Source organism: Dendrobates tinctorius, unplaced genomic scaffold, assembly GCF_039654945.1.
Source record: "Dendrobates tinctorius isolate UK_male_01 unplaced genomic scaffold, ASM3965494v1 ptg000039l, whole genome shotgun sequence".
In the NCBI taxonomy this organism is placed as follows: Eukaryota; Metazoa; Chordata; class Amphibia; order Anura; family Dendrobatidae; genus Dendrobates; species Dendrobates tinctorius.
Window position 1 is genome coordinate 51,136,091 of NW_027361707.1, and position 144,179 is coordinate 51,280,269.

General features: G+C 44.1%; 2 protein-coding genes and 1 non-coding gene across 8 annotated transcripts; 2 read left to right on the plus strand and 1 right to left on the minus strand.

Annotated features, from left to right (window-relative positions):
- Window positions 1–16,494: 16,494 nt before the first annotated feature.
- On the minus strand, window positions 16,495–55,699 carry SEPSECS (Sep (O-phosphoserine) tRNA:Sec (selenocysteine) tRNA synthase). Of its 3 annotated transcripts, none has more exons than XM_073574690.1 (10): window positions 55,486–55,699; window positions 50,532–50,707; window positions 48,968–49,086; window positions 48,727–48,885; window positions 38,446–38,599; window positions 38,261–38,363; window positions 37,111–37,332; window positions 28,286–28,379; window positions 24,660–24,750; window positions 16,495–17,118 (listed from the first exon to the last, which is right to left on the minus strand). In XM_073574690.1, exons 1-10 carry the CDS (start codon window positions 55,597–55,599, stop codon window positions 16,830–16,832), a joined length of 1,521 nt encoding a protein of 506 aa, XP_073430791.1. In that variant the 5' UTR covers window positions 55,600–55,699; the 3' UTR covers window positions 16,495–16,829. The 3 variants fall into 3 exon arrangements, with proteins under 3 accessions (XP_073430791.1, XP_073430792.1, XP_073430793.1); XM_073574691.1 differs by having other exon boundaries at window positions 50,553–50,707; window positions 55,486–55,697; XM_073574692.1 differs by lacking the exon at window positions 55,486–55,699 and adding an exon at window positions 55,312–55,452.
- A 199-nt stretch (window positions 55,700–55,898) lies between these two features.
- On the plus strand, window positions 55,899–55,972 carry TRNAI-AAU (transfer RNA isoleucine (anticodon AAU)). The gene has a single exon. It is a non-coding gene; the product is annotated as a tRNA-Ile (tRNA).
- Window positions 55,973–59,379: 3,407 nt separating this feature from the next.
- Window positions 59,380–91,974, plus strand: ZCCHC4 (zinc finger CCHC-type containing 4). 4 transcript variants are annotated; one of them, XM_073574695.1, is made up of 14 exons: window positions 59,428–59,578; window positions 60,163–60,238; window positions 60,380–60,498; window positions 62,486–62,568; window positions 62,715–62,990; window positions 63,481–63,561; window positions 63,943–64,015; window positions 65,182–65,329; window positions 69,616–69,713; window positions 74,449–74,570; window positions 79,238–79,313; window positions 80,164–80,215; window positions 83,655–83,799; window positions 89,951–91,974. In XM_073574695.1, the coding sequence occupies exons 1-14, from the start codon at window positions 59,576–59,578 to the stop codon at window positions 90,066–90,068; spliced, it is 1,470 nt and encodes a 489-aa protein (XP_073430796.1). In that variant the 5' UTR covers window positions 59,428–59,575; the 3' UTR covers window positions 90,069–91,974. The 4 variants fall into 4 exon arrangements, with proteins under 4 accessions (XP_073430795.1, XP_073430796.1, XP_073430797.1 ...); XM_073574693.1 differs by lacking the exon at window positions 59,428–59,578 and adding an exon at window positions 59,807–60,003; XM_073574694.1 differs by lacking the exon at window positions 60,163–60,238 and having other exon boundaries at window positions 59,380–59,578.
- Window positions 91,975–144,179: the final 52,205 nt, after the last annotated feature.

Here is a 144,179-nt window from a genome sequence, read left to right on the forward strand (position 1 = left end):
ATGGGCAATTGACACGCTGAAGTGCTACCTGTTAGGCTTGAAGTTTAGGTTAGTGTCAAACCATGCACGTTTGAGATGGATGAGGGAAAGAAACAGGAAGAATACTTGGGTGACAAGTGGTTTCAGGACTTCAGCTTCCACGTGGAGCATAGGTCAGGGAAAATACATGGTAAAGATGCCCTGTCCAGATGTCCCTACCTAGTGAGTAAAGGTGTCAAAACCCCAGGGTTTGGGCAGATGGGGGGGATGTGTGACAAAGTCACTGGCAAAGTGATGGAGGGGAGATAAGTCTCACTGAGGCTACTAGCTTCAGTGATTTCAAACCCAGAAGTTTGCTCCAGCACACTATCTATGTTAGTTGGCCTCCTAAGGAATTCAGTGTTCAGTGTGTCTGGAGAGGCTAACTCAAGAGAAGTGTCAGTTCTTGGGCTAACCTAAACCATGTGTTTTTGCTAAACCTTGAGCGGGCGGATCCCTGCTACCACAAGGACTGAGCTTTATGTTACCACTTTGTTTTGTTTTCCTGTTTTTGCCAAAAAGAACCGTGTTTATTTTGACTTCACTATTGTTTATGCTGCATATATAATAAACCATTGAAGATCTCAAAAAGACAGGGTTCCCTTGCCTACATACACGCACAGAATCTTATATTACAACCAACTTAATTTATTGCATTATGGCACATTTGTATTTATTACTTTTTGACGTTACTGGGAGGTCTGAGCAGACATTTTTCAGTGTAGTTAAAATTGAATTACTCTTTAACAATCCCGATATTGCACTAAAATACCTTTATTTGTGATTACTGAAGCAGGAATGTAATTTCAGCCTTGCAAATTATATATAAATTAATACCTCTGGTATCTTACAGGCGCATTTTCATCTTAGTAAATGATGGCATATCGCTAACGTATGTTATCCATTAACCCTTTCCCACCGCAGTCAACTTGCACTTTAGTTTTTTCCTCTCTTTCCAACAGTCTTAACATTTTTTTGACTATCAACATAGCTATATGGTGGCTTTTTTTTCTTGCAGGACAAGATGTAGTTTTAAATAATACCATTCATTTTAACATAAAATGAATCGTAAAATATGAAAAAATTCTGCGGTGAAATAGCAAAAAAAAAAAACCTAATTCTGCAATTGTTCTTTTGAGTTTTGTTTTTATTGCAGCATGATTCTTCTAGCGAGTACCATTATGGACACTATGAACTTTGTATAGCTTTTTTTTTTTTTTTTGTGGTGAAATAAATTCTGAAATCTTCAAAAGAAAAAAAAAATTTTGATTTGTATCGCCATTTTCTGACTCCCATAGCTTTATCTTTCTATTGATGCAGCTCTGTAAGGGATTGTAGTTTGGGAGACGAGTTGATGCCTTCATTGGTAACATATTGGGGTACATATGATGATTTGACCAGAATGAAGTGGACGCAGTACTACCATGTAATCCATGTTACCTACCACTTTACCATTTAAGAAATATCTACATGGGACCAGTGCTCAAAAAGAGGAGAAAAACAGAGTTTTAAGGCTATAAAATATATTTATTTCTTGACAGCGCATAATAGTAACCCATTTTATATATCATAGAAAAAAGACAGACAGACTGGTACAAAGGTAACAAAGCAATATATTTACCTATAGCAGCAATGAATCAAATGGACGTGCAAGAGTGAATACTCAAGTTATATATAACAGACACAGTAGTCATAAACCCAAATGCAGACATCCAAGTCACATATAACCTAGATTGACAATGAAGAATTCATATCCATTGTGCTAGTGGCTACTGCAAGCATTACTACAGAAAACCGAAGTCCCCAACGCGCGTTTCACATTATTGTACAATGCTTCCTAAATGGGGTCCGTTAACATTAATTAAATGTCACAGTGCTGTCTGTTAAATTATACAGTTAGGTCCGTATATATTTGGACAGAGACAACATTTTTCTAATTTTGGTTCTAGACATTACCACAATGAATTTTAAACAAAACAATTCAGATGCAGTTGAAGTTCAGACTTTCAGCTTTCATTTGAGGGTATCCACATTAAAATTGGATGAAGGATTTAGGAGTTTCAGCTCCTTAACATGTGCCACCCTGTTTTTAAAGGGACCAAAAGTAATTGGACAATTGACTCCAAGGCTATTTCATGGACAGGTGTGGGCAATCCCTTCGTTATGTCATTCTCAATTAAGCAGATAAAAGGCCTGGAGTTGATTTGAGGTGTGGTGCTTGCATTTGCAAGGTTTTGCTGTGAAGAAAACAAGCGGTCAAAGGAGCTCTCCATGCAGGTGAAACAAGCCATCCTTAAGCTGCAAAAAAAGAAAAAACCCATCCGAGAAATTGCTACAACATTAGGGGTGGCAAAATCTACAGTTTGGTACATCCTGAGAAAGAAAGAAAGCACTGGTGAACTCATCAATGCAAAAAGACATGGGCCCCACAGAAGACAACAGTGGTGCATGATCGCAGAATAGTCTCCATGGTGAAGAGAAACCCCTTCACAACAGCCAACCAAGGGAACAACACTCTCCAGGAGGTAGGAGTATCAATAGCCAAATCTACCATAAAGAGAAAACTGCATGAAAGTAAATACAGAGGGTTCACTGCACGGTGCAAGCCACTCATAAGCATCAAGAATCAAAAGGCTAGACTGGACTTTGCTAAAAATACATCTAAAAAAGCCAGCACAGTTCTGTAAGAACATTCTTTGGACAGATGAAACCAAGATCAACCTCTGCCAGAATGATGGAAAGAGAAAAGTATGGTGAAGGCGTGGTACAGCTCATGATTCAAAGCATACCACATCATCTGTAAAACACGGCGGAGGCAGTGTGACGGCTTGGGCATGCATGGCTGCCAGTGGCACTGGGTCACTAGTGTTTATTGATGATGGCACACAGGACAGAAGCAGTCGAATTAATTCTGAGGTATTCAGGGCCATACTGTGTGCTCAGATCCAGGCAAATGCAGCCAAACTGATTGGTCGTCGTTTCATACTACAGATGGACAATGACCCAAAACATAAAGCCAAAGCAACCCAGGAGTTTATTAAAGCAAAGAAGTGGAATATTCTTGAATGGCCAAGTCAGTCACCTGATCTCAACCCAATTGAGCATGCATGTCACTTGTTAAAGACTAAACTTCAGACAGAAAGGCCCACAAACAAACAGCAACTGAAAACCACCGCAGTGAAGGCCTGGCAGAGCATCAAAAAGGAGGAAACACAGCGTCTGGTGATGTCCATGAGTTCAAGACTTCAGGCAGTCATTGCCAACACAGGGTTTTCAACCAAGTACTAGAAATGAACATTTTATTTACAATTGTTTAATCTGTGCAATTACTTTTGGTCCCTTTAAAAACAGGGTGGCACATGTAAAGGAGCTGAAACTCCTAAACCCTTCATCCAATGTTAATGTGGATACCCTCAAATGAAAGCTGAAAATCTGAACTTCAACTGCATCTGAATTGCTTTGTTTAAAATTCATTGTGGTAATGTCTAGAAACAAAATTAGAAAAATGTTGTCTCTGTCCAAATATATATGGACCTAACTGTATTTCTCATTCTCTCTCCTATTTATTTGGTAGTTTATTTTTGTTTCATCTGTACATGTACAGTACCTGCTCGTCCACCGCAGCATTCAGACACAACTCTACATTGCCCCATTCTCAATATCACTAGGGGCTCTCAACTCATAACCCCAGCAGTAAGTTATCTGCATACTATAGACAGAGGATGAGGATAACTTTCAATTTTGGAAATCGCTTTTAAATGTCTACATTGGGCATGTCTTTATCTTAAAATTTTACGCACAGGTGTATCCCAGCAATAGAAATAAAAATAAAGAACATATCATTATGAATATGTTCCTAAATACCTTTAATAAGCAAATAACATTTGTTTTGTCTAGGGCAGGTAATCACTATAGATCGCAGAAGGCTTATAAAATGGACAGAATCCTGTGCTAGAATGTCAATAGGACCGATGTCTGTGAGCATGTGCAGTAGGAAGCTCCACCACCCCCCTTCATGTGTGGGAAGATCTGCTGATGTAATACTGAAGATACCAGGGTGCTGAGATATGGAGAAGCTGCTCTACACATCGACGGTCAAGATTCAATACTGGAGATACCTAGAGTACTGAGGTAAAAAAAGAGGCTTCTCACATTGCTATCCAGCCTGTCTTTGTGATATAATAATGAAGATACCAGAGGTGTTGAAGTAAGAAGAGACTGCTCACACTGCTGTCCATCTGATCTAACACTGTAGATACCAGGGAAGATCAGGGAAGATCAGGTAAGAAGGAACCGCTCACACTGGTGTTGTCACGTGGACCCGTCGTGTGTGACACGGCTCGCAGGCCGGTAACTAAAACAACAAGACACGGCACTTGATACTGTTTTGTGTGACACGGCCCGCAGGCCGGTAACTAAAACAAGACAAGGGGAAAGGAAAACAGTTACAACGGTGGGCCCTGCGATAGGGAAAGGGGACGTGGAGACCTCATGCACTCCCCTGAGTCAGTGTCCCTAACGCTCCTAACGTTCCCTAGGCCGGTTCCGCACCGGGCGCCGCTCAGGATACCTGTCGCCCTAGCACACCCTACACCTATCCCTTGCTAGGGAGCTGGGTGGCGCAGGCACTGGCTCCATCGCTGTACTAATACACACCAAGGAAAAACACAAACAGGGAAACACCACTTAGCTTTACTCTGTTGCACTTGCTCCTGGCAACAGAGTCCACCAAATGAATGCAGCTCTCCTCCTGATATGCTGCCACCAAGCTCTGTCAGAGCTACAAGGAAATCCCCTATGACTCCTTCCACACCAGGGCTAAGGCTAGTTTCACACTTGCTTTTTTTTGCAGCGCGTTTTTCCCGCAAAAAAACGCATTGAAAAAACGCATACAAAAGCATACAACTGCTGCGTTTTTTTCAAGCATTTTTATGAGCATGCATGAAAAAAACGCAGCGTTTTTAAGCGTTTGTATGCGTTTTTAGTGTGTTTTTACCGCGTTTGCGTTTTTTTCCAACATTGGATGTCCCCTCACACTAACCCAAACCATGACTTTACTAACCCTAACCCTGACCCTAACCCTAACCCTGACCCTAACCCTGACCCTAACCCTTAACCAAATCATACTTAACCCTAACCCAAACCCTAAACCCTAACTAACCCTAACCCTGACCCTAACCCTGACCCTAACCCTTAACCAAACCATACTTAACCCTAACCCTGACCCTAGCCCTAACCCTGACCCTGACCCTAACCCTGACCCTAACCCTTAACCAAACCATACTTAACCCTAATCCTGACCCTAACCCTGACCCTAACTCTTAACCAAACCATACTTAACCCTAACCCTGACCCAAACCCCAACCCTAACCCTGACCCTAACCCTAACCCTAAACCCCCTTAACTAACCCTAACTCTAACCCAAACCCCTAAATTCCATGGTTAAAAAAAAAAAACGCATATGCAAAAAAACGCATACATGAGCATGCCAGTGCGCACATATGCGCATCCATAGGCTATAATGGCCATTTTTAGCGCAAAACGTGCGCATATGTGCGCATGCGCTTTTTTGCAGGGCCAAAAAATGCAACATGCTGCATCTGGAAAATACCAACGCACACCCCAAAAAACCGCAGCGCATGAAAATCGCATACATGCGCTTACAACCCATGTTAAATATAGGGGAAAAAACGCATGCGCACATATGCGTTTTTTTCCAGCGCTAAAAAACGCAAATGTGAAACCAGCCTTAGACAGTGCTGCAAGGAACGTTCTCCAGCTCCTTCCTCCACCAAGGATGGTTGAAATGAATACTATCACCAACGCTGATTGCAACACCTGTGACTCTTCTATAGCAGAGCCAGCAATCACACCTGCATTATAAACATGTGCACTTAACTAAAGAAAAAGAGTGCAACGACGCTCACCACCACCGGGGGCAAACTTAGAACAAACGACATCACAGTGCAATAATCCAGATGGCCACCGGGGGCAAAAACCACACTTAAGCACAGCTTAAGGAAAAAAAAAAGGTTACCTGTGCTTTTATCTGTCCTGATCCCGCATGGATCATGACAGTACCCTCCCCTTAATGAGGGGCCTCTGAACCCTCAAGACCGCTCCCCATCAGGGAACCACCTACAGAGGGGACGCCCAGATCCAGAGTTCACCCCAGCCACTACCTGAACTTCAGGTTCATGAAAAACGAGCACCACTGGTATTGGCAATGTATGTTCTGGAGGCACCACACCTCTCCAAAGCGCCGACCTGGGGGACAAGTTGTGTATGTGCATGTTTGGGGGTAACTCGAGCTGGCAAGACTCCGCAACACACTTCCACTGGATGTTTTTTGGTGGCCACCCATACATGTTCGTTCACACACAGGTCCGAACCTAAACGTTTATTGCCACACATTAGTTTGTCACAATACGGTGAACTCTTACTGGAACTGACAACAGAGGCGTCCCCCTGTGTCACCACACTCATACCCCCGCAATTCACCAAGGGGCTCACCACCCTCCAACCCCTTCCACCACGAGGTCTGCGCCTCCCAGGGTTGGCTAATGGCGAGGGTTGAGACTTGCCCCTACTCTCCTGCAGCACATCTGCTGCTCCCACGGGAGAGGAAGGGACCAGTTGCAAAAAGACGGCAGAGACAGTAGCCCCTAGGCAGCAGCCCTCACACGACTGCCCCCAGCTGACTACTTCCTTAGCCCACCAATCTATTACCAGGTTGTGTTTTTTCAGCCAAGGGAGGCCTAAAACAATAGATACTGGCATTCCCTCCAAGACATAGCATGATAAGGATTCCTCATGATGTCCTATACGCAGATGGATATTCTCTACGACCTTGGTCAAGCTCCCCTGGCTCAATGGAACAGAGTTTATGGCCTGGACGCTTATAGGCTGGGTTAGCATCCTACACCTCAGACCATGAGTCTGGACAAAGCGAGCATCCACCGGACTGACTCCTGCTCCGGTGTCCACAAGCGCCGGTATCACCTCCGGTACCCCGCCAGCTAAGACCTCTGCTGACATGGTACCTTGGGAGGGCAAAATGGAGGAAATGTATACTCCCTGGTCGCCTCCCTCCAAGCGACCAGGGGAATGCAGCTTCTCAGATGGCACAGAAAATTTGGCGCACAATGGGCAAGCCTTCAGGACATGACCAGTCTGCCCACAGTACAAACATGCTGACACCACTCCCCGAACCGTAGGCAGCTCCGAATACAAACTAGCTCCTCCTACTTGCATGGGTTCGTCAGGAGACTTGGCATGAACTGGGCAGGCTCTCATAAAATGGCCAGGCTTCCCACAGGAAAAGCATACCCCCCCCACCACGACGAGCCGCAGACACCCCCTTTTTTGTATCAACAACACCGGGCTGTCTGGGTTCCTCCGTCCGCACTGGTGGGTCCTCCTCCCTAGCGAGGACATCAGGGGGCACTTTTTGTATATGTCTTTCCCTAAGGAGTCTATCCACCCGGATGGCAAGGGACATGGCGGCCTCCAGCGACCTGGGGGCGGCGTACTGCACCAGAGTATCCTGCAACTTTGGAGACAAACCCTGCACAAATTGACTCCTAAGTGCAGGGTCATTCCACTGAGTATTAGTGGCCCATCTCCTAAACTCTGAGCTGTACTCCTCAGCAACCCGGGCTCCGTGTTTACACCTACGGATCCGAGATTCCGCCAGGGCGACGCCATCAGGATCCCCATACACAAGTGCCAAAGTCGCAAAAAACTCGTCCACGGACTCTAATGATGGAGAATCGTCCGGTATGAAGAAGGCCCAGGATGGGGGATCCCCTTTAAGAAGGGACATAATGATTCCCACCCGTTGCTCTTCACTCCCTGATGAAAGAGGGCGCAGCCTGAAATACAATTTACAGGCTTGCTGGAATACCAAGAATTGATCTCTCCCTCCAGAAAATCTGTCAGGGAGGGATATCTTGGGTTCTGGCTGAGCCTGTTCCAGAACCAAGCCCCCAGATCCCACCAACAGCCGCAGTTGCTGCACCAACTCACCGCGCAGCCCCCTAATCTCATCAGTAAGGGTCTGCAGCATTTGGGCAAAGGTCTGAACTGGGTCCATGGCTCAGCAGAGAGAAAAGTTATGGTTGGTGATAATGTCACGTGGATCCGTCCTGTGTGACACGGCTCGCCGGCCGGTAACTAAAACAAAACGCGGCACGTGATACGGTCTTGTGTGACACGGCCCGCAGGCCGGTAACTAAAACAACAAGACAAGGGGAAGGGAAAACAGTTACAATGGTGGGCCCTGCAATAGGGAAAGGGGACATGGAGACCTTCTGCACTCCCGAGTCAGTGTCCCTAACGCTCCTAACTTTCCCTAGGCTGTTTCCGCACCGGGTGCCGCTCAGGATACCTGTCGCCCTAGCACACCCTACACCTATCCCTTGCTGGGTGGCGCAGGCACTAGCCCCACCGCTGTACTAATACACACTAAGGAAAAACACAAACAGGGAAACACCACTTAGCTTTACTCTGTTGCACTTGCTCCTGGCAACAGAGTCCACCAACAGAATGCATCTCTCCTCCTGAAACGCTACCACCAAGCTCTGTCAGAGCTACAAGGAAATCCCCTATGACTCCTTCCACACCAGGGCTAAGACAGTGCTGCAAGGAACGTTCTCCAGCTCCTTCCTCCACCAAGAATGGTTGAAATGAATACTATCACCAACGCTGATTGCAACACCTGTGACTTTTATAGCAGAGCCAGCAATCACACCTGCATTATAAACATGTGCACTTAACTAAAGAAACAGAGTGCAATGACGCTCACCACCACCGGGGGCAAACTTAGAACAAATGACACCACAGTGCAATAATCCAAATGTCCACCGGGGGCAAAAACCACACTTAAGCACAGCTTAAGGAAAAAAAAAAAAGGTTACCTGTGCTTTTATCTGTCCTGATCCCGCATGGATCATGACAGGTGTCCACCTCGTGTCTGATTTAATATAGGAGATACCAGGGGAGCTAAGGTAGGAAGAGGCTGCCCACACTGACGTCCACCTTGTGTATCTGATCTAATACAGTAGACACCAGGGTGTTGAGTTGAAAGGTTGTTGACACCGCTGTCCACCCTATCTATTCTAATACTGGAGGTAGCGGTGTAGTAGGTAAGAAGAGACTGTTCACACTGCTGTTCACCCTGTGTCTGATTTAATACAGGAGATACCAGAGTGCAGAGGTTAAAAGGCTGCTCACAGCTTTCTACCCTGTCTATCTGATCCAATACTGGATACCAAGGGTGCTGAAGTAAGAAGAGGCTGTCCAGCCTGTCTGTCCATCTGATCCATACACTGGAGATATCAAGGGTGCTGAAGTAACAAGAGGCTGTCCAGCCTGTCTGTCCATCTGATCCATATACTGTAGATACCAAGGGGCTGAAGTAAGTAGAGGCTGTCAAGCCTGTCTGTCCATCTGATCAATATACTGGAGATACCAAGGGTGCTGAAGTAACAAGAGGCTGTCCAGCCAGTCTGTCTATCTGATCAATATACTGGAGATACCAAGGGTGCTGAAGTAACAAGAGGCTGTCCAGCCTGTCTGTCCATCTGATCCATATACTGGAGATACCAAGGGGCTGAAGTAAGTAGAGGCTGTCCAGCCTGTCTGTCCATCTGTTCAATATACTGGAGATACCAAGGGTGCTGAAGTAACAAGAGGCTGTCCAGCCTGTCTGTCCATCTGATCAATATACTGGAGATACCAAGGGTGCTGAAGTAACAAGAGGCTGTCCAGCCTGTCTGTCCATCTGGTCCATATACTGGAGATACCAAGGGGCTGAAGTAAGTAGAGGCTGTCCAGCCTGTCTGTCCATCTGATCAATATACTGGAGATACCAAGGGTGCTGAAGTAAGAAGAGGCAGTACAGCCAGTCTGTCTATCTGATCTAAATACTGGAGATACCAGGGTGCAGAAGTGAGAAGAAACTGCTCTCACTGCAATCCACCCTGTCTTTCTGATCTAATACTGGAGATACAGGTGCTTCTCACAAAATTGTAATATTATCAAACATTTATTTGATTTCAGTTCTTCAATACAAAAAGTGAAACTTATATAATATATAGAGGCATTACAAACAGAGCGATCTATTTTAAGTGTATATTTCTGTTAATGTTGATGATTATGGCTTACAGCCAATAAAAACACCAAAGTCATTATCTCAGTAAATTAGAATACTTTTTATAACACCAGCTTGAAAAATGATTCCAAAATCCAAAATGTTGGCCTACTGAAATGTATGTTCAGTAAATATACTCAATACTTGGTCGCGGCTCCTTTGGTATCAATTACTGTAGCAATGTGGCGTGGCATGGAGGCAATCAGCCTGTGGCACTGCTGAGGGGTTATGGAAGCCCAGGTTAGTTCGATAGCAGCCTTCAGCTCGTCTGCATTGTTGGGTCTGGTGTCTCTCATCTTCCTCTTGACAATACCCCATAGATTCTCTATGGGGTTAAGGTCAGGCGAGTTTGCTGGTCAATCAAGCAGAGTGACACTGTTGTTTGTAAACCAGGTATTGGTACTTTTGGCAGTGTGGACAGATGCCAAGTCCTGCTGGAGAGTGAAATTTCCATCTCCATAAAGCTTGTCGGCAGAGGGAAGCATGAAGTGCCTAATAATAATAATGAAGTGCTCTAAAATTTCCTGGTAGACGGCTGCGCTGACTTTGGTCTTAATAACACACAGTGGACCTACACCAGCAGATGACATTGCTCCCCTAACCATCACTGATTGTAGAAACTTCACACTAGACCTCCAGCAGCTTGGATTGTGGCCTCTCCAGTCTTCCTTCAGACTCTGGGACCTTGATTTCCAAATGAAATGCAAAATTTACTTTCATATGAAAACAACACCTTGGACCACTGAGCAACAGTCCAGTTCTTTTTCTCCTTGGCCCAGGTAAGATGCTTCTGGCATTGTCTATTGGTCATGAGTGGCATGACACAAGGAATGCGACACTTGTAGCCCATGTCCTGGATACGTCTATGTGTGGTGGCTCTTGAAGCAATGACTCCAGCAGCAGTCCACTCCTTGTGAATCTCCCGCAAATTTTTGATTGGCCATTTCTTAACAATCCTTTCAAGGCTGCAGTTATCCTGGTTGCTTGTGCACCTTTTTCTACTGCACTTTTTCCTTCCACTTAACTTTCCACTAGTATGCTTGGGTACAGCACTCTGTGAACAGCCAGCTTCTTTAGCAATGACCTTTTGTGGCTTACCCTCCTTGTGGAGTGTGTCAGTGACTGCCCTCTGGACATGTCCAGTCAGCAGTGTTCCCCATGATTGTGGAGCCTACTGAAACAGACGAAGGGACCTTTATAAACATTTAGGAAGCATTTGCAGGTGTTTTTTGTTAATTATTCTAATTTACTGAGATAATGACTTTTGGGTTTTCATTGGCTGTAAGCCATAATCATCAACATTAACAGAAATAAACACGTGAAATAGATCATTCTACAATGCCTCTGCATAATAATAATAATAATAATAATAATAATAATAATAATAATAATAAGTTCACTTTTTGTAATGATGAACTGAAATAAATGAACTTTTTGATGATATTCTAATTTCGTCAGAAGCACCTGTACCAGGGGGTAGTGGTAAGATGAGGCCGCTCATACTTCTATTCAGCATATCTTTCAAAATGCTAACTGACTGCCGTGACATGAAGCAAGCTCCACAGTATGTGGTATAGAATATCTCCTGGTCACAGCAGCAGAGCTTCCTACGGTACATGCCCACAGGCACGTGTCCTACTACTAATCTGGGGAAGGTTTCTGTCCGTGTAAGAAGATGTCAGCCATTTAAATTCTAGAGTGATTACCTCACTAGAAAAACAAGTATGATTTGATAATTGAGAGGTATTTAGGAGATTCTTAATTATGTAATTCTGTTTTTTCTAATTCCTAGAGAGACTTCTTTAAAGCCAACCGGTCACCAGTTTTGGCCAATGTGAAGTAAGGCCACCACCTTTCGGGGCTGATATACAGCTTTCTATAATGCTGTATATCTACCCCCAACCCGACCTGTAAGAGAAGAAAAATAACTTTTTTTTATACTCACCTGTGGGGCGATCTGGTCCGAGGGGTGTCACAGGTCTTGGTCTGGCGCCTCTCATCTTTTTACAATCGCCGTCCTCCTGCTTGCATCATGTGGATGACGCGTTCCTTCATCATCTACACAATCTTCTCGACATAGCACTTCTGCGCAGGCGTACTTCTCTGACCTGTTTAGGGCAGCGCAAAGTACTGCAGTGTGCAGGCGCTGGGAAAGGTCCAAGAGTCCCAACGCATGCGCACTGCAGTACCTTGTTCTGCCCTCAATAGGGCAGGTAAGTATGCCTGTGCAGAAGCGCGATGCTGAGCAGACTGTGTGGCTGAGGTAGGGATGTGTCATCTACATGAAGCAAGCAGGAGGACGGCGATCCTAAGAAGATGGGAGTTGCCGGACCAAGACCAGCGACACCCTCAGGCCGGACCGTTCCGCAGGCGAGTATAATAAAAGTTATTTTTCTTCTCTTACAGGTCAGGTTGGGGGCAGATATACAGCATTCTATACTGCTGTATACCAGCAGTGAAAGGTGGTGGCCTTACTTCATATAGGCCAAAACTGGTGACAGGTTCCCTTTAAAGAAGTCCTCCTCCTCCCATCAAAGTTTTTATCTTAATATATTTCAGTCATCATATTATATTAAACTATTTACTTACAATTCCTTATTTTGTCTTTCTACCCAGTTAATTCTCTGCTTTTCCATTAGGTCTATGACCTCATGTAATTAATAACCCACTATCTGAATCCTTCTAAGCTCTACGTAGAAACAGGAGAACAATTTTCTTTGCACAAATCATGCATCACTGCAAAAGTCTATGGCAGGGAGGAGGAGAACGCCGCTGGGTCAGGAGGCGAAGAAGGGACTGAGTCATACAGCGACAAGAGACTTCCAGCTTCTACATAGAGCAAAGAAAAGAGAAGAATTATCTGGGTAAGAAAGGTAAAATGAGCAATTGTAAGTACACAGTGCTATATAATATGATGACTGCAATATATTAAGAGGATAAAAACTTTGATGGGAGGAGGGGGACTTCTTTAAGTATATGACATTTTAAAACATCCTTCTTCAGTCTGGAAAGGCCAAAAAATCTTAAGAACAGCCCTCTTGAAAAAGAAAAATATACATAAACTCTTTTTCCAGGCTAATAACTGTTGGCCATTATGTGTTCAGCTTTCCCCAAAATGGATCCAGCTAATAAAGGGCAACGCAGAATCATTATTCACCTGACAGAAGGTGACAAGTGAGAGATATTAACCAGTGATTTCTTTTTACATTTCAGCAAAGTGATTTTAAAGGTAATTTCTCTGGTAAAGAAGCGGATAATTTTGTTATAAACCTACAAGTTTTAAATTTATCATTTTACATCCAAACGATCACAAAAGTCAACTATCGCGCCCGCTTCATCACCATGACAGTCCTCAAGTACCCGCCTGAATAAACTCTCTATTTAAGTCACGCAATCAGCCAATCTTAAGACTTTCCAGAGCGGTGCCCAATGCACTTTGTCATTTTTTTTTCCATTTTTCTACAATGTGTAATGATCCGTTTCATCGGACGGTATCTGGAGGGAGCGGACCCTTAAACGTGTTAAGTTTAATCTGGTTAAAGAGCATTCTGAAGATCATCATGGTCCCGTCCCCATCTGTTTAGGAAGCGTTATGTTCGGCTGCGGCCATTAGTCATAAAAGTCGGCCATGCAATTAATCTTTCAATTAATCTTCAATTAGCTCTATCATTCCTTTAGCGATAAAAAATAGAAAAATTGCTGATGTACGGCGGAGTGGAGGAGTATGTAGGTCTCTGGACGCCAGCTGTCCTGAAAATGATGATTATACACTACAAATGACTTTTCAATAATGCGCTTTTCAGTTTGTATGAGCTAAATTGCAATGCCAGCATTAACATTTGCAACATAATCTCTTTCCCCCACCTACCGGGCTCTGGAGAGTCGATGCATCTGGTTGCCCTGTTCCGTTCTCAGCAGCAACAAATTATAAAGTGCTCATTTTAACAAAAGCAAAACACAATTACACAGCAGATCATTCTGCCCTTTCCTTTCTACCTCCGACTGGGGTCTCTTAATTTTAAATCCAACTTTAATGTACCTTGACGGGATGTGAAGTGCTACAGAGTGTGCCGCCGCCGAACAGAGACGTACCTGGATATTTTACACAACGTGGGCGCCAGACAGGTCATCTCCGTCACGGCTGCAATGCCTCCAGAGGCCATCCCCCCTCCCGTTTATTTTTGCTGATGGTAATTTGTCAGTCATTTTGAATTCCTTTGATATTTAAGGTCCATAAGATTTGCAAATTTGCAATTACCATACAAATAACAATTATGTAAAATATTATATCAAAAGAAAAAAAAAAAGTACAAGTCATGAAATAAGCCTCACCGTGTGATGAATGGATGGTGTCTTCTCAAAACTGCAGCCAGGATCCGAGTCCGTTGACCATCAGAAACAAAAAAAAAAAAAAGGGAAAGAAGATCCATAGGATGAATATGAATAAAATTCGATTTTTATTTCATTCCATTAAAAAGGGAAAGGTGTTGTCCAGACAGGTTAAAAAGAATCCAACGTCCTAACGTGTTTCTGGCCGTAGAATATTCTACGACTAAGGGCTACAGCCAGAAACGCATTAGAATGTTGGATTCTTTTTAACCTGTCTGGACAACACCTTTCCCTTTTAATGGAATGAGATAAAAATCAAATTTTATTCATATTCAGCCCATTTATTTGCCCTATGTAAAATATTATAGTTTCTTCTATTCCTATATACTGGTATGTATAGTGTGTGCACAGATAGGGAGGAGTGCCCCTCATGTCAGAGGGGAGTGCCCCTCACGTCAAAGCATGATGAGTGACTGAGGCGGAGGCTGGCTGTACTATTCCATGTAACAATCAAGACAGCCCCCTTATCTTTTCCTGTTCCAAAAAGGAAGGGGGTCTTCCTTTCTTTCTTGGAACAAACCTGTAAATGGATCGATCCAATTCCAATATTGGAACATCAAGACTGCTATGACAATGAAAGTATAGAAGTTGGGTCAATTCTAACCCAAGTGTATGACTGTTAAACAGTGAATCCTCTCCAAAAACCATCGGCTTGTGAAGAACATTTAGATTTGATACAATCTAGTCAACATTTTTCTCTGATGGCTTTCCTGTCCTCTAGAAGACTAGTTTTTCATGTAATTTTGAGTAGTTCCCTGAGGATGCAAGAACACAAAATCGATGTGCTCGAGGGAGAAAATCGCCAGGCTGCTGAGGTTCATGAACTCCTCATTCTAGACAGTTTGTTCCACTAGCAAAACCGCAAGGCTGATCACAAGGCAGCAATGGCTCTGACCTATTGCAATTTTTGGTCGTGAACACCAGTAGAGGAGTAACACCTGTAAAAGAGATTTTAAAAGGGGTGGGCAATTTTCCTGAGGAGCCAGATGTGAGACCGTGACTGCTGTGGAGGGCTGAACCAATAGGTTGAAATTCTGCTTAATATTAATATATTATAATTATTTATATTAATTGTTTCAGTTAATATTGAGCAGAAGTATGCTGACATCTCTCTATATACCGTGAGAGCCCCCACATAGCTTCCTATATACATACATGCTGTCGCACATTGGTTGAAGATGGAGCTGGTGTCCCTGTCCTCCACCAATGTAGTCACCGCAGTCTGCATCGTGAGGATGCAGATAGTGGTGACAGAAGGTGGTGGCGGATGGACTGCGGGCGGGGGAGGGCATGGTGCAGCCAGTGGGTCATTATTTTGGACCTTCGGCTTTCTTGGTTAGAGAGGAGGGGTGCATGTGGGACCCTGGCTCCCTTCATTGTCCATGGGAATGAAGGCAATAGACGAGAGCTTCGCTTTGTTTCACTGGCAGTCCTATGGACAATGAATAGACTTCGTGGTCGAGCATGCTCACTTCTAGTCTAGTCAAGACGGGGCTTTGCAAAGCTCAGTACTTGGGATCATCTGGGAGTTCCCATTGCTCGGACTCCCAGTAACTTAACAATAACCTTTTAACAGTTTGAAGCAATCCCACTTTTGACTAGATCTCTCCGTTACGGAGCATACGGACATCTTAATGTGCGCATATGCCTATCTTCTGCCGATTGTTCACCAGATTTAGTATAACCACCGCACCATACACCTGGTGCACTGGCCTCTCCCCGACTGCAGCACGAAACAGATTCACCATCTGGCACCAGCTAAAAGCCATAACACGTGGGACCCAATATTGTTTCGTGAGCTTGGCTACCATGAAGCTGCACCTACTTTCTGAATTGATTTATTCTTTCTTACTTTTTAAAATAGCCTCGTATTCTGCTTTTTCTTTGTTGTAAATGTGAAAATGTTAGTACTAAAGAATTACAAAAAAACAAAATTACATAAAAGGATTTATTTATAAAATAAACCAAAACATGTAATGCCTCATTGGGCAATGAGAATACGTGGGTAAAAGGCACTTCACTATGACTTTTTATATAAAGCCGGCGCTACCAGGATTTATTTCCTACTGAAAATAAAGAATAATTTAGACAGATTAACGCACGCATGATTCATCAGGAGAAAGGGTCTAATTTTCTTCCCAATTGTACAGGTTTTGAAATAAAGCCGGAATTAGCATTTTTAACAGCCGACGACATGTAATTCATGGCAGGCGTGGATGCGGCTAACTGCACTGCAGTTTCAGTCTAGATCTTCAGCTTTTACACAGTGTCAGGCCTCGGCTTCCACCTGCAGAGAGGTTGTCAAATCCTTGGTTAATTCTGTAACATCTTTCTCCGTTATCAGTGAGGCACCTGAAGCCATGTCCTCCACGTTTGTCTCCTTCTTGCATTGCCGGAGGCATTTGTCCAATCTTTTGATGAACAGGTCAATATCTTGCTTTTTAATGCCGATGGCTGATGCAGCATTCAGGTAGGCACATGGATAGTCATCGCTGTGAGACATGAAGCCCTTGAAGGTATATCCACTGATGGTTTGTGATGTTCCTAGTGGCACCACCCTGGAAAAGATAGAAGTGAAGAAAAGGAAAGAAGAAAAATGCACAGATGGGAGTTAAAAGAGGGCGTTAAACGTATCGGAAACAAAATGGTATTTGGTATAATTACCCCATACGGAGCACAGGGTCTAAAAGGCAAAAAGTGTGTGTATGAGAGACTGTTTTCTAGAGTTGGGCAAATAGATTCTCAGGACCCTGGTCAGCAGCCACGTCGGCCATTTGTAGATGAGAGCCCCCTGTACCACCTCCTACCTGTCGGCAGTCCCGGCTCCACTACCGATTAGTAGGCCCTGTGCAATATCATGCATCACGCCAGACTAATGAGCCTACAAATCAGAAGAGGTGCCGGCGCTTCGGAGATGATTAACAGGGCTCCTGTCCAGTGGCCACAAAGTACTGACATCGCTGTTGGACCAGGGTCCTGCAAATCAATTCAGTCATTTCTAGGTTTCTTCTCTAATCTTATCTGAATAACCACACTCTACTGCCTTTATAAGTGGTAATCACAGCCCATTCCTAGGATAAACGCTTCTTCCATTCCATTAAACCATCCACAAAAATAAGCAAAGCTTTAAAGGATGTGGACTCCTCGGGCGTTAACTTTAATGTATGACATTTCAGACTCCAATACCCATTCATTTTTTAGCCTGGTCCAAGTCATAGATTTTTATCTTGTGCGAGTGTCTCTCCCGGTAATATAGGCTGGATAGGAGGTCTGTGAATCCAGGGCGCTACGGTTTTCACTTGCTTTCATGCATCAGAGCAGCTTCTATCCTGCACTAATTTCCACTTCATGTGCTTTCCTCCTCATCTATAGGCTGTTTAGCTTTCTGTGCCATCTCAGCGGCTGTAAATACTTTATTCCCTTTATTCCCAATACTTTATTCCCTCATCACTTTTGAGATCTGTGTACAACCCCTTCCCTCTCACTATATCTGTAACACAGAGAGAAGGGAGGGTAGTGCACAGAGAGAAATCGTAAAAGATCAGGTGTTCTGACCAGGGCTGTATAGTCGGAGTCATGGAAATTGAGGAGTCGGAGGTTTGGGTTACCAACTCCACAGCCCTGGCAGGGTTGCGGAGTCAGAGTCATGGAGTCAGAGCCAATTTTGGTGGTCGTCATGGAAATTGAGGAGTCGGAGTCAGAGGTGTGGCTTACCGACTCCACAGCCCTGGTTCTGACAAATTTGTAAAATTTTTGCAAAAATATTCAGCTAGATAAATCACTTGCAGACATTCTGCAGAAGCATAATGGAACATTGTTAATAAAGACAAGTCTGAAAGTTTAACTTACATTTAGGAAACAAAAGAAATAAAAAAAAAAAGTAAAGAAAGTTCTGTGTATAGGATAAGTGATAACTTACTGATCACTGGGGGACCCACCACTCAGTGCTGTACAATGAAGTACGAAACTGGTCCCCTAATCCTATGGCGATCTATCATAACTTGGCTTCTGCAGCCAGTACCACCAAGTCCTTTGAATGTGCCACAATCACTAATCGACAACTGAGAAGACCACTTTGATAGGGTCACTTATGAAGAATAACAACCCATACCTTGTTAGCAGGCTTCCGCGTCCCAAGTCAAAAATAAAGTTATACTGACTAGGAAGCAGAACAACCCCCTATAATTTCTCCCAGATATTCATTATGTGAAATCCTCAAGTGTCTGTAGCAGCCATGATGTGAAGATGATCAGAATTGCTCCAGATTAATCATTGCAATAATCCAGATTGTTTGGACTATAAATGCATAAAAAATTGTTGTTTAGACTGAACCACATGTGACGACACAGCATTTAACCTTAATTATCCATATTTCCATTTTCAGTAAGCCAGGAGGCATAGACTTTTATCTCTATGTTGATTCTTCTTATAGGTTGAATTGATATTTGTAAATTGATGAATGGTTGCTATTTACCTCTTATATCAACTCCTACAGTTTATTGTACTGCTACCTTTGCAAAAACAGGGATGCAGGGTCACTGAACAATGATATTTTCTGATATATTGATTACACATTATACCAGGTCATGCAGTTTATTGACTTACAAACATTGAAGGATAAATTTAAAAAAGTCAAACAATGCAAGTTAATCTCATCACCCCTTCCCCTTAACCTGTGAATATCAACTTGAAGAACAGTTGTAAACTATAAAAAGGGGATATGCCTCAGTAACAATTGTGACAGAGTCACTGGTGAAGTGATGGAGGGGAGATATGTGTCACTGCGCATGATGGTGTCATTGATTTAAAACCAGAATAGTTTCCTCCAGCACACTACGTGTTAGGACGGTTTATATAAAGTTATATTATGGGCTGGTTTTAGTGGACATTCACAGAGTGGGAGTATGTCCAGGTATCTCCACCTGCAGTGTCCTGACAGGACCTGTGTGATGTTGAGATCATGTGATCAATCACATGATGGAAGAGTCACATGGTCTGGGCTTAAATGACTGACTGCGAAAACTTTCAATGTTCAGTGTGTGCCTGGAGAGAGAGCACTTCAGGAAAGTGTGTGCTAAATCTGAGCCGTGGACATTGCTGCCTGTGAGCGGGCTGATCCCCGCTAGGAAAAGGACTGTGTTTCTTTCTGTTTCTTTATTTTACCGTTTTGATCAGAGGGCCATGTTTAGTTTTCCAAGCTTGGTTTATGTTGTCTTCAATAAACCAAGCATTGTTCTGGTTATACCTCTGTGTCCAGCCGAGTGAGCCGCTCAACCACACAATATACATCCAGACATCCAAGAGATCCAGATATCCAAAGAACCAGAGACTCTTTACAAAACCACAGGAAGGAACACTCTACAGGATAGCTGCCAGAACTAGGCTCCATCAAGAGGGACACACACTTGACATTCGAGGATGGCAGCTTAGGGGACCACGGCCCCGGCTGAAAGAATACAGATCTGCTCCATTGACCATCCCTGAATCCCCAGAGACGTCTTGAAGAAACCAGGTTGGGACAATCAGGTCACCTGGCTACTATACCTCACTGCTCTCGATCGGCTTCCTACGCTTGTCGTTATGTTCTCTCTGTGGGTGCCCGCCAAAAGCAGGGTGCCACTGGTGGGGGGTAGTCGGCCCTTGAAGCAGCTCTAATCCAGGCAAGTCACCGGAAGGGTGAGACTCTGTAATTTGCATCATCTTGGGTATTTTGCTGGGACTGTTCTATGTGTTGCCTGTTTTGTGGTGCAATAAAGTATTATCACACTGGTTTACCCTCACAATGTGTTGTCTGAGTAATATTATGGACATGGTAAAAGAAGAGCAGGCGTTCAGTAGGATGATCCCGTGCGGTCTCGAGCCAGTGGACTAGAGCACCCGCTGACCTCCGTGTCACCCCAAGCACCCTTGCCAGTTTTTCTGCACATTCAAATGTTTTAGCTGTGGAATCGAAAACGGTAACGTGTCAGTGTTTTGGATCAATGTATGGTCTGTGTGTCTGTTTCTGGTCTGAAAGTTGTATGTATGGTATGTATGGTCTGGTATGTATGGTTGTATGTATGGTCTGAATGTCTCAAGTGGGGTACCACAGGGCTCTGTCCTGGGCCCTGTATTGTTCAACATCTTTATCAACGATTTAGATGAAGGAATTGAGGGTAAACTGATTAAATTTGCTGATGACACAAAGCTAGGAGGGATAGCTAATACTAGAGAAGAGAGAGAGAGGATTCAAAAAGATTTAAATAAACTGGAGAAGTGGGCAGCAACTAACAGAATGGTTTTTAACAGGGAGAAATGCAAAGTACTACATCTGGGCAATAAAAATGGAAAAAGCATATATAGAATGGGAGGAATAGGGCTAAGTGACAGCACATGTGAAAAAGACTTGGGTATACTAATAGATCACAGACTGAATATGAGTCAACAGTGTGATGCAGCAGCAAAAAAGGCAAATGCAATTCTAGGATGTATTAACAGAAGCATACAGTCTAGATCACGTGAAGTCATTATTTCCCTCTACTCCTCTTTGGTCAGACCTCATCTGGAATATTGTGTCCAGTTTTGGGCACCACATTTTAAAAAAGACATCAACAAACTGGAGCAAGTTCAGAAAAGAGCGACCAGAATGGTGACCGGTCTGCAAACCCTGTCTTATGAGGAAAGGTTGCAGGATTTGGGAATGTTTAGTTTGCAAAAGAGAAGACTGAGAGGAGACTTAATAGCTGTCTACAAATATCTAAAGGGCTGTCACATTGTAGAAGGATCAACTTTATTCTCATTTGCACAAGGAAAGACTAGAAGCAATGGGATGAAACTGAATGGGAGGAGACACAGATTAGATATTAGAAAAAACTTTTTGACAGTTAGAGTGATCAATGAGTGGAACAGGCTGCCACGAGAAGTGGTGAGTTCTCCTTCAATGGAAGTCTTCAAACAGAGGCTGGACAGACATCTGACTGGGATGATTTAGCGAATCCTGCTTTGAGCAGGGGGTTGGACCAGATGGCCCAGGAGGTCCCTTCCAACTCTACGATTCTATGATTCTACAATCAGTGTGTCATCCATGTGTCTGTTTTTTTTACCATCAGCGCATGGGCTGTGTGTCCATTTTCACCATCATGAGAGTTTTTCACGGATGGATAGATAAATAAATGACCAAGCTTCTCCTTTCATTTGCAATGTTAAATACAGACATAACACGGACTGCATACTGATACCATCCGTGTGCTGTACGTAGTGCTCACACACCCATAGACTTGTATTGGCCCTGGTCATCCGTGAATTTTGCACAGACACACAGTTCCTGAAAAAACAAGGACATGTGACTAGCACCATAAATTATAATGGGTATAGGTTTTATCTGTGGAAAAAAAAAAAAACGGATACCACTCGTATGGGCAAAATGGACGTCCCAATAAGGTTTTAACAAATTTTGTAACTAGAAAAGGACTGGTAATGGAGATCTGGGGACCCAGTCTACATGGGGACCAACAAGTACCCAATTCCACAATATACTTTTACTTGCATTATAACATTTGCTTACTTATTTTACAACCTCGTTCAGGAATTAAACAGTCATAGGATAAATTTGGGGTTGATATCAGTTTACAGACAGCAATAATCCGTACAAATCAGATCTGATAAGCCGGATGGTTCCGATGGACACGGCACAGCGTCCTAGTAATATAGGACACATCTTGTGGTCTGATCCTATAGGAGAGGAGGTGAAATAACAAAACGCCCTCCTGTATCGGCTTACTGGCGCGGAGGTCGGCTGCGGCTCAGCTGCTTCCCAGCAGTACGGAGACATTACCATCTCAGCTGCATACAATCCATGAGGCTGCCGGGCATCGGACATGTGGATACAGCAGTTTTTCCAACAGATGTTAATGAAAACTCAATAATTCGGAGTAATATAGCATTTTGCACTTAAAGAGGACTTTGGTCTCGGGCAGGTGTAGTTTGGTAAATACATGTATTCTGCATGAAATAATTCGGAGGCAGCTCTTGTTAAAATGATGTGTGGTCATGTTCCCCCTTATTCCAAAATGCTGTCAGGCACACAGCAGGACTCGGGGTCACACCAGACCTACAAACATAGCGACGTTGACCGTCACACGGCACCAAGTGAGAATTTTTCTACAGCCACTGTATTATCGGATGCTTTACCTGTTCTCGCACTCATCTATTACACAGACACTTGCCAATGGGATGAAGGAGTATATTAGAAGATTGCCAGCAAATGGAGCCTTGATATGGGGGATCCCGTGGGTTAACCTTATATCTACTACTGTGAAAAATGAACAAAAGGCTTGTTTTCGGTGAAACGGGTAGCACTGTCTGTGAAGAAGCCGATATAACAGAGAGCGCTCGGACCAATGTTATTCAGACTGCTCTGATGCTGTTTTTAAATGGACCGAATCAGAGTGTGAGAAAAATTCCAGCGTGCACAAATTTATTCCGGGTGTCGGATGGGACTCGCCTATTCGAGTCTAGGAATCAGATCCCAGACGGAACAATCATAGTATCCAATTCTTATGGATACACTGCAATTGTTAAATCCCTTAATGTCAAGAATGGATGACTAGTAAAAAGCTAGAACAAAATAAAAGTGCAATAGGGTCTTATCTGGGTATTTGGTGAGTAAATCTGATTAGAATTTATCTCCTGATCGAGCCCTGACATAAGGCCCTGTTACATTTAGCAATGCACCAGCGATCCCGACAACGATACGACCCAGTCAGGATCGCTGGTGCATCGCTAAATGGTCGCTAGTGAGCTGTCACACAGGCAGATCTCACTAGCGATGCTGCAGTGGTCGGCGGCCGATACTTACCTGTCAGACGTGGCGATGATGACTTCTTCCGCCCGTGTCCATGGCTCGCTCGTCGGCAGGAAGCAGACAACCAGAAAACGGCCCAGGACATTATCGCACGATCACCGATAACCAGCGAGGGAGCCGGTCGGAGGAGAGTGTCACATGTAGCAATATTGCTAGTGATATCGCTGCCGCGTCACAAAATCGGTGTGTAAAAGGCCCTATATGCTCATAGAAATGCAATCTGCTGCAGATCCACCGGTCTCCTTGTGACAAGTCAAAGAAAAAAAAAAAAAAAGGGATAAAAAGGTGGATTCTTCTCTGCGCTGCTTAAAAGATAGAAGTCAAAATAGATAATCCAATGAAAATGTGGCTTTATTCAAAGTGTTTCGGAGCACTATGACTCCATCAGGAAACCAGAATAGTGCTTTTTTTTTTTTAAAGAATGTATTACTTGCAGATGATGGCCATCATCCGCCTCCAGTAGCCGACAGTGGATCTGTGTTCTGACCACTGGTGTTAACCCGTTAAATGCCACTGTCATTCTCAGGGCACCGATGGGTTGGTAGAAGAGCTGGGGTCCTGCTGAAGACCCAAGTGCCTGCCATGATTCCAGTGAACGCCAACGTACTTGTGCAATAAATAGTGATACAGTGGTATTGCTCTATATAGCATAAGCGATAGGGGACTAGTAAAGTACTAAATATAAATATCTGTATTTATCTTGAATCATGCCCCTTTTTAACCCCCCCCCATTTAAAATAAGGATCTTAAATAGAGTCTGACAGCGGATACATGCTGCCCGTAGATCAGGAAACATGTACCAGGCACTGGCTGATTTCAGACTGGTATGTTTAACTCTGAAACGCTGCCGTGTTAGAGAAAAACTAGGTTTAATAGCCATCATGGACTGAGATGCACGGGAGACTAGTCGGACTGGTCAGTCTCTTGGCTTCTTAGGGAACAGATGGTGTTGCAAACAGTCTCGGCTAATAATGGTGAGGAAAGTTAGAGATTTTCAGGCCGTGTGTGCAGCATCCAGGTAGCACTGGACGCAGGACCGGGATCCCATTGATTGATCCTCATCTCTAATAATGAGAGAATCCTACTCAAAAAATCCATCAAAACGGTAACTGCAAAATCTGTCATGGCGCCCCTCTCTCTCATATCATTTGCAGCAGAGGGGACGCATGAGCCAAAGCAGGAGCCTTACCTCGGCATTCAGTCAGCGTTCATTTCCTAGTAAGCTTCTTTGCCCCCTAATTTAAAGAAACCACTCACCGAGCGCCGGACACTTGTCTTGTGAAGAGCATAGAGCCGAGCTGTGTGATGGCCGAGCCACCCTCCTCGCCCAGATTCTTCAGAGACATTGCTACATGGGTATAAGGGAGAAAGAAGGATTAAAGCGTCACATACAAGGCCACATCTGACACATAGCAAGTCATATTACTGTCAACAGGGACGATCCCTCCATATATAAAGAGGTTTTGTGTGTACAACGTGACCAGACGTTATGGGACCTTCAAATTTACTTCGCACCTGACCATTTCTCAAGATCTCTGCTCGCTTTTCATTCAAGGACACAGTGTTGTTTCGGTAAAACCTTGGAGATTGTGGTGCCGCTCTGCGATATCGCATCCAATGATTTCTAATCATCGCATATTATGACTTGTGACCTACCGGAGAGCGCAAAGGTTTCCAAATGTCCTTGATCTTCTGTCGCTGGTCGACAGCAACTCCCCTTACCTTATGACTTGTCAGCGATTTGGCAGGTGTTTTTATTTTTTAAGTAAAATTGCAGAGATGTTTTTGGTTGCACGACAGGTCTGAGAATTGCCATCACACAACATGTCGCCGTACAGCCATACCAGCTGATCACCAGAGCTGAGATAACTCGCTGTGCTCAAAGAGGATTGCTTACAATGGATGTGTAGCTATCTGACAATGAAGGCTATGCTGACGTCTGCACTGGAGCCTCCATCCGGCCCACACACCGCGCACTATGGACAATTATCAGACCCTTTTACAAGTCTATGGGTTGGCCTGGTGCTGGTTGGAGTTGGAGACTGGTTAGTTGGGTTTTCTAGGACCACAAGGACAGCCGGTCAGTCCCAGAGGTCATCACTGAGGCCCGTCACTCTTCCGCTACTCCCACAGCTTACCGCATCAATCCATCACCTCTCCCGATACAACGCTTCCCAGGTCCCAGGCTGACCTCTGTATTGTCTAGCATGGACAGACATGCGACCAACACCAGTAACAAGTTAGTCACCATAGCAGCCAGTGATCGGCTGCAGTGGTCACACGTCTGTCCAGACGGATCAGGGAGTACGAAGACTGGGAAACCATCAGAATGGGACAATTGAGGGGAAAGAATTGGTAAAGAGAGCACCGTTAGGAGTCGGTTTTTAATGAACTGGTTCTCTAAGAAATTTTCATGGGAAAAAAACACGTACCTATTATAGAAAATGGGCCCGATGTCGTCCTCCTCCACCTACCTCCTCCTGCCTTACAAATACTGAGGCAAAATACTGAATATGTGAATGTGGCCTTAACATACAGTGTAAGAAAAAAAAGCTGAGGAAACACTGATGTTAGAAACTGACACATGGACCAAACACTGATGACATTTGCACTGTTTTTTTATGTTTGTTTTTTGCGTGTGTGTGTGAAAAATCCCTGACAAGAGATGACTGTAAGATTTTATTCTGGGCCTGTGCAGGAGAGGACCAGAAGCCACAGGAAGGAGTCGGTGTCCGGATGTACTACACACAGACGTCTGATGGTGCAGGTACATTTTCGTGGACCGGTCACAGGTCTGGATTGCAGAGATGTAGTATAATGTGTATCCCAAAGCCTTTGGTCGCCTTATTTTTTTGTGTGAATATGTCCCAGTATGTGGTCAGTAGACAAACAGCATAAAAGGAATCGGAGTGCATCTATTTCAGCCCAAAAAGAAAGAAAAACAAACAAAATTGAGGTGCAATCAAGACCTCTTAAAATAACAATGTGTGCCGCTAACGGCAGAATCCCCGGAGGCGCTGACAGCCACTTCCTTCAGCTGAATACTACATAGCATTAATAGGCTTCATGTCACACAGCACAAACCATCAGAAGCCATTTGTGTCCAGCGTGCACACAGCGCCATAAAGAAATGGATCCATCGATTGTACTAAACCATTACGTCCGGTCTAAGTGCTTACTGCACATCCTTTTGTGCTGATAACACAGATTCACTGTAGGCAGAGTCAGCGAGCGCAGAACAGAATGATCCAGGACGACACTTATTACCAGCATTTTATCCGAATATGAAGATTTATATATCAAGACTTAGATTTAAAGAGCACCCAGACACCAAGACAGGCATTCCATGTAGATAATCACTAACGGCGCCCTCTGCAGGGTAAGCGCAGCACATCATGGCGTCTACTCACCATATATTGACTCTCCCAGAGAGGGAACAGTTCTTTGCAATGTCACTCTACATAGGATAAGGGGGTCTAGAGCAAAGGACTGACCTTTTTGGCATGTATAAGCTCCAAAAGGGACAGCCCCTATCAATGGCACCTATAAGCTCCAAACAGGGACAAGCCCTATCTATGGCGCCTATCAATGGCGTCTTGCAGCATAGGTGCGGTGAGGCACCAGGTCACCTGCCCTGTGGGTGCACAGTTGTCATGGCCGTGATTAGCGCACGGTGCAGCACCTTTAAGACTATAAAACGTTAGGGAGCCACTGAGAGATTCGCCGTGACTTGGAAGTGGCTTCATACAGTCTGATCAGAATGTTAAAGGGGTCGTCCAGTTACAATCAAAAAGTCTGCATTCCCTCTGTGACCACAGAGTGACTATGAATTCCCCCAGTACATGCACTCTGTGCAGCGGGGAGTTTCTGAGCCAGGACTGGAGGGTATGTATGTGTTATACATACTCCCAGGCAGAGACAGTCCAGTGGGCGCATCCTCGCGCCATACCCAAGCGAGTCCTCGTCCTCTAGCCAGCCACATTTACTGGACGTCCGCGTCACTACTCGGGGGTGCAACCTCACTCCACACAAGTGAACGGGTTGTGGCCGGGAGTATGTATAACTCATACATACCCTCCGGTTCCCTGCACAGTGCGTGCTCTTGGGGAATTCATAAATCTGAAGTCACATAGAGTGACTGTAGACTTATCAATTTCGACCAGACAACCCCTTTAAACCAAGAACCTAAATGTTCAGTTTTGTAAATTTTTGCCTAGTGGCTATAGATAAAAGGTGTGACTTTTGGATGTGTGGACTGTGTCTTATATATATATATATATATATATATATATATATATATATATATATATATATATATATATATATATATATATATATATTAGTTTTTTTTGTTTTTTTTTTATTTTTTTATTTTTTTCATACATACACACTCACACAGACTTTTTGTATAGCCTACACACACCTGATAAAGATTAATTTCAAAACTTTTTCCACTGCTCTGCAGCTCTCAGCTGCGGCCACTACACATTGAATGGAGCAGAACAGCATCTCAGTATAATGCTTACTTCAGGCTGTGATCAGTGTTGGACCCCAGGCCAGACTGATATTGATGACATATGCAGAGAACAGGTCATCAATATTAGATGTTCGGATACCAACCTTAACAGGTGGCACCGGGCACTGACATTTCCTGACTTTGACTCTTGTAAAACAGACGACTACAACTTTTGGAGTCAGGGCATACTGCGAGGTGCCAGAGAAAGGAACCAAATGTCATTTTTGTTAATGGTGGGAAAGACCTTTCAGCATTTGGCATCAAACTACTCTTGTCCTATGGAAGCCTATTCATTTTGGAACCACCAGGTTCTGTAACAGAATTATACTGGGCATGCTATGTAACTGCACATACTGCATAGACTTACCCAACGAAATGGGATTATGTGGAGTATCTAGCAACCTCTCGTTATGTTTTGCCGCTAACGCCTTCAATTCGTTGGCAAGATATGTATATAATTCCTAGAACAGAAAAAGAAAAAAAAAAAAAGTAATTTGACAATAAAACATTAGTGAACAAAAAACGAGGCTGCAATATAATACACACCTCACCAACAACTACAATATACACAATGGGTCAACAACAGTAAATATTTTATATACATATGTACACATATAGTAATTTGTATTATACAACGACCACAGGTAAACTGCTTAAAATATGGAAACTAATAGAAAATGCCCACACAAAAATAATACACTACATACAAATATAAGAAAGCTCACATAGATACCTGGAATATACAGTATTAGAGACCCAGAAAGCCAGTAATGGCATTATCGAAAAATAAATTTATGACATTTTCAGTTGTCTCTGAGCTGTAGCATAGAGACTAGCTGCTATGATGTCCGATACACACAGTAGAACATCCAGACATGAGGGATTCCTGGCACACACTCAGAAGCAGCTGCATGGAGGGCACAACTGAGCCGTCCAGCTGTGCATCCAGAACCAGAAAGCAGCAGCACAGGTCTGTGTGTCCGTGCCTCGGTTGTTCCCTCTGCTCCTCCTGAGACTTCATTAGGCATCTGCAGGCTGATACCTCACTGTGCCGGCACGCCATCTGGTTTTGAACAAAATGAATTTAAGCTGCTTTTTGTCCCCCAGAGTGAATGATAAGTTCTGGAAGCGGGAAGAGAGGAGAAGCGGCTCATAAGTGGAGGAAGGAAAATTTTTCTAACATAATACAAGGGTTCTTGTATTCTTGATTACTGCAAAACTGGTTAAAATGACAGCGATTAAGCTCACATTTCCAGGTTACAACACTGGCCACGGCACATGCTGCGATTGTCATTGTATCTCGGACAAGACTCGCCAATGCAAGTCTTTAGGTGTGATAAAAAGAAAAAAATCCATGCACGCGCCATCCGATTTTTTTTCTTACCGCACATTTATGTCCTTGAAAACCCAACATTTCATCTGCCACACAGTAAAATCATAGCGTGACCCAACAAAATAGGATAGATGTATACACATAGATATAAAAGATGCCAGTGACATGTATAGCTAGTACACTGCTTCTGTAGTTTACTGTACATGTATTATATTAATAAATTATGTTCTGAAAAAAAAAAAAAAAAAAAAAAAATGGTGTGGGATCCCCCAAAATTTTATTAACCAACAGAGGTAAAGAGGACAGCTGGGGGGCCCGATGTTTATAGCCTGGGAAAGGGGGTCATACCCATGGAGCTTCCCAGGCTATTAATATCAGCTCACAGCTGTACTTAGCCTTTACTGGTTATTAAAATTGAGGACCCCCACAAAAAAAATATGACTTAGGGTCTCCCTATAATTAATAATCAGCAAAGGCAGACCACTGCAGACTCATAATAGCCTAGGAAGGGGCCCTAAAAACATCAGCTCTCAGCCGCCCCAGAAATGACACATTCATAACATGCTCCAAATCTGGCACTTAGCCTCGCTATTCCCACTTACCCTGGTGAGGTTGCAAGTGGGGTGATAGTTGGGGGGGAGGGAGTTGATGTCACCTTTGTATTGTCACGTGACATCAAGGCCAGGGGTTACTAATGGAGATGCATCTATAAGCCCGATTACTAACCCCATAGTCAAATTGTGAAATAAAAATAACACCCAGAATAAAAGTCTTTAATTTGATCAAATGACACAGACTCCTTTATTGGCTCTAAATTAACCAAAAACACATATACTCACCTTATGCCCAATCCACTGAAGCCAATGTCCCCTGTAAAAGAAGTAAAATAATATACCAACTATATTCCTCACCTGTCAGCTGAGACGAAAATTATCCAATAGTCCCGTAACGCGTCTGGCCCTGCTACATCTAGATGGCAGGCTGCATTGTTGCATGATACAACTATACAGCCTGCCATCCAGCAGAGAAAGTGAGCTGCACGTGCTAGCTCAGCACCTAGTGGGTGTTAATGCTCATGTAAAAAAAAAAAAAAAAAAAATAAAAAAATTGCATTGTAACTGCATCGCATTCGTATGTAAATCGGATGTCAGTCGGATGCTAGGTGACAAAAATTTAAAATTAGTTTGCATAGAATGCTAAAGCATGTCAATATGAAATATGAATAGCAATACGGCTTAGCACATAATTTGGCCAACTCATACCTTCCCATCAACCGACGTCAAGGTGGTCTCAAAGACTGATGGGTCCCTATCAATATACACTCACTGGCCACTTTATTAGGTACACCTGTCCAACTGTGTGTTAAGACTTAATTTCTAATCAGCCAATCACATGGCGGCAACTCAGTGCATTTAGGCATGTAGACATGGTCAAGACAATCTCCTGCAGTTCAAACCGAGCATCAGTATGGGGAAGAAAGGTGATTTGAGTGCCTTTGAACGTGGCATGATTGTTGGTGCCAGAAGGGCTGGTCTGAGAATTTCAGAAACTGCTGATCTACTGGGATTTTCACGCACAACCATCTCTAGGGTTTACAGAGAATGGTCCGAAAAAGAAAAAAAATCCAGTGAGCGGCAGTTCTGTGGCCGGAAATGCCATGTTGATGCCAGAGGTCAGAGGAGAATGGGCAGACTGGTTCGAGCTGATAGAAAGGCAACAGTGACTCAAATTGCCACCCGTTACAACCAAGGTGGCCAGAAGAGCATCTCTGAACGCACAGTGCGTCGAACTTTGAGGCAGATGGGCTACAGCAGCAGAAGACCACACTGGGTACCACTCCTCTCAGCTAAGAACAGGAAACTGAGGCTACAATTTGCACAAGCTCATCGAAATTGGACAGTAGAAGATTGGAAAAACGTTGCCTGGTCTGATGAGTCTCGATTTCTGCTGCGACATTCGGATGGTAGGGTCAGAATTTGGCGTAAACAACATGAAAGCATGGATCCATCCTGCCTTGTATCAACGGTTCAGGCTGGTGGTGGTGGTGTCATGGTGTGGGGAATTTTTTCTGGGCACTCTTTGGGCCCCTTGGTACCAATTGAGCATCGTTGCAACGCCACAGCCTACCTGAGTATTGTTGCTGACCATGTCCATCCCTTTATGACCACAATGTACCCAACATCTGATGGCTACTTTCAGCAGGATAATGCGCCATGTCATAAAGCTCGAATCATCTCAGATTGGTTTCTTGAACATGACAATGAGTTCACTGTACTCAAATGGCCTCCTCAGTCACCAGATCTCAATCCAATAGAGCATCTTTGGGATGTGGTGGAACGGGAGATTCGCATCAGGGATGTGCAGCCGACAAATCTGCGCCAACTGTGTGATGCCATCATGTCAATATGGTCCAAAATCTCTGAGGAATGCTTCCAGCACCTTGTTGAATCTCTGCCACGAAGAATTGAGGCAGTTCTGAAGGCAAAAGGGGGTCCAACCCCTTACTAGCATGGTGTACCTAATAAAGTGGCCAGTGAGTGTAAATACCTCTCTTAGGCTGATGTCTGAATTCCTGGGTGAATGTGGACACCTCTCTCAGCAATGCCTGCATTTATGGGTAGGTAGGAACCTGCTACAATTAAAATCACCACATGTTGAATGGCAGGCTAACATAAAAATGGCAAAAAACTGACTGGTACATCTAAGCTAGTGTGAATAGGTGCATACTAGAAGCAGCTACTTCCATAATCTGGCCAAATTAGGGGCAAAGCGTCTCATTTTTTCATAACATTCAGAAGCCGCATAGCTATTCATATTTCACATGGACATGCTTTAGCAGGATAGAGTGCAACTTTTTTTGTTTACTGTATATGGAGGTGGCTGCTCCTAGTATGCACCTGTTCACACTAGCTTGGAAGTGCCAGTCAGTCTTTTGTTATTTAGAAAAATTGGTTTGTACATGCAAGAAAAGAAATCGCATGACACTCATCCCACAATTCTAGACCAATGAATGGCATGAAGCCTTACAGTGCAAACTGGACACCCCGGCAGTCATGCAGCGGCCAACTGGTGCCTGTTTATAACTGCAAGATCTCAGTTTTATTTTATCAACTTTGTGTGCCCATCGGCCACTGCATGTTTTGTGGGAACCTGGCTGGTGGACAGGGTTGGACTGGCCCACCAGAGAACCGGAGAATCCTCCGGTGGGCCCTGGCTTCTCCTTCAGGAGAGTTCATAGTTTAAACCTTGCATTTGCTATGGGGCTCTTCAGTGGGGGAGAAAGGTGGGCCCAATGTTCTTCAGTCTGACACTGCTGGTGTATAGAAATATAGGTTTCTGTTTGGCAAGATGAGTGCGCATCGGAGCGTCACGGTCCAAATGGACAGCCACCTCACTGCCAAGAACAAGACTGGGAGACTTATCCATAATGGAAAAAAACAACATACATAGCTTAGTGCAAATCTCCTGGCTGGGTTGTATAGACAAGGCACGCATGGATGTAATAAAAGAATAAAACAAAACAAAAAAAAAACAAAACAAAACTATAGTACATATTATATAGCCAAAAAATGGAGGATTCAGGTCATTTAATATGAGAGACCTATATGTTCATCAAATATTACTCGAAGATAATAGTATATGAAGGACACTAATCACTCTTAAGAAAGAGAGTATAATATATATATATATATATATATATATATATATATATATATATATATATATATATATATATATATATATATATATATATATTTTACACCTCTATGTCTTTATCCCAGATTTATAGATGGCTGGAGTATTACTCCTCAGGACGCCATCATCCTGTGGTCTATAGCGACACCAACAGGAAGCTTGGATACTGCAGGCTGTGGTTCGGACACTACGTTTCGTGGATACACTACGTTTGCCCATGTTTCTAGTCGTTCTATACTCCGCACACATGGGCTCTTTCTCTGGGGCACAAGTGGAGGACTGAGTATAACCCATGGGTTTACCGTGATGTAGGAAAAGCCTCATGGCAAGACGTCAGTTGTCAAAAATCTGCTCTGTTATCAACGCTCCACGCGTAGAGTCGGGCACGAATCTGATTCTGATTATAATAGCACATGAGCCACCGATCACAATAGGCGATGTCACCCGCGAGTCCTCCTCCCTTCTTTACACACGCTCATTAGACGCTACACTATAAGACATAGGGTCGGGGTGCGAGCATTGTGGTGAAACAGGAAGCTGGAGTCTAAAAGCCTCAGTCGCCATTGTGAAAATGGCAAGAATCTATTAATACAGATTGCAATAGGCAGAAAATAAAGAAAAAAAAAAAAAGGATGACCTTTTGATTGATTCCTCTTACATGGGATCCACAGGATAGAGAATATACTGCAGATTGCTGGGGATCCGACCACTAGGGCTCTGCGGATCCCAGTCTTGAATGTGACTGACTGCTGAAGAAAGTAGCACTCCGCTATTTCCAGCAGTCCCACAATTACTGGACATCAATTTTACCATCCTCCAGTCCACTCGAGACAGGTTCCACAGAGCCCTATTATCAGGAATCGCTGGGAGTGGTCCTTAGTGGTCGGATCCTCAGATATAAGCAACTTTGAATGACTTGCTATTTGAGGAATAACCCTTTTAAAGGGAATCCGTCAGCAGGTTGTTGATATATAATCTGAGAGACCCCTGATTCCAATGATGTGTCACTTACTAGGCTACATTGCGTTTTCAATAAAATGTGATTTAATCGGCAGATTATCACTCCAGGACTAGGTATTTTGTGTCTTTTGGTACCACCCCTCCCCCACCACTGATTATATATAGAAATCTGCCAATCAGATGTTGGCAGTGTTATACAGGGCTCAGTCATCAGAGCTCTACAGCAGAGAAAACTGATTGTACCACTGCTGCACCCAGTAAACTAAGTGACACATTGTCAAAATCTGCGCCTCTGTTCCTATATCACATTGCTGTCGGATTACATGGTATAAAAACCTGACCTGCTGACAGGTTCCCTTTAAACTTGCACAGGATTCATTGTAACACTCCATTTAAAAAGTGAAACCCCTTTAAGGATATTGCTCCATGTGTTGGGTCATTGCTGTGTACACTGCTCCGGTGTTTGCAGGAGTTATTACTAAGCGTGCGGTGATTGGCACATGGGAGGTCAGCCTGCTGGCCATCAGTGATGTAAATCTCGGGAGGAGAAATAACAATCTGCTCGGTTTAATCAGATAGTGAGCGGATGACGCCGCGATTGTGGCTTCTCCTTCAGCTGACCGCAGACTCGCGCTGCCCTTGCTCTTACCCATCAATAAAATGCATTAAGTGTCGGCGGTTTTATCACAGGAAGGGAATACCGCGCGAGTCATCTCCATCAATCACGACAACTTCTTATAAATTCTAGCTTAAATATAAGTTTCTCCCTCCCTGACCCCCCGCCATACACCCGGGGGGGGCGCCATACATGCCGCTCCATCATATACAATCAGATGGGGATCTTATTTAATGCAGATTAATAGAGAATTCGGGCTTAGAGGAATCCTTCTTTCAGGGGTCAAATCAATAACAACTTGGAAGAGGAACTTAATAGCCCCCCAAGCAAACGGAGTGCAAGGTTTCAGAAAATGAGATGGCGACGGCATTGATTTCTATGTACTATATTTAACCTAATTTCAGCTTTTGTGATGAACAAATGGAAAATTGTGAGAGCTGAAGCGCACGCGAGGACTGCACAACGAGCGCTGGTCGTGGGGGTTTTTTCTCGTCCCTGTAATTCTGGTGGAGGAGAGTCGGGAAAATAAATCAATGTCATGCGGTAGAAGCCACCATGGTGGTAAAGGCTAAATTAGATTGGAGAAATATAAAAACAAATTATCCTTTGTGTTTTTATAGCGATTGATTCTAAATACGATATCATATAGGTTTCAATGATAAGCAAGCAGGAAGGTCACTCCTATATCAGGCCCCTTGCCAAGACATTACCGCTACCAGTTCAGAGATTTACGTCGGGTCCCTGGGGTTATAAAAAAAAAACAAAAAAAAAAAAAAAAAAAAATCCAAAAATTAGCCACTCATCTTCCTCGGATATTTTCAGAACTACCATAGAGGCAATTGGGAAGAGCCACACATCCGTGTCTACCTCTCCATCCACAGTGGAGAGAAGAGGGGCTATTTGGGCAGGGTACCACTTCTTCAACAGTGATGTCTTTAAGAGGTTCGCCCGTCAAGGACAGGAAACCAACTGATGCATGGGAAAGGTGCTGCCCTTTCATGTCTGTAGGTTTCCTGTCCTTGAAGGGCGGATCTCCTCTCTTGTGGTGCGGTCATGGGGGGAATTGAATAAAGAAGAAATTCCTTTGCCCACCCATCTGTCTGGTTGTGAAAAACCACAAATCATATCTAAAAGGGGTATTCCTTGATGATACACCGCACAAGACTCAAATAGAAATCTGTAGATTCGAGATCGAGGCTCATGTCCAACCTCGGGAGGATGTCTTCGGGTGTTGCATCTGGATGGCGGATTCATGAAGAGGTAGCTTGTGTGAGGAGCTTTCTATTTACTGCAATGGGACGTAAAGGAGCACTCCAGTGAGAACATGGTCACCGGTGGATGTCACGGGCTGGGTGACGAAGAACAGTCAGGCTGATTGAGATGGATGTCCGTTCTCAGTCCGCTAAAGAAACACGTTATCTTCTCCTTCAGTCTGGGCCGCTCAGTGTCCTGTCAGGTCGTCTGAACAGAGCAATGTGCGTTTACGATGCCAACCGGACGCTGCTGTGACGTAACCTCCTTCTCGAGCTCCATGCGGTCCGTCCTACTGCGTGCCCTCTGAAATCTAGGACGGGCTGTGATTGATGGTGGCTGCCATCTTGGAATCCTGACAGAGTGCATTAGATAAAGCATAACTTTTTCCTATATAAAAGGCATTTAGAAAAATGTGCATTATTTAATTTTATTTATTTTAGGACATTTCTCAGAGAATCCCTTTAAAAAGGAAGTTCGTCACCCCAAAAAGCATTTAAAATTGGCTAAACATAATTGTAGTGGACTTCACCCCTATAACACCCATAAATCTCTACGCATTACTGGGACAGGGCCTGAGAACATAACTTTTGTTGTATGCACGTGAGGGAGCTGCGGTGCACCCTCGGTGTGACCAAGAATTTGGTGTAGGGTTACGCCTCCTCGTCTGCATATTGGGGAGGCTTCCACCACTTCTGATTGTCCGTGCTCGCTGCACTTCTGCCCAAGTAGGTAACTTGGGTTACTTGTGTATTTGAGTGCGTCTTTAGAGAATTTTTTACTTTGTGGTTTTCTATTTTGGTAACGTCATGCTTTGGTTTTGATGTTCCCTTGTATGTGGCTTTGACAAAACTTTTTTTGATACAGTTATATGCGGATTTTATGCATTTCCGCTTCAGAAACACTAAAAAAAAGCATGTGTTTTTTACCTGCGGATAATCCACACCTATTCATTTATTATCCTTTGCTTATACAGCGCTTTACAGACATCATCATCACTGTCCCCATTGGGGCTCACAATCTACATTCCCAATCAGTAGGTCTTTGGAGTATGGGAGGAAACCGGAGAACCTGGAGGAAACCCACGCAAACACGGGGAAAACATACAAACTCCTTGCAGATGTTGTCCTTGGTGGGATACAAACCCAGGACCCCAGCGCTGCAAGACTGCACTGCTAACCACTGAGCCACCGTGCTGCCATACAATGCACTGTAAGTCTATAGAGAAAATTTGCATTTAAAACTCAGCGTACCCACCAGAGAAACTGACATGTTGCGGATTTCGAACATGCAACGCAGATCAGAAGAAAAATAATCTGCATTAAAACCATCATACCTTCCTTTCTGCCAATAGACGTTTATATCCACTTGCACCGAGCGACAGCAGCGTTATCAGGACATCCAGAGATGGGGAGGCTGACGCTCTCCCCGGATACATTTTACTAATTTCTTCCAGGAACGATTCATTAAAGCCTGCTACAATAGCGCCACCTACAGGAACCATGAAGTTCTTGTCCAAGCTCTGCACGAAAGCATCAATCCTGCCCCTACGGGCGCCCTGGGGGGGAAAGTTTAAAAAAAACAAAATCACTTTGTTGTGGTAGTTGCTATTGTCACCTTATTCATTTTTTTTTTCAAATGGTCCACTCTATTCTCTCGCTGTCAAGTTTTAATGACATAGAAGCGCCACCTTTTCTTACCCAGACGTATTCATTTTTTAAATATATGGAGGACTTTAATCCCCAAACACTAAATCCTATTTCCACAGCTAGAGGGAGTCCTGGCCGGTAACATGGAGTATGTGTGCCCACCCCACATATCGTATATACCACGGCCTCGGACAGCTGCCACCCCAATTATCTAATAACACAATGTACAACCCAACAGAGGGGCACTCATGTACCTGTAATACTTAGGCAATATTGGATTCGGCCAGTGGGTCACAATCTATTAAGAGGAATCTGCTGTGTAATCTGAAGACAGCAGGAGATAGAGGCTGAGACAAAGCGATCGGAGGGGGAGTCACTTGTCAGAGTGCCGAAGGATTTATCATTGCTTTCTAGTCTACGACCTCGGATTGTGTTAGTACGGCGGCACCCAGTAATCTAAGTGACACATCGCTGGAATCAGGGTCTCTTTACTGTAGGATTAGTGGATCCCTATGGTGCTAGGGCATTCCAGCTAAGGAAACACTGCATTCAGGTCTTCATCAGCTATACGTGTAATGAATGAACTCCAAGAACGGCTGCGCTCGCACAATATGGAAGACTGGTTCTAAAGAAAGATTCTCATAGTGGCCGATATTTGTAAAGCTGAAAAACAATAAAAAGGAAAAAAATGGCGCTATCTGGTTGATGACACAGACTATAGGAAATTAGAGGTTTCCAATCATTGAGCAGCTTGGCTTAGTGAAGAAAAAAAAAAAAAAAAAAAAAAAAAAAAAAGGTAGGCCATCTCTGGGGTAGACGTAGCGCCCGTGACAGTACCTGCTGGATGAGGTGCATACATTTCGATGACTGGACACCATAGGCATTATTAACTATGTGAGGAATATCATACTTGGCGCAGATCTCGGCCAGTTCCTCCAGTCTAGACAAGAACAGAGACGGAGAAATAATATAATGTGGAAATAACTAAGAGGAAAAAAAAAACAGTTTGGAAAACTTTTTACCTGTCGGGCACACGAGGGGCAAAGCACGACGTGGTGGAGTGAACACACAGGATGTTCTCAGCCCCCAGCTCACAGATCCGGGACTGCACTGCACTCAGGTCCGTGCGAAGTTCGTCTCCTTCCAGGACATTCTCGATCACCACCGGCTCAAATCCTTCATTACAAACAGCGGGAGAGTACAGAGGGTTAACGAGCTCCGTATGATCGGCCAGAGAGGTCCTAAATGACCGAGGGGAACATCTCCAAATCTTACTGAGTAACACAGAATCCAACCCCGGGCCCCGATGTTACCAGGCCAGGCATGTCTGATTGCAACATCCCCGATTTTATTTCCCATAGAAGCGAAGCACTGACAAGGGGTCGGACTGCTGAATATTCCCCTTTGGCCAAGTAGCTGACCTGAGCATCCATTCTTCACCCCTTATAGACAAGTGATGTCCATGTACCCTACACAGCAAGTGCCGGCTGCGTTATACAGAGAAGGGCTGTGGCTCCGATAAGCCAAACCTGCGACTCCGACTCCTCAATGTGAACATCAGACATTTATTAATTTTTATGATACAATAATCAAGAAATTTAGATAGAACATAATATATATTTATTGGAATACAACTGTAGAACACAAAAAACTGTAATAAACTGTAAATATGTAATACACTATCGATTACATATACTGTATATTATAATTACAATATATATATATATATATATATATATATATATATATATATATATATACACATATATATATATATATATATATACACACACACACACACACACATATATATATATATATATATATATACACACACACATACCAAAAGTTTGGACATGCCTTCTCATTCAAAGAGTCTTCTTTATTTTCATGACTATGACAATTGTAGATTCACTCTGAAGGCATCAAAACTATGAATTAACACACGTGGAATTATATAATTAACAAAAAAGTGTGAAACAACTGAAAATGTGTCTTATATTCTAGGTTCTTCAAAGTAGACACCTTTTGCTTTGATTTCTGCTTTGCACACTCTTGGCTTTCTCTTGATGAGCTTAAAGAGGTAGTCAACGGAAATGGTTTTCACTTCACAGGTGTGCCCTGTCAGGTTTAATAAGTGGTATTTCTTGCCTTATAAATGGGGTTGTGACCATCAGTGGTGTTGTGCAGAAGTCTGGTGGATACACAGCTGATAGTCCTACTGAATAGACTGTTAGAATTTGTATTATGGCAAGAAAAAAGCAGCTAAGTAAAGAAAAACGAGTGGCCATCATTACTTTAAGAAATGAAGGTCAGTCAGTCCGAAGAATTGGGAAAACTTTGAAAGTGTCCCCAAGTGCAGTGGCAAAAACCATCAAGCACTACAAGAGAAACTGGCTCACATGAGGACCGCCCCAGGAAAGGAAGACCAAGAGTCACCTCTGCTGCGGAGGATAAGTTCATCCGAGTCACCAGCCTCAGAAATCGCAGGTTAACAGCAGCTCAGATTAGAGACCAGGTCAATGCCACACAGAGTTCTAGCAGCAGACACATCTCTACAACAACTGTTAAGAGGAGACTTTGTGCAGCAGGCCTTCATGGTAAAATAGCTGCTAGGAAACCACTGCTAAGGACAGGCAACAAGCAGAAGAGACTTGTTTGGGCTGAAGAACACAAGGAATGGACATTAGACCAGTGGAAATCTGTGCTTTGGTCTGATGAGTCCAAATTTGAGATCTTTGGTTCCAACCACCGTGTCTTTGCGCGACGTAGAAAAGGTGAACGATTGGACTCTACATGCCTGGTTCCCACCGTGAAGCATGGAGGAGGTGTGATGGTGCTTTGCTGGTGACACTGTTGGGGATTTATTCAAAATTGAAGGCATACTGAACCAGCATGGCTACCACAGCATCTTGCAGCGGCATGCTATTCCATCCGGTTTGCGTTTAGTTGGACCATCATTTATTTTTCAACAGGACAATGACCCCAAACACACCTCCAGGCTGTGTAAGGGCTATTTGACCAAGAAGGAGAGTGATGGGGTGCTACGCCAGATGACCTGGCCTCCACAGTCACCAGACCTGAACCCAATCGAGATGGTTTGGGGGTGAGCTGGACCGCAGAGTGAAGGCAAAAGGGCCAACAAGTGCTAAGCATCTCTGGGAACTCCTTCAAGACTGTTGGAAGACCTTTTCCGGTGACTACCTCTTGAAGCTCATCAAGAGAATGCCAAGAGTGTGCAAAGCAGTAATCAAAGCAAAAGGTGGCTACTTTGAAGAACCTAGAATAGAAGACATATTTTCAGTTGTTACACACTTTGTTAATTCTATAATTCCACACGTGTTAATTCATAGTTTTGATGCCTTCAGAGTGAATCTACAATTTTCATAGTCATGAAAATAAAGAAAACTCTTTGAATAAGAAGGTGTGTCCAAACTTTTGGTCTGTACTGTAATATATCTATGTAATAAACTATGTAAGTGGCAAAAAACAGTTTTCAACAAAAACATACTAAATAACATTTGTGCAGTCTATGAATTTGTTCTAAGAAATAGAATTGCCTCCATCAGATCCTCCTTCATAGATGACCTCAAATCTGACCTAATAATTTTAAGGCCAGAGAACAACCTCTCTACACTAACTTGGGTTGGAGGCAAAGCCGTAACCACATGGGCAACATCTCTAACAATTTCCGGGCATAAAGGAATTGCCTCATGCACAGTAAGTTTTGTGAATGGTTGAATTTTTCTATTTCGCTGGGAGCAAGTGAAACATTTTGCTGAAATATGGTCAATCTGCTTGCTATAGGAGACGGAGTGAAATCTTTTTCCTTGCGGCAACGCTTTGTCTGCTCCATGTCATCCAAATACTTGTCAAAGTTAAACGCCTCATCTGATAAGGATGAAGATATGGCAGCAGTGGCACTGTCAGGACCAAAGTCCTCTTGCGTCTGGCAGTCCTGTAGGCCACTCATCCTGACTGCTACCTCAGTCAGAGCTTCTTTTCCTTTAGTAAGCTGTTGATCATCAAGCAATATACGATGACTCAGGTCCACATAAACAGCTGCCAGAAAAATTTTATTTTCCAATAGCTGTGTCTCTCTCCGTTTCATTGAAGCAGAAATGCCATCTGCGATTAAACCTCCTCTTTTGGACAGGCAAAATAGCAAGTTCTTCCACTCCCTTATGAAAATGCCAGGAGTTAAATCCTCAGCTTGTAATTTTTTAGTCACAGTAAAAGGGTGATTAAGCAATTCCTTCAATTCAGCCACCTGTGTCCATTGACCTTCATTTAGGGTTACCTGAGGGTTCGCCATATCTATAAGAAACGGTTTTAGTTCAAGCAATCGCTCAATCATTAAATAAGTGCTGCCCCACCGAGCGGCTTGATCGACAATTGCCCCTTTCCCAGCACGTCTCTTCAAGATGGAATCAATTTTAGGGGTTCTGGCGGCAATAACCAATGTCCTCACTTTTCCAATCAGATTTCCAGCATGTCCCTCTTGCAGACTATCTTATTGCCAGCTGCAGAGTGTGCACAACACAGCGCATGTGATGAATAGGAAAGTGTTTTGAAGCAGCTTCAACAAGTTCATCTATTTCTAATGTATAATTTTGCTGTTCTTCTGTAGTAATATCTGTTTGTTCCTCAGTTACATGAACAGCACTGTGGCCTTCCATCTCAAACATACTGCATCCTAAATTTTCTTCTAGCTGTTGTTCATTACTCTCATTCATCAGTTTAATTGTACTTATGTTTGAAAACATTATCTATGAGCTCAAAAACCTTTCAGGTGATGCGGTTTTTTAAAAAGCTGAGCTGCTTTTGCAGCTGAAAAACGTATCCTCAAAAAACGCAGGAAAAACGCTGTGTGTGAATGTAGCCTTAGATCAGGAATAGAAAAGCGATTTAAAGGACATTTCATAACTTTCCCGAATTCCTGTGAAAAAATATTCAGCACATTCTGCATTGAACTACTGCACCCAATTTATTGTATATTTTAGGAGTCGGAGTCTCCACCAAAATGAGATCCGACTCCACAGCCCTGATACAGAGGTCACCTGCCTGTAACCACACGGTCAGAGCCGGCTCCAAAAGGAAGCTAATTATTCCGTTACATGTCAGAGTCAATAGCAACGTCAGGATATATTTCAGGTCCTGCTGTCACCCCATTGCCCACCCCTACCAAGTCCAGCAGCAGGGTACTGATGGGCAGGGTACCAACTTTATTTTTTCAATGGGAAGACGGTCATGTGACACATCAAACGTATTGAAAATTTCACAAGAAAAACAATGGTGTGCTTGGTTTTAACGTAACTTTATTCTTTCATAAGTTATTTACAAGTTTATTACCACTCATAAATTGTGTTCAAAGTGCTGCTCATTGTGTTGGATTGTGAATGCAACCCTCTTCTCCCATTCTTTATACACTGATAGCAACACTGCAGAAGAAATGCTAGCACAGGCTTCCAGTATCCGATGTTTCAGATGCTGTACATCTCATATCTTCACAACATAGACAATTGCCTTCAGATGACCCCAATGATAAAAGTTTAAGGGGATTACATCGGGAGACCTGACACCCATAATTGATGGTATGGTGTGGTATATGGGGTACAGAGATAGTGTGGCTATTCCTCATTAATGGAAACCTCAATGGCACTGGATATCTGAAATTACTACATGATGATGTGTTGCCCTCTTTATGCACTGAAGATGGCACGTTCCCTGAGTTTTTCCAGCAAGATGGTGCACCACCACATTATGGGTGTCAGGTCTGAGCATTCTTACAAGGAATATGACCCCCTTAGACTAGCATTTCTTCTGTGGTGTTGCTATCAGTGTGTCAAGAGTGGGAGAAGAGGGTTGCATTGTCAATCCAACATAATGGGCAACCCTTTGAACACATTTTATAAGTGGTCATAAACATGTAAATAACTCATGAAAGAATAAAGTTACATTAAAACCAAGCATACCATTGTTTTTCTTGTGAAATTCTCAATAAGTTTGATGTGTCACATGACCCTCTTCCCATTCGAAAAAATAAAGTTGGATCCAAAATGGCCGACTTTAACCCCTTAACCCCCGAGGGTGGTTTGCACGTTCATGACCGGGCCAATTTTTACAATTCTGACTACTGTCCCTTTATGAGGTAATAACTCTGGAACGCTTCCATGGATCCCGGTGATTCTGATATTGTTTTCTCGTGACATATTGTACTTCATGTTAGTGGTAAAATTTCATTCATGTAACTTGCGTTTATTTGTGAAAAAAACGGAAATTTGGCGAAAATTTTTAAAATTTCGCAATTTTCCAACTTTGAATTTTTATGCCCTTAAATCACAGAGATACGGCACACAAAAAACCTAATAAGTAACATTTCCCACGTTTACTTTACATCAGTACAATTTTGGAACCCAAATTTTTTTTCTTAGGAAGTTATAAGGGTTAAAAGTTGACCAGCGATTTCTCATTTTTGCAACACCATTTTATTTTTAGGACATCACATTTGAAGCCAGTTTGAGGGGTCTATATGATAGAAAATACCCAAAAGTGACACCATTCTAAAAACAGCACCCCTCAAGGTGCTCAAAACCACATTCAAGAAGTTTATTAACCCTTCAGGTGCTTCACAGGTTTTTTTTGAATATTTAAAAAAAAAAAAAAAAATATATGAACATTTAACTTTTTTCTTTCACAAAAAAAATAATTCAGGTTCAATTTTTTTTATTTTACCAAGGGTAACAGGAGAAGTTGGACTGCAAAAGTTATTGTGCAGTTTGTCCTGAGTACGCTGATACCTGATATGTGGGGGGGGGGAACCACTGTTTCGGCGCATGGCAGAGCTCAGAAGGGAAGGAGCGCCGTTTGACTTTTCCAATGCAAAATTGGCTAGAATTCAGATCGGATGCCATGTCACGTTTGGAGAGCCCCTGATGTACCTAAACAGTGGAAACCCCAAACAAGTGACCCCATTTTGGAAACTAGACCCTCCAAGGAACTTATCTAGATACAGTCATATGTAAAAGTTTGGGCACCCCTATTAATGTTAACCTTTTCTCTTTATAACAATTTTGGTTTTTGCAACAGGTATTTCAGTTTCATATATCTAATAACTGATGGACTCAGTTATATTTCTGGATTCAAGTGAGGTTTATTGTACTAACAGAAAATGTGCAATCTGCATTTAAACAAAATTTGACCGGTGCAAAAGTATGGGCACCCTTATCATTTTCTTGATTTGAACACTCCTAACTACTTTTTACTGACTTCCTGAAGCACTAAATTGGTTTTGTAACCTCATTGAGCTTTGAACTTCATAGCCAGGTGTATCAAATCATGAGAAAAGGTATTTAAGGTGGCCACTTGCAAGTAGTTCTCCTATTTGATTCTCCTATGAAGAGTGGCATCATGGGCTCCTCAAAACAACTCTCAAATGATCTGAAAACAAAGATTATTCAACATAGCTTTTCAGGGGAAGGATACAAAAAGTTGTCTCAGAGATTTAACCAGTCAGTTTCCACTGTGAGGAACAAAGTAAAGAAATGGAAGAACACAGGTACAGTTCTTGTTAAGCCCAGAAGTGGCAGGCCAAGAAAAATATCAGAAAGGCAGAGAAGAAGAATGGTGAGAACAGTCAAGGACAATCCACAGACCACCTCCAAAGACCTTCAGCATCATCTTGCTGCAGATGGTGTCACTGTGCATCGGTCAACAATACAGCGCATGCATAACGCCTTTTTGTATGACCAAACAACTCAATCTTTGTTTCATCAGTTCACAGGACCTTCTTCCAAAATGTAACTGGCTTGTCCAAATGTGCTTTTGCATACCTCAGGCGACTCTGTTTGTGGCATGCTTGCAGAAATGGCTTCTTTCGCATCACTCTCCCATACAGCTTCTCCTTGTGCAAAGTGCGCTGTATTGTTGACCGATGCACAGTGACACCATCTGCAGCAAGATGATGCTGCAGGTCTTTGGAGGTGGTCTGTGGATTGTCCTTGACTGTTCTCACCATTCTTCTTCTCTGCCTTTCTGATATTTTTCTTGGCCTGCCACTTCTGGGCTTAACAAGAACTGTACCTGTGTTCTTCCATTTCCTTACTATGTTCCTCACAGTGGAAACTGACTGGTTAAATCTCTGAGACAACTTTTTGTATCCTTCCCCTGAAAAGCTATGTTGAATAATCTTTGTTTTCAGATTATTTGAGAGTTGTTTTGAGGATCCCATGATGCCACTCTTCATAGGAGAATCAAATAGGAGAACTACTTGCAAGTGGCCACTTTAAATACCTTTTCTCATGATTTGATACACCTGGCTATGAAGTTCAAAGCTCAATGAGGTTACAAAACCAATTTAGTGCTTCAGGAAGTCAGTAAAAAGTAGTTAGGAGTGTTCAAATCAAGAAAATGATAAGGGTGCCCATACTTTTGCACCGGTCAAATTTTGTTTAAATGCAGATTGCACATTTTCTGTTAGTACAATAAACCTCATTTGAATCCAGAAATATAACTGAGTCCATCAGTTATTAGATATATGAAACTGAAATACCTGTTGCAAAAACCAAAATTGTTATAAAGAAAAAAGGTTAACATTAATAGGGGTGCCCAAACTTTTACATATGACTGTATGTGGTGAGAACTTTGAACCAACAAGGGATTCACAGAAGTTTATAACGTACAGCGGTACAATTGAAAAATCATATTTTTTCCACAAAAATGATCTTTTCACCCCCAATTTTTATTTTCCCAAGGGTAACAGGACCCTAAAAGTTATTGTGCAATTTGTCCTGAGTACGCTGATACCCCATATGTGGGAGAAAACTACTGTATGGGCACACGTCGGGGCTCGGAAGGGAAGTAGTGACTGCGGGTAATGGTCTGCGGGTGTCATGTTGCTTTTGGAGCCCCTGATGTACCTAAACAGTGGAAACCCCCCACAAATGACACCATTTTGGAAACTAGACCCCCCCCAAGGAGCTTCTCTAGATGTGTGGTGAGCACTTTGAACCCCCCAGTGCTTCACAGAAGTTTATAACGCCCGGGCGTGAAAATAAAAAACATTTTTTTCCACAAAAATGATATTTTTGCCCCCAATTTTTTATTTTCCTAAGGGTAACAGGAGAAATTGGACCCCAAAAGTTGTTTTGCAATTTGTCCTGAGTAGGCTGATACCCCATATGTGGGGGTAAAACACTGTTTGGGCGCATGGCAGAGCTTGGAAGGGAAGGAGCGCCATTTGACTTTTTCAACGCAGAATTGGCTGGAATTGAGATCAGACGCCATGTTGCGTTTGGAGAGCACCTAATGTGCCCAAACAGTGGAAACCCCCAATTCTAAATCCAACCCGAACCCTAATCTCAGCCCTAACCCTAATGGGAAAAAGGAAATAAGTACATTTTCTTTTAATTTTATTATTTTTCCCTAACTAAGGGGGTGATAACGGGGGGTTTGATTTACTATTTATGGCGGGTTTTTATGTTTGGCAGCTGTCGCACGCTAAAAGACGCTTTTCATTGTAAAAATAGTTTTTGCATCACCACATTTTGAGAGCTATAATTTTTCCGTATTTTGACCCACCAAGTCATGTGAGGTCTTATTTTTTGCGGGACAAGTTGACGTTTTTATTGGTATCATGTTCGGACACGTGACATCTTTTGATCGCTTTTTATTCTGATTTTTGGGACGCAGAATGAACAAAAACCAGCGTTTCATGAATTTCTTTTGGGGGGTGCGTTTACACCGTTCCGCGTGCGGTGAAATTGATAAGGCAGTTTTATTCTTCGGGTCAGTACGGTTACAGTGATACCTCATTTATGTCTTTTTTTATGTTTTGGCGCTTTTATGCAATGAAAACAATTTTACATAAAAAAATAATTATTTCTGCATCGCTTTATTCTGCGAGCTATAACTTTTATTTTTTCACTGATGACACTATGGCAGCTCGTTTTTTTGCGGGACAAGATGACGTTTTCAGCGGTACCATGGATATTTATATGCGTCTTTCTGATCACGCGTTATTGCACTTTTTGTTCGGCGGTATGATAATAAATCATTTTTTTTTTGCTTCGTTTTTTATTTTTTTAAGGGGTTCGCTAAAGGGGTTAACTAATGGGACAGTTTTATAGGGTGGGTCGTTACGGACGTGACGATACCAAATATGTGTGCTTTTGTGTTTTTTTTATTTCCAAAAAATGAATTTATTGGGGGTTTTTTTTTTTTTTTAATTTATTTAGCGATTTTTTTAAAATTATTATTTTTTTTTTTTTTAAGTTTATTACATTGTCCCAGCGATCTGTCACAGGCAGTGCTGCAGGCTTCCTCATGCCGGCGCTTTGCAGGCACTGAGGAAGCCGGCTCCCTGCAGGCCCCCGTCACCATCTTGGATTCAGGGACCTGCAGGGATGAAGCCCCCTGCAGCAGCGCTGCACATTGTGCTGCTGTGGGGGGCTCAGGGAAGCACAGAGGGAGCCCCCTCCCTGCCGATGCTTCCCTTTAACCCCCGGTACACCGCGATCGTGTTTGATTGCGGTGTGCAAGGGGTTAACGTGTCGGGGCGGTCCGTGACCGCCCCTGACACATTGTGCCGGGTGTCAGCTGTGATAATCAGCTGACACCTGGCCTCGATCAGCGGCACTCACCACGTGGGCGCTGCTGATCGCTATGACGTACTATCCCGTCCCTGGGAATTAAGTCCAAGGGCACATGGGCGGGATAGTACGTCACATGTCAGAAAGGGGTTAAAATGGATGCCATGGTCACCACCCATCTTGAAAAGTTTCCCCCATCCCATATACTAATGTGCCACAAACAGGAAGTTGATATCACCAACCATTCCCATTTTATTTAGGTGTATCCATACAAATATTAGAATGTCAATGAAAAAAAAAAAAAAAGGGGTTTCAACCTCGAAAGAAAAGGATGAAAACAAAAGCAGAAAAACTAAAATAGCCACAAACAGAGGGGTTAAAAATGTCTGCTGCCCCAATGCTGACGACAGTTTTCTCACAATTGCGTCAGCGGACAGTACTGGGTCAGTTCTCATTGTATAGACCAGGGGGGTCTGAGTACAGGGGTCCGACCAACACCACGAATACAGGCGCTGACTCCTGGCCCTACAATGGAGTCACGTAGAGGGCGATAGCGGAGGACAGGGGGCCCCCGGTCGCCCCACACCTGCTGTCCCCCCCTGGATCTATCACATATTCGGAGGGTGCACTGGTTATAACCTTCCCCTGTTGTGATCACCACATAAAACAAGTACATGTGTGCTGCCACAAAGAGGACAGCATCCCGAGCGTTACCGGCAGTGATCATGGACTTGAAGCAGGACTTCTGGTCTATCCGCGGCCAGATGATGTATTTGGCCTTCGGCCTCTTGTGTCGGAGCGTTAGGAAGCAAAGCGTTAAACTCATTCCCGTTGCCATGGGAACCACAAAGCAGCTTGTTGCCGCGCGCACACCTGTAAAGAGAAGCACAGTGGCTCATTTTTCATTGCATTGTGTTGGGGGGGGTGGGGCGATGTAATTGACGAGTGCACCCGCCTGCGCTCCGGAGAATGTCCAGCACCACTGCGTTCGTTAATTTATTCAGGAGACTGGAGCCTGCAGCTTTGGGCTGGACGGCAGATATGTCCCCCGACCTTCCGATTCCATGGATCAGCCTGGGGGGGGGGGGTAAAAAAAAAAAAAAAAAAAAAAAAAAACCTATATAAAAAAACTGATAAAACCCAAGTGACAAAATATATCGCACCAGCCCCTCAATTTTGTATTTTTTGGTCACCATTTTCTGAGACCGGTAACGTTTAGGTTTTTCCACCGGTGGACCTGTACGAGGTCCTGGATTTTTCTTGCCGAGTATTCTACTTTTCATCTTTAAAAAAATAAACAAAAAAAAAAAAAAAGATTTGGACAAACCAGATCTGGCCAAGACACCGGGAGAACTCTACGGATTGTGTTTAGGACCCCAGAGAAATCACCTGTCCCAGGCTCCGATCTCGGCTCACAGTATGATGGACCCTGACTGCATCTCTGGGACCAATGGTCACATTCCCGGTAGGAGCCGTAACGATAGAAGCGCTGGGATCGGTCGGCACTTGGACAACCGTGTAGACTGTCAGAGCCGCCGTCAGTCGCCCCGAAGCCCAAGCTCCACAATGAACATATATGGGAACTGAGGGGTAAAATCAGACCCTCCTCATGGAATTGGCAGAATGGATAAGCGGTGCCGGAGGCACCTGGCAGCCGCCATTCTCCTGATTTGGTCATTTTGGGATGGTGAATGGGAACGCCACTGGTCCCATAGGCGCGTCTTAGCACCAGTCACCACTAGGGAGCAGAAAAGGTTAAACATTTTTCATATATAAAGAATTATTACGTTTCCCCAGCCGGCCTTCCACCAAATCACAGCAAAGATAAATGGCCAGCTCACCGAGCAATCCATGTGTGGCAGGGGCACGGACCCCCGTTCTGATCACACGTGGTTGAACAATGAAGAAAAGGCGAGGTTAGTTCTAGCTCCTTATATTAAAATCCAAAAATGTATTCGGTCCATACTGATTTGGCTTTTCCCCCAAGTTATAATGCAAGGCTCGATAAATGGTCAATAGTGACTTTTAGGATCGCTGCATCCAATAGGTGGCGCTAGAGTTCAAGTCCTCATCTTCTCTGAAGAGGCGATTTTTATATTTAATTTGCCAGAGGAGTCTGCATGGCCTATAAGTCTCCTCACTCTGACATGCCAGGCATGTCACTCTCCACAAGGAGAAATGTTACCCCTTACACCCCAGTCCAGAGCCGCTCACCCAGCCACATTAGATCTCATACCTTACACTGATGAGGGTAACACGTGTCTGCAGTAGGTGGCGCTACAGTCTTAGCCCACTTCTTATCTGAAGAGACAGGTTGCATATTTAGTCTATATTAAAATAGTCAAAAACCCACAACTGTGAAAGGCGACGCGTTTCGATCACAATCCCGCTTTCTGAAGAAGCCGTTACTGTTTTAATAAGGATGGATTACATTTTCAGATTTTACCATCAGGAGCAGGAACCCACCCCGGCCTTCCCTTCATCAGCACTCCAGTGATGGCCGAGCATCCGAGCGTCACCTTATTACAAAAGAGAAATACCGATAATGGCGGCGAGAAACCATGCCACACGCCACTCTGCCCTCGCGCTCTCCCACGCCACAATTCCCAAGGAAATTATTACTGTCCATCACTGCCAGCTCATGAAGGAAGAGCTCGATGGTGGCCTCGTCCCAAGCGTCCTGCGGGCATTTACCCTAAAACAGACAAGAAAGAAGGAACAGTTTATGAGAGATACAAGGCAGGAAACACAATGCTGAGTGTTTAGTACAGAGACACGGGGGTGGGCACCACACGGAAAATGCAAGACCCCCACACACAAGACAGCCGAATCCGCCACACTGCAGATCGGAGGTAGGACATCACCAATCCTAAGAACAATGGAGAATGGAGCAGTGGCTGCACATGAGGTCCCAGGAGTTGGGTCCCACTTAAAAAATATGCCCCAGACTTACCACAAATCTGTGCAGTCACTCACCCCAGTCATGAGCTCGGTGGCATCAGGACCATGAGGCGGCCATGTGGGGCTTCACCTTATTACTCTGGAACTCCCTGCCGCAACACATCAGACTCTCACCAACAAAGGAAACCTTCAAGAAGAACCTGATGACCCACCTGTTCCGACAAGCCTACAGCCTGAAATGATCCTCGGTCTACTGAACCACCGCACGACCTGCTCTACCCTCTCCTACTGTATCCTCACCCATCCTGTAGACTGTGAGCCCTCGCGGGCAGGGTCCCCTCTCCTTATGTACTTGTGTGTCCCTTGTCTAGCACATGTTTATTGTACCTGTCCATATTTCCCCCTTTTCCCTGTAAAGCGCCATGGAATAAATGGCGCTATATAAATGTACAATAATTATAAGCACAGCCCCCCCCCCCAACACACACGGAGCACAAATATGTCCACAAAATGAATTGCGCCCCATCCAGTGTGTACATAAGTAACAGATTCGAGCACAGCGCCCCCGGAGGGGCCTCCAGAGCAGCACAGAGGATGTACAGCTCTATATATTGTATACAGCGCCCCCCGGAGGAGCCTCCAGAGCAGCACAGAGGACGTACAGCTCTATATATTGTATACAGCTCCCCCCGGAGGAGCCTCCACAGCACAGAGGATGTACAGCTCTATATTCTGTATACAGCGCCCCCCGGAGGAGCCTCCAGAGCAGCACAGAGGACATACAGCTCTATATACTGTATACAGCGCCCCCCGGAGGAGCCTCCACAGCACAGAGGATGTACAGCTCTATATACTGTATACAGCTCCCCCCGGAGGAGCCTCCACAGCACAGAGGACGTACAGCTCTATATACTGTATACAGCGCCCCCCGGAGGAGCCTCCACAGCACAGAGGATGTACAGCTCTAAATACTGTATACAGCGCCCCCCGGAGGAGCCTGCACAGAGGATGTACAGCTCTATATACTGTATACAGCTCCCCCCGGAGGAGCCTCCACAGCACAGAGGACGTACAGCTCTATATACTGTATGCAGCGCCCCCCGGAGGAGCCTGCACAGCACAGAGGACATACAGCTCTATATACTGTATACAGCGCCCCCCGGAGGAGCCTCCACAGCACAGAGGACATACACTCACTGGCCACTTTATTAGGTACACCATGCTAGTAAGGGGTTGGACCCCCTTTTGCCTTCAGAACTGCCTCAATTCTTCGTGGCAGAGATTCAACAAGGTGCTGGAAGCTTTCCTCAGAGATTTTGGACCATATTGACATGATGGCATCACACAGTTGGCGCAGATTTGTCGGCTGCACATCCCTGATGCGAATCTCCCGTTCCACCACATCCCAAAGATGCTCTATTGGATTGAGATCTGGTGACTGAGGAGGCCATTTGAGTACAGTGAACTCATTGTCATGTTCAATAAACCAATCTGAGATGATTCGAGCTTTATGACATGGCGCATTATCCTGCTGAAAGTAGCCATCAGATGTTGGGTACATTGTGGTCATAAAGGGATGGACATGGTCAGCAACAATACTCAGGTAGGCTGTGGCGTTGCAACGATGCTCAATTGGTACCAAGGGGCCCAAAGAGTGCCAAGAAAAAATTCCCCACACCATGACACCACCACCACCAGCCTGAACCGTTGATACAAGGCAGGATGGATCCATGCTTTCATGTTGTTTACGCCAAATTCTGACCCTACCATCCGAATGTCGCAGCAGAAATCGAGACTCATCAGACCAGGCAACGTTTTTCCAATCTTCTACTGTCCAATTTCGATGAGCTTGTGCAAATTGTAGCCTCAGTTTCCTGTTCTTAGCTGAGAGGAGTGGTACCCAGTGTGGTCTTCTGCTGCTGTAGCCCATCTGCCTCAAAGTTCGATGCACTGTGCGTTCAGAGATGCTCTTCTGCCTACCTTGGTTGTAACGGGTGGCAATTTGAGTCACTGTTGCCTTTCTATCAGCTCGAACCAGTCTGCCCATTCTCTTCTGACCTCTGGCATCAACATGGCATTTCCGGCCACAGAACTGCCGCTCACTGGATTTTTTTTCTTTTTCGGACCATTCTCTGTAAACCCTAGAGATGGTTGTGCGTGAAAATCCCAGTAGATCAGCAGTTTCTGAAATACTCAGACCAGCCCTTCTGGCACCAACAATCATGCCACGTTCAAAGGCACTCAAATCACCTTTCTTCCCCATACTGATGCTCGGTTTGAACTGCAGGAGATTGTCTTGACCATGTCTACATGCCTAAATGCACTGAGTTGCCGCCATGTGATTGGCTGATTAGAAATTAAGTCTTAACACACAGTTGGACAGGTGTACCTAATAAAGTGGCCAGTGAGTGTACAGCTCTATATACTGTATACAGCGCCCCCCGGAGGAGCCTGCACAGCACAGAGGACATACAGCTCTATATACTGTATACAGCGCCTCCTGGAGGAGCCTCCACAGCACAGAGGATGTACAGCTCTATATACTGTATACAGCGCCCCCCGGAGGAGCCTCCACAGCACAGAGGACACACAGCTCTATATACTGTATACAGCGCCCCCCGGAGGAGCCTGCACAGCACAGAGGACATACAGCTCTATATACTGTATACAGCGCCCCCCGGAGGAGCCTCCACAGCACAGAGGATGTACAGCTCTATATACTGTATACAGCGCCCCCCGGAGGAGCCTCCACAGCACAGAGGACGTACAGCTCTATATACTGTATACAGCGCCTCCTGGAGGAGCCTCCACAGCACAGAGGATGTACAGCTCTATATACTGTATACAGCGCCCCCCGGAGGAGCCTCCACAGCACAGAGGACGTACAGCTCTATATACTGTATACAGTGCCCCCCGGAGGAGCCTGCACAGCACAGAGGACATACAGCTCTATATACTGTATACAGCGCCCCCCGGAGGAGCCTCCACAGCACAGAGGACATACAGCTCTATATACTGTATACAGCGCCTCCTGGAGGAGCCTCCACAGCACAGAGGATGTACAGCTCTATATACTGTATACAGCGCCTCCTGGAGGAGCCTCCACAGCACAGAGGACGTACAGCTCTATATACTGTATACAGCGCCTCCTGGAGGAGCCTCCACAGCACAGAGGACATACAGCTCTATATACTGTATACAGCGCCCCCCGGAGGAGCCTCCACAGCACAGAGGACATACAGCTCTATATACTGTATACAGCGCCCCCCGGAGGAGCCTCCACAGCACAGAGGACATACAGCTCTATATACTGTATACAGCGCCCCCCCGGAGGAGCCTCCACAGCACAGAGGACGTACAGCTCTATATACTGTATACAGCGCCCCCCGGAGGAGCCTGCACAGCACAGAGGACATACAGCTCTATATACTGTATACAGCGCCTCCTGGAGGAGCCTGCACAGCACAGAGGACATACAGCTCTATATACTGTATACAGCGCCTCCTGGAGGAGCCTCCACAGCACAGAGGACGTACAGCTCTATATACTGTATACAGCGCCCCCCGGAGGAGCCTCCACAGCACAGAGGACATACAGCTCTATATACAGCGCCTCCTGGAGGAGCCTCCACAGCACAGAGGACGTACAGCTCTATATACTGTATACAGCGCCCCCCGGAGGAGCCTGCACAGCACAGAGGATGTACAGCTCTATATACTGTATACAGCGCCCCCCGGAGGAGCCTCCACAGCACAGAGGACATACAGCTCTATATACTGTATACAGCGCCTCCTGGAGGAGCCTGCACAGCACAGAGGATGTACAGCTCTATATACTGTATACAGCGCCCCCCGGAGGAGCCTGCACAGCACAGAGGATGTACAGCTCTATATACTGTATACAGCGCCTCCTGGAGGAGCCTCCACAGCACAGAGGACATACAGCTCTATATACTGTATACAGCGCCTCCTGGAGGAGCCTCCACAGCACAGAGGATGTACAGCTCTATATACTGTATACAGCGCCCCCCGGAGGAGCCTGCACAGCACAGAGGACATACAGCTCTATATACTGTATACAGCGCCTCCTGGAGGAGCCTCCACAGCACAGAGGACATACAGCTCTATATACTGTATACAGCGCCCCCCGGAGGAGCCTGCACAGCACAGAGGATGTACAGCTCTATATACTGTATACAGCGCCTCCTGGAGGAGCCTGCACAGCACAGAGGACATACAGCTCTATATACTGTATACAGCGCCCCCCGGAGGAGCCTGCACAGCACAGAGGACATACAGCTCTATATACTGTATACAGCGCCTCCTGGAGGAGCCATTGTTTATAGGCACTAGACCGGTTTCCAGGTTAACGAAGAATAAACTGTGCTGACAGACTTACATTATTACCCTCTGGCTCTCGCTGGACACAGGACACGTTTTTGTGCACAGATTTACATCTGTATCGTGCAACACATCCACTATGGGGTTTTTAACCAAAACTACAAATCCCAGGATGCTTTGCGGCCGTCTGTCACATGACTTGGTCGGTCCAGGCCCGCAGACTGCTTCTTACCTTCTCCAGCAGCAGTCGTATCTGCTGCTCGTGGCTGCGCCGCGCTTCCCGGCCCTGCCGGATATACGCCGGGGACACGATCCGCTCTGCTGCGGTGAAACTGGCTCCGTTCATGGCCGGTAACCGGAGACCGCCGCTAAACAGATTGCAATTTAGCCCCCTGACACGCAACGTGACTCTGCCAAGACTAAGTCCCACCCATCATGGGTAAACCTGACCAATGGAAAACGAACATGAGAGGGCGAATGACTCTTCGGCCAATCAGGTTGCGCCAGAAGAAAAAAAATCAAAACCCATGGCCAAAAGTCGTTTTGGTTACTCAGCGTTCTGTGTAGACCACGCCCTCTGTGGGAGGGTGCATGACGTCATGACTGCTCTCTCATCAGCCCATATGTGCGTGGTGGGATCATCGTGGCCGGTTAGCTCAGTTGGTTAGAGCGTGGTGCTAATAACGCCAAGGTCGCGGGTTCGATCCCCGTACGGGCCAGTGATTACTTTTAGATTTGTCATAAACCCCATAATGGTATAATTTTATTTTCACACTTTAGTTTTCCCCGTGGACACAGCCTGGTCCCTGCAGGACTTTGAACGCATCATTCTTTTTACTGAAAAACAGTGAAAAAAAAATCCATATGAAGTAAAGGGGAGAAATAAGCTCAGTTCTGCCGTTGTTTTATTATTTTGCTTTTTTCGGTCATTCGGTGACCTGGTGACGATCTTCCAGATCAGTGCGAAGACAGCGACACCAGACACGGCTATGTTTAATATCGGTTTTTTAATTTACTGGATTAACCCCTTAACGACCAGGTGATATTATTATTATTATTTTTTACGCTTTTTTTTTTCTCCTTTTTTTCCATGAGCCATATCTTTTTTCTGTATCTTTCTGTTATTACAGCCATGCGAGGGCTTGGTGGTGGTTTTTTTGCAGGGTAAGTTGTGATTTAGAATGACGCCGTTCATTTTATCATATAATGTATTAAAAATGGGAAACGCCTCTCCAGTGGGGGGAAATGGGGGAGAAAAAAGGAAAGCGGTGTTCATTGTCCAAAGTGACCGGGAAGCCCGGCGCCCCGGGGGGTCACAGCGATAACTGGATTGTTTTTATTTAATGAGTCACCTATCACCAGGATGAGAGGGGCCGCTTATTATGTTTTTCTCACTGCCCCCTTAGGGTGTGTGCACACGCTGCGGATTCTGCTGCGGATTTTGCAAAATCCACAGGTAAATCCGCAGATCAAAAGACCTACGGTTTATCTGCGGATTAGTCTGTGGTTTTCCCCTGCGGTTTATCATCTTTACAATGGAGAATGTGTGAAACCGCTGCGGATTCCGCACAAAGAAGTGACATGCTGCGGATTTGAAACCGCAGCAAATCAGCGTGGAAAAACTGCAGCATGTGCACAGCGTTTTTTGTTTTCCATAGAATATAAAGGTACTGTACAATGCAGCACAAACCGCTGCGGATCCGCAGCAGAATCTGCAGCGTGTGCACACACCCTTAGTGTATTTTTCTCATTTTTTTTTTAAATAACCTCCATATAGTAACCCACCGGGAAACCTACAGGAGCAGGTCAGTGTGGGCGCGGGTGAGTGTGAGCGCAGGTGAGTGTGGGCGCGGGTGTGAGCGCAGGTGAGTGTGGGCATGGGTGATTGTGGGCGCGGGTGAGTGTGAGCGCAGGTGAGTGTGGGCGCGGGTGAGTGTGAGCGCAGGTGAGTGTGGGCGCGGGTGAGTGTGAGCGCAGGTGAGTGTGGGCATGGGTGATTGTGGGCGCGGGTGAGTGTGAGCGCAGGTGAGTGTGGGCGCGGGTGAGTGTGAGTGCTGGTGAGTGTGAGCGCGGGTGAGTGTGGGCATGGGTGAGTGTGAGTGCAGGTCAGTGTGAGTGCTGGTGAGTGTGAGCGTGGGTGAGTGTGGGCGTGTGTCAGCACAGGTCAGTGTGAGTGCTGGTGAGTGTGAGCGTGGGTGAGTGTGAGCGCAAGTCAGTGTGAGTGCTGGTGAGTGTGGGCGCGGGTGAGTGTGAGTGCTGGTGAGTGTGAGTGCTGGTGAGTGTTGGTGCGGGTGAGTGTGAGCGCCGGTCAGTGTGAGCGCGGGTGAGTGTGGGGGCGGGTGAGTGTCAGCGCAGGTCAGTGTGAGTGCTGGTGAGTGTGAGCGCGGGTGAGTGTGGGCGCAGGTGAGTGAGGGTGTGGGTGAGTGTGAGCGCAGGTCAGTGTGAGTGTGAGCGTGGGTGAGAGTGGGCGTGGGTGTCAGCGCAGGTCAGTGTGAGTGCTGGTGAGTGTGAGCGCGGGTGAGTGTGAGAGCTGGTGAGTGTGGGCATGGGTGAGTGTGAGCGCAGGTCAGTGTGAGTGCTGGTGAGTGTGAGCGCGTGTGAGTGTGAGAGCTGGTGAGTGTGAGCGCGGGTGAGTGTGAGCGCGGGTGAGTGTGAGTGCGGGTGAGTGTGAGCGTGGGTCAGTGTGAGTGCTGGTGAGTGTGAGCGCGGTTTGACTGCACCACGTAAATGGTTAACAGCAGCGATCAGAGCAGCAGCAGTTCAGAGGGTCGGCCAAAGAAAAACAATTTTGATGTTTCAATTTTTTACATTTTTTTGCCTGTATGATACTTACCTTATGGATTAGATAATCTTATATTGAACAGTAAATGTATAAGGTGCACTATGAATGGGGTCATACTAGCTGATAGGGTGCGGCATAATGCATTGTACAAATAGCAAGGACAAAAGCCAGAGAAAAGAGCAATGTATAAAAATAGCGCACACCTAAATAAGAAAAAAAAATATATATATAAATCAATAATTTTATTCAAATACCAGACCACAAGAAGACACATACATGATAAAACACCATTCAAAAACTACAATGACAATAACACATCACCCACGGTCCCGGTGCTTCAGGAGGTGCATAGTCCTGATGCTACATGACACAGACATACTGTATGATAAACTGAAAATATGAATACGCTCCAATGAATGAACCCCGTGCTAGCATGTGAATAAGTAATCCAAAATTGGGCGTCCTCAGGATAGGGAAAAAAGTGCAAATGACCCTATAACGCTAACAAAGTAGCTCGGAACGAGGAGAATGTGACAGTCAAGGATAGTGATAGACCACTTATTGTGCTTGGATGCTACTTTCTGCTGGACCATGTGCATGTTCCTATTAGGCTAAGTGCACACGTAGCAGGAAATTTCTGCTGAAAAACCTGACTCCCTTCCCAGAAACCGCGCCGTTTTTATGCATTTTTTTCCGCGCGTTTTCAAAATGTATAGAAATAACCAGAAACGCGGAAAAATCTGCGAAATTAATGAGCATGCTGCGCTTTTTACCGCAATGCGGTTTTTTCGCGGTAAAAAACATCAATATGCACAAAAAGTGCAAAATGCATAGAAATGAATGGGAAGCTTATTTCTAGCAGTTTTATTGGAAAAATGGCTAAAAATACCGCTAAAAAAATGCTGTGTGTGAACACAGCCTCAGGACAGTGGGCTACAGGGCAAATGACCAGAGGGGCGTCCAGTCAGGCCGCCAGGAAACAGTCACGATAGAGTGCAAGGGCCCGCGACCTGAGGAAGCCACTGGGCCTGACTGTGCAGTCTCCTCGTTAACAGCTATTTTTTAAAACTATTACTTTTTTCTTTATTTTTTCGTCTCTTTAGGAGACTTGGAATTTGCTCTTTGCACTGCGATAAGTCAGTGCGGGATTACATTGTAATGACCATCTCCTATGAGGAGCCCTGCCACGCATGCGCGGCATGTGCGACCCTGCACACCCCTCCACGCCCCTCCACGCATGCGCGGCATGTGCGACCCTGCACACCCCTCCACGCATGCGCGGCATGTGCGACCCTGCACACCCCTCCACGCATGCGCGGCATGTGCGACCCTGCACACCCCTCCACGCATGCGCGGCAAGTGCGACCCTGCACATCCCTCCGCGCAGTCACTCTGCCCACTGCCGGCCTGATCACGTGACGCAAAGGAGTCATGTGACAGTGACATCATCCCCAGTGCAGCATGGACGAGGCAGGGGAAGCCGTGCAGGCTGATGGCATCCAGGTGCTGCTGAGCACCGAGAGCGCCCCCCACTGCCCACATGGTGAGAGCAGGAATCCTCCGCCCTGCGTCTGTGTGTGACCCCTCCAGCAGGAGCACATAACGGGGGAACCAGTGTGCTTGTTCCAGGAGGTGACACAGGGCAGCGGAGCCCGGAGCTCTTCATGTCCTGTGCAGTAGATGGGGTGAGGTCAGTGACCCTGCCCTTATAGATAGTGCCCCCTGGTGGCGGGTGGATTGGGAGAGCAGTGCAGTGGTCCTGCCATGGGCTGCTATGCTTACAGGGGCGCTGAGGTGAGCGGTGACATTATGACCCCACAGCGGCCCCGGTGACATCGCTGATGGGTTCTGTGCTGTACGGAGATGTAGCTCCATAAAGCAGCATTGGACGGCGTGTGACGGGCAGCGGTGAGAGAGGGGTGTGATTGGGGCGCGCACGTCTCAATGAAGGGTCATTACATGGAAGCCGTGAGTTATTTTTGCAATTTGGTTTCATTTTAAACTGGTTCCCCGTTTGTCTTGTGTAACCCCTGTTATACACTGTCTATGGCTGGCTGCAGAATGAGCTAACGGTGTATCCATCAGTGAGCTCATTCTGAAGGTCTTGATAGTGAGTTTTTCTTTCAGGCTGTCTTATTCTGTGCGTCCTCTCAGCTGATTTATCACCACAGAAAACATCAATGTTCAGGGTCAGAAGAGGCCTGTAAGTGAGATCCAGTGCAGCTTTATAGTGAAACCCAAATGCAAGAAAGAAAACGTCCCCAAAGGCGGAGGCCCCCTTTCTGAATGGGTGAGGACTCTGCAGGTCACGCCATCATCCCCCTGTACTCTTGTGTGCCCGCAGGTCCGACACTGTTATTTGTAAAAACGTCTCGAGGGAAGGAGCAGGGGAGGCGATTCTACGCCTGCTCCGCCTGCCGGGACAGGAAGGATTGTCGCTTTTTCCAGTGGGCGGATGAAAAGGTAAATGTCTATATAAATGAGACCATATGGACGTCATAGCGGGTGGTCTTCTGCTTAGGACCCTCTCTACTGATCATAGACACGAAATGCTAAGAATGTCCGGTCCGCACTCATATTACACCTCATTGGTTACATAATCCTGCATGAATTCTGCTCCTGCTGTTACTGGTGGCAATCAGCTGAAGGCAAGGGCGTCACACACCGGACCCCTGGACAATGGCGTCATGGCTGAGAGATGCTTCTGTGTATTAATAATTTGTAATTCATCTTAAAAAGATAAGTAACTTTATTAACTCTTCACAGAACTTACCTTGTCCCAAAGCTTAGTGCACACGCTTATACATTTACAATTCTGCGTGCTTCAGAGCTGAAATCTACCAGTAATCTAGCTGGAGAATAAAAAGATCAGGCCGGTGAAAATCCATCTAAGGCTGTGTGCACACTGTGCATTTTTGATGCGTTTTCTTCATGTGGAAATGGGCCAAAAGCGCTACGGAATCCTTATGGAAGCTTATTCAATGACAGTCCTGATGTGTTGTGATCAGTAAATTTCCTTGAGTATTTGCAGTGCGGTTTTTTTTTTTTTTTTTTTTCTGCAGCATGTCAATTCTTGGTGCGTTTCTGACCCATTGACTTCAATTGAGTCAATCAAATCCGCAGCAAAACCGCAGGTGTAAGGCTGTGTGCCCACGTTGCGTTTCCGCAGGGTTTGTGCCGGATCAGACGCTGCAGAAACGCTTAAAAGAAGCTTCCCATTAAATTTAATGCATTTTTGGCTTCTTGTGCCAATGCATGCGTTTTTAAACGCTTAGCGGCTAAAAACGCAGCATGCTCATTATTTTCCGCATAGCTGAGCGTTTTTAGCCATTTACAATGTTCCCAGAAACCGCGCGGAAAAAAATGTGTGTTTTTTGTGCAAAAATCACGCAAAAAACACGCTGAAATAAAATGCGCGGTTTCTGGGAAGGAGTCCGGTTTTCTAAGCCTTTATAAACGCTAACGTGGGTACACAGCCTAAAGATGTTTGCGGATTTGCTGAGTTTTTGCTTTGCGGTTTACCATCTTCCTATGGTGTGTGACGGCGTAGGAAACACTGGCGTGGTAGCTCTTATTAGCGGTAACGCTACCGCCGGTATGACCGTCGGTCAGAGCGCTGCGGGGTCATGATGTCAGCGTGACCCCGCAGCTGTGACTGTGACCTGCAGGTGTGGGCCAATGAGACTACTGCTCCCATCGGGCTATCTCTGCTGTCATTGATAACAGTGACAGCAGGAGCCGTTGATGGGAGACGTAGTCTCATCTGCCGGTGCCTGTGCTCACAGTTTAAAAAAAAAAGTAAAATTACATCCATATTCAAATAAAAGTAAAAACCCATTATACTCGCCTCACACCAAATCCCCGATGCCCTTGTCTCCTAGAACTAATGTAAAATAATAAACCAAACTATACGCTCCCTTCCGCCGTAGTCCAGGTAATCGGAGTGTCCCATGGCGATCTCGTGTAGAACAGTCACATCGGGAGATGTGTCCGCTCTACCCGACCGGCAATACACTGACAGGAGGTAATCGTCACGTAGTGTATCACTGAGCCGCCGTAAGAGAGTTCACCGGAGGTCATCAGCTGATCACCTCCGGTGTTCTCACTTACGGCACCCCTGCATGAGAACTTTCCCATGCTAATTAACTATTGCAGCCAGTGACACTCTCCAAAATGGCGGCACTTACCTGTCTGTAAAATATAAGCCATTATTCCAGAGCGTGGAGCACATAGATACATATAGACAACAGCTGTTTCGCGCCAGCCAAGCGCTTCTTCTTGGGCTCAGTGAAGAAAGAGGGGGCTGATGGTGGTGCCGTGAGTGGTACCCACACTGATCTAACAATCGTCACCTCTGTATTGGACAGGTGACCATTTATGTAGACTCTTCAGATAAGATGCAGCATTAGCACATCTATAATAACACAGTCTCTAATGACGATGTTGGCAGGTCTCCGAAGCCAGACTTCAAGCAAGAGAGGAGTATAACCGTGGCTGTCAGCCCCCTCTGACCCATCCACAGTACATGGCCAGGTAATGGCACCAGTGCAGGGTGGAGATATGGATCCCTCATCTGGATTCTTCTGTTGTTGGACAATTGATGTGTCCAGGTCCTGAGATATCCGGCATCGATGATGGGCGTTTGCCATATTTGATATGTTTCATCCCATCCACTGCAGGTTTCAAGAGTTCATTGCTCTCCCATTAGCCAAAAGGAAGTTTTGCAGGGACTGCCAGCAGCTGTTACTGGAGAGTGACTGGCAGCAGCACCGTGGGCATCATCTTCTTGGCGATGTCTCCGTTTCGCAAATGAAGAGGCCCAGTCAGCTGCTGCATCCGCTGGAGAACAAGAAGAGCAATGCCCAATACCTGTTCACAGATAGAAGCTGCACATTTATCCTGGACACCATCACCAGCCTGGGCTGTGATCGGGTACTGTGCGTGGGAACTCCCAGGTGTGTCAGACAAGACGAGGGGTCGTCCACCTTTTGGGGGACTTCCTCTCCCCTCTGAAATTCATACATTTTGGGCTAAAAATCATTTTTGTGATTGTTTTCATTAAAAATGTTGCCCAATTTACCTTTTATAGCCTCTGCTGCATAGTGTATGGCTGGCTGCAGAATGAGTTAACTGAGATTCCATCAGGGAGCTCATTCAGTGAGATTTTGGAATGATGTCTTTTTTCTGAGCTGACTTAGAGAAAACAGACCAAAAAAAGTCAGTAAATCCTGCTAAACTTTAAGTGAAACTCAATTGTAAAAAAATAATCTTTAGCCCCAAATATATTCAATTAAGTAAAATCGTTCCCAACGGTGGACAACACCTTTAACCATAATGATTCTGTACGCAGTTACATATACGGCCCGATCCCATATCCGGGAATCGTTGGACCAGAGATCAGACATAACCCGTCTTTTGTGTTGACCACGAAATATTATTTTTCAGATTACACGAGTGGATAAGAGTAAAGTCCTCGGAAGACTCCAAGCCCAAGGTGAAGAGCATCCTGTTGGATATTGACTTCAGGTAAGGAGAATGCTGACGCCCTCTTCGATGTAGCCATTGATTAACCCCTTAATGACCGCCGGTACGCCTTTTAATGGCGGCCGTTAAGGGGCACATCGATTCACTCCTCTAATACCAAGTAAACCTTACACTCCTGGAGGACATTTTCTCCGACTCATCGGGATGTTGTGAAACCACGTTGGTGACTTTATAGTTTTATAGTTTTTGGATATGCGACCCCCCCCCCCCCCCTATATTTTTTTTTTTTTTCTAAAGTTGTAGCATGCTTATGAATCTGTTTGGGAAAATTTACTTGAAAAATGAGAGGTCCACTTTAAAACCAGAAGTGATTGACGCTCACCCTGTGTTAATTATAATATTTCCATTTTTTCCTTATTTCAGGTATTCTCAGTTTTATGGGAAGGATGAATTTTGTTATTACAACATGTTTAATCATCATTTTTTTGGCGGAGAGGTAATGTTTTGTATTTTGTGTATCTATAATCTATGGCCTCATTTACACATCTGTCTCTCACATATAGATAGGTTCCATTTCTGATTTTCACCGGTAGAAGCCGTATCCATTATTGTTACAGGGCTGTTCACATGTCCGTATTTTTTTGCGGGCAGGGTCAGGATGGAATTTGGCACTGCAATGGTGTTATAAATCGCCAGTGCAGTTGTGTGCAGTTGAGGGAGCCTGACTTTCCATAGAGAAGGCAGAGATGGTTTCTTATCGTGTCTGTCTTCCCTGTCTATTGTCCCTGCCGTCACTAATAAAGCGCCGTGTATGCAGTAGTAGGAAGCGCTAATGGTACTTTCTCCTCCGGACCCAGCAGTCGTGTCATCGCTCAGTATGGTGGAAACGGTCCTGGAGACACAGTCAGCTTTGCTATGCAGGCAGGAGGCCGAATTTCCACTATAACTGGGCCTAATATACCCGCTCCAGGTACGGTGGAAATCCGAACAAATAAAAAGAATGACTGAAGAATGTTCTGAAAAGGGGAGCAAATTTTTAATGTGTTTCAGACGTCCTATATGACAGTAAAAAATGTGTAAAACGGACATTAATTTTCCAACAAATATCACTCGGTATTAGCAAACAAAAAAAAAAAAAATAAGAATTTGCACAGCACGTACCATGAAAGAAATGCAAAAATTAATTGAATGACGAGTAGTGATGAGCAAATGTGCTGGGATAAGGTGCTATCCGAGTGTCTTTGGCGTACTCGAATAAGAAGTTCCAGTCCCCGTGGCTTCATGTCTCGCAGACATTAGACAGCCGTATCACGTGCAGGGATTGCCTCTTACATTGATCTTGGTGAAAGACAACTGGCCGTGCTGATAAATTCACTTTGGAGGGTACAAGGCGACACCAGGGTGTGAGGTTGGAACACTTTCCCTGTTAGATGCATGGTCACTGATCCCCTGGACATCTGTGTGCAGCTGTGTATGGCCTGAATTGGAGCCAGATAGACCTGTCCCCATTGGAGTAGCAGGAGCGAGCCGAGGTCTTGTGTGTGTGTGTGTGTGTGACCGGTGCTCGGTATTGGGGATCGGCGCACAAGTATATTAGGAAAATGCTGCAAACCGCAATTTCTGTAAGAAGAAACGCTAATGGTCACTGCTCATATATTTCAGGCCGCAGAGAACATCTGTCAGTCGTTCCTACAAGAAGATGACGGGCGAGGGGTCATCATGGTGACGGATCCTCCGTTTGGTGGGCTAGTTGAACCTTTAGCTTTCAGCTTTAAAAGAATTAGTGATATGTGGAGGTCGGCGGCAGGAGGTGAGATTCAGACAATGCATGAAATATGTCTTCTGTGTCTATTACCCCGGGATCTTCACATTCACAGTGACCAGGTGTGACTATGGCCTCTTATGAAGGGGGTTTCCTTAGACCCCCCCCACTTCAATACAGACCACGACCTGGCGTGTCTGTGCGTTTCACTGACAACCTGCCCTTTTTTTTTTTACATCATATAATTTTTAATTTCCACTGTCCCTAATAATGCCAAAAGTGAGCCCTTTCCCGCAGCCACTGGAGTTAAACCTGATGCAGGAGGTTTAACACTTTAAATGCTGCGGTGGATAGCGACCCTGAAAAATGATAACTTTTATTAATTTTATTAAAAACACTTCCACTGCGCAAAAATGAAAAAGAAAAAAGTGTATTTTATAAAAATAGCGGTTACCTATCGGGTACAAATAGGGGAACGATATCCCTATTGAACCCCTAAAGCTTGTCCCCCTACCTAACCTCGGAGGTTGGAACATTATTAAATGCAAAGTGGCGTCCCCGCTCACCAATGACCGACCCTTCATTTCCCTATAACACCCTAATAAATACCCATAAGTTCATGCAGGTCCACGGAGTGCTGTCCCCAATCAAATAGGCAAACTGAGATAGTGATTGGGTCTTATAGGGAAATAAAGGTTCGGTCGTTGGTGAGCGGGGGCGCCATTTTGCATTTATTAGGGTTCCAACCTCTGCAGTTAGGGGACAAGTTTTTAAGGGGTTCAATAGGGATATTGTTCCCATATTTGTAACTGATAGGTATATTTTTATAAAATCCATTTTTTTTTCTTTTTCATTTTTTGCCACATCTGCAGTGGAAATGTTTTTAATAAAATTAATATTCTAATTTTAAGGGTAACAGGTTTTTTTGTGAAATGTAAATGTATAACCCCGTTATATGCATATTGGAGATAACATTGAGGTTAATAGTGACTACGGCATTGCAAGTGTTTGGCAGCGGGAGAAGGGGTCCCACTGTCAGCCCATCGTCCCCCTGTAACACAATCACAGGGCGCTCAATGGGTTACAGAGGGAGTCTTGTCCCGCTATCAGACCCCTGGGATACAATCACAAGGCGCTCATGGGATACATAGGGGCTCTTCTCCTGCTGTCAGACCCCTAGGATACAATCACAGGGCGTTCATGGGTTACATAGGGGGTCTTGTCCTGCTATCAGACCCCTGCAATATAATCACAGGGCGCTCATGGGTTACAGAGGGAGTCTTCTCCCGCTATCAGACCCCTGCAATATAATCACAGGGCACTCATGGGTTTTAGAGGGAGTCTTCTCCCGCTATCAGACCCCTGGGATACAATCACAAGGCGCTCATGGGTTACATAGGGGTCTTCTCCCGCTATCAGACCCCTGAGATACAATCATAGGACGCTCATGGGTTACAGAGGGAGTCTTCTCCCGCTATCAGACCCCTGGGATACAATCACAGGACGCTCATGGGTTACAGAAGGGGGCTTCTCCCGCTATCAGACCCCTGAGATACAATCACAGGACGCTCATGGGTTACAGAGGGAGTCTTCTCCCGCTATCAGACCCCTGGGATACAATCACAGGACGCTCATGGGTTACAGAGGGGGGCTTCTCCCGCTATCAGACCCCTGGGATACAATCACAGGACGCTCATGGGTTACAGAGGGGGGCTTCTCCTGCTATCTGACCCCTGGGATACAATCACAAGGCGCTCATGGGTTACATAGGGGTCTTCTCCCGCTATCAGACCCCTGGGATACAATCACAGGGCGCTCATGGGTTACAGAGGGAGTCTTCTGCTGTCAGACCCCTGGGATACAATCACAGGGCGCTCATGGGTTACAGAGGGAGTCTTCTCCCACTATCAGACCCCTGGGATACAATCACAGGGTGCTCATGGGTTACAGAGGGAGTCTTCTCCCACTATCAGACCCCTGGGATACAATCACAGGACACTCATGGGTTACAGAGGGGGCCTTATCCTGCTATCAGACCCCTGAGATACAATCACAGGACGCTCATGGGTTACAGAGGGAGTCTTCTCCCGCTATCAGACCCCTGGGATACAATCACAGGACACTCATGGGTTACAGAGGGGGCCTTATCCTGCTATCTGACCCCTGGGATACAATCACAGGACACTCATGGGTTACAGAGGGAGTCTTCTCCCGCTATCAGACCCCTAGGATACAATCACAGGACGCTCATGGGTTACAGAGGGAGTCTTCTCCCGCTATCAAACCCCTGGGATACAATCACAGGACACTCATGGGTTACAGAGGGAGTCTTCTCCCGCTATCAGACCCCTAGGATACAATCACAGGACGCTCATGGGTTACAGAGGGAGTCTTCTCCTGCTATCAGACCCCTGAGATACAATCACAGGACGCTCATGGGTTACAGAGGGGGCCTTATCCTGCTATCAGACCCCTGAGATACAATCACAGGGGGCTCATTAACTACAAGCAGTGATACACAGGTTTGCCGTCAGTATACTGTTCCAGAGTGGTTAGCGGTCAGTGTACTGATGGGCCTGGATGCTTTGTGTCACTGGGTGTTTGGAATACTGAGTATATCACAGCGTTATACAAGTGTTCAAATCATTTACTATTTTGTCACCAACAAACAAAAAAGTTGGTCATTAAATTCCACATAGTGTAACATGGCACCAACAAAAGCAAGCCTTGCTCTAGGCAAGATAGGAGGGAAAATAAGAAGTGTTGGTCTTTGGGAGAAAGCGATATAATCATCCCTTTATTCCATTAAACATATTTTAATCCTGCAAAAGTGAAGAATGCAAACAAAAACTGTTACCCCGTCATTCTTACCGATCTGTAGAGTCAAATTTACTTGATGTTTTACTACACCGTAAACAGTGTGAGATCAAGAAAATGCAAACGGCAACAACAGATTTCCAAATTTTTATTTTTTTTTTGTCCGGCCGAGCGCCCCCGTGTTCCTATGAGAAGGCTGCCGACTGGTAGATTGGCTGTCTGTTTTCTCCGGGAGAACAATGCAATCAGTTCTCCAACATCGGACATGCCTGATGACATCTCTCCCGATAAGTCGGCCGGTGCCCCCATACAACTAAGGCCTCTTTCACACTTCAGTTTTTTGCATCAGTCAAAATCCGCCAAAAGGACGGATGGCGGATCCGTTTTAGTACTGATGACAACGGATGCCACCCGTCCGTTTTTTTGACGGATCCGACAAATGAAGAATTTTAAAGGAATCGCAGCCTGGAAAAGGAGAGCGAGAGAGAGAATTTTTTTTTTTTGTCCCGCACCCAGAAAGAATTTCTGGTTAAATGAGTGTCTGGAGGATCCGCCACAGAAAAAAACGTTGCAAGCTCCGTTTTGAAATCTTTGAGGATGGTGACGGACAGCAACTTTTGGCGGATCCTCAAAAAAAACAGATGCAACGGACGGCAATCCGTCAGAATCCGCCATTAATGGAAGTCAATGGGGAAAAAAAACGGATCCTCAAAAGAAAATTGAGGATACGTTTTTTTTCAAAACCTGGCGGATTGTGACTGATTGTGAAAGAGGCCTTAAACAGTCGGCCGAACCCATCGACATCAGCGGGCTCAGCCAACGTCTGTGTATGGCCAGCTTTACTCAATAGATATTCATGCAGTGCACACACTTGTCCACTAGAGGGCACACTGTGTCTGTCTTAAGCGCGCCGTCACTGATCTAATCCAGCTTGTTCCTTTATGGGGGCGCACATTGTGTGAGAACCACTAACCCCCCCGCACTGCACATTATTGGAGTAGGTGACATCGCTAGACTTTAATACACTTTCACGCCTTGATGGTGTGAGTTTGTAAATTTGAAAAGTTTTTTTTTTTTTTTTTTTTTTTTTTTCTTTTCCTCTTACTATGCAAGACGCTCTTTGCTGATTTTACACATAAAAATTACTTAGCTTAAAAATGTTAGTAATTAAAATTTTTATTTCAATAAAGGATTTACTCACTAAACAGTGTAACACATGAGTGCCAAAATTCCAGGCGTGAAGTGGGGGCAATGGAGGATATGTGCACAAAAATGAATCGGACGCAATCATATGGAAACCCCAAACTGTGTTCATGATGGTGAACATCATAAAAGCCAAACAAAATGGGGAAAAGCTTATAAAACAGACTTTATAATTTGCTCCTTTTTTTTTTTTTAATAATGCCTAAGTCACAAATGGAAAACAAGCGAAAGACCCAAAACCTATAAAAACAAAGTAAAGACTGCTTGTTTGGCAGCTTATAGGGCTGCTACGTAGTAATATGTCTTTATTTCAGCGGTTTCTAAAGTGCTGCCCATGTTTTGGATCTTCCCCTACTTCTTTGAGGCGCGGATCGTTCAGTGTTTTCCAGATTTCAGCATATTAGACTATCAGGTAAGTGACTTGTTCCGGGAGGGGTGATGGCAGCCGCTTTCTTTTTACTCGTGTGACTAATCCTAATTCTGTAGGGGTCCTGATTGTCGATTTACACAGACCCACCATCTTTACTGATCGGCGGTCGTTTAATAGCCTGTGTATACAGATCGCTCAGTGCGTATAGGCTGCCATGGTTCTCTGCAGCACAAGTCCTCTTTATACTGGACGGTGTGCTGCTGAGAATCATCATCATTTTTTTTTTTTTTTTTTTTGCGCTGCACAAAAGATCATTTCACCTGATGAAAACGCATTTTTCTGGTTCATCAGGGGATCGGCAGCCTGTTTACACGGCACGCCGTTATTAGTACCTCTCATTACGGTGCAGAGCTGTACTCACAATCCTGCTCACTGCACAGCTGAACTTGCTCCACGTTCTGCACGGAAAATGCTCCGGTGATTTGTACCATTACTGTACAGCCATGTGATGGAAGAAGCAGTCATTGTCACACTACATTGTGGCGGCTCCGCTAAGGCTACGGATTTGAGGCTTTGATAGGAGGATCTGCTGCACGTGCCATCGTCTTTAGGACGGGTTCATGGAAAATCATCCTTTTTTTTTTTTTTTTTTTTACGTCCAGGAAAAAAAATTTTTTCCCCTTTTTTATTGTGATCTGTACGCCATCCCGCTGTCTATTTCGTACATCTGTATGGCGTCCATTTTTTACATAAGCAATTTAATAAAGGTCAGATACACTATAATTATTAAGATGGGAAATTGAATCTGTGCAAAACGTGTGGTAGAAAGATGGTGACTTGTATGTGGTCCATCTTTACTGTCCGTATGCTGTCTGCTTTGCATGTAGATGGGGCAAGGACGTTTAGTGCGATCATCTGAGCAATCCCTTTTATATCTGATATTTCCATGTTATCTGTCTATATGATGGCTATGCCGTCATTAATCCATGAAATGACAGTCGCAGTGTTTCTGCTCCTCCTGCAGCTTTTTCCCAGCAGTAATCTGGTTTAGCGTGGAAATGGCCAAGTGCAGACATGATTACAAAACTGGTAACGAATAAAAACCTCAAATACAGCGATCTCCCCCCTATGTAGTCTTAAAAGAATGGGACGGTATATTCACCCCATTTATAAAGGAATTTCAGACTCCTGCCTGTATAGCTGAGCTGATTGAGTTTCCTGGGACCCAGCGGCTCCTGCACCCTCCTTACACCCAGAGACCACATGACTACTGGGTGCAGAGAAAAAAGTGCATTCCTAATCTGTGCACACAGTGGTCAGGAAGGTAAAAGTGATGATAAATCATTTTTTTCCTTCTCTGTGGGGAGTTGGGCTGTGTTTTTAGGTCAACTAGGATTGCCATAATTATTAACATTTGCCAAATGCCAGAATAATGAGAGAGAGTTTTAAGGCATTTTTAATACTTACTGCAAAGTCAAAAGTTTATATACACTAAGATTACTATGCCTTTAAACAATTCTGGACTGCCCATATGATGATGTTGTGTGTTTGGCAGCTTCTTCTTTTTTAGCAACATCTGAGTTATTTAGAGACACGTGGATGTATTTTAGTGCACACCTGAAACATACTGCTTCTTTGTGTAGCATCATGGGAAAGTCTAAATAAATCAGCCATGATTTCAGGAAGAGAATTGTGGACTTGCACAAGTCTGGGTCATCCTTGGGTACAATTTCAAGATACCTGAAGGTGCCTCGTTCATCTGTACTAACAATTATCTGCAAGTACAAACAAGAAGGGACTGTCCAGCCATCATACCGCTCAGGAAGGAGAGGGGTTTTGTGTCCCAGAGATGAACGTGCTTTGGTCTGACATTTGCTTTTATCCTTGGGTTGATATGCACAAGATCTTGTGAAGATGATGGTGGAAGTTGGTAAGATTGTGTTAATATTCACTGTGAAACGAGTACTATACCAACATGGGCTGAATGGCCACTCTGCCAGGAAGAAGCCATTACTCCAAAAGAAACATAAAAGGGCCAGATTAATGTTTGCAAATGCACACAGGAACAATGACCTTAATTTTTGGAGACATGTCCTGTGGTTCTGATGAAACTAAAATTTTGGGCATAATGACAATCGTTATGTTTGGAGGAAAAAGGAAGAAGTTTAGAATCCCAAGAACACCATCCCAACTGGGAAACATGGGGGCGGCAGCATCATATTGTGGGGTTGTTTTGCTGCAGGAGGGACTGGTGCACTTCACAAAATAGATGGCATCATGAGAAAAGAAGATTATGTGGCAATACTGAAGCAACATCTCAAGATATCAGCCAGGAAGTTAAAGCAGTGACACGAAGCATACTGCCAAAATGGTAACAAAGTGGCTTAAGGATAACAAAGTCAGTGTTTTGGAGTGGCCATCACAAATTTATGGGCAAAGCTGAAAGGGCCGGTGTGAGCAAGGTGACCTACAAACCTGGATCAGTTACACTAGTTGTGTCAGGAGGAATGGATCCAAATTCTGACTAACTATTGTGAGAAGCTTGTGGAAGGATATCTGAAACATTTCACCCAAGTCAGTCAGTTTAAGGGCAATGGTACCAAATATTAATGAAATGTATGTAAACTTTTGACTTTGCAGTAAGTAATAAAAATGCCTTAACCCCTTTAACGTCCAATAATGGATATATCCAACATTGGACGCCTCCCCCTGTTTGTTGCGGGCTCTGGCGATGAGCCTGCACCTTTTCCAGCACATGACAGCTGATCTGATCAGCTGTCTTGTGCCCCTACCAACCGTGGATGGAACCGCGATCCACCCACGGCTGTTAACATGTTAAATGCCACTGTCAAACTCTGACATTGGCATTTAACATGCACTCGCAGGAAGCGCGCACATCGGCGCCTGTGTCACATGACCGCTGTTCGCCAATGGGTTGGCATGACAACCCAGGGTCATCAGGAGACCTCTGTGGTTATCATAGCTGGATAGCTATGAGCGCCACCCAGCTGTCGGCGTTCATAGCAACTGAGCATTTCTGCAGCTTCTATTCTTCCATGTAGACTATTGAAGCCAGTAAAAAGTGAATAAAAAAGTTTTTTAAAATATTAAAAAAATGAAGTTCAAATCACCCTCTTTCACCCTATTCAAAATAAAACCATTTAAAAAAAAAATCAAACATACACATATTTGGTATCGCTGCGTTCAGAATCGCCCAATCTATCAATATATAAAAAGAACTAATGTAATCCGTAAACGGCGTAGTGAGAAAAAAATCGAAATGCCAGAATTACATTTTTTTGGTCGCTGCAACATTTCAATTAAATGCAATAACGGGCGATTAAAAGATCGTATCTGCACCAAAATGGTATCAATAAAAACGTCAGTGCGCAAAAAATATGCCCTCACCCAGCCCCAGAACACAAAAATGGAGACGCTACGGTATAGGAAAATGGCAACTTTTTGTTTTTTTTCCAAACTTTGGATTGTTTTAACACAACTTAAATAAAAAAATAACCTAGACGTGTTTGGTGTCTGTGAACTTGTAATGACCTAGAGAATCATAATGGCAGCTCCGTTTTAGCATTTAGTGAACATGGTATAAAAAAAATCCAAAAAACTATTGTGGAATTGCACTTTATTTTGCAATTTCACCGCATTTTGAATTTTTTTTCCCCGTTGTCTAGTACACGATATGGTAAAATCAATGGTGGCACTCAAAAGTACAACTCCTCACGCAAATAAACAATTCCTTACACGGTCATATTGATGGAAAAATAAAAAAGTTATGGCCGTGAGAAGAAGGGGAACAAAAAATGAAAACGCAAGAACAGAAATACCTCTGGTCCTTATGGGGTTAAAACATTCTCTTTCTCATTATTTTCGCATTTGGCAAATATTAATAATCATGGTAATCCTGATTGACCTTAAACGGGAAAGGTTTATTCTGTTTTCATGTCAGATATTGAGAAAAACATGCACATGTGTCTTTTTATATAGTGTATATAAACTACTGGTTTCAACTGTACATAATAATTAGCCAACAGTACACTCCTATATAAGAGATTGTTTCTCCGTGTTCAGAGTCAAATCGTCTGTCTGCAGAAAGTACAAGAATTTTTTTATTGCATCATAAAACGTTTTTTTTTTTTTTTTTGAACATAGGCAATAATAAATATCAGTATAAAGACAATCAGCCCAGTGGGCCCTGAGGAAGCCCACGCGAAACGCGCTTCGGGCTGTGTGCTTACAGATTCGCCATTTTGATCAGTCTTTTATTAACTGTACCCAGGAATATTATTCCCCCGATCGTCACACTATTTTGTGTTGACCAGAGACTTATTACCTGTGTCCTTTGTCATTAATCATTTTGTCTTTATACTGATATTTTTTAAACATAGGCAATAATAAATGTTTTATGATGCAATACAATTCTTGTGCTTTCTACAGACAGACTATTGGACTCCGTTTCTCAGTAATTCAAACACTTTGAACCCCAAGCCTGGACAACCCCTTTAATCCACAAAGAATACAGATGTGTACAGCCCCATCGTAGTGGGTTCATGTTCTCTGTGTGAGAAATACAGATAAAACGGGAAGCACAATCATGTGAATGGGGCCGTAGGATGTAATTCTCACGCTGCAGATTTTGCTGCAGAAATTTCTGTGGCGCAGAATGGTTTAATGGGAGAATTACAGAATCTTCCACAGCCGCAGGGTGTAAATTCACCGAAATCCTGCAGATTATGGTTAAAGAATCTTCTCGTTGTCACTTCAGGTGGATTATGACAACCACACCCTGTACAAATACGGGAAGACTGGGAGGAAGCAATCGCCTGTCCGCATTTTTACCAATATTTCCCCGGAAAGTATTGTGCTACCGAGCAGTGAGGGCTACAGGTAAAGAGCGATGTATAGCATGTGCTGATGTCTATCTGGGCTTAGAGGACTTGTTCACACACGCAGAAGACTAGAGCGCCGTCTTAGGAAATCGTATTAATGGATGGATGTGATACAGAACTTTTTGCTAATACTTGCTCACATGCTTTACATTTCTAGAACTATTTGGGGGCTTAAAGGGGTTGTTCAATACTTTAAAACACAAGTAATACTCTCCTACCGATCCGATACTGCTCCTATATACTCCGCCATGTGTCCCCGGCTGGTTTACTGGCTTCTTATAGCTGGGCTCATCACATAATCGCTGCAGCCAATCAGTAGTCACTGATTGGCTGCAGTCTTCACATTCTGTATGAGCCGGAGGAGAAACTGTTTCTTTCCATTCAGACGGAATGTAAAGGCTGCAGCTGATCAGGGCTATTGATTGGCTGCAGCAATCAAGTAGTGGAGGAAGAATCATCACTTTTGTGGTAACCGAAATGGAAAAAGGTTCCACAAAATGGTATATCAAATAAAAAATCATTCTTTATTCAGAAATCAGACCAAACAGTAAAAAAGAAAGGTGCTAGACCAAAATTGAAGAGGGACTTAAAGGGAATCTGTCACCCCTTTTTTGAGATATCATATAATATTCAATTGTGTGTCACATAAGGATTCTCTTAGTACTTTTGCTTCCCCCTGACCCCGCACCTTTCATGCATAAATACTGTACCTTGTTTATATTGGTTCAGATGTATGTAAACTGCCGCTGTCTGGTCCGCTGGGCGGGGCTTATTCACCTGCTCCTCCCCCCCGTCTTGCTTTACGCATTTCTTCTTGTGTAGAGCAAGACAGGGAGGGGGGGAGCAGTTGAATAAGCCCCGCCCATCGGACCGGACCGTGGCAGTTTACATACATCTGAACCGATATAAAAAAGGTATTTATGCATGAAACGTGCGGGGTCAGGGGGAAGCAAAAGTACTAAGAATCTTTATGTGACACACAATTGAATGATATTATATATCTCAAAAAAGGGGTGACAGATTCCCTTTAATACTCCATGGGAAAACCCACTATAGCAAAAATTGTATGCTTCAATCACAAAAAGGTGTGTTATGATTGGGTCACCGTGGAGGAAAGCAAAGACCAAGCTAAGCCACAGAAAACCAGAGGGGTTGGTAACTAAGCGGATTGCAGACCCCTGATCCTATCCACACAACTAGCAGTAGCCGTGGAGCGTACCTACGATGATTCTAGACGCCTCGACACAGCCGGAGAACTAAATAAGCCTAAAGCAAGAAAGGGGAAATCTAAACTGCCCCAGAGCAGACCCCAAAGGAATAGACAGCCCCCAAACATGTATTGTCGGTGAGACAAGATGAAAACACAAACGCAGGCAGGAAAATAGACTGAGCAAATGACGGGGCCCACACTGACTAGACAGGACAGGAAAGACACTGTCTGCCATCACGCAAAAAACCCTGCAAAAAATGCCCAACACGTCTGATAGAAAAAATACTGAAGTCACTAGACTTCGTCCACTATATCAGCACTCTGGTATATTCTCAAAACAGAGCAAAGAGTGGCCAATCTAATAAGGGACAAAAACAAACTGGCACAAACAGTAACATAAGGATGGAAATTCAGCACAGCCCCAGCGGGGGCTGGCGGACCACACAAAACTGAAATAGACAAAACCAAATCAAATGTGAACAATAGCAAAAGAACACTTAGCTTGAGCATACAGGGACTGAGCTGGAAACTAAGACCTCAGGAGGCAGAAAAAAAATCACCAGCAGGGATAGAGGGAGTCGTCTGTCTGAAATCCAGTCGTCCTCCTCATTATCAGGTGGCAGGCCTCTGTCAATTAGATCAGCTACATTACCTCCTGTAACCACCAGAGGGAGCCCGGAAAGAGAATTCGTGACCCCTCTGTCAATACAACCATCTCCACTACCTTCACAAGCAACCAGAGGTAGGCCAGAAAGTGAATTCACAACAGAGGCGCCTCCGTAAGAAGCAGTGCGAAACGTGCGTCGGGGCAGAGGGACGTCCAGGGATCTCCACCAGCATTTACTGGTAGGTAACAGAGGCTAGTGCCCTTACACTTTTTCCACCTTTGCACATTTATTAGCGTCATTAGGAGGATGTTTAGGGAGTTCAGCTGCACACCAGTCACTTTAAGCTATGAGCTAAATATGCCTGAGGGTAGTTTTTTGCAATAGGAGGACAGGATAAATGCTTTCTTTCCCAATATGTTGTTTTTGTGCGCATTTCTGTGTTATGGGTTTTGTGATTGACGCATACAATTTTTGCTGTAGTGGGTTTTCCCATGGAGTATTAAGTCCCTCTTCAATTTTGGTCTAGCACCTTTCTTTTTACTGTTTGGTCTGATTTGTGAATAAAGAATGATTTTTTTTAATTGCTATACCATTTTGTGGAACCTTTTTCCATTTCAATTACCACAAAAGTGATGATATAGTTGTGCTGTGGTATATTGCCCTGTATTGGGGACAAATAATTGGGCAATTTTCTGTGATTATACTGGAGGAAGAAGCCAGTAGACTTGTGGGGGAGGGACACAGTGTGGACTATGGAGGTGCAGTACGGTCCAGTATAGAAGTATTATGTTTTTGTGTTTTAGCTTTTTTTTCCTTTTATTAATTTATCCACTCCCTTATTGATTTTTCTTGGCTGCCTCATTGTCCTCTTGCTTTATATTCAGTCTATAGTTACGTCACATTGCATTTTTTTTGTGCCTCCTTTGTTTGTTCTTCAAACTGTATTATGCTCTGGATGCGGCATTTTTGTGGCTGTTTTTCTTTTATGTTTTTTTAAAAATGCGATGTGTTGGAAAAAATACTTGAAACAACATTTAGAATTTGTGTTGAGAAAATGCTGAAAAAAAACATTTTTGATGCAGCTCTGAAGGATTTGTAGATTTTTGCAACCATTTATGCGAGACCAATTCATTTAAAATGGAACAAATGAAACGGTGTTCACTTTAATATTTTTAAAACAAAATAATTTGTAACCAAAAAGGTTTTATTTCTCCTGTAAGGTGTCTGCAGCTCCTATGAAGACTTATGTTTCTTCTTGTCTCCATTATTGCAGACTGCGACACCTATAGAGTGGGGAAAAAAGTAGCCACCAATTGTGCAAGATCTCCCACTTAAAAAGATGAGAGAGGCCTGTAATTGACATCATAGGGAGACCACAACTATGAGAGTCAAAATGAGAAAACAAATCCAGAAAATCACCTTGTCTGATTTGGCAAGATTTATTTTTCAAATTATGGTGGAAAATAAGTATTTGGTCACCTAAAAACATGCAAGATTTCTGGCTCTCACAGACCTGTAACTTCTTCTTTAAGAGGTTCCTCTGTCCTCCACTCATTACCTGTAGTAGTGGCACCTGTTTGAACTTGTTATCAGTATAAAAGACACCTGTCCACAACCTCAAACAGTCACACTCCAAACTCCACTATGGTGAAAACCAAAGAGCTGTTGAAGGACACCAGAAACAATTGTAGCCCTGCACCAGGCTGGGAAGACTGAATCTGCAATAGGCAAGCAGCTTGGTGTGATGAAATCAACTGTGGGAGCAATAATAAGAAATTGGAAGACATACAAGACCACTGATAATGTCCCTCGATCTGGGGCTCCATGCAAGATCTCAGCCCGTGCGGTCAAAATGATCACAAGAACGGTGAGCAAAAATCACAGTGGGGGACCTAGTGAATGACCTGCATAGAGCTGGGACCACCGTAACAGTCTACCATCAGTAACACACTACGCCGCCAGGGACTCAGATCCTGCAGTCCCAGACATGTCCCCCTGTTTGAGCCAGTACATGTCCGGGCCCGTCTTAAGTTTGATAGAGAGCATTTGGATTATCCAGAAGAGAATTAAGAGACTGTCATATGGTCTGATGAAACCAAAGTAGAACTGTTTTGTAGAAACAAATAACTCATCGTGTTTGGAGGAGACAATGCTGAGTTGCATCCAAAGAACACCATACCTACTGTGAAGCATGAGGGTAGCAACATCATGCTTTGGGGCTGTTTCTCTGCAAAGGGACCAGGATGACTGATCCGTGTATATGAATGAATGGGGCCATGTGTCGTGAGATTTTGAGTGCAAACCTCCTTCCCTCAGCAAGGGCATTGAAGATGAAATGTGGATGGGTCTTTCAGCATGATAATGATCCCAAGCACACTGCCTGGGCAATGAAGGAGTGGCTTCATAAGAAACATATGAAGGTCCTGGAGTGGTCTAGCCAGTCTCCAGATCTCAACACCATAGAAAACCTTTGGAGGGATATGAAAGTCTGTGTTGCCCAGTGACAGGCCCGAAACATCACTGCTCCAGAGGAGATCTGCATGGAGGAATGGGCCAACATACCACCAACAGTGTGTGCCAACCTTGTGAAGACTTGCAGAAAATGTTTGGCCTCTGTCATTGCCAACAAAGGATATATAACAAAATATTGAGATGAACTTTTGTTAATAACCAAATACTTATTTTCCACCATAATTTGAAAAATAAATCTCGCCAAATCAGACAAGTTGATTTTCTGGATGTTATATATATATATATTCAAAAAACTATATATATTATTATTTCTTCATATATATTCACAAAATCATTACTTGCAAGTATATAATTTTTTTTTCTCGCACTTGTTAGGTTCTGCGCAGTCTGCAGGAGATACGTGTCTTCCGAAAACAAGCATTGTGAAATCTGCAATTTGTGCCCCTCAAAGGTAATGCTCTTTATTTTCGGAACTAGACCTGCACAGGCATCTAGAGAGCCTCTCACTTGTTTTAAGGTTGTGACTTTTTGTCATGTCTGAAGATCGTGTAGATGCAGTAATGAAAACTTCTGTAGTTCTGAACCTATTTGTTAGTTTTCAAGATCTCTGCTTGCAGTTATGGAATAGAAGTTTCAGCGCTTGCTTCTAAAAAGCTTTCCTGGTTATGTGGTGATCTCACAGGTCTAGGGCTCTTCTAACCTTACCATAACTGCCTTTTTCTTTATACACATTAGACTAACGTTGGCCAAACCCACCAATGTTTTAATGCTTAGGGGCCACATTCTAATGTGTATGGGGGGCCCACCAACTCTTCACCGACAGGCGATTTCAGGATGCTAAGAATCCGGCATGTCCTATTCCAGACTGCTGAACCTTTGGTCTCTAAGAGATAAAATGTCTGGTAGCGTCAGTTTCGTAGAGAACACAGGAGCACTCTGCAGAGTGAGCAATTGTCTGTAAATCGGTTCCATTCCTCTGAATGGGATTGTTTTGGAGGCAAACACGTGGATTTCTGCAAGTCCACATTTAGATGAATGAGTAAATGGAGCGACAGTCGAGTATGCACATTTCTGGTATGTTCAAGACGGAGCGGTGCAGAGCCCCAATCTCCTGTATTGGTTGTGGTCCCAGCAGTTGGACCCTCAGCGTTCTGTACCTGTCTATATCAGCAGTCTAAAATGTATTGAGGGGCTTTAATCCCTATCCAGGATTTGTGCACTCTACATAGAAATCCTGAATTAAATTCTCCCCTCCAGAAAATGATATGCATCCCCATGTAAATGTAATTATTTCCTTATAGGATGGCCGAGCGTGGAAACACTGTCTTCTGTGTCGTAAATGTGTGAAGCCATGTAAGTACCAAGCTAGCATTTCCTTCTGTTCAGTTGCAAAAAGAAAAGAAAGAAGTAATTAAACTTTGTGTTCTAGTTTACACTGTTTTCTTTTTAGTAATTGCTTCCTTACAATCCTTCATACATGTTGTCATCTAGATGGAGGGATTGGGTGCAACCTGGAATTAGGCCCAAGGAATCATATGCAAATATATGCCGTCAGATACAAAAGCTATAAATAATTATCATGAGATGGCACAGCTCATTAACATACATGGGCACAGCCCTTACACAAATAAATAGATTAGCTTCCAGTTGGATTCACTATTCTGTGGTTGTATTACTTTGTCAGCAAACTGTGCTTCTACAGCATGCTATAGCTCGCCAGACATCGGGCTCAGAGAGACGATCAGGATGGTTCCTGAGCTAAATAAGGCGGCCCAGGAGTAGGGCTGGCCCAGGAGTAGGGCTGGCCCAGGAGTAGGGCTGGCTCAGGAGTAGGGCTGGCCCAGGAGTAGGGCTGGCCCAGGAGTAGGGCTGGCCCAGGAGTAGGGCTGGCTCAGGAGTAGGGCTGGCTCAGGAGTAGGGCTGGCCCAGGAGTAGGGCTGGCTCAGGAGTAGGGCTGGCTCAAGAGTAGGGCGGCTCAGGAGTAGGGTGGTCCATGAAGAAGATCCCTGTAGCTAATATTGAAGGTCACAAGGTTTTTTTACTTGTTCTCTCTTCCCCCTCCATCCACTAAGGATTTGCCTCCATGTTGTAATCCCTGAGCTAAAAGAAAGCAGTCAGGTGCTAGGAAGACAAAGTGTGTGTCTTCCCTGCGTTTTTTTTTTTATATTGGAGACTGTATGCTAGCACCCACCATTAAGCGATTTGCCTCCATGCTATAAATCATTAGCTAAAAGGAAGCAGTTGAAGGATAGGAAGACGGTGTGTGTCTTCCATGCATTTGTCTGTATGACAAGGGTTCCCAAACTTTGTTACCTTGTGTGCCCCATTCAGCTCTAACAGGTGGCTATGAGCCATATGTTGTGCCCCTCTTAAGGTTATGAAGTCCCAAGTGCACTCTTATAAATTAATGATAGCTCGATTTGCCTCCTTAAAAAGTAATGGTGCCCTATGTAAGCTAATAGTGACCAAAGCCCTCCTTCATGAAGTAATAATGCCCTGAGTGCCCCCTTATATATTAAAAATGTCCCCTATGGATGCTGATACCATTGAGAGAGACATTCCCCTGAGCAGACTGCCACCATCCACTGGTTGGAACCCCGGCTCTCTAGCTTACTGTACTGTACACTATCCAATTTAGTCTCCCAGGCCGTCCTACCTCCATTTATTGGTTCACAAGGGATTTCCATACAAATGTGCATTACATCAGAATGCAGACGGCTTGTATGTGTTTGCGAGCATGTCAACGTGATTGTCATTCATTCAAGATTGCAAATATTTGAAAACTTTTCAGCAAAACTGTACAAGGGTTTAATCTGGAGCATGAAAATTGTTCTTTTGAAATAATGTCTGTCTATATGTGTATGTAAGTTTGGGCGCCTCTGGTCAAAATTCATGTTGTTGTGAACAGTTAAGCAAGTTGAAGATGAAATGTCCTCCGAAAGGCCTAAAGTTACAGATGACTCATTTCCTTCGTATGTTAGGCAAATATATATATGTGTGTGTGTATATATATATATATATATATATATATATATATATATATATATATATATATATATATACACTGCTGAAAAAAATAAAGGGAACACTTAGACAACAGAATATAACTCCAAGTAAATCAATCTCCTGTGACATCAAACTGTCCACTTAGGAATCAACACTGATTGACAATCAATTTCACATGCTGTTGTGCAAATGGAATAGACAACAGATGGAAATTATTGGCAATTATCAAGACACCCTCAATAAAGGAGTGGTTCTGCAGGTGGGGACCACAGACCACATCTCCGTACCAATACTTTCTGGCTGATGTTTTGGTCACTTTTGAATGTTGGTTGTGCTTTCACACTCGTGGTAGCATGAGACGGACTCTACAACCCACACAAGTGGCTCAGGTAGTGCAGCTCATCCATAATGGCACATCAGTGCGAGCTGTGGCAAGAAGGTTTGCTGTGTCTGTCAGTGTAATGTCCAGAGGCTGGAGGCACTACCAGGAGACAGGCCAGTACACCAGGGGACGTGGAAGGGGCAGTAGGAGGGCAGCAACCCAGCAGCAGGACCGCTACCTCAGCCTTTGTGAAAAAAGGAACAGGAGGAGCACTGCCAGAGCCCTGTAAAATGACCTCCAGCAGGCCACAAATGTGCATGTGTCTGCACAAACTGTTAGAAACCGACTCCATGAGGATGGTCTGGGTGACCGACGTCCACAGATGGGGGTTGTGTTCACAGCCCAACATCGTGCAGGATGCTTGGCATCTGCTACAGAACACCATGATTGGCAAATTTGCCACTGGCACCCTGTGCTCTTCACAGATGAAAGCAGGTTCACACTGAGCACATGTGAAAGAGTCTGGAGACGCCGTGGAGAGCGATCTGCTGCCTGCAACATCCTTCAGCATGGCCAGTTTGGCAGTGGGTTAGTAATAGTGTGGGATGGAATTTCTTTGGAGGGCTGCACAGCCCTCCATGTACTTGACAGAGGTAGTCTGACTGCCATTCGGTACCAAGATCCTCACACCCCTTGTGAGACCATATGCTGGTGTGGTTGGCCCTGGGTTCCTCCTAATGCAGGGCAATGCCAGACCTCACATGGCTGGAGTGTGTCAGCGATTCCTGCAAGATGAAGGCATTGAAGCTATGGACTGGCGCGCCCGTTCCCGAGACCTGAATCTGATTGAGCACATCTGGGACATCATGTAAAAAAGCTGAAGCTGAAAAGAGCATGGGTTCTACAAGTGGATAATGATCCTACACACATGTCAAAATCCACAATAGACGACCAAAAGGCGTGAGCTGAAGGTTTTACAATGGCCCTCACAGTTCCCTGATCTGAGCATCATTGAAAATCTGTGGCTAGACGTCAAAATAACAGAGAATGCAAGAAGACCCAAGAATCTCACAGAACTGGAAGAATTTTCCAAAAAAGAATGGATTAAAATCCCGCACAATAAGACTCTTGTCTGGCTACAAAAAGTGTTTACAAGCTGTGATACTTTCTAAAGGGGTGCTACTAGGTACTAGCCATGCAGGGTGCCCAAACTTTTGCATCAGCTCATTTTTCTTTATGTAATTTTTTAAAATGAAAAGTTGATATATATAATTTTTGTTTTTTTCTAAAATACAAAAGAAATGTCATCTTTATCTTTAGGCCTTTTAGAGATCATTTCATTTTCAACTTGCCTAATTGTTCACAACAAGAGTAATTTTAACCGGGGGTGCCAAGACTTTTACATGCCAGTGTATGTAAATACATCTGAGCATCTACTAATTTACTGTTGGCTTTTTTTCACAGCGTGGATTCATTGTTCTTCTTGTGACCGTTGTGCTCTTGAAAACCATTCCTGCGGCCGTGCTGTGGAAGGCTGCTTTCAGTGTGGAGACAAAGGCCACAAACGCAACAGCTGTCCTCGTCGTCATGTCACTGGCGCCCACAAAAAGTGAGTTATAATACCAATAAATGGGTTGTCCAGGTTTGGCACGAATGTCTGCCATCAATCTGAGTGCAGGCTTAAGAATCCTCACAGCACACGCTGTCAGGATTCTCCAGGCGGTCGTGTGACTGCAAGTATGCGCTGTGCATGCTCCTGGCCACATTTCAACGAGATGTGTCCAGACGCTCCCAACTCTCGTATTGAGTGAGGCTGCGCATGTCTAGCCAGAACTTGCCTGGGAGTATGCATAGCGCATACTTACAGTCACATGACTCCCGACATCGGAGAATCCTGACAGCGCGCTGTGCATGCTGTGAGGATTCACAAGTCTGACGTCACATAGAGTGGTGGCGGACTTTTGTGCCAAACGTGGACAGCCCCTTTAATGAGTAACCATCCTTTTAATTTTTATTTCATAAATTGATAATGCCCATAGTAATAATTCAATAGTTACAGGAGGAGTGAAGTTTCTGTTCGAAAGCTTACAATCTAAAATTAAATGGAAGGGGGGACACAATAGGTAAACAGTGCTTGTCATGTACAGTCCAGCCTTCATTATAATAAATAGGGGTTATGCTATAAACTGCACAATTCGGTCACCAACCTGTATCTAAGCAGTGTGAGACAGTGACTGGCATTGTTGTAAGTGGCTGGTATGTGTCACAGAGGAGGAGCTTCTCTGCGCTGTAAGCCTGAAATGTTGCTCTGGGACCTGTAGTTCCTTGAGCGTTGTTCTTGTTTTTACTAGGGGGTTTACAGAATTAGCCAGAGAGCTGGGCGGGACTGACTAACCACACACACCTCCCACCTATGGGGGTGGTTACAGCTATATTATGTGACCATGATTTGGGTCACATGGTCGGTCTAGGTTGTAAGGTCCTGTATGAGGTCAGGCTTGTGTGCTGGAAGGTCCTATGAGTGGTCGGACTTCCTGAAGAGCACATTGAGAGGCCATGTACCTGGAAGACTGTGTGTTGAAAGGTCCTATGAGTGGACGGACTTCCTGAATAGCACATGGAGAGGCCGTGTACCCAGATGGTCTCTGTGTTGGGAGGTTCCACGTGGCGACTGGATTCCTGAAGAGCACAGGGTGAGACCATATGTGCAGAGTCTGTGACGGCACTGCGTTGGGGAAGCTACCGACCTTCTGAGGGTCTGGAACTGTCAGGAGTGCCCTGGTCGCAAGAATGGTGATCCCAGTAAGACAGCTTCCCTGGGAGAGAGATATTAAATAGAAAATGGTAGCACACCATTTTCTATTTAATATGTAAGTTGCCTTTTGGTATGCACCTATTCAGACTAGTTCTAGATGTGCTGTCAGTTTTTTCTATTACTTGTATACTGGTTTTCTGACTGAGCACTCCGCCCTTCATCAAGTGGTGATTTTCACATTCAATCACATGTTTGGTTCCTATCGGCCTATATATACAGGCTTTATCATGTTACTAGCCAGAGGTCAGTTCACACCAGGCAGTCAGTATAGGGACCCATTCAATCTGAGATCACCTTGTCGTTGGTGAATGGGCTCACATCTTTTGGCCAAATTTTGTGCTAAGTATCTCATATGTTTTTCTAGATAACAAAAGCCATTATGCTATTCATGTTTCACTTATTTCATATTTGATATGCCTTACAAAAGCCACTATGAAATGTATTACAAAAGCCGTTTTGCTATTCGTATTTCACATATTTCATATTTGGTGTGCTACCATTTTCTATTTAATATGTAAGTTGGCTTTTGGTATGCACCTATTCAGACTAGTTCTAGATGTGCTGTCAGTTTTTTCTATTACTTCTCTGGGAGAGAGGACTGACAAGGAGTCAGTGTGTGGAGCAGGAGCTCCTGTAAGGTAACTCCAGACAAGGGGGTTATGGTAACGGGAGACAAGTTAATGCTATTGGAGCAGACGTTAGTGCCTATTATGTTCCGTGGACATTAAGAACTGTTTGGCGTGCTGTCGCCCACGGTAACTGGACAGTGGGAAGTCTGGCGTGTTTAGCGACTATGATGTAAAGCCATGTTCTAGGAAGTACTATGGACTGTGTAAGGCTTGTGATATGTAACATGGCCTACGGTGTGGTTTATGATGTCTAAGCGAGTATCCCCCAACACATGCGCTGCCTTACAGCAGTTAATCTGTGTTATTGGGGGTATGGAAAATGTGGAGGCAGATGACTAAAAGGGGACAGATTCCGAGGAAATAATAGAAGTGGGAGCATGAAAGCGTTGATTAGTGAAGTGAGGTGATAAAGCCTGTCCAGAAGAGATGTGTTTTTAAAATGTAGAGGCTAGGTATTAATCAGAGATTCTGGGGGTAGTGCATTCCAGAAAACTGGTACAGCACGAGAAAAGTCCTGGAGTCAGAAGTGGGAGTTTTCGATTATGGAGGATATTAGTCTGAAAATAAAATGAAAATAAGAAACTTTGTAATATATCTTATCAGAGAAATCTGCTTCTTTCTCTTCCTGGACTAATTATTCATTCTTAAGTCATGGGTAAAATATTGAATTCAGCAGATTTTCTCTTCACTGAAATAGGCAAGGACAGTTGGTGTTTTTTAAAATTCTCTGGAAGGAGGAGCTGGAGACCGACACAGACCTTCTGCTGCAGGGTCTGAGACAGTTACAGTTCTCCATAGAACTTTTTGAGCACCAACTGCCATCTATTTCTTAATTCAGAATTTTGAGAATAAAAGATCAGTTTAGGAGGAGAACGAAGCAGAAATCTCTAAGATATATTACAAAGCTTCTCATTTTATCATGTACTTTTTTGTACTGTTGAAATATGTAAAAAAACATAAATCATACCGTTGGTTATGCTTTAAAAATGTTGGCTATATTTTACTGTTTATTACATAAATAGAAAAAACACTTGTTGGGGGCTGTGAAATGTTAGCTGGCAAGTGAACAATCACTTCTTTAGGCTGAAGTGTTCTAAGCAGGATAAATGGGCAAGATTAAACATGGGAGGGATTTTGTAAAGGGCCAAACGATGGTTGAAGGAACAGAAGAGGCAAGAGGAACCTTACCCAGTATTAGGCAGATAGTTGTGGGGTGCAGTCAGACTGCCAGATAATGGACGACGATCAAATCGCGTTATACGGACTGGCCGGCGGCTCACCTGACCTGAACGTGACAGCTCCATTGAAGTATAAGTGCATCTCACAAAATTAGAATATCATGAAAAAGTTAATTTATTTCTTCAATAAAAAAAGTGAAACTCCTATATTATATAGAATCATTACAGAGTGATCTATTTCACGTGTTTATTTCTGTGAATGTTGATGATTATGGCTACAGCCAATGAAAACCCAAAAGTCATTATCTCAGTAAATTAGAATACTTTATAACACCAGCTTGGAAAATGATTTTAAAATCTGAAATGTTGGCCTACTGAAATGTATGTTCAGTAAGTGCACTCAATACTTGGTCGGGGCTCCTTTTGCATCAATTACTGCATCAATGCGGCGTGGCATGGAGGCGATCAGGCTGTGGCACTGCTGAGGGGTTATGGAAGCCCAGGTTGCTTTGATAGCAGCCTTCAGCTCGTCTGCATTGTTGGGTCTGATGTCCCTCATCTTCCTCTTGACAATACCCCATAGATTCTCTTGGGGTTAAGGTCAGGTGAGTTTTCTGGCCAATCAAGCACAGTGATACTGTTGTTTGTAAACCAGGTATTGGTACTTTTGGCAGTGTGGACAGATGCCAAGTCCTGCTGGAGGATTCATTTTCCTTCTCCAAAAAACTTGTCAGCAGAGTGAAGCATGAAGTGCGCTAAAATGTCCTGGTAGATGGCTGCGCTGACTTTGGTCTTGATAACACACAGTGGACCTACACCAGCAGGTGACATGGCTCCCCAAACCATCACTGATTGTGGAAACTTCACACTAGACCACAAGCTGCTTGGATTGTGGCCTCTCCACTCTTCCTCCAGACTCTGGGATCTTGATTTCCAAATGAAATGCAAAATTTACTTTCATCTGAAAACAACACCTTGGAGCATTGAGCCAGTTTCTCCTTGACCCAGGTATGAAGCTTCTGGGTCCACTCCTTGTGAATCTCCCACAAATTTTTGAATGATCAGCAGTCTTCCCCATGATTGTGGAACCACAGTCTAAGGGACCTTTTTAAACACTTAGGAAGCCTTTGCGGGTGTTTTTTTTTCTAGTTTACTGAGATCATGACTTTTGGGTTTTCATTGGCTGTAAGACATAATCATCAACATTAACAGAAATAAATACTTGAAATAGATCACTCTCTTTGTAATGACTATATGAGTTTCACTTTCTGTATTGAAGAACTGAAATCAATTAATGTTTTGATGATGATCTAATTTTGTGAGAAACACCTGTACATGCTCTCACTTTTGGGTCAGGAGAGCCGCCGGCCAGTCCGAGCATTGCGATGTGATGGTCGTCTATGTTACACGGCTGACTGAATGCACCCTTAATGTTATGGCTGCTCAGTAGAGAGCATTGTGTATGTCCTTTCAGTGTTGGATATACAGTGCCTTGCGAAAGTATTCGGCCCCCTGGAACTTTTCAACATTTTCCCACATGTCATGCTTCAAACATAAAGATAACAAATGTAAATTTTTTGGTGAAGAATCAACAAGTGGGACACAATTGTGAAGTTGAACGAAATTTATTGGTTATTTTAAATTTTTGTGGAAATTCAAAAACTGAAAAGTGGGGCGTGCAATATTATGCAACTTAACACTTTTGTGTGCCTCCTTTTGCTGCGATTACAACTGCAAGTCGCTTGGGGTATGTCTCTATCAGTTTTGTACATTGAGAGACTGAAATTCTTGCTCATTCTTCCTTGGCAAACAGCTCGAGCTCAGTGAGGTTTGATGGAGATCGTATGTGAACAGCAGTTTTCAGCTCTTTCCATAGATTCTCGATTGGATTCTGGTCTGGAGTTTGACTTGGCCATTCTAGCACCTGGATACGTTTATTTGTGAACCATTCCACTGTAGATTTTGCTTTATGTTTGGGATCATTTTCTTGTTGGAAGACAAATCTCCGTCCCAGTCTCAAGTCTTTTGCAGACTCCAACAGGTTTTCTTCAACAATGGTCCTGTGTTTGGCTCCATCCATCTTCCCATCAATTGTAACCATCTTCCCTGTCCCTGCTGAAGAAAAGCAGGCCCAAACCATGATGCTGCCACCACCATGTTTGACATTGGGGATGGTGTGTTCAGGGTGATGAGCTGTGTTGCCTTTACACCAAACATAACATTTGACATTGCTGCCATAAAGTTTGATTTTGGTTTCATCTGACCAAAGCACATTCTTCCACATGTTTGGTGTGTCTCCCAGGTGGCTTGTGCAAACATTAAACAACACTTTTTATGGATATCTTTGAGAAATGGCTTTCTTCTTGCCACTCTTCCATAAAGGCCAGATTTGTGCAGTGTACGACTGATTGTTGTCCTATGGACAGACTGTCCCACCTCAGCTGTAGAGCTCTGCAGTCCATCCAGAGTGATCATGGGCCTCTTGGCTGCATCTCTGATCAGTCTTCTCCTAGTTTGAGATGAAAGTTTAGAGGGACGGCCGGATCTTGGTAGATTTGCAGTGGTATGATACTCCTTCCATTTCAATATGACCGCTTGCACAGTGCTCCTTGGGATGTTTAAAGTTTTGGAAATCATTTTGTATCCAAATCTGGCTTTAAACTTCTCCACAACAGTATCACGGACCTGCCTGTTGTGTTCCTTGGTCTTCATGAAGCTCTCTGTGCTTCAAACAGAACCCTGAGACTATCACAGAGCAGGTGCATTTATACAGAGACTTGATTACACACAGGTGGATTATATTTATCATCATTAGTCATTTAGGACAACATTGGATCATTCAGAGATCCACAATGAACTTCTGGAGTGAGTTTGCTGCACTGAAAGTAAAGGGGCCGAATAATATTGCACGCCCCACTTTTCAGTTTTTGAATTTCCACAAAAATTTAAAATAACCAATACATTTCGTTCAACTTCACAATTGTGTCCAACTTGTTGATTCTTCACCAAAAATTTACATTTGGTATCTTTATGTTTGAAGCATGATATGTGGGAAAAGTTTGAATAGTTCTAGGTGGCCGAATACTTCCGCAATGCACTATACAAAAACTCTAATAAAATTCTGTCACTTTCTATCAGACAGCAAAATTCGAGCAAAAGAAATCTAAACATAAAAGGAAAGAAAGCATCACAAATTCCTGCAAGCTGGAAGAATAAAAAGAGACAAAGGACGAAAAAGAAGAAACCTGCGTCCTGAGTGCAATATGTTCTCTTATATAACATCAGTCACAGTCTGTCCTTATTTAGGAGTTTCTACTGTTTTTTTTTTTTTTTTTGTTCCTTTTCTGTTTGAAGATTTTTAATATTTTACTTGTGATTTGTAACTAATAAACCGTCTCCCCGCTCTTCTGTCCTGTGACTCAGCACTAGTGATGAGCGAGTATACTCTTGCTCGGGTTTTTCTGAGCATGCTCGGGTGTCCTCCGAGTATTTTGGCATGCTCAGAGATTTTTTTCGTTGTCTTATCTGCATGATTTGTGACTTGTAGACAGGCTGCATACATGTGGAAATTCCCTAACAAACAGGCATTCAACACATGTATTCAGGCTGTCTAGCAGTCGCAAATCATGCAGATGAGACGTCGAAAACTAAATCTCCGAGCACGCCAAATTACTCGGAGGACACCCAAGCATGCTCGGAAAAAGTCATCACTACTCAGAACCTGAAACATCTATGACTTTATACACATGGGTTTAGCACACTTCTAACAGGGCACTGTTAAATGACAAGTACTGAAGTCACATATTCAGCTGAGTGTAGTCCCATTCTGCCAACATGTGAGGAGGGGCTCTATGGACCATGACTGGCTCATGTGAAGAAATGCTGGCGAGGGAACAATCATTAGAAGCAGGAAAAATCTGCGTGTCTTAGGATATGAGCAACCTTGACAAGGACTAAATGACTGGGTCAGAAATCCTCCAAAACATCAGATCTTGTGGTGTTCCTGTTATATATTGGCTGCACCTGCCGAGGAGGGACAACTATGAACGGGTAGCCGGGTCATTTATGTCTAATGCTCATTGATGCGCATAAGTATTGTGTCACCTACACATCACACCTGTAGGAGCTTTTTGACATTCTAGATTATTAATAAGGAGTCTGTTCCACCTTCTTAGCCTCCTCACTTCTAGCAAGGCTTTCTGTAAAATTTTGGAGCTGTGTGAATTTTTGCCCATTCATCCAAAAAGAGCAATTTGTGAGGTCAAATGCTGATGTTGGGGAGAGGCCGGGCTCACAATCTTTGTTCTTGTTCATCCCAAAGGTGTTGGATGTGGTTGATGTTGTGTCTCATGTTCTTCAACACCAAACTCCACCATCCATGACTCTTGAACCTTGCTTTATGCAATGGAACAATGTCATTGAGAACGAAAAAAAAAGGACCTTCCTCAAACTGTTCCCCCAAAGATGAAAGTATAAAATGATTCAGTAAGTCTTAGATCTAGGCCAAAAAAATAAAAAAATTGTATGGCATTATTCCTCCTCCACCAAACTATACAGCTGGCACAATGCATTTAGGCAGGTCTCAAGTGTGATCCACCACTCCACAGAACATATTTCCACTAATACAGAGTCCAGTTGCTGCTGCTTTACACCACTCCATCCGACACTTGGCATTGTGATTGGTGATGTAAGAGTTGCATGCAGCTGCTCGGCCATGTGAACTCTTTCGATGTGTTCTCAGCGCACAATTTCTGCTGATTATGATCTCAGGAGCTTTCAATCCCTTAAGTTACTGAGTCAATAGAGCATCGGTGATTTTTATGCACGATGTGTCTCCGTAATCAGTGAACCTGAAAGCTACCCCAAGTCCTTAAAGGGGAATGCAATGGATGGGGTCTATCTTTCTTGCGTAGTAAGGTCAATAGTGTAGTTAACACTGTATGGAGACCTGCTTGACATCTACGTTTAGGGTTTGTGTTTTTCTATTCTGTTACAATGGTGTTTTTCAGATTTCTGTCATGCTGTCCCTCACGTCACATGTTGCGCTACTTTTTATGGTAAAGACGATTACTTCTACCTCTGAGGCTCCAATGCAGATGTAAATGGAGCCTTTAGAAGTTATCTGTGGTCAGGTTTGCTAATAAAGTGATAAATGCCCTTTATCTAATCTGTCTTCACTATCTTATTTGATGTAACTTCAATAGCTGCAATAAAAAGACCAAAAGTTGGCATACGGTGGACTGATCGTAACACAATATTCAATGATATTACTCTAGGAACATTTCCAAGATATGTCTTCCAAAGAAAGCTTTGCATGATATTAACCCTTAACCTAGAGAATTAAACAGCACAAAGATGGCAAAGATGATGGGGATACAATTTTATGAGGATTCCACAGTGATGGGGATTAAACCGTGTGAAGATTACACTGAATGCTTAAGGGCTTGGTCCACCATCGTCCATACGCCTCTCAACATTGAACTTGCTGCACCAAATTATGAAGACCACAGTATGGCTAGACATGGAAATGATGGAATCAAAATATTCAAAACATCTTGGTTTATTCAGTATCAAGTATGAGTGTCACATGCATTAATGGTTTTCCGAGGAATGCTCTGCCCATGCAGAATGAATTTGGGCACTCAAGTTATTCAAAACCACTGCTGGCAGCCTCCTTGTGCAATTGTCAACCTATGAAGTCAGAGATTTGCTCGAAGGGAGACAAGGCCGGAGACTCTGCAGGTCATGGTAGCATGTTAAGCCCATGCAGACTGCTCACAGTAGAACGAGCGATGTTCAGGTTGAAAAACTGCTCCTGGGGCATTTTGGAGTAATGGTCATACATAGTTATAAAAAGTACTACACAGTGTTATTCCATATTAGTATGCCAATGTAGCAAACACTGAAATATATCCAAATATTGCGTATAGAATAAAAACGAGAAATAAAGTGGCCACGTTATAGAGTGGGGGAAATGAAAGGGACAAGTGAGAAAGTTGCATAAAATCGTCATTGTGGCCAACAGCATACTCATGCCGGGTCTCCCACATTGGTGTGAAGGTAATGTCCGTAGAGCTGTCCTGGGCTGGAAACTAAATGTCTTCAAAAAGATTTGTATCCCAGTCATCAGATGGCTCACTGGCCTTCATATGATTCAAGATCGGGTCAATGTTTTGTCTTACAGAAGTTGAGCCATCTGGACAAGCCCTTTCCATATCTTCTGTAAGGGCTTATGAATGTCATAGAGACTGGTACCATGAATGGGTCTCCTGTCTGTGCCAAAGTATTGAGCACACCGTCATTTTACTGCAAAGAATTACATCAGATGTTACTGTCCCAATGTATACTGTCTTCAGTGGATTTGGTATAAAGCCATGTTTAACAAGCTTTTCTGCCTTATGAACTTCATGCAGTGGCATTGTGAGTCCCTGAATCTTTGCAGTATGGAGTCGCAGAGGATGTTTGGTGCATCTATATAGCTTCTAGCACATGTATTGACCATGTACATGAAGACTATAAATACATAAAAATTGTATCCTTTACGTACAATACCATTTATATGATAATACTGGCCCCCTCTTTTGTGGTAGATGGCCTTTGGGTCTCCTCACACATCAGGATTTAGATGACAGTGCCTCATCTTAAGTATACCCTAGAGACGCAATAAATGGTCAATGTTTCAACCAATCTACCATAAAGCAATAGAACAAGTGAATATAAGAAACTTTGTAATATATATTCATCAATGAATTCTGCTTTTTTTCTCCACTAATTAGCCACTTTCTCTCCCCTTGTTTCCTGAACTCACCATCCACTCTGAAATCTTGCTTAAATCTGTCTTGTTCCGTACAATAATTATTTCAAGGTCATTCAAGGAGATTTCAGATGCCTATTGAAGTCTTTGAAGAGAAGAAGTGAAGCTTCAGAGTGAAACTAACAGCAAGACTGATATCCATTCTGAGCTGGATTCACAGCACAACACTGCTCAGTACTGCTGCATTATGTCTCACAGTTTGTTGTGCTTCTGAATACACTGGTATATAAAAGTTTGGGCACCCTTGGTCAAAATTACTGTTCTTGTGAACAGTTAAGCAAGTTGAATATGAAATGATCTCTAACGATAAAGATGACACATTTTCTTTGTATTTTAGGCAAAAAAAAATACTTGTCATTTTTTACATTTTAAAAATTACAAAAAGGAAAATGAGCTGTTGCAAAAGTTTTTGAACCCTAGGAGATTTCTCTGTTCAGCTAACTTTGAATAAGGTTCCAGACCTTAATTAGACTGTTAGGGTTTTGGCTTGTTCACAGTCATTGTTAGACCCAGGTGATACAAATCTTCCAGCTTTATAAAAACCCAGCCTCTATCCTTGTGCCAAAAAACAGCAGCCATAGGTTCTTCTATGCAGCTGCTAGCACACTGAAAATGGTGGAGGCCCACAAAACAGAAGGCCATAAGAAGATGGCAAAGCATTTTCAATTTGCAGTTTCCTCAGATTGAAATGTAATTAAGAAGTGGAAGTTAACTGGAACAGTGGAGTTCAAGATAAGGTCTGGAAGACCAAGCAAAATTTCAATGAGAGCTCCTCATAGGAGAGACTAATCATAACCCCCACTTGACTGCAAAAGATGTTCAGAAAGATTTAGCACATTTTGGAGTTGTGGTACTTTGTTCTACTGTTCGTAGATACATGCACAAATATGGCCTTCATGGAAGACTTTTTAATATACGTCCGCTTTCCTGTTCGGGTTCACCAGTCAAATCTGGTTGAAAGGCTGCAGCACAGCTAATCAACAAGCTTTTAAACAGTGGGCACTTCCTGAGTCATCACAGTCATGCCAAGTATTGGCATGGCTGTTTTTGGCCAGCACACCACGTGACCCTGCCTACATAAAGGCCAGATCACAAGTGCCGTCGCCATTTTGCTCTTACTAGTGTAGGGATAGAATGCAGCTGGAGTGAGGGACAGATTCTGACTGAAAAAAGGCCGCTGTGTGTATTCTGCAACCCATATCTGTGGAAGTACTGGGCCAAAAAAACACTGTGCACTTCGCCCTCCCTGCCTGTGGCATCTTCTGTCTCATTGGCATTTGTAGTTCAAAGAAATAATTTTTATGGACCAGTGTGAGTTTTCTAGTACTTTAAAAAAAAAATCATTGGCATCAGCCGTCCCGTTGCCATTTCTGGGTAAAGAAATAATTTTTCTGTACCAGTGTGTGTTTACCCCTGAAGAAGACCTTGCGAAACGTGCGTTTTGGTATGCTGGAGAACACTTAGGAACATTTGAAATACACAAGGATTCCTTTATTATTAATACCTACTGGGTTCATATTCTTTTTCTGGATCACATGCATGGATGCAGCACTATTTGTATCATAAAGCTATAGCGATTTTTATTATATAAATCCCCAGATATATTAATGCACGCTGCACTTTACAATTTACACTATATCCTTTTCCTTTTTCGAGCTATTTATGCTAACCTCACTGAGCATTATATTGGTACTTAAATAAAATGTATGAATTTTTCTTTGAAGTTCTGTTGACTTCTGATAGAAAATATATGCGTTATTGAGTCCTCTTCGTAATTAACCCATTATATTTATGATCCTGAAATTCTTTTGAGTAAATCATTTTTATGTAGCTGTGTGTGTTTTCTAGTACTATTGAAAATAAATAGGCCTCAGCTGTCTCATTGCAATTTGTAGGCCCCCAAAAAATGTTATGGACCGGTGTGTGTTTTCCAGTTGTCTGGGAAATAAATAAATGGCATCAGGCGTCTCATTGACACTGGTAGGCCGAAAAATAATTTTTATGGACTGGTATCTATTCTAGTACTTAAAAAAAAAATAATTGGCATCAGTTACTTGCCATTTTTATGCCCCTCCCCCCATTTTTTTTTTATCCGATGTGTGTTTTCTAGTACCTGTATGACGAGGCATCTGAATTCCAAGCACTAGATGCAGTGGAGTACACATCTTAAAAATCTGAGTCTCATCCTGCTCCCTTTTCTATGGTGTTAGCCTCTTCCTCCTGCTCATGATGAGCAGAGCCACCTGCCTCCCCCCAAAGAGAAGATATGAACGCATCACCACCACCAGTGTCAATAATCATCTCCACATTGTCTCATGGAAATGTTCAGCTTTCCAAACTCTCGAGAAAGTCATTCAGGACCTTAGCCACCCACGAGCCATGGTCCTGAATGACAGCATTTCCAAATAACTGGCCTTTGAAATGCTGCCATTCCGGTTGGTGGAGACAGATAGTTTAATAAAATTGATGGCGGTGTGTGTGTCCCACAATTTGTTGTTCCCAGCCGCCACTACTTTTCCAGGCTTGTTATCCCTATCCTGCACACACATGTTGTGGACAAAATAAGATGTGCACTGTGCAACGCCATTATTGCTAAGATCCACATATCCTCCAATATGTGGACCAGTAAGCACAGCCAGGGACGTTACATCTCCCCAAACTGCCCACTCGGTAAATGTACTGGTGGCTGGGACAGAGTCAGAAGGCGTTCTAGCTCATGTCCTACCATCACCTAGGATTGCTGAATGTTTACCTGTCCCGGTTGCCTCCTACTCTGCTTCCTCCACCGCCTCCTCATCTGGTCACAGTAAGATCTGCACCACCAACTTCAGCACAGCCAGGGGGAAACAACAGCAGGCTGTTCTTAAACTCCTCTGTTTGGGGGACAAATCCTACAATGTGCATGAGCTGTGGAATTGGATCAAACAGATGAGTGGTTGGTGCTGATGAACGTCAAGTCCGGCCTTGAGGTGTGCTATCATGAACAAAATCTAGTAGCAGATCTGGGCCTAGCTAGTTTGATGCTCATCTCTTGCCTGGCTCCTGTGCTGAACTTGGTGGCACAGAGCTTCCTGAAAAAACTACCCATACGTCGGAGATGCTGCTGAAAGTGTGGCCAGTGTATGCGCACTTTTAACATTCTCACCCTGCTGCTGCTCACCTGTCTGTGCTGCAACGCTGCAATGTCACTTCTGCCTTCCCGCTCACTGGCTCATATGTGACGTACCAACGAGGTGGAACTCCATCTTGCATGTGCTGGAGAGACTAGCATGCACAGCTGAGTCGCTCTGCAGAACAACACTTCACCACCAGTAAGTGGGCCTGCATATGGAACGTGTGTGCTGTGTTATGATTCTTTGAATTTTCCACCAGTATGGTCAACGCTGATGTCTCCATCATCAGTGTTAGAATTCGACATATATGCCTGCTGCAGAAAACAATTCAGGCCATGATGAATGAGGTGGTGGCACACAAGAAAGAGGAGCAGGGCCAATTCACAACATTATCAGTCCTGTCGTCCACAAATGGGTGGTCTACTGTCCCAAAGAGGATGAACAACCATGTTCACAGCAGGGTGGCACTCAAATCAGCTCACTGGTGGTCATTATAGCCTGACTGGGGCACCGAGACCATACACCTTCCACTGAGGACAGCGCTTCGTTGCCTCTGGGCAGCCTGGCACACACGAGCCAATACATGCTGTTGGATCCCTGCTACAAGGACAACATACCATCATTACTCCCGTCACTGGAGAGTGATTGCAAAATGCCTCACTACAAAAACACGCTGTTAGAGAAGCTACTGCTGGTTTTCCCATCTGACAATGGAGGTTCAGTGGAAGACTAGAGTCGGAGGAGGAGGGCGTCAACACAGCTGCAGCACCTCGGAAGGCAGGGTTTAGCATGGCCGAAATGTGGAAAAACTTTTCTCAGCATGCCACAACATCCGTCAACACCATCTGATATGGTACATATTAGCAGGAAGCAGCGTCTCCACGTACTGGCCTGCCCTTCGGCAACTGTATTGTCGGAACTTGTGTTCAGCACAGCAGGTGGTGTCATCATAGACAGGATCATCTGCCTGGCCACATCCAATGTGGGCAAGCTAACATTCCAATAACAGCAGCATATTTTGGCCATCAATATCAACTAATACCTCACATATTTTTGTATGTGTTTTTTGCACTTTATTTTTCAGGGTGTAGCTGGGACCATTTGACTCTGTAAACTGTGGTGTCTCTTCACACGGGATGCTTAGGATAGCACTGGGAAGCCCGCCTGATCTAAAGGTATGGGCGTCACCAATAGGCTGTAAGCCAGATGCTCTGCATCACCTGTATGTGAACAGCGCCGCATACAGACCTTTTTTGTGCACTAATATGCCAAGCAACCACCCCCTCCATGGATTGGCAGGCTGAGAGTGGCTGTCTCATCGGCATTCTTGCACCTGTGTTAAATGAGTCCACTGCATCCTGTTAGTGCATTTGTTTGGAGGCCTGGGCAGGTAAACATCTCTGCCTTTTTTCTGCTGTTATTTAAATTTTTTGGAGGATTTTTAAGTCCTCTTTTTGTGACTTTGCTGTGTAGTGTCAAGCTAATATTCCTTAAAATGAACCAAGCGTGGATCCAACAGGATTTGTACATACTTTTGGATGACCAGAAATCTATAACCGCCGCACCCAGCTAGTCTCCAACTCTATTTGCCATTCATTTAATTTGAGTGTCTCCTTTTCAAATAAAAAATCCAATAAACTGTTGACTTCCTCCTCCTTCGCCTTTTCCACATATACCGCCACCTCCTCCTTCTGGACCTCTGCCGTCTGGTTGTAAGTCAGTTCCCTAAACAAAAAAAACACAAACAGTGTTGGATTACTCCTCCCTTGCCTCTTCCACTTACACTGCCATGTCCACCATTTCCTCCACTTGGACCTACGCCTCGTGGTTCTAGATAGCTAGTTTTAGTTTTGTTAAATCTAGATTATTTTAAATCAGTTTAATAAAAAAGTAAGAAAAAAATCACAAAAAAACAAACAAATGAAAACAAAATACAAAAATAATAAAAATAAAAAAACAGAGTGCTGGATTACTCCTCCCTTGCCTCTTCCACCCATTCGGCACGTGTACCTCTTTTTCCACTTGAATCTATGCCTTCTGGTTGTAGATTGGTAGTTTTAGTTTCGTAAATTCTAGATTTTTTTAAATAAAAAAATGAAAAACCGTGAACAAAATGCACAAATTTGACTCAAATTTCTTCATTTACAACTCCCAACATGCCTGTCACTGTATCACAGTGAGCATGTTATCTCAATGGGCCAAAATTTTACACCAAGGGAGGAGGCCGGAAAACCTCTTCGACCCTCTGATCACCACCGCCCAATAAGGATAAAGCATGTTCAACCTCTTCTTGCAAACCATTTAGCTGAATGTCGTTACTGATAGCATTCAAATGAACGACATTGGCTACCAAAAGATCTTTATTGTCACTCTCCAACATACAATGCCGAATGGCCACCCCTCCTCTAGAACGCACAAAACGGAACACCTTCATGTTGAGCAATATCCGAGACCTCTCTAGGGCCTCCAAATCATGTGCTCCCCTCCAACATCTCCAAGGTACTACCTCGGAACAAACCAAAAAGCATTTCTGAGGAAACAATCTTCTAAATCTTGTACAATCTGATTTTATAATACCAATGAGTTCTGCCAACTTTAGTTTTCCCAAATCTTTACCCCCTGTGGGTATAACTAAAACAACTGGATTCGTGCACATCTTGCTTATTGTCTCTATCCTACCAAGCATCTGAAACCACCTCAGACCGTGATAACCTTCCCAATGAAAAACGGCATCAACTTGACCTAGATTCAGGCCCAAAGGGCACATGCTCTCCCATCTCTCTGCCCAATCTATAAACAAATGGCCGATGATCCATATATGAGGCATTGATGTATCTGAAAGATAACCCAAAAAGAAAACTTACAATCTCCCATTTACAACAAGTCCGGTCTCGCATATGTAAGGAAACACAAAGACTTCCAACGACCCAACTTCTTTATTGCCTCCTCTGCCAAACATAAGGCATTAGCCTTGGTGGCTGCTCCTATCCTGATAGAATGCGTCCCAAACTGTGACGCAGCCTTACCAACCTACTTTAGGTATGAATTGAATATGACTTTAAGCTGATATAATATCAGCAAAGTGCTAGATTCATGAACAAAAATTGCGCACACGCATGGCGCCTAAACATGTATTCTTTAACTACTTGAACTGGGCAAAATAGACTGTCTAATGCCTTTATTGTAAGCCAAAATCCTTTTTCTTTTTGATCTGTTTTTAACTTACGTACATAAACATTTTAACAACCTTGTCGAATGATAATGTCACCTGCTGCCAAACCGCCCACGCACTATGTGCTCGGTGCAACCAACTTACAGACATGCAATGCAGCGAAAAAAGTCAGCGAAAAAGCCGTTAAAAACAAGCCCGTTTCGAAGGGGCTGTGAGTAACCGCCTTTAAGCAATTAATGAGATGTTTTAATAAAGCAAAAGACACCGGATGTCTCTTGTCCTGCGATTGCTTTTCCTTCTTTCAACCTTTTACAATCTGTCCGATAGTAAATTCCTTCGTTATGTCTCTACAACCCCAAAGTTTAGCATGAAAGCTACACCTGACTGCCTTGTTTGTACACTAAAATCCGACATACCTCTTTTCCTCCAAGCTTCCAACAATGACAGAGTAGTTTCTATGTGAGAGCTATCAATCACAAGAAAATTCCCGCATCATACATCAACCATTCACTCCATGCAGTGCCATAACTCTGCCATGTCGAACGAGCCACCGACATTTCAACTAAGTGTGCCAGCTCGACTCTACGATGATCCACAAGTGGTCCAGGCAAACTAAACATGTTTCTTCCGCCCGTGGATGTAGCTTCCTGAAAAGTTCCATCTGGAAACGAGACAGTGCATCCGCGACTTTATTATCCACACCCGACACGTGACTCGATCTAAACCATATATTCAGCTGAAGGCACCTAAGCACTACATGCCTTAGGAAAGCAAACAGCGGCAAAGAAGATGATAAAGAAATAATAGTGTTAACTACAGCGAGTTTATCGGACCAGAAACGGATACGTCTTTTTTAAGACCTGACCCCAAATCTCAATATCCACAATGATGGGAAACAGTTCTAACAAACTAAGATTCTATATTAGAAGCATGTCATGCCACGCAGACGGCCAATCTGACCTGCACCACTGTGAACCGAGAATTGCACCCAACCACAACGACCCGACGCGTCTGTAACTAACTGCAAGTCAAAATTCGACACTTCGTCTTACGTCACTGGGACGTTCATTAACCATTGTGGTGCATGCAAAGATCATTTCATCTTTATCTTGATTATCTGTTCACAAAAGCAGTAATTTTGACCAGTGGTGCCCAAACTTTTACATGCCACTGTATGTGCCATATATACAGCCAGAAGAGCAGGAATGCCTCATGTCTCTGTGTGTGTTGCGTATAGGAGAAATGATACCAAATAATCTCCACACACTAATTCAGACACAACTAAAATTAGAGACAGAGTCCACAGCAGGGAAAGCCGGTGAAAAATGGAGGACACAATTCTTGGTGCATCAGCATAAATTTAGATCATGTGATTATGATTAAGGTTATTTTGTCAGGACCTCATCTTTTTACGGTAAAGGGACCAATGTGGGTGTGATAAGAACTGTGCTCACTCGGGGTAGGTCATCTTGTAATGTGGTAATTGTAAAGTCACATTCATACATTAATACTTATACATAATGTCCAAGTGTAGTTTTGTGGATAGTATTGACCATCTTTAATCTTCAGTCTCTATGTAAAAAACAATCAGTCGGTCTGTATAAATGCTTTACCACATTGATTGCTGCTAGTGATGGGCGAGCACTAAAATGCTCGGGTGCTCGTTGCTCGGGTCAAGCAAATTGGAATGCCCGGGTGCTCGACCCGAGCAACGAGCCCAATGTACGTCTATGGGAAACTCAAGCACTTTTCTGGCGCCCCCCGGCGGTCTGCAGAAGGACTAGAAATTGCAGAAATCAATGGGAACAGTGCTTAAATAACATGGGAACAGCATGGGCAAGACCCCTGGAAACATTTCTGACTCCCAGGTCACTGCTGTGAACAATGTTGTCAGAGTCTTATCCCACTTTTACAGACTCACCATAAAACAAACAAAAACAAAATCAAAATTGATTTTCCTGGGAAATATGTTAAGGAACATCCTTTCCAGGGTAAAGACTTGTATACTGTATAAAGCAAAATAAATAACCAGAAATAAAAATGCTCCTCCACATCTTGGGCTATGTTCACATATAGCGTTTTTGGTGTGTTTTTGAACTTTAGCATTGCTTTCAACCAAGACAAATGCATTCACTGGGAAATGTCATTTTAAAACCTTATCTGGCCATGTGGTGTGTGACACATCATCACACACATCCTGTTTCATTTATGAAGGAGGGACTATGAACGTCACAAAGTCTATTTTTATAGAGACATCAGGCGGCCTTTACTATACTTAAAGGGCCAGCAGTTGGCCCTTACTATTCTTAGAGAGCCATCAGCCGGCTATGCTTTGTTAGTTTCCATTATTAAACGGTCTCCTATACTATTATTGCCTATGCAGTGAGTGGCAAGGCTGCCGAAAATTTGGACGCACCCTATTACCCCTTTGAAGAGATGTACAGGAGGGACTCCTGAAAACAGTGTTCCCATTATTAGGAAGTGTTTGCCTATGCAGTGAATGCAAGGGCTGCCAACAATTTGGAATCACTCCAATGCCCCTTTGCAGAGATGTAGACAAGGTCCTCATGAAAAAATGTTCCCATTATTAGTAAGTGGGTCTCCCATAGTGTTTCCCTATGCATTGAATGGCAGGGCTGCCCAAAATTTGGACGCACCCCAATACCCCTTGGAAGAGATGTGGAGGAGGGCCTCATGAAAAAATGTTCCCATTATTAGGAAGTGGGTCTCGCATAGTGTTTGCCTATGCAGTGAATGCATGAGCTGCCAAAAAATGTGGAGGCACTCCAATGCCCCTTGGAAGAGATATGAAAGATGGCCTCATAAAAAATATTCCCATTAGAAAGGAGCGTGTCTCCTATACTTGTAATGCACATGCACTAAGTGTATGGGCTGATAAACAATTACCCCTGGGGGGTATACATACTGTATGCAACTTTTTTTACGGGCATCATAAACACCCTTTAAAAAAATTATGTGGGTGTTGCATCACGGACCACAGTCACCCTGGTGACATGGTGGTGGAGGATGAGGAGAAGAAGGAGGGCAACAGCAAATAGCCAAAATCCGGAAGCGTATACCCATGTGTGGGTGTGAAGAGGTGCATGGGAATAGACCTCCCATAAAAAAGACACTGGATTTGAGTTTATGTTATGCTGCTATCATTCGGTGGTGTTGAGAAGTCTTGCCCAATGCAGCCCTTGTTCATTTTTATAAGAGTCAGCCTGTCAGCATTTTCAGTTGACAGGCGGATGCGCTTATCAGTTATTATTCCACCAGCGGCACTAAAAACCCGCTCTGACAAAATGCTAGCGGCAGGGCAGGCCAGGACCTCCAAGGCATAGCAAGCCAGTTCATGCCATGTGTCCAGCTTGGATACTTAATAATTATAAGGCACAGAGGAATCACAGAGGATGTTGGTACGGTCAGCAAGGTACTCCCTCAGCATCTTCCCAAACTTTACACTCTTTGTGAGGGTACCCCGCGCCTCAGGACCTGTGCAATGGGAGGGTCTGAGAAAACTCTCCCAGAACTTTGACAGTATTCCCCTCCCTCTGCTGGATTGGAGTTGTGTCCCTCTCGCCTGTACTCCTTGGTTGTCCAACAAACTGTGACCTCTGCCGCCAACGTTTTCAGATGGGAATTTTTTTAATAATTCCGCAACAAGGGCCCTCTGGTACTATCCCATTTTAGCAGAGCTGTCCGCCTCGGGAATAAGAGATAGAAAGTTCTCCTTGTAGCGTGGGTCTAGAAGTGTCACCAACTAGTAATGACTGTCACCCAAAATTTGGAGAACGCGAGGGTCACGGGAAAGGCAGCGTAACATAAAATCAGCCATGCGTGCCAGACTGCTAACAGGCAAGACTTCCGTGTCCTCACCAAGAAGACGACTGACCATGCTCTCCTCCTCCTCCCTGTCCTCAGGCCATCCACGCTGAACAGACGGTATGACAGTTGTGCAGGTAGTACCGTCTATAGCACATGAAACTAGCTCCTGTTCTTCCTCCTCTTCATCATTGTCAACCAAACCGCTGAACCACGCGATTAAGCACATGTGCCAGGAATGGTATGTTTGTGAGGTTGCCTCGCCTCACTAGGTTCTGGACATTGTCACACATGACCATGCCTGGCTGTAGGTTCAGCGGTGTCAGCCACAGATCTGCTTGCTCTTTCAGCGCTGTCCACAACTCTTCAGCATTGTGCAGTTTGTCACCTAAGCATATTAGCTTCAGCACAGCCTGTTGCCGCTAAGCTGAAGCAGTGCCGCGGTGCTTCCAGCTTGTGACTGATGTGGTCATTTCAGAGATGGAAGCTGAAGAGGAGGAGGAGAAGGATGTGGTGCAGGAGCTGTTGACAGTGGGGGCAACCCTGATTGACCTAGGGCTTGCAATACTCGGCGTCGGGAGGACGAGTTCCATCCCAAGGTCCGACTGGGTCCCGACTTCCACTATGTTAACCCAGTGTGCCGTCAGCGAGATGTACCGACCCTGCCCACAAGCACTTGTCCATGTGTCAGTGGTTAGGTGGACTTTCCCAGTAACTGCATTGTTGAGGGCACGGCTAGTGTTGTGGAGCATGTGCTTGTGTAATGCAGGCACGGCACACCGGGAGAAATAATGGAGGCTGGGGACCGAGTATCGAGGGACGGCCGCTGCCATCAGGTTGCGGAAAACTTCCGGCTCCACGAGCCTAGAGTGCAAGCAGTCGTGAAATGTGGGAATTTAGTAGTGTGGCCTGTGGGGCATTGGCTGCGTATTTGCGCTTGTGTTCCAAGGACTGGGGTAAGGACAACTGAATGCTGCACTGGGACAAGGACGTGGACATGCTTGCTGATGGTGCTAGTTGAGTGTGTGCAATGACAGATGCAGGGTAGAAGGCATCTTAGCATGCACCATGGACAGGGGATTGGCTTACATGTACAACAGCGGAAGAAGCAGTGGTGTCACCCGCAGACTCTGTTCCTGGACCCTGGAGTTTGGCCCACAAAGTCGGGTGCTTTGCTGCCATGTACCTGATCATGCTGCTGGTGGTCAGGCTGGTAGTTTTGCTACCCCGCTGATGCTGGCTTTGCACTTGGTGCAAATGGCCTTTTTGGGGCTATCGGCAGAGTCTTTAAAAAAGCTGCGGAATATGTTGGCGCTATATAAATAAAGATTATTATTATTATTACTATTATTAAAAATCAACCAGACTCGAGAAAACCTAGCAGTTGTACTGGCAACTTCCGTCGTGCTGGTGTTATGGGGAACGGTTGCCCGCTTTATGTCTGCGGCCAACAGACTGCTTCTTCCAGCCTGTTGGGGTGCTATGCCTCCCTCCCCCTGTGTGCTGCTGTCCTCGCTCTGCATGTCCTCCTGCCAGGCTGGGTCAGTTAATATTCATCCACCACCTCGTCTTCCACTTCCGCACCCTGGTCCTCCTGACTTTCTGGCAATTGTGTCTCATCTTCATCCACTTCTTGTGACACTTTCCCACCGTCACCTTCATGTGACCATGGCTGCTCAAATATTTGGGCATCGCTACATGCGATCTCCACTTGCCCCGCTTCAAGTGGACCTGGCGAGAGGCTCGAATCTATAAATGGAAAAGTGAACAGCTATTCGGAGTGTCTAAGTGTGGGATCAGCTGTTTCTGGGCACTCGGCATGGTGGGAGGAAGGAGGATCAGGGTGAGGAACATTCGGTTCAGACTCACGGCTACTGAGACTTGAACGTGTGGAAGACAGGGTGGTGGTGGTCACAAAGTGGCTGGAAGCATTATCCGCTATCGAGCCAACAACCTTTTTACACTGCTCTGGGTTCAATAGTGGTATGCTGCGGTCCCGTATTAACTCGGACAGGAAGGTCGGGCGTGAAGATGTGAGTGTTTCTTGTGGCACAATTTCAGCTTGCCCACGGGCTCGGCCTCTGCATGCACCATCACCATGACGTCCAGTTCCCCGTCCCTTGCCACGCCCCTTTCCCAATTTAAATGGAGGACAATATTTTCCACGTTCACTACAAATGGCTGAATTGGCCTGTAGGCAGCTATTTTTAACAGCAAACTGGTGTCAATAACTTTACTAACACACTGCAGCAAAATTTAAATGGAGGGCAGAAATGGCAGATTTTGCACTTATATGTGATCCGTCTGTTGGACAAACCACAGTTTTAAATAGATGGATTTTTAGCACTGTAATAGGGAAAGGATCTGGCTGTATTTTGCAGTGCCAACAAGCAAATGGAGCAGAAAAACGGTGTTCTCTGGATTGCTTTTTAAGCAAATAGTCATGATTAAGATCCAAAAAAAATTATTCCTGGCATCTGATAACTGGGGCTATGTCTAGAAATATCTGTAAAAGCAGCAGCAACTGGAATGGACCCTCTTGCACCGCAGTCTTCCACATACACTGCCTTATCACTGATATCTATGCAGATTTATTAGTCCTCAGAAGGACTGTTAGTTGAGATGGATATGTGTATAATATATGGTATACCCACTCTAAGTAAGAACTAAGTAAATCTCTCCCTAGCTCAGCAGCATCTCTCCCTACACTGCCTGATTCCCGAGTAGACTGTGATGAGCATGAAGGTGCCAGGTCTGATATAGACCGGATGATGCTGTGCAGCCATCCAATCACTGTAATGCCACAACCAACATGACTGCGGCATTACAGTGTGTTGCAGACAATTCCTGCATGTTCATTGGTTCTCTAAAGAGCACCAAACATGCAGGGCGGGGACTCGAGCTCCCACCGAGCAACCCCAGAAATACTCGGCGAGCTCTGAGCATCTCGAACAATGAAATGCTCGGGCGAGTACCAAGTAGTGGCAAGCATGCTCGCTCATCACTAACTAATGCCCCTTTCACACGTCATTGTCTCCAGTACATATGTTCACAGTTTCCGCATGAAGTGGAGACACTTACAGACGTAGATCCATTTAAATCTTTGTGTCTGCGCACAAAAACACATAGGCATGTCAGTTTTTGCGGTCAGCAAGGTCCGCAATATGTCCCACACATGTGCACACTGATAACACATGGATGACATCCGTGTGTCATCAGTATGACGGTCACGATCCAGCTGTTGGGTGACCCAGGACCAGGGGCTTCTTCCCTGTCCCTACCACTAGGGGGACCCCTAGCTTGCTCGATTCCCCGGGATACTTCTGAAGGGATACTTGCCTTGCCTTATCTCCTGAATCATCTGTTCTCTTCTCCCACCCAGGGAAGAGAGTGCTACTGTTCACCGCAGTACACCAACCCGATGACCAAGGCAACAAAAAAGGGTAAACTGAAAACACCAAGCATACAAATATTCACTAACATATAACAGAGGAATGCACTGGGGAGTGGTGAATGGGGGAATAACCAAAGTAAGAGGAGGAAAGGGAATTATCACACTTACAAATAATGCAACATTCACAGATAACTCCTCCAAAATTTTTTCTCATATAAACACCTCTCCTCCAAGTGATGCAGCAAAAGCTATTTCTGACATGGGTTTGAATCAGGACCCACATTATAAACGCGATTAGCGTGGCTAACTGAGCTCAGTCGAGAGCTCATACTCCCAGAGCTTCCAACATGGCCGATTAACCCCTGTTCTGCTAAATGAAATAAAAGCCATTTAAAAAGGAGAAGTGCTTCTTTACAGCGCAGGAGTTGGAGCAATCAGATGCTGCGGTTTTCTGCTGTGATAACCCCATGACAGTATCTCCCCTTCTACGAGGGACCTCCAGAACCTCAGGACTGGATCAGTCTGACTGCATGAATGTCAGATGCTGGTACCCACATCCTCTCCTCAGGACCGTACCAACCTCCAATGTCAAAATGAGGAAATGGTTGCACTCAATTGCATTAAGGCATGTCAATGTGAAATACATGAAGTGTGAATAGCGTAATGGCTTTTGAAATTTTGGAAAAACAGATGAGATGCTTTGCTGACTTTTTAGTATGCACTTGTTCAGACTAGTTCTTGATGTGCCGTCAATTTTCTGTTATTTGTATGCCAACCTCCAATGTACCAGATATTGAAGTGACCAACGAAATAAACGAGAATCCATGATTTTTGCAATCTCAGACTCCCATGTTTCCATCGACAATGACAGGAGATGATGGTAGTGGTGATGGTATCGAAAAAGTAACTTATTTTTAGAGGAGAGATCGATGAAATACATTATGAATCCTAGAGGTGGGCGGGTAAAACAAGGCGGAATGCTACAGGATTGATGATGGCTATGATCTTATTAGGACAGATAAACTTGGGACCCAGTTTCCAAGATGGAACCTTCAACGTAATGTTCCTAGAGGACAACCACACTAAGTCATCAACACACAGGTCCCAAATGTCTCTGATCAGCCACACACTTATGCAGTGAGGAAAAAAAGTATTTAGTCAGCCACCAATTGTGTAAGTTCTCTCACTTAAAAAGATGAGAGAGGCCTGTAATTGACATTATAGGTAGACCACAACTATGAGAGTCAAAATTGAGAAAACAAATCCAGAAAATCACCTTGTCTGATTTGGTGAGATTTATTTTGCAAATTATGGTGGAAAATAAGTATTTGGTCATTAACAAAAGTACATCTCAATATTTTGTTATATATCCTTTGTTGACAGAGGTCAAACATTTTCTGTAAGTCTTCACAAGGTTGGCACACACTGTTGGTGGTATGTTGGCCCATTCCTACATGAAGATCTCCTCTAGAGCAGTGATGTTTTGGGTCTGTCGCTGGGCAGCACGGACTTTCAACTCCCTCCAAAGGTTTTCTATGGGGCTGAGATCTGGAGACTGGCTAGGTCACTCCAGGACCTTCATATGCTTCTTACGAAGCCACTCCTTCATTGCCCTGGTGGTGTGCTTGGGTTCATTATCATGCTGAAAGACCCATCCACGTTTCATCTTCAATGCCCTTGCTGAGGGAAGGAGGTTTGCACTCAAAATCTCATGATACTGTACATGGCCCCATTCATTCTTTCATGTACACGGGTCAGTCATCCTTGTCCCTTTGCAAAGAAACAGCCCCAATGCATGATGTTGCCACCCCCATGCTTCACAGTAGGTATGGTGTTCTTTGGATGCAACTCAGCATGCTGTCTCCTCCAAACGTGATGAATTTTGTTTCTACCAAACAGTTCTACTTTGGTTTTATCAGACCATAAGACATTCTCCCAATACTCATCTGGATAGTTTGTTCTCTAGCAAACTTCATACGGGCCCGGACATGTACTGGCTTAAGCATGGGGACACTTCTGGCACTGTGGGATCTGAGTCCCTGGCGGCGAAGTGTGTAGCCTTTGTTATAGTGGTCCCAGCTCTATGCAGGTCATTCACTAGGTTCCCCCCGTATGGTTCTGTGATTTTTGCTCACCGTTCTTGTGATCATTTTGACCTCATGGGGTGAGATCTAGCACATGAAGTGCTCTAAAAGTTCCTGGTAGAAGGCTGCACTGACTTTGGTCTTGATAAAACACAGTGGACCTACACTGGCAGATGACATGACTCCTGAAACCATCATTGATTGTGGATACTTCACTCTAGACCTTGGAAATCAAAGTCCCAGAGTCTGAAGGAAGAGGAAGAGTGGAGAGACAGATAATCCAAGTTGCTTGAGGTCTAGTGTGATGTTTCCACAATCAGTGATGGTTTGGGGAGTCATGTCAACTGCTGGTACATGAACATTGTGTTTTACCAAGACCAAAGTCAGTGCAGCCGTCTACCAGGAAATTTTAGAGCACTTCATGCTTCTCTCTGACGACAAGCTTTTTGGAGATGGAAATTTCATTCTCCAGCAGGACTTGGCACCTGTCCACACTACCAAAAGTACCAATACCTGATTTAAAAACAACAGTATCACTGTACTTGATTGGCCAGCAAACTTGCCTGACCTTAACCCTATCGAGAATCTATGAGGTATTGTCAAGAGGAAGATGAGAGACACCAGACCCAACAATGCAGATGACCTGAAGGCTTTTATAACAGCAACCTGGGCTTCCATAACAGCTCAGCAGTGCTACAGGCTGATCACCTCCATGTTTTGCCGCATTGATGCAGTAATTTATGCCAAATTAGCTTCGACCAAGTATTGAGTGCATTCACTGAATATACATTTCAGTAGGACAACATTTCGGATTTTAAAATAATTTTTTCAAGCTGGTGTTATAAAGTATTCTAATTTACTGAGATAATTAATGACTTTTTGGTTTTTATTGGCTGTAAGCCATAATTATCAACATTAACAGAAATAAACACGTGAGATAGATCACTCCGTTTGTAATGATTCTATATAATATATGACTTTCACTTTTTGTATTGAAGAACTGAAATTAACTTTTTGGTGATATTCTAATTTTCTGTGATGCACCTGTTCATGTCAGAGGAGAGAGAAATGATGCCGATGCCCCCCGAGAACCCCTAATATCTCGGCCATCCCCGGGCCCTTCTGATCTGTCCCCTAGCCCGGCGTCATCTTCCTGGGAAAAAATATTGCGGGCGCATACACAGTGAGCCCGCTGAGATCTGCTGGATGGTCCTATTGGTTCCTTTTGATCACTGTGATAGACCCCATCACAGTAAATAAAAAAAATTGTGAATCAAATACCCCTTTGTCATGATGCTACACAATGAAGCAGTGTGTTTCATATGGGCAGTCCAGACTTGTTTAAAGGCAAAGTAATCTTAGTGTATGTAAACTTTTGACTTTGCAGTAAGTAATAAAAATGCCTTAAAACATTCTCTCTCTCTCATTATTCTGGCATTTGGCAAATATTAATAATTATGGTAATCCTGATTGACCTAAAACGAGAAAGGTTTATTCTGATTTCATTTCAGATGTGTCTTTTTATATAGCGTATGTAAACTTATGGTTTCAACTGTACATAGAAAAGAACCCGAGTCCAGAAGTTAAAGAGTCAATTTTTAACCAGCTATGTAATGAATTGTGAGGAGAGGGAAGCATAAAACTGAAGGCAAGCATCCACCTGAAGCATAAAACTGTCTGCATTTTATGTGCTTACAGTATATTTATAGAAATATGTGATGTGAATGGTTAACAATTATCCTCAAGACTGTTTTTCACATTATATGGTTACGATATGAGACTAAGGGTAAGTTCACACTGGGCATTTTTGCTGCTTTTTTTTCTGTGGCAAAACCTGATTTCTTCTTGGCAGGAAAGAAGCTGTGGAAAAAACGCAGGTTAAGGCCATGTGCACACGATGCAGATATGCAGCGTTTCCGCAGCGGATTTTACCGCGCAGAAACGTTGCATATCCGCATTGTGATGTACAGTACCTTTAAAATGAATGGAAAAAAAAAAACGCTGTGCAGACGCTGCAGATTTTTCCACGCGGTTTTCCTGCGGTACAAAATCCGCAGCATGTTACTTCTTTTGTGCGGTTTTCTATCTCCCCTGTCACCAAATCCGCAGGGGCAAAACCGCAATGGAAAACCTCACAAAAACCGCATGAAAACCGCGTGAAAAATGGAAGAAATCCACAGGAAAAATGCAGGTTATTTGACCTGCGGTTTTCTTCCATTCTGCACGGAAAAATCCGCAGGGCTCAAAACTCCGTCTGCACTCAGCCTCAGGTGCGGGTTTGGTGCGGGTTTGGTGCTTTTTTTGGTGCATTTTTGGTGCGTTTTTTGTGTCTTTTTGTCCATGCTAATGTCTATGACTTTTCTGCAGAAAAAAATGCTGCAAATAATGATACCTGCATTTTTTCTGCGTTTTTGCAGCGTTTTTTCAACAAGCATTCAAGCCAATGGGTGAAAAACGCTGCAAAAACACTGCTCTATGTCCAAAAAAAGCAGCAAAGTACAAAATCCTGATGACACAAAAATGTGTGTGCATGAGATTTCTGAATCCTCATGGGCTTTGCTGGTACGTAAAAAGCAGCTGAAAATTAGCATAAAAATTGCTGCCAAAAAAACGCTGCAAAAACGCCCAGTGTGAACTAAATGCTAAAACTGTAAATGTGAAAGTATGAATTGTGCAGATACCTTCTGAGCAACTTCAACTTGCTGAAGACGTCATAAAAAAGTGGAAGGTGACAGAAGTACCATATGGTCATGATAATTTCCACCTAAAAACTTAAAAATTTAAATTTATATTAATTAATCAGAAATTAGAGTAGCAGTCAAAATGTTTTTGGCTCATTTCCAAGCAGAAAAAAAGCTGTAAAAGTGCATAAAAAATGCACCGTGTGCACCTAGCTTTATATTTCTTACCTATTTTTAGCTTTTGTTTTGCTAAGAAGGCAATAGCAGCCATATCAATTCTCACTTTTGAATTACTGTCCCAGTGATGTGGCAACCCTTGCATCTCACCTGCGATTTGGTGATGCAAATGACCCTAAACTGTTTAGACCTTATTGCCCTTCACTAGATTAAAGGTAATTAATCCCAGTTTCCAGGGGTAAGCCCTGACAGAGCCACTAACGAGCGGATAAACTTGAAGTAAACATAGCCTTAGGAGTAGACTGTAGAAGTAATACTAGGATTGAAGCACTAGGTACAAAATTTGGGGTGCAGCAAGCAACATCAAGGAGCAGGATTTAAAATTTTACATCTTGGTTCTGTGACTGCGTAGGGGAGGAAGATGCTGTGAGATAAAAGTTCACAGCCTGTATCTCCCTCTGCACAGGCTTCGTCAGGGGAACGGCGAAATGCGTGGGCTGATGGTCTGGGGCATGGCATCTGTGGATCTGCACCTTACTTGCGGCAATTGAGCCTTTTTGGTAATATTTCTTACCTCTTGCTCTCCCTTCTTGCCTTCTCTTGGATTATCGGTATATTGAAGGTTGGATTCTTGCTCCTTCTGGCCACCTGGACTTATTATGGTCCTAGATTGAATTGTATAATGCAGATTGTTGTGTGTGGCTGTGTTCCTATACTTATGGGCTGCATTTTGTTTAGGGCTATATAGTCCTCATGAGCCTAGGAATAGGGAGAGTATATTGTTACGCTGCAATTAGATCTATTTGCATATATTGTATATGCTTTCATGTTTGATGTTTTGTGTCAAATATGTATTATGGATATCATGGATGCAACAGTTTTTTTATTTTATCATGTTTTTATCTTGTATAACTCTTTGTATCAATAAAATTATTTCATAAAATCATAGAATCGTAGAGTTGGAAGGGACCTCCTGGGCCATCTGGTCCAACCCCCTGCCTAAGCAGGATTCGCTAAATCATCCCAGTCAGATGTCTGTCCAGCCTCTGTTTGAAGGCTTCCATTGAAGGAGAACTCACCACTTCTCGTGGCAGCCTGTTCCACTCATTGATCACTCTAACTGTCAAAAAGTTTTTTATAATATCTAATCTGTGTCTCCTCCCATTCAGTTTCATCCCATTGCTTCTAGTCTTTCCTTGTGCAAATGAGAATAAAGATGATCCTTCTACAATGTGACAGCCCTTGAGATATTTGTATTTCACTACAGTATAATTTATTCTTGGATCAGTGTGCGCTTTTTTTTGCAGTGGTGCTTTGCTCCTTGCTCTTTCCGCAGCATCTCGTCATTCACGAGTGGTTTTCAGCCTGGACGGTCGCATCTTGGCATCGTCCAGGTTGAAAACTATTTAGCTCTCAGACATGGATTACGCCATGGGACAGAACGATGGACAGGTATGGTATATTGTTGTTTTATTATTTTATTTTTATTACAGGAGATCGAGGGCTTCGCTGGCATTAGGTGTAATAATAAAAATGGAAAACTGTGTTTAGTGTTATTTCAAATGAAATACTTTATTCTGGCTGTGTCTTTATTTAACATGTAACTTTAGGATTAGTAATGGATAGGTGTCTTATAGACGCTTCTCCATTACTAAGCCGTGGGCTTGATGTCACCTTACAATATAAAGGTGACATCAACCCCACAACTATTACCCAACTTGCCACCGCTATAGAACAAGTGGGAAGAGCCGGAAAAGTGCCAGAATTGGTGCATCTAATAGATGTGCCTTTTCTGGGCAGCAGAGGGCTGGTGTTTTTAGGCTGGGGGCCTGTATCAACGGCCCCTTACCATCCTGAGAATACTAGCCCCCAGCTGTGAGCTTTAGCAAGGCTGGTTGTCAAAAATGGGGGGACCTCACGCGTTTTTTCTAATTATTTATTTAAATAATTAAAAAAACAGCATGGGGACCTCTCTATTCCTGATAAGCAACCTTGCTGAAGCTGACAGCTGAGAGTTGCAGCCCCCAGCTGTGAGCTTTGCCTGGTTGGTTAAAGAAAATAGGAGGGAACCCACGTAGGGTTTTTCATTAATTTATTTAGTTATATCGCATGCGGCTGGCAAGAAATACCCCGATCATCTGCTCCTACTGTCACTGTTATTAGCGGTAGCAGTTGTCGGATGATGGGAGTAATAGTCCCAAAGCCCCCTACTGTCATCTTTCTGACTTTAATATAACTCTCATCATTGACCTCTGCTCGCGCCGATCGCTGGCAGAGCAGGGGAGAATGATGAGAGCCGTCTTCAGCACCTGCCGCCGAGGAACAGCGCTTACTGTAGTGCTTCTTCCCCGGCGGCCGTCCGAGTTGTACTGATGCAGCACACGATTGCCACACGAGTGCCGCAAATATCACATTCACGAGACATCGACACGTGGACACGGATATCTTCGGTACCGGAAATATCAGGACGTGTGAAACCTGTCTCATATAGAGAAGTTCTGGTACTTTTTGTCAAGATATGTGCATATAGATATAGACATAAGTGGTATGGGTAAACTCTGCATATCCTGGACTATTGTTTTTAGGAGGTGTGCTGATCTGCTAGTGCAATTATTTACTGATGATCATGCGGCACTTATTACAAGATTTTACGCTTTTATGCTAAATTTTCTGAAGGCAACCACAAATAATGAAATATGTAAAGTGATTGGGTAGCATTTTTATCATGTCAAATTAATATATGGCTAAAAAAATAATATTTTTTTGAAAATTCTCGTTTTATTTGTGCATGTGAAAATTGTAAAAATTGTCCAGGCAGCGAAAAGGTTCATCCTTAGTGGTTGACATGGTCTGTTCTTGAACATTAAACAGAATATTAATAAAAGAATCCCCAATTACATGAGATACTATTTCTACTACCGCTATAATTCCTGATTTTAGGAACCTAGCGGAGGGATTGGTAGCGAGTAGGATGACTGTATCCCAATTATGGTATTGTAGAACACCACATGCCCTCTATACTGTAGACATCTAAACATGCTATACAGCACTTGTCACCTTAGCTAAGGTCACTAGTCTGAACACCGCTCTCCATAAACATGAATAATAACGCTGATGTGTTTACGGCTTTACTGCCCTAGACACATTAACGGTGAGGTTAGTAAAAGAAGTAAGGTGATAAAGTTACTGTACCGTGCAAAGTGCAGCAGATCAAATAAAATTCTGAACATTTCAACGTCTCTACGAGTATGCCAGTATTTTCTCTGGACTGCAGTTGTAAAGATATCAGCCGGGACGCGGACAGGGGATCAGGTTCATTGCGTGTCATCAGTAGCGCAGATAACAGGTTACCTCAGTTACTCACGGCTGCCGTTCTTCATTTCAAACTACAAAATGTTCCTTGTCTTGGGTGTTTTCAACACCTCTGCCTTCGGGATGCAGTGATTTTTTTTCCTTTTTTTGAGCCGCACTTATTGAGAGCTATGACTTTTTTATTTGTTGTTCATCAACTGTGACATATGGGGACTTGTGAAGCAAGAGTGGCTTTTTCAATGCTTCTGTTTTGCCTTCAAAAAGTATTCATACCAAATACAAAGTCTTCACTTCCACATTTTTTCACTTTACACCCATAATGTTACATTTATTTTATTGGGATTTTACGTGATATACAAACACAAAGTACCAGGTATTTGTGAAGTGTAAAGGAAATGATACATGGTGTGACAGTCACTGGTAATGTAATAGAGGGGAGATATGTTTCACTGCGAATAATGGCGTCAGTGATATCAAATCCAGAGCGTTATTTCCTCCAGCACAGCAGGTGTTGCGAGGGTTAAGTTAACGTATGTTATGGGCTGGTTTTTAGGGGGACATCCATTGAGCGGGTGGGAGTATGTCACCCATATCTCCCCCTACAGAGCTAGCACCACTGTGTGCTGACAGGACCTTGGTGAGGTCACAGTCATGTAATCAGTCTCGTGGCTAAGGAGTCACATGGTCAGGGCTTAAATGGCTGAAGGAAAGAGCTTTCAGTGTTTGGTGTGTGCGCCTGGAGAAAGAGCGCTCCAGGGCTGTGCTGCATAGTCTTGTGAAACTGAACAGTGACCCCCGATTCAATACTTTGTAGGACCAACCTCCACTCTAAATACTGCTGCAAGTCTTTTGGGGTATGTCTCTACCAGTTTTGCCCATCTAGAGGCTGAAATTTTTGCCCATTCTTCTTTGCACACTCGTTCTAGCTTAGTGAGATTGGATGGAGACGTCTGTGAACAGCAAATTTCAAGTCTTGCCACAGATTCTCAATGGGATTTAGGTCTAAACTGTGACTGGGCCCTTCAAGCACATGAATATGCTTTCTTCTACACCTGTCCTGAGTATCCTGGGCTCTGCTTCCTTCACCTCAGTCCACTGTCCTCTGTTGGGCTCCATGTCAGGTTTTGCAGGTTGCACGGCGTGGCTCAGTGATGTCCTCTCTAATCCTGCTTCTGGCCTGTTAGGACACACATAAAGACTCTAGTGTCCTGTGTTTAGTGTGCGCCACCATTTGTGCTCCAAAGTTATATCATGCAATTATCTTGGCTTGGTTCCACTGCAAATATACTACAAGTTCTGAGTTTCCTGCAAGTGCCAAGTCCTCTCCCCCCACATGCCTTTCTGCTAGCTGCACCAATGTCAGTGTTCCGTGTTCCACCTGGACCTGGGGCTTAGCGGACTCACCTCACAAGTTGAGCCGAAAGAGAGGCCAAGTCATTACCTTGGACATTTTATAACTGAAGAACTTTTGCAGTGAGGTAGGGCACATTACCCTGTTGAAAAAAACCACTGCTATTAAGGAATGCCGCAGCCACAAAGTCTGTACTTGGTCTGTACGATTTTTATGCAAGTGGTACATGTCCAAGTAATGTCCATAAAAATATCAATATACTGCCTCTGCTGGTTTTCCTTTTTCGCATAGTGCATCCCAGTGCCATTTCTTCCCCAGGTAAGCACTGCACATAGTGAACCGGATTCTCTGGTGGGCCCAGGCACTGACACCTGCTGGCATATTGGCCAGCAGCTGCCTAGGGTCCCCAATGCTCCAGGGGCCCCCAGCCAGTGATCAGCGGCTATGGGGGCTCCCCGGTGCCAGCGGAGCAGCAGTGGGTGACAGGAAGCAGAAGCTGACTGCTGCGTCTAAAGCCTGTTCCCGATGCTAAAGAGAAATGAATATTCACTCTTCCCCACGGCCCCATGGGCGTGGAGAGGGGTCAATATTAATATCACTTTAGCAGCGGGCAGTGTTTGCTGCAGTCTGCACAGCGAACATAAGTCACATGTGCCAGCACTCTGCATACTGACCATTCTACCGTTGTCTTACTGGGCGGAACAGTGACAGAAAAAGTAATCAGAAAGCAAGAGCGCTGTGTTACTTACAAATAGTGTGCCGCAATCTGCAGCCGGGAGCGTGTCAGCTGTGTTATCAATAGTGAAAAGTAACTTGGCACTCAACGTAAGGGTCCATAGAAGAAATGTTTATTATGCAGTCTGACTAACTGTGGGAGGAGCTGAGAGCAGGACGTCCTTCCAGTGTGTTGTCACCACTACTCGCGGTGCTCAGAGCTACTCAGAGAGCAGTGCGGGCATCCCTGATAACAGGTGACATGTTCGGCTGCTGCACACTGCGGCGCACTGTTTGTAAGTAACAGAGCGCTCTTGTGTCCTGATGACTTTTTATGCCACCGCTCTTCCCTGCGATGAACAAGCAGGTAGAGCGGAGCAGCTCTTGATAAGGCCAACACTGATTGGCCGCAGCGCAGCCAATCAGTGTTAGCTTTGTTTGTGTCCTCTTCTCACCGTCCGTACAGCACACCTCAGGTAATGAACTGCTGTGATCTATAACGCGCGCTGCCCTCCCCCACAGTGTAAGCAGCAGAGGGAGATAGATGACTCCTTGCTATAGCTGCAATGGTTGAACAAGGGCCCCGTGCCAGCCTAATAGTGAGTAAGTGTAAATGGGGGGCCTTTAGTCTGGGGTAATAGAGGGGGAGGGGCTAAGTTACTTAGGGATGAATGAGGGTCCCTTTACCTCATCGCTCCTTTCACTCCTGACTGACTGCACCACCTCACTCTATATCACCCCTGACTGAGCCCCCTCCCTCTATTTGACCCCTGACTGACCCCTATCCAACTATATGACCCCTGACTGAGCCCCGTCCCTTGTATCACCCCTGACTGCATCCCCTCCCCGTATCACCCCTGCTGAATCCCCTCACCCTGGAATCGCCCTGACTGAGCCCTTGTACCCCTGTATTACCCCTGACTGTGCTACCTCCCTCTCTATCACCCCTGACTGAACCCTTTCCCGCTATATGACCCCTGACTGCACCCCCTCCCCAGTATCACCCCTGCTGAATCCCCTCACCCCAGAATCACCCTGAATCCCTGTACCTTTGTATTAACCCTGACTGTGCCACCTCCCTCTATATCTCCTCTGACTGCACTCCCTCCCCCGTATCACCCCTGCTGAACCCCCTCACCAAGAAATTACCCTGACTGAGCCCCTCTACCCCTGTATTACCCCTGACTGTGCCACCTCCCCAGTATCATCCTGATTGAGCCGCTTTCCCCCTGTATTACCTCTGACTGCGCCACTTCCCCTGTATCACCCCTGACTGACTGTGTTCCCTCCCTCTGTATCACCCTGACTAAGCCCCCTCTCCCTGCATTACCCCTGACTGACTGTATCCCCTCCCCCTGTACCATACCTGACTGAGCCCCCTTCCCCTGTATCACCCCTGACTTTGCTGCTTCCCTCTGTATCACGCCTGATTGAGCGCCACTCTCCACCTTTATTACCCCTGACTAAAACTTTTATTTCCCTAATACTAACAAAATGAGGCCTTTCATAAAAAGCTATGGCCTTATAGAGATTTCTGTAAAAAGTGTATGTGAGGGAAAACTCTTTTGATGTTACTCCTATGTCACACATAATTAATTTAGGACCCCCACCACTATATGAGGGGACATTCACATAATGTACTTGCTGCAGAAATAAAGCAGCAAATTAAGAGCGGAAATATCCACACAGATATTGTGCAGACATTGTGCAAATATTGCTGCGTTTACTACTATGTAATGTCGCACCTTTAGGGTATGTGCACACGTAAGCATTTTTTTCGCATTTTTTTTGCGGTTTTACCAAATAAAACGCTTAAAAAATGCTTAAAAGAAGCATCCCATTCATTTTAATGAATTCCGCACTTTTTGTGCATATTGATGCTTTTTTCCCGCAAAAAAAAAAACCGCATTGTGGAGAAAAACGCAGCAGACTCATTAATTTCGCAGAAAATTCCGCATTTCTAGCTATTTTCTATGAGACTGGGACCGCTCTGGAAAAAAGCGCATGAAAAACGGGCGTTTTTTGCACAAAAAACGCGCGTAAAACACGGGGAAAAAAACGCGCATTTTCTGGGAAGGAGTCCGGTTTTCATGGAGAAATTTTCTGCATACGTGAGCACATAGCCTTACCACTAACCTGATTCTTTGTATTGCAAAGGATGAAATCGGTGGTGAATATCCGCAGCATGAATTGACCCCTGCTATATCATTTAAGACGTGTACTACTTTATGTTATGCCCTGATATTAGCATGTTATATCGCACAATTGGTGATTGATCTTGTGTTTATTTCTATGTAGCAGCATAATGGGCCCAAAGAATAATTTTCTCTGGTGAGCCCAAGGTGCTCCAGTCCGATGCTGCACATACTGTACATGAGTCATCAGACCCAGCCACCTGATTTAATTGCATCATGGTCAGGTTCTGATGCTCAGGTGGATGCACTGTAGAGCTGGCTCTCAGTCAGTGCCGGGGGCCTGGTTACAGCAGCCCATCACTATGCACTGAGCTGTGACTGAAGACGTGCTGGTCCACCCCTTCGACTGAAAGCCTGAGGCTGCTGGGAGGAATAAAGCTAATTTCCTCCTAGCAGAGGGGCTCTCGGTGTGGGCACAGGGCAGCTTCAGAACGCTAAACACATATCTGCAGGTTTACAAGACAGGTTCCCTTTAAATCGCCCTTACAAGAGGATCTTTCTTGATGTAACATTTTGTATCCTGCATTGAAAACAAAAAAAACTTTACTCTGGGTGCTATGTTCAAAAGTGAAACTTGCTTTTGACAAAAGCCCTAGAATTGTAGCTCTTGAGTCATATGATTTTGAGTCATACAAATTGTGGTAAAATGGTGATTTACCATAACGGAATGTCACCAAGAAGTTACAGTCTAGAGAATCTGCAGACTGTTCTTTTAGTCATTGTGTATGTATTTGCCAGGAAGTGTTGCTTATTTTATCATTAGTAAGCATTGTCAGTCAGTGCATTAGTGAGCATTGGTCAGGGTGTTAGGAAATATAGTCAGTCACCGTGTGCATATTCACACATCAGTTTCCCTTTTTCATCTTCAAAAAATAAAAATGAATCTGTGTTCTCATGTGCATTTTCTGTTTGTAAAAATGGAAGGAGGCAAATTGGTTCTGCTGTTTCCTTTGTCATTTAGCAATGGATCCAATAAAAACAGACGAATAAGCGGACGACTTATTTTTTAACAGGTCCCAATAGACTAGGGTTATGTGCACATTGCTTCTTTTAAAAGGACAAGCCGCTCAGAATCAGCCAATACAAGTACTGCAAAAGTTCACCATAAAATAATGCACAGCAATGTCAAAACGACTTTGCTGTGCACGTGTTCTGTCTTATGTCACTTCTTTTCAACGCTTCTGAAACCCAGAAGCAATTAAAGAAGAGGCAGGCTTATTCTTGACAGTATAGAGAAAGAGACACTGACAGCAGAGCCAGCGAAGCAGCTCCCTGAAAACTCGGCAGCTGTGCATTTAAATTTTAAAAGACACATTGTGTACATAGCCTTCAAAGGTTATTCTCAAATTGTGTCCTGAGCAGCACACAGGTTTCAATCTGGTGTAGGGAGAGGGAGATGAGAAAATAACTGCTGTATAGAAATCACTGGCTGGTATGTTAGGAGTTAACTCCTCTCCTTGAATGTAACTACCCTGAACTCTTGACCAGGGTTCCAGTTCAAAAGAAATGAGAATATTCTTCTAAGGCCGGGATCACACATGCGAGGAATACGGCCGAGTCTCGCATGTTAATACCCGGCACTGCCGCCGGCACTCAGGAGCGGAGCGTGCGGCTACATGTATTGGTATGCGGCCGCATGCTCTGATCCGAGCACCGGCGGCAGTGTCGGGTATTAACATGCGAGACTCGGCCGTGTTTGTCGCATGTGTGATCTTGGCCTAAGTGTCCGATTCTGATCTGAAAACAAACAGATGAGATTAGAACATATTATGAGATTAACAGAATAAAAACACTAATCCGTAAAATAAAAAATCATATGAATGGTCCCATTAGACTCTATGTGTCCCTGTGCTGTCTATTTAAAAACAATTTCACATGTATGGCAAGTTTATATGGAATAATGTATATTCCAAATTCAAGGAAGAATTGCATCATACAGTATGCTTTATTGGTATGTTAGTCTGGTGGTAAGCCTTGCATATTTGTAATTGGAGCACTGAATTGCTCTATTATATCGCCACGGTATGTGTGTGCAATAGTTCTGTACTGTATGGAAGTATTATATGAGTGTAATGGATGTATTATTTAGACACAATGTGACATGTTTATTTGTCAAGCTCCCCGTACACAAATGGTAGCTGTTTGGCCGATCATTGGGCAGTTAGATGTCTCTCCCGACTTCTCCATACACAGGAACGCTCACTCTGCCGAGCGCTCCTGTGTTCTGTATGAGAGAGATGCTGATAGACATCTCCATTGGTGACTTATCTCCCAGAGAAATGCTGGACACTTCTCTCCCCCAGCATCATCTGTTAGGGGAGAGTCGGGAGGATCCTATGCGCATATTGGCAGGTTTGGTCGACATCAGTCTTATGTGTATGTGGGTCTTAACTCTATGGTAAAATCATGTTAAGTGCTTGTATGGCCATTATTGGGGCATTACTATTGTGGGTGCAGGGATTGTAGTTCCATTGTCCCATGTGGGAACACCAATATTGGTAAAGGCCAATGATAGTTACCGGCCCTGGTGGAGATTTTGCATGGAGATCCCAGAACTTCAAGTTGTGCCACTTATATTCAGTGCTATGGATATATGGGCTCGGTGGCCAGTGGCTTGTTTACATCGTTGGCCTGGAGCACAGAAGTGGCATAATGCTTTGGAAAGTTAATTTTACTTTTGAGGACACAGAACATGCTATTCAGCTGTTCCCTCATCACTTATCTGCTCACCCCGTGATCCATGATGCAAGTGTGGAAATTCAACAATACGGCACTGACTAAAAATAATGTTGCAATATGGCTGCTCTTTGTGTGGTTTGAAAAGCAAACAATTTGCTTCCTCTTTTTTTTTTGCAATTTTGTGCATTTTATTGGTTTTCCAAGCAGGTTTGGAATGTAGTAAATGTGCAGGGGAGGGAATGTTTTTATTGTGGTATCTCAAGTTATTGAGGTGATAAGTTATAGACAACGTATGTTCTCTGTGTTCCCAAAAGAGAAACTCTGAAAATAGCCCTTAATCACAAAAATGTGCTAAACACAAAAGCAGAACGGAATTAGTGACAAAATGTTTCAAAAATAGCAATTGTCATATAATTTTAATTCTTTTTTTGTGTGTTTTTTTATTACTTTAAATAATAGATTTGTTAAGAAGCAGTAATACAAGGCCAAGTAGCTAATGAAATTGCCACATGTACTCAGTGTCCAATGAACTCCTTATCCCAGAGCACCTACAGTATTTATTAAAGGGAACCTGTCAGTTCAAACCTCGGGTAGCATGAATCGGAGTCTGGCTGCACGATTGCAGCCACATATGTTCTTCTCTGACACAATCTGACGTTTCAGAGAAAATATGGTTTAAAGATCTATAGGCAAGGACCATAGATAGAGGCACGTGACTTGTCTGGAAGGCTTCTCCCGGCATCACTCCAGGTGATTGACGCACATGACATGTCTGACCCTGATGCTTCACCCCATCAAATCCAATTCTCCTGTATGGCCACATGTTCCCTCTCACTAAACTAACACTTCACCCTCTTAGCTGTGGTATTTCCATTATTAAACTTGTTATGTTTGGTTCAGATTCTTTTCAATCATGGAAATTGGTCAGAAAGATTTTCTGTTTTTCTTTCTAAGATAATTATGTATACAGATGAAGTGAGGGCTTGAAGGAAGTCAAATGGACACTCTCTGGGGCTCAGTAATATCTGTGGATACCTCTACTGTATACTCTAGGAGATTTCTTGGTGCACGTTCCGCATGTGTCCTTCAAATATAATGTGACAGAGCCTTAGTTTAATTAGCACAGATGTAAGTGGAAGCTCCTGAGCCCTAGGCCGGAGTCACACTAAACGTATGAAAATCGGTCCGAGTCTCCCTGCCAAAAGTCACATGAGTGTAATGCAAGTGTCATGTGAGTACAATCCGATTTTTCAAAACTACCATAGCATCCGATTTACGTCTGAATGCAGTGCTATTGCAATCTGATTGCAATGCGATTTTAACATGAGCTTTTACATACAGCAGTTCTCTATGTCATTTACGCATCATTTTCAAAGGAAAAAATCTTCAAAACACACATATATACAGTATATTTAATAGATAGATTGATAGAATAAAATCTGGCAAATTCCTGTGCGCCCTACAGTAAAATCACAGAAAGACAGGTTAGAATAGGATAGAATAGATATATACTGTGGGGCAGTGACAGGTGTTATATGCGAGGGTCGCTATGTGTCCCCCAGGATGTGCATAGAAGCGTATTGAAGCGGCTGGAGTGCATTGCAGTCACAGGTATAGCTGTGATTGCGGAGCAAAATAAAACTAAGTTTAGTCTTGGGCAAGCTATTTGCCCAAGGCAGATTTAAGAAAACCCGGCATGGGCTTTTATTTTTTGAGCGAACTACAGGATGGTAGTGGTGCAGTTCGCTCCCTCCAGGATGGGTCTTACAAGTGGCCCATGGCCACAGATTCTAGTTAAATACCCTGCAGTAAAGGGTTTGAGGGTGTCAGTCTGGCTCTACAAAACTCAGCCTGTGTGAGGTGACATGGAGCCAAACAGAGCCAAAAGGCCTGGCACCCCTCAGCGTGACGCGGAGGTGCAGTCATCCACAGCAACCGGTTTCAGATATAGGACTGTTTTGACGCCTGGCTGCAATCCAGAGGATTTCCGTGTGCTGTTTCTTTTGTGAGTTTTTTGGACATTAAAGGGAACCTGTCACCTCGTTTTGCCACTATAAGATGCGGCCACTGCCTTTTGGGGCTTATCTACAGCATTCTGCAATGCTGTAGATAAGCCCCTGGTCCGACATGAAAGAGAAGAAAAAAAAAGTTTAATTATACTCACCCGGGGACGGTCCGGTGCGATGGGTGTCGCAGGTCCCGGGTCTGGCGCCTCCTATCTTCATGCGATGTCGTCATGCTTCATGCCGCGCTCCTGCGCAGGCATACTGATCTGCCCTGTTGAGGGCAGAGCAAAGTACTGCAGTGTGCAGGCACCAGGAAAGGTCAGAGAGGCTTCTGATGGATGCCCAGGCCACACAGAGCCATACGTATAATAAAAGGGCCATCGTCAGATCCTTTGAAGAAGGGGATCGGGTGTTAGTACTGGTGACCACCACGGAGAGCAAATTGATGGCCAAGTGGCAAGGTCCATATCAGGTGCGGGAAAAAGTAGGGGAAGTGAACTACTGAGTTTACCAGCCCGGGAAGAGAAAACCCGAACAGTTATATCATGTGAGCCTACTAAAAGCCTGGAAGGACCGGTAATGTTTGGTTGTGGAGGCAACCCTGGTCGTACTAATGGAGAACCCCCTATCTCCGGCCAAGGGCAAGGCCGAGAGAGAGGTAAAAATAGGAGACACTCTCTCAAAACAGCGTTGTTGAGAGGTCCGGAAATTAGTGCAAGAGAATGCAGATGTATTCTCGGAATTACCAGGTCGTACCTCTGTCATCCAGCATGACATTGTCACCAAGCATCACGTAAGGGTGCGAATGAAAAGATATCATGTGCCCGAGGCCCGGAGACAAGCCATCGCAAGTGAGGTAAGACAAATGCTCCAGCTGGGAGTAATTGAGGAATCCCGAAGTGAGTGGGCTAGCCCGATTGTGCTAATCCTGAAGCCAGACAGATCATTACGTTCTGTAATGACTTCCGTAAATTAATGAGGTGTTGAAGTTCGACCTTTACCCAATGCCCCGGGTGGACGAGCTGATCGAGCGACTGGTTCAGGCCCAGTACTTTACCACGTTTGATTTGACTAAGGGTTATTTGCAGGTGCCTCTTAAGGAGTCGGCAAAGGAAAAGTCTGCCTTTAAAACACCGGAGGATATGTACCACTATGTTGTCCTGCCCTTTGAACTACATGGGGCCACAGCAGCGTTTCAAAGGTTGATGGACATAGTGCTGGCACCCCATCGGAAGTATGCGTCAGCGTACTTGGATGACATCATCATCATCTTTAGTACTGACTGGCCTAACCACATGTCCCGGGTACAAGAGGTAGGAGATTAGCTCAGGTACTTAGGATGCCTTATTTGGCCGTGGGGTTATCAAACCCCAAATTAATAAAATTGAGGCCATTCAGAACTGGCTTTGACCTGTTACCACCAAACAGGTGAGAGCATTTCTCTGAATCAGTGGGTATTATCGGAGGTATATTCCAAATTTCTCGGGGAGAACAGCATCCCTAACCGATCTCCTCAAGGGGAAGAAGTCGGTTATGGTTCGATGGAACCCCAAGGCGGAGGAAGCATACAAATCCATGAAGGTGGCGCTGTGCGGACAGCCTGTCCTCATTAGCTCCAACTTCCAGAAATCCTTCATCGTGCAGACGGAGGCCTAGGAGTGGTCCTGTTGCAGGAGGTGAACGGAGAAGAACATCCGGTCACCTACCTAAGTAGGAAACTCACCCCGGCCGAGAAAAATTATAGCGTAGTTGAGAAGAAGTTCCTCGCCATTAAGTGGGCCTTGGAGTCCCTACGCTATTATTTACTCGGCCATCCATTTCGCTTCTTGACGGATCATTCATCCTTGGTCTGGATGAGAAATGTCAAGGAGAGGAATGCTCGGGTCATCAGATGTTTTTTCTTTCTGCAGAACATTAATTTCACCGTAGAACATCCGGTGGGGAAGTCGCAGGGAAATGCGGATGCCCTGTCACCGCCCCCCCTATGTGGTGACAAATGTTCAACCCCAAAAGTTTGAATGGGGGGGAATATGTGAGGCAATGACAGGTGTTATATGCAAGGGTCACTCTGTGTTTCGCCCAGGATGCTGATAAAAGCGTGTTGAGGACGCTGGAGTGCATTGCAGTCACAGGTATAGCTGTGATTGCAGTGCAAAATAAAAGTAAGTTTGGTCTTGGGCAAGCTATTTGCCCAAGGCAGATTTAAGAAAACCCGGCATAGGCTTTTGTTTTTGGAGTGAACTACAGGATAGTAGTGGTGCAGTTCGCTCCCTCCAGGCCAGGTCTTACAAGTGGCCCATGGCCACAGATTCCAGTTAAATTCCCTGCAGTAAAGGGTTTGGGGTTGTCAGTCTGGGTTTTGCAAATTTGCAGAGGAGGTGGCTCTGCCTGTGTGAGGTAACACGGAGCCAAGCAGAGCCAAAAGACCTGGCACCCCTCAGCGTGACACTGTGGTGCAGTCGTTCACGGCAACCTGTTTCGGATATAGGACTGTTTTGATGCCCGGCTGCGATCCGGATGATTTCCGTGTGCTGTTTCTTTGGTGAGAATTTTGGACATTAAACTACATTTTTTTGGGAACTTTCCTGCACTACAATACACACAGGATAGGTAGATATATAGATGTCAGTGACACACACACATATGAGATGGCGGATATGTATGATGGGTATATGGGCGCGGGACTATGGGATGGAGGATATGTATGATAGGTATATGGGCACGGGACTATGGGATGGAGGATGTGTGATGGGTATATGGGCACTGGACTATGGGATAGAGGATATGTTTGACGGGTATATGGGCACGGGACTATGGGATAGCGGATATGTATATGGGCACGGGACTATGGGATGGAGGATGTATGATGGGTATATGGGCATGGGACTATGGGATGGAGAATATGTATGATGGGTATATGGGCATGGGACTATGGGATGGAGAATATGTATGATGGGTATATGGGCATGGGACTATGGGATGGAGGCTGTGTGATGGGTATATGGGCACTCGACTATGGGATGGAGGATATGTATGATGGGTATATGGGCACGGGCCTATGGGATCGTGGGTATGTATGATAGGTATATGGGCACGGGACTATGGGATGGAGGATAATTATAATTTTCTATAACTAACCACAGTTAGTTACTATGCCCGGGCAGCGCTGGGCTCTTCAGCTAGTATGTATATATATTACATAGATAGATAGAAGAAAAGCCGGCAATTCAGCAGCTGCATAGTGTAAAATCACAGCAGGAGCCGACAGCATAGAATAGATGGATTACATACAGTAAATACACAAAGAATAGGTAGATATACAGATGTCAGTGACAAATACAATTAGTACAGTGTGTGTGCAGCTTACTGTACATGTATTTAATTAATAAAAGATTATTTTTCTGAAAAAAATGGTGTGGGTAATCTTCTTAACCAGCAGAGGGAAAGTCAACAGTTTGGGAAGGGGGCAATGCCCATGGGCGTCCCAGACTACTAATATCAGCTCACAGCTGTATACTTAGCCTGGCTATTAAAATGGGGGACCCTAAAAAGAATGACGTAGGTTCCCTTTATAATTAATAACCAGCAAAGGCTATGCAGACATTTGTGGGCTGATATTAATAGCCTAGGAAGGGGCCATGGATACTGGCCCCCAGGCTAAAAACATCAGCTCTCAGTAGCTCCAGAAAAGGTGCAATTCTGGCACTTAGCCTCTCTCTTTCCACTTGTAGTGGTGGCAAGTGGGGTGATAGTTGGGGGGTTGATGTCACCTGTGTGTTGTCTGGTGATATCAAGCCCCAAAGTTATTAATAGAGAGGTGTCAATAAGACACCCCCATTAATAACACCATAGTCATATCATATAAAAACACAGACACCCAGAAAAAAGTAATTTAGTTGAAGGAATGACACAGACTCCTTTAATAAATTTTAATTAAACCATACTTACAACCTTGCCCATTCCACCGACGCCATCGTCTTCTGCAAAAGATTTTTAAAAAATAACCATATTCCTCACCTTTCCACAGAGAAGATAATCCATTTGTCCCACGACGGGTCTAGCTCTGCTACATCTAGATGTCAGGCTGCATGGTAGCATGATGCAACCATACAGGCTGTCATCAGCAGAGACACTGAGCAGGGTGTGCTCAGTGTATCCCTGTGAACTCCTATTCCCTGTCTGAGGGCACCGCAAAGTGAGAAAGTTCTCCTGCTTGCGGTGCTGTCAGACAGGTCCTGGGATTTAACAGCCAATGAACTCACTTCACCTTTCTGACATCAGCGCGAGCGCCGTGGGAAATTTTCTCGCATAGCACTTGGCCGTATTCTGCGGTAGTGTGACTCCGGCCTTAGAGGGATTCTTTGGGCATCAGGATTAATCATTAATATCACATCAGTGGTGGGACCAACACCTGCCATCCTGACCAATCAGATATTATCAGCTCCGGTGGTTATAAAAATACCCGTACATAACAGAACAGTACAGCTCCATTCATTGTGCAGCATCCACTGCCAGATACTTCAGATCAGTGGCACACAGCTTTGCAGTGCAATTCCATTCAATCTTTGCATCCAGCCAAAGCAAGCTGATGTTGGACCCCCCCACCAATCTCATGTTGATGACCTATCCTTGGGAACCTTTTGAGGGGATTGTCTCACTAGTTATATTGGTAAAATTGCAAAGTTTTTGTAAAAACTGGCAATTTTGCATTTTACCACTTATTAAAAATACAATACGGTCCCAAGAAGAGAGGTATTTTTAATTTATGGTAATAGTTTAGAGCTAATTTTTTTATTACTAGACGTGGGCCCGATGCTGTCGCATCAGGGGGGCATTGACTTCACGATGGGGGCAGCTCTGTGGCGTTGGGGGTGGCGGCTGTGGTTGGCGACCTGTGCTGCGGTGCGGCGCCACCAGAGGGCACCCGCAACCCATCCCCAGCACAGGCCGCAAGCCTCGGTCTTTCCTGCCGGCGGTGACTGCACGGAGGTGGGTGGGCAGGCAGCGGCTGGATCCGGCGCGTGTAGTCAGGCAGCGGCGGGTCCTAGTGGGTGTCCAGTGGCGATCTGGCGAGGGTCCGGCGGCGGGTCCTGGCGGGGGTCCAGCAGTGGGGCCAGTGGCGGCGGCGAGGAGTCCGGCGGTGTCCGGCTGGCGGTTCTGCGCTAGGGCCTGGTACCACCAGCAGGTGCCATGTTGGAATACCCATCACTTGGGAATTCTGATATGGCAGTCGGCGTACTTCCAGTGCGGCGCGGTGGATTGTGGGATACGAGGATGTCCGGACGGAAGTGGATGATCGACAATATTAGATAAGTATATAATAGATTTATTATGCATTGGTTATCTAGCGCTATCATATTCTGCAGCGCTTTACATACATGATCATCGCTGTCCCCAATGTGGCTGAAAATCTAAATTCCCTATCAGTATGTCTTTTGAATGTGGGAGGAAACCAGAGAACACGGAGGAAACAAATGCAAACATGGAGAGAATATACAAACTCCTTACAGGGGAGAATATACCAACTCCTTACAGATGTTGTCCTTGGTGGGATTTGAACCCAGGACCAGTGCTGCAAAGCAACAATGCTAACCACTGACCCACCATTAACATAGTTTTGAAGGTTGAAGGAAGACCTTATGTCCATTTATTTCAGCCTATTTTTAGTGCAGCTGTTCTGCATTGTTGATCCTAGGGAAGGCAAAAAACCCACAGAGTAGAAGCCAATTTTCTCCATAGGGAAAAAAAATTCCTTCCCCTAAGCTGGGTCAACCATCTACCTTATAATATTATGTTATTCGTAACCTTCTATACTGTTACTCACAAGAAAAGCATCCATTCCTTTCTTAAATTCATTCAGTGAGTTGGCCATCACCACTTCCTCAGGAAGAGAATTCCAGAGCCTCACTGCTCTTACCATGAAGAACCCTCTTCTATGCTGGTGCAGAAATTGTCTGTCCTCCAAACGAAGAGAATGCCCCCTTGTTCTTGTCACAGTCCTTGGTACAAACAGTTCATTGGAGAGATCTCTGTATTGCCCTCTGATATACTTGTACATATATATTAAGTCTCCCCTAAGTCTTCTCTTTTCTAGAGTAAATAGACCTAATTTTGATAACCTTTCTGGGTATTGTAGTGAACCAACTCCATTTATCATTTTAGTAGCCCGCCTTTGAACCCTTTCAAGTTCAGTAATGTCTTTCTTGAGCACCGGCGCCCAAAATTGCACACAATACGCCAAGTGTGGTCTGACGAGTGATTTGTACAGAGGGAGAATTATGTTTTCATCTCGTGTCCCCAGACCTCTTCTAATGCATCCCATGACCCTATTTGCTTTGGTGGCAGCTGCCTGACACTGGGCACTCCAATTTAGCTTCTTATTGACTAAGATGCCTAAGTCTTGTTCCATGTCTGATTTCCCCAGCAGTTTCCCATTTAGTAAGTAATTGTAGCATCTGTTTCTGCTTCCCATGTGCATAACCTTACACTTATCTGTGTTAAATAATAATAATAATAATAAATTTTATTTCTATAGCGCTGACATATTCCGCAGCACTTTACATTTCAGAGGGGATTTGTACAGACAATAGACATTACAGCATAACAATAATCACATAGATTATAACAAATACCAAGAGAAATGAGGGCCCTGCTCGCAAGCTTACAGTCTATGAGGAAAGAGGTAGACACGAAAGGTGGGTGGTAACAGTTGCCCTGATTGTATGGACCAGCCATAATGGTAAGTGTGTAACAGTACAGACACAGAGGGCTAATGGATGCATAAAGCATGTGGGAACATGATGCGGGGAACCTGGTTATGGTTAAACTTTTGGCTGTGCCACACAGGGATAGATTAGGTTAATGTGTTGAGGCGATAAGCCAGTCTGAATAAATGCGTTTTCAATGCACGCTTAAAATTGTGGAGTTTGGGGACTAATCGTATTGATCTGGGAAGTGCATTCCAAAGAATTGGCACAGTGCGTGTGATATCTTGGAGACGGGAGTGGGAGGTTCTGATTATTGAGGATGCTAACCTCAGGTCATCAGCAGAGCGAAGGGCGCGGGTAGGGTGGTATACTGAAACAAGGGAGGAGATGTAGGGTGGTGCTGAGCCATGGAGGGCTTTGTGGGTGAGGGTAATAAGTTTATACTGAATTCTGGAGTGGATGGGTAGCCAGTGTAATGACTGGCACAAGGTAGAGGCATCGGTGTAACAATTGGTGAGGAATATGATCCTGGCTGCAGCATTCAAGACAGATTGGAGAGGGGAGAGTTTGGTAAGAGGGAGACCGATTAGAAGAGAGTTACAATAGTCGAGACGAGAATGAATAAGAGAAACAGTAAGAGTTTTTGCAGAGTCAAAAGTAAGAAAAGTCGAATTCTAGAGATGTTATTGAGGTGCAGATAACAAGAGCGAGCCAGTGATCGATTGTGGGGGGCGAAGAAAAGCTCGGAGTCAAGTATGACCCCAAGACAGCGGGCATGTTGCTGGGGAGTAATAGTGGAACCACACACAGAAATGGCAATGTCAGGTATAGGTACATTTGTAGAGGGAGGAAACACAAGGAGTTCAGTCTTTGACAGGTTCAGTTTCAGATATAGTGAGGACATGATGTTGGACACAGCGTTTAGACAATTGCCGGTATTTTCTAGAAAGGCTGGCGTGATGTCAGGAGAAGAAGCGTATAATTGGGTGTCATCAGCATAGAGATGGTACTGGAAACCAAATCTACTGATTGTTTGACCAATAGGGGCAGTATACAAAGAGAAGAGGAGGGGGCCTAGAACCGATCCTTGAGGAACCCCAACAGTAAGGGGAAGATGAGAGGAGGAGGAGCCAGCAAAAGATACAGTAAAGGAGCGGTCAGAGAGATAGGAGGAGAACCAGGAGAGAACGGTGTCCTTGAGGCCAATGGAACGGAGCATAGTGACGAGGAGCTGGTGATCCACAGTGTCGAATGCTGCAGAGAGATCCAAGCGAATTAGCATGGAGTAGTGACCATTTGATTTAGCAGTTAGTAGATCATTAGAGTCTTTAGTGAGGGCAGTTTCAGTAGAGTGTAAAAAGAGGAAACCGGATTGGAGAGGGTCGAGAAGAGAGTTATGTTATGTTAAACCTCATTTGCCATTTTTGAGCCCAATTCTCCAATTTACTCAAATCTGTCTGTAGTTGCAAACTGTCCTCCTTTGTGTTAACTACCTTACATAGTTTTGTATCATCTGCAAATACTGATATTTTACAATGGAAGCCATCTACTAGATCATTAATAAATATATTAAATAGTAGGGGGCCCAATACAGAACCCTGTGGTACCCCACTAGTAACCCTGGCCCAATCTGAGTATGCACCATTAATAACCACTCTTTGTTTTCTATCACTAAGCCAGCTACCTACCCATCTACACACATTTTCCCCTAGCCCAAGCTTTCTCATCTTACTTACCAATCTTTTATGTGGGACAGTGTCAAATGCTTTTGAGAAGTCGAGATAAATGACATCCAATGATACTCCTTGGTCCATTTGAGAGCTTACATCCTCATAGAAGCTGATCAGGTTAGTTTGACAGGAGCGATCCTTCATAAATCCATGTTGATATGGAGTTAAACATTTATTAACATTGAGATATTCCATAATGGTATCCTTTAGAAACCCTTCAAAAATTTTACCCACAACAGATGTTAAGCTTACCGGCCTAAAGTTTCCAGGTTCCGTTTTACACCCCTTTTTGAATATTGGTACCACATTTGCTTGCCGCCAATCAAAAGGAACAGACCCTGTTTCTATAGAGTCTTTAAATATAAGGAATAGAGGCCTGTCTATCACATTACGGTACTTAACTCCCTTAATACCTGAGGGTGAATGCCATCAGGGCCTGGTGATTTGTCAATTTTAATCTTACTAAGGCGGTTCTGCACTTCTTCCTGGGTTAGGCAGGTAATACTTAATGGGGAGTTTACATTATCACTCTGCATTTCCCCTGGCAAATCCTTTTCCTGTGTGAACACTGTTGAGAAAAAAGTATTTAAAACATTTGCTTTTCCCACATCGCTTTCTATGATTTCAACCTCATTGTTCTTTAAAGGGCCGACACCATCAATTTTAATAATTTTACTGTTTATATAATTAAAGAATAGTTTGGGGTTTGTTTTACTTTCCTTAGCAATGAGTCTCTCAGTTTCCACTTTTGCTAAATGTATTTGTTTTTTACACATTTTTTTTTCTCTATAACTTTTTAATGCTTCTTCATTGCCTTCTTGTTTTAGCTTCTTAAATGCTTTGTTCTTGTTATTTATTGCCCTTTTTACATCCTTATTTAGCCACATTGGTGTTCTCCTGTTCCTAGCCCTTTTATTTCTGTACGGTATGGCTAGCTCGCAGTGGGTGTTTTAAACTGATTTAAATATTTCCCATTTATTTTCTGTGCTCCTATTTTTGAGGACATTGTCCCAATCAATTCGGCGAAGGTCCTCTCTAAGCTGATCAAACTTTGCTTTCCTGAAATTCAGCATTTTTGTAACCCCCTTCCAGGGCACCTTACTGAAGGACAAGTGGAATTGTATTATATTGTGGTCACTGTTCCCTAGGTGCCCATCGACTCGTACTTCTTTTATTTTATCTGGCCTGTTGCTTAAAATTAAGTCCAGAAGGGCTGTCCCTCTAGTTGGGCCCTGCACAAGTTGTGACAGATAATTATCCTTGGTCACTGACATTGCCTTGCTATCTCTGCAATTCATCTCTTTCTTTTAATTGTGCCCTCTGGAATCCATGGTCTGTATGTAACAAACTTCCCTTCATTCAAAACTACTTTCTGAATCTCTTAATCTGTTGGCCCTCACTGAAACCTGAATTCAGGATTCTGACACTGTCTCCCCTGCTGCCATTTCCCATGGTGGCTTACAATTCTACCATTCCCCAAGACCCACAAACAGACTTGGTGGTGGAGTAGGCATACTCCTGTCCCCACAATGCACCTTCCAGGTCATCCCCCCAATTCCATCACTCTCATTCCCTTCTTTTGAGTTCCACACCATTATGCTCTTCTGTCCCCTCTCCCTCAGAGTAGCAGTCATATACCGGCCCCCAGGCTCACCTACTCAGTTCCTTGACCACTTCTCAGCCTGGCTGATGCACTTCGAGTCCTCAGAACTAGCAACCCTTATCCTGGGAGACTTCAACATCCCCATTAACAGCCCCAGTTACACATCTGCATCCCAGCTTCTATCACTAACCACTTCTTTCAGCCTCTCACAGCTATCAACCTCTGAGACTCACAAAGACGGTAACACCCTTGACCTGGTCTTTGTCTGGTTCTGTTCAATCTCCTACCTAAATAACTCACCACTTCCCCTCTCTGACCACAACATTCTCTCCATCATGCTCACAATTCCTTGCCCACCCCAGCACACTCCTACCTATCACACATTCAGAAATCTACAAGCCACTCTCATACACTTTCAGACTCCCTACACTCATCACTGTCCCCAATCGCATCTCTTTCATGTCCTGATCTGGCTGTACACCACTACAATGACACTCTCAGAAGCACCCTGGATCAAGTAGCACCCCTCACCCTCAGAACCTCCAAGCACAGAGTAAAAGAGCCCTGGCTCACATCGCAAACTTGACTTCTCCAGAGATGCTCTAGGAGTGCTGAACGCTTATGGATGAAAATTCGAACACCAGAAGACTTCATCCACTTCACGTCGCCAAACAGACCTACTACACCACCCTGATCTCCTCACTATCCACAACCCCAAGAAACGTTTTGACACCTTTCACTCCCTCCTCAGGCCAATAGCACAAGCCCCTATCACAGATATTCGTGCTGATGACCTAGCTTCCCACTTTATAGATAAAATAGATAACATGCATCAGGAAATCCGCTCCCAGGCACCAAGTGCTGTGACTCCCATCCCTCCCTGCATTCCCCATGGCTCACTCTCCACATTTGATCCCATCACAGGAGAAGAAGTCTCCAGATTCTTCTCATCCAACTAACTGCACAACAGACCCCATTCCCTCACATCTCCTCCAGTCTCTATCCAGTCATCACAACTCGCCTAACTACAATCTTTAAGCTCTCCCTCTTCTCGGGCATCTTCCCATCCTCCTTCAAATGCTCTATAATTATTCCATTATTAAAGAAACCCGCTCTCGACCCATCCTGCACAAATAACTACAGACCAGTCTACAATCTCCCCTTCATCTCTAAACTCTTGGAGCGCCTGGTCTACTCCTGCCTTACCTCTGCACTCATTCCCTTCTAGACCCTTCACAGTCCGACTTCCGCCCGCAACATTCGACATAACCAGCACTCATCAAAGTGACCAATGACCTTCTGACAGCAAAATGTAATGGTGACCACTCTCTGCTCATTCTTCTCAACCTTTCTGCAGCTTTCAACACTGTTGACCACCATCTCCTACTCTCTGGGCTCCAGTCACTAGGCATTAAGGACTCTGCTCTCTCCTGGTTCTCTTCCTATCTTTCTGACCGCTCCTTCAGTGTTCTGTTTGCTGGCTTCACTTCATCTCCTCTTCCTCTCACTGTCAGGGTACCTCAGGGCTCAGTCTTTGACCCACTTCTCTTCTCTCTCTACAAGGCCCCAAATGGACAGACCATCAGCAGATTTGGCTTTCAGTACCATCTTTATGACGATGACACACAACTATACACATCATCCGCTGACCTTACCCCCGCTGTACTACAGAACACCAGTGACTGTTCGCAGGCTCCGACATCGTGTCTGCCTTTTATCTGAAACTCAACCTCTCCAAAACTGAAATTCTGCTCCTGTCGTCGATTAACCTCCCTAAATCTGACATTTCCCTCTCTATGGGTGGCACCATAACAACACTCCGGCAGCAGGCACGCTATCTGGGTGTTACATTTGACACGAATCTCTCCTTCACATCCCATGTACAATCTCTTGCCCACTCGTACCGCTTACACCTAAAGAACATCTCTAGAATCCGCTCTTTTCTCACCATGGAAATAACAAAAACTCACTGTCGCCTTGATCCACTCCTGTCTGGACTTCTGCAATGCTCTGTTAATTGGCCTCCCCCTCAATCAACATTCCCCTCTCCAGTCTATCCTTAATGCAGCAGCCAGGGTCGCACATCTAGCTAAACGGTATTCAGACGCATCCGCTCTTCACCAGTCCTTACATTGGCTGCCCATTCATTATAGGATCCAATTCAAAATACTTGTTCTCACCCACAAAGCTCTCCACAGCGTGGCACCCCCCTACATCTCCTCCCTTATTTCTGTCTATCGGCCTACCTGACCGCTGCGCTCTGCAAACAATTTTCGACTAACCTCTGCACTAATCCGTACCTCCCACTCCCGACTCCAAGACTTCTCCCGCGCTGCACCAATCCTCTGGAATGCTCTAGCCCAAGAAATTAGGACCATCCACAATTTGCATTGTTTTAGGTGCTCCCTCAAAACACATTTGTTCAGAGCGGCCTATAACATTCCTTATTCAAAGTCATTTTATGTGTAAGTGTGTGTGTGTGTAGCCCATTCACTATCTCCATCTATCCCTCACTCCCTCAAGATGGCTGGACCATCATTGTAAATACACACTTGTACTTTGTATCCTCTTTGCAGATTGTAAGCTCTCACGAGCAGGGTTGTCTTATTTTGCTTTAATTATTGTATTGTTAACGTTGTTACTTATGACTTGTGTTTGAAACTGTTAAACTGTACAGCGCTGCGGAATATGTTGGCGCTATATAAATAAAGATTATTATTATCAGCGCCGTAGTGGCTATTCTCGTAAGCAATGAGTGCTGTGCATCAAGGTCTCTGCTGCAGACATCATCAGGACTGCTTTGATGCTGGCCGTATCCGGTGCCTCTCTATCGCTAATGCTGCAGATGTATAGCTGCTTTTTCTTGCAGATTAGTAGTGAGCGCACAGATCGGGCCAGTGACACAACCATGCCGCTGGTCCAAACTGTCAATCAAAAGGAGCACTCCACCCTTGAGAAGGGAAACTGAAAGCTGCTAGCAGAGGAGCAGTGCAATCTTGAAGATAGAAGATCTTATAACCCCTGAAATTCACAAAATGTAACACAACCCCTAACATGTGATGTGTGATTTATAAAACCGGAGTCTTCTTATATGGGAAAGATAATTCTGGCCCTCCTCCTGCACCAGGACACGAAGCACCTAATATAGTTTGAGCTTCATTTTTATAAATGGCATACAATTAATTTTTTTATTAAAATCCTTTAATCAAGCAATGATTTCATGTGATGCCTTGGGGCTGTGGATTGGGAGTGCAGACAGAAACCTTTTCAACAGGGTGTTGTTGGGAAACAGGAAGTGGATCTGTGACTAAGCAGCGGCACATTACTGAATATACAGGTGCCTCCTGTTCTTAATTGTTCTCTGCTTGTTTCTTGTTTACTTTTTTATACTGATGTTGATGTTGGGTATAATAGGATGCAAGAGTTTAACAAGAGGCCAGCTACAAATAACAATGCTCACTGATCACAATCCCATATGGAATGTAAAGTAAATGCTTCGAATTGGTTAGTACTTAATAGCAATGTATCTGTATCGCACTGAGGACTTTTAAATATATAAAATGAAGAGACTCCAGCTCCGCAAACTGTGATTCTTAATTCACATAACCAATCCGGAGGACATACACAGTCAGCTATACAAATTCATATGACCTGCATCAACGCATTTCAGGTGTCTGCGCACATTTAATGTAATGCCACTCCACCTATGGTATCTACCTCTACTTGACATCCTGTGCTTCCACCTTGCCCTCTAGGTTGCGTTTTCCATATCATGCTTAATGACCTTCTACATAGCTGGTGCCCTCTTCCCTTTCTAACCATCTCAGCTATGCTGATTACATTGCACCATTACACCAGTATCCAAGTTTTCTACCAGAAGTTATGAACTGAAGCCCGCGAAAGGGAAATTTAGAGCAGGGATTTCTCTTTATGATTACCCATTGCAAAATTGGCAATGATGTGTCCACCAGGAAATTGTGCTGCATTGGTCTAAAATGTTTTATATAGCACCATAATCTTCTTAATCCTAATACTTTTAATTAGTTTAGTAATAAAATTACATGCGGGAATTTAAATAATGATGTGAGTCACCGTACACAACTCTTTCACAACTTTAGATGATATATGATGCAGGTAACAGATTACTGATAGTACCATAACACATACAATAACATCATGATTTGGAAATTCTATACTCTGGTTATAAATTGTACATCTACAGATGACTACCCATTCCTGCTACTACATGTGGGGACAAATGACACCGCAAGAAACGACCTGGAAACCATCTGCAGAGTCTTTGAAGACTTAGGCAAGAAAGTGAAAGAACTGGGAGCGCAGGTGGTCTTCTCTTCCATCCTCCCAGTGGATGGCCATGGAACAAGGAGGTGGAATAAGATTCTGCAGGTGAACAACTGGCTACGTCGATGGTGCCGTCAGCAACGATTTGGATTTCTGGATCACGGAGTGAACTACTTATACGATGGACTACTTGCTAGAGATGGGGTGCACCTTACGAAGACTGGAAAGCATGTATTTGGAAGTCGTCTTGCTACACTTGTAAGGAGAGCTTTAAACTAGAACAACATGGGAAGGGAAGCAAAAGACTAGAAAAAGCCATACACCTGACAAATGCTATTGAGAACTCTGCTATTAGAAGTGGAAAGGAAGAACAGGAAGAACAAAGACAAAAGAATCTAATTAATAAAAATATTGGAGAAAGAGAAACCAATCACAAACTAAAATGTTTCTATACTAATGCACAAAGCATGGGCAACAAACAAGGAGAATTGGAACTACTAACGCAGGAAAAGAAATATGATGTCATTGGAATCACTGAAACTTGGTGGGACAATACACATGATTGGAATACAAGACTAGAAGGATACAACTTATTTGCAAGAAACAGACTTGATAAACGAGGAGGAGGTGTCGCATTGTATGTTAGAAACGCGTATATCTGCACAGAGATTGAAGCATCAGAGACTGGGAGTTCTGTGGAAACTGTTTGGGTAAGAATACAAGGACAGAACAATGGAAAGGACACCATTGTAGGCATTTACTACAGGCCACCTGTGCAAGCTGAAGATATGGATGAACTCTTTATGCATCAAATGGCCAAGTTCTCCCAAAAATATGACATAGTTGTCATGGGAGATTTCAACTATACAGACATTTGTTGGGAATCTCTCTCAGGCAAAACTAACAGGTCAAGGAAATTCTTATCCTCTCTTGCTGACAACTTTATCTTCCAAAAGGTAGGGGAGAAAACAAGGGGAACTGCTACCTTGGATCTAATCCTTATAAACAGGGAGGAAATGGTTGAGGAGGTAAAAGTGGCTGGGACCCTAGGAGGTAGCGACCATGCTATTTTAGAATTTTGGATAACTAGAGGAGGAAGACCTGTGAAGACTCAGACGTCAAGGTTAGATTTCAGAAAGGCAGATTTTAAGGGATTCAGAAAGAGAATTGGAGGGATCCAATGGCTGGATATCCTTAAAGACAAAAATGTCCAGGAAGGATGGGAAATCTTGAAAAATGAAATTCTCAAAGCACAATTGTTAACAATTCCGAAAAGAGGGAAGAATAGGAAGCATTTAAGGAAGCCAGGATGGATGAACACAGAACTTAAGCACATGCTAAAAAGGAAGAAAAAAATGTTTATAAAATGGAAAGAGGGAGGCATATCTAAAGAAGAATATAATGCTGTCTGCAGAACCTGCAGGTCACAAATCAGATTATCTAAAGCTGACAATGAATTGAGGCTTGCAAGAGATGTCAAAAGCAATAATAAAGGATTTTGGGGATATGTCAAAAGTAAAAGAAAAGTCAAAGATGCTATAGGATTTTTACAGGATGAAAATGATGAAATGGTAAGACAGGATGTTGAGAAGGCCGAACTTTTAAATTCCTATTTTGCATCTGTTTTCTCTCAGAAAGGAAATGTGACATCAACTGTTCTTCACTGTCCTATTAAGGGAATAGAAGAATCCAGGATATCTATAAACAGAAAGATAGTGAGGAAACACTTAGCTAACCTAAATGAATTCAAGTCTCCAGGTCCAGATGAATTACACCCCAGAGTACTGAAGGAGATAGCAGAAGAAATTTTTGAACCCCTCTCCATAATATTTGAAAATTCTTGGAGAACAGGAGAAGTCCCGGAAGACTGGAGAAGAGCAAATGTTGTTCCTATCTTCAAAAAGGGGAAGAAGGTGGACCCAGGCAACTATAGGCCGGTGAGTCTGACTTCTATACCAGGAAAGATCTTTGAACAAATTATTAAACAACATGTATGTCAGTACCTGGATAAGAATGAAGTGATTAAACAGAGTCAGCATGGGTTTGTAACTAATAAGTCATGTCAGACTAACTTAATTTCCTTCTATGACGGAATCACTGATTGGGTGGATCAAGGAAATGCTGTAGATATAGTATATCTTGACTTCAGCAAAGCATTTGACAAAGTATCTCATACAATCCTTATTGAAAAAATGACTAAGTATAGAATGGACAAGGCAACTGTTAGGTGGATTCATAACTGGCTTAGTGATCGGACCCAAAGAGTGGTCGTAAATGGCAGCACATCCAGTTGGAAGAATGTCTCAAGTGGGGTACCACAGGGCTCTGTCCTGGGCCCTTTATTGTTCAACATCTTTATCAACGATTTAGATGAAGGAATTGAGGGTAAACTGATTAAATTTGCTGATGACACAAAGCTAGGAGGGATAGCTAATACTAGAGAAGAGAGAGAGAGGATTCAAAAAGATATAAATAAACTGGAGAAGTGGGCAGCAACTAACAGAATGGTTTTTAACAGGGAAAAATGCAAAGTACTACATCTGGGCAATAAAAATGAAAAAAGCATATACAGAATGGGAGGAATAGGCCTAAGCAACAGCACATGTGAAAAAGACTTGGGTATACTAATAGATCACAAACTGAATATGAGTCAACAGTGTGATGCAGCAGCAAAAAAAGCAAATGCAATTCTAGGATGTATTAACAGAAGCATACAGTCTAGATCACGTGAAGTCATTATTTCCCTCTACTCCTCTTTGGTCAGACCTCATCTGGAATATTGTGTCCAGTTTTGGGCACCACATTTTAAAAAAGACATCAACAAACTGGAGCAAGTTCAGAAAAGAGCAACCAGAATGGTGACCGGTCTGCAAACCCTGTCTTATGAGGAAAGGTTGCAGGATTTGGGATTGTTTAGTTTGCAAAAGAGAAGACTGAGAGGAGACTTAATAGCTGTCTACAAATATCTCAAGGGCTGTCACATTGTAGAAGGATCATCTTTATTCTCATTTGCACAAGGAAAGACTAGAAGCAATGGGATGAAACTGAATGGGAGGAGACACAGATTAGATATTAGAAAAAACTTTTTGACAGTTAGAGTGATCAATGAGTGGAACAAGCTGCCACGAGAAGTGGTGAGTTCTCCTTCAATGGATGTCTTCAAACAGAGGCTGGACAGACATCTGAATGGGATGATTTAGCGAATCCTGCTTTGAGCAGGGGGTTGGACCAGATGGCCCAGGAGGTCCCTTCCAACTCTACGATTCTATGATTCTATGATTTATAGAATGTATTTGATGAAATGGCCAGAGCTGTTAAATCACATAAATCTGATATAATCAAAACTGTTACATCCCAAATATGTAGTAAGTACTGTATAAGTAAAGGTAAGGTGCCAACACAGTGCACCATTACCTCTTACTACAGGTTCTCTCATCTCTTGGCATCACAGACTTGGCCCTATCCTGGATCTCATCATACCTAACAGACCAGACATTCAGCATCTCCCAATCACACACCACCTCCTCATCTAGCCCCCTGTTGGTGTGTCCAACGGTTCAGTTCAATGTCCTCTACTCTTCTCCATCCACACCTTCGGCCTGGCACAGCTCATAGAGTTCTACGGCTTTCAGCATCATCTTTATGCTGATGACACACAGATCCACCTCTCTGGACCCAATAACACCTACTTAGGCTAGTTTCACACTTGCTTTTTTTTGCAGCGCGTTTTTCCCGCAAAAAAACGCATTGAAAAAACGCATACAAAAGCATACAACTGCTGCGTTTTTTTCAAGCATTTTTATGCGCATGCAGGAAAAAAACGCAGCGTTTTTGTGCGTTTGTATGCGTTTTTTGTGCGTTTGCGTTTTTTTACAGATTTTTGAAAAACCCCCCAAAAAAGAAAAAACAACCATTCAACAACACACAAGACCAATGGGACTTCATTGTGGGTGTGGTATGTTATTATATAGACCCTGTCTACAGTATTCTTCACATTTGCTTGATTCTTCTTGTGACCATGGATCTGCGCTGGAAGAGTTTTCACTTCAACTTGGATTTGGACATCGCGATGGCTCAGGCGTATGCAGTTGCTTGCCATGAACAAAGGAAGAGAGAGAGGCAGCGAAGACGGCAGCGGCGGCGTATGTGGATACATCCGATTGTTGAACTCCGGGAGAGCCGTGGGGCATACCACACCCTCTACAGCGAGCTCCAGGCAAACCCGGAGAAATTTACAGATTATATCCGGATGTCCCAAGAAAGTTTCAGGGATTTGCTTGCTCGTGTCCAACAATCCATCCGGAGACAGGACACACAGCTCCGTCGTGCGATTCCTCCTGAGGAACGGCTACTGGTGACATTACGGTATGTAATATTTAAAAACCAAGGGGTGCGGTCTGATGTTTTTTTTTTAAATTTAGTATTCAAAACCTTGGGTAATTAGTTTTCGTGAATGTACTAATATTTTATTTTATAGTTTTTTAAAATAATATACATAAATATTAATTTTACTTCTTTGTCTGTTCACAGATTCCTGGCGACTGTATCTTCACTACACTTCCAGTACCGTATTGGAATCTCTACCTTGTCTGGAATTGTTGCTGACACCTGCCGGGCTCTCTGGAATGTTCTTTGTCCAGAATTTATGCCCCTGCCCACCGCTGAAAAGTGGATGGAAATTGCTGACAAATTCTGGACAGTATGCAATTTTCCCAACTGTTTGGGAGCTGTTGATGGTAAACACATACGGATCATCAAACCCAAAAGAACGGGATCTGAGTACTATAATTACAAAAAGTACTTTTCAATAGTACTCATGGCCATTGCGGATGCCGGATGTATGTTTGTAGCAGTGGACATTGGAGCATTTGGCCGTGGTAATGACTCACAGGCTTTTAAAAACTCAGACATGGGCCGGAGGTTGTATGGCAACCAATTTAATTTCCTTATGCCACGGCCTCTTCCTCACACCGAAGCTCCGCCACTGCCCTTTGTAATGGTTGGCGATGAGGCTTTTCAAATGTGCGGAAACTTACTGAAACCCTACTCCAGCCGGGACTTGGACCACACCAAAAAAATATTTAATTACAGGCTGACCAGGGCCAGAAGAACTGTCGAGTGTGCTTTTGGGATTCTTGTCTCCAGATGGCGAATTCTGGGCACGGCCATTAATCTTAAACTTGAAACAGTCGATGAGGTGGTGAAGGCCTGTGTGGTTCTACATAACTTTGTGATGGCTAAAGAGCACCCGATCTTTGAACTGGATGATGATGCTCCTAACCCATTGCCTGAATTCACTCAGCACACTCTCAGGTCATCCGTTGAAGTTGGCCAAATGAGGGACCAATTTGCAGCCTACTTTATTTCTGATGTAGGACGGGTGCACTGGCAAGATGAAATGGTGTAATGTTTTTGTTTGTTTATGGTAATAAAAAACCTTATTTGATACCATTACTGAGTGCACTATATTTTTTAAACTCCAATTAAATAAAAAACTTCCCATGTATA

Excerpts from the sequence above, each read along its gene's own strand:
- ZCCHC4 (XM_073574693.1), top strand. The coding sequence starts at position 59,980 with ATGAAGGGTCATTACATGGAAGCC. Across the intron at positions 62,991-63,480 it reads CTGTGCGTGGGAACTCCCAG|ATTACACGAGTGGATAAGAG; the intron begins GTGTGTCAGACA and ends ATTATTTTTCAG. Across the intron at positions 69,714-74,448 it reads TCAGCATATTAGACTATCAG|GTGGATTATGACAACCACAC; the intron begins GTAAGTGACTTG and ends TTGTCACTTCAG.
- SEPSECS (XM_073574690.1), bottom strand. The coding sequence starts at position 55,599 with ATGAACGGAGCCAGTTTCACCGCAGCAGAGCGGATCGTGTCCCCGGCG. Across the intron at positions 38,364-38,445 it reads GCCCCTCGTGTGCCCGACAG|ACTGGAGGAACTGGCCGAGA; the intron begins GTAAAAAGTTTT and ends GTTCTTGTCTAG. Across the intron at positions 24,751-28,285 it reads ACATAATCCCATTTCGTTGG|CAATGTCTCTGAAGAATCTG; the intron begins GTAAGTCTATGC and ends ATACCCATGTAG.